Source organism: Pleurodeles waltl, chromosome 2_2 (assembly GCF_031143425.1).
Source record: "Pleurodeles waltl isolate 20211129_DDA chromosome 2_2, aPleWal1.hap1.20221129, whole genome shotgun sequence".
NCBI lineage: Eukaryota > Metazoa > Chordata > Amphibia > Caudata > Salamandridae > Pleurodeles > Pleurodeles waltl.
This window is the reverse complement of record NC_090439.1, coordinates 568,062,981-568,207,159: the sequence shown is the minus strand read 5'-3', so window position 1 is coordinate 568,207,159 and position 144,179 is coordinate 568,062,981. Positions and strand designations below refer to the sequence as shown.

General features: G+C 41.2%; 1 protein-coding gene across 1 annotated transcript; it reads right to left on the bottom strand.

Moving 5' to 3' along the window:
* Positions 1-30,845: 30,845 nt before the first annotated feature.
* Positions 30,846-120,021, bottom strand: DSG4 (desmoglein 4). The gene is made up of 16 exons (XM_069220069.1): positions 119,505-120,021; positions 92,338-92,373; positions 91,450-91,587; positions 87,138-87,473; positions 78,882-79,026; positions 75,278-75,444; positions 71,435-71,569; positions 69,229-69,414; positions 61,428-61,699; positions 58,712-58,854; positions 58,223-58,447; positions 51,597-51,830; positions 50,790-50,914; positions 47,555-47,615; positions 40,932-41,215; positions 30,846-36,741 (listed from the first exon to the last, which is right to left on the bottom strand). The coding sequence occupies exons 1-16, from the start codon at positions 119,550-119,552 to the stop codon at positions 35,599-35,601; spliced, it is 3,678 nt and encodes a 1,225-aa protein (XP_069076170.1). The 5' UTR covers positions 119,553-120,021; the 3' UTR covers positions 30,846-35,598.
* Positions 120,022-144,179: the final 24,158 nt, after the last annotated feature.

The following is a 144,179-nucleotide window of genomic DNA, read 5'->3' as shown; positions in this document are numbered from 1 at the left end:
AAATTAATTTGTTAATTGATATATTTTAAATGTTTCTGTTTTGGACATCATCAAACATAATACATTTGTATTTGAAGATGTTGGATTTATTAGAGGATTGGGTGAATCAATTTTTAATAGTTTTATCTTAATTAATTTTAATTGATTAATCTGTTGAATGTTATCTCTTTTTTTTGCTTAGGTATTTATAAACATTTTTTATTTATGTATTACATTTTAAATTCCACTTTTGGGTTTATTGGGTGGATATTCTATAACTATAATTGCATGTTAATTGATTGATATGATATTTTTTAAAACATGTTTACTTTTTTATTAATTAATTTAAATTGTTTATTAAGCTATGTATTACATTTTAAATTCACAGTGTAAGGTTTATTGTTGAATTGGTTGAGTACATTTTCAGAAGACAAATTGAAAAAGTGAGGGCAATTGATTATCATATCAGGTATGTTGATTTTAAATTGACAATTAATTGTATTTTTAATTAATTATTAAGTTGAAAAATATTCTTTTGTACTTTTTATGTGTTTATGTTGTAAGTTAGTAGAGATTTAAATTGCAATTCTACTTCTCTCCCAGTGCATTTATGTAAGCCTCAATGAAAAATCTATTTTGAGGGATGAAGCGAGATCCACCAATCATGATCTGGTCTCAAAACAAAGAACATTATTGCCTTCCACCCAAAAAATGGTTTATTTTCATGCAGGAGCCAGTCAGTTTAAATTAGAAATACTGGTCATATACTATATTCTTCTAAACATACTTTGAAAGGGCTCTTTGCCACTGCCACCACTTCCACCACCAATCCTGAAAGATCCTTAGAAAATAAAAAAAACAATAAAACCTCATGTTGGAGTTTCATTTCAGCTATTACAGATATGGACACCAAGAAACGCCAAGAAATGAGAGTGTTTCAAGGATTCTAACACCATGACTCTAGTCTTCCCCCAGAACTTTCTCTTGTGGTTTCCTAGGGCAGATATGCTAACCCAGCCTTAAGATGTGTGCATTCATACAGGTTTCTGATACAGATACATTTAAGAGGCCTGCAAGACTCCAGTGCAATTTCACTGGCCATTGATCCCCATGATGTATCTGGACTCTATACTTTGTTAGAAGCAGAAGAAGCAAAATATGGACTTAACACTTACTTTCATTTCATTTCATTTCAGAATATCAGATATATCATAATTCATTGGTGCCCTTGCACATTCTGCTGTTAAAACAAAGTATCCTCATCTGGACGAGCATCCTCTTGAATCCACTTTACCTGCAAAGAATAGAAATGTTAGTGCATAATTTGACCCACCAGACAGAGTTCCCAGTATGTCATCTGCAGAGAACTAAAATCAAAAACTCATAAGACAGAGAGCATTGTTTGCATCTAAGAAGCCATTAGTGATAAAGCTAAAACAAGCAGTCAATGTCAAAGATAAAGAAAAGGTGGACTTAGAACAAAACAAAGCAGACATTAGCATAAACACTTTAAGCAACATCAATTTCATAAGGATGGAAACTACAAAGAAACTGAAAAAAATGAGTGAAATAGAGTATACTAAATACTGTTTAGCACTCAGTGTTCAATGGGAATTTCCTTAAGAGACAAAGATTGCAGATGACCGTTCACCTCTTGAAACTTTGAATCTGAGACATTCTAGACACCAGGGTTCTTACCAAATTATTCCAGTGCATCCTTTCCCCTCTCAAACACAGCACAATCCCTTTGCTAACAGTCTGAAACACAGATGTATTTTTGTGGAAGAGTGTGTCAGTATCACATCTGCAAATCATACAGAGACATTTCTCTGCTGGACACCCTGTAACAAAGGCAACACACCACACCAGTCTTTTTATTCCACCTTCACTCATTACAATCTCACAGTCAAGATGGCGTAGCAGCCAATGTCTTTAAAATTCCCTTATGATTGTACCTTACACACTTTCTAATTCATCTGCAGTGCTCTGACCATCCTACCTTAAAATTATCAGAATAGGTTATGATGTCTGCCTACCTCATGATTATGCCTTTCTCCCTAAATACATCACAGCCAGTGCCCTAGCACATATCAAAGTACACACTTTGTTGTCATACCATTTCCTCAGTGCTGTCAGATCATAGTTTGATGCAGTTGATAAAGTCCTCTTAAATCCATTACCTGCCTTTTTCCCACTTATAATCCTTGGTGAGCTCAACTCAAACCTTAATAGCTATCAGTAGAAAGCCTCTTCAGCAAACCAATCACAGGTCAACAAACTCATTTCCACATTCACTCATATGCTGAGCTTCTGGAACTCATCCTGACTTCTACGTCTTTGACTCATCCTCTCCACCATTGGATCTATCACTTTTCAGTCATTCACTAGTGTATATGACATGAAGTGGTCCAATGCCAAGCACCTCACCAATTACGGTCTTCTGTTTAAATCAATGGCCCACTAAAATTAATATCTGCTTATCGAGATAACTTATGCCGTGATTGGCATCTCTACTTTCTCTACACATTTGTAGGGCTTTATCTTTCAAATTCCTTCAAGGCCTTTGTTTTGCACTATCCCTTCTGTACCCTTGCTCATTTTACCCATTTGTATGAATCACCCACATTGTTCACTGACTTAAGACACACATGAGCATCCCTCCTCAAAGACAGAGGAAATTCTAACTCCTAATCCCTTGAATAACTACTAATAGGCTCTCAGTGTCATTGTGTCTGTTGTTGATGCTGCAGAATCAACTTACTTTAAGGACCTCATTCCTGCTGAACTCAGCACTCAATCTTTGCCTCACACCATCAATTGTCCATTTTCAACCTTGCACTTGTGCCCACTCCTGCCTTTCTCAAATGTCTATGCTTCATATTTTGCCTCCAAAACTACTGACATTAGGAACACATTCACTATTGTTATTGCTCCTCCATAGTCATACACTCATCCCCATTTCTTTGCATTCTGTCCAGCTCACCACCTTTTCCCTACCACCTCTATGGACATAATCTGTATTCTCAGGCTAGCAAACACTTTCTGTTGGCCTCCAGACACTTTGGGGGTCATTCTAACTCTGGCGGGTGGCGGAGGCCGCCCGCCAGAGTTCCCCGACAGAACACCGCTCCGCAGTCTGAAGACCGCCGCGGTGATTCTGTGTTTCCCGCTGGGCTGGCGGGCGACCGCCAGAAGGCCGCCCGCCAGCCCAGCGGGAAACCCGTTCCCACGAGGAAGCCGGCTCCGAATGGAGCCGGCGGAGTGGGAAGGTGCGACGGGTGCAGTTGCACCCGTCGCGAATTTCAGTGTCTGCTAAGCAGACACTGAAATCCTTTGTGGGGCCCTCTTGCGGGGGCCCCTGCAGTGCCCATGCCATTGGCATGGGCACTGCAGGGGCCCCCAGGGGCCCCACGACACCCCATACCGCCATCCTGTTCCTGGCGGGCGAACCGCCAGGAACAGGATGGCGGTATGGGGTGTCGGAATCCCCATGGCGGCGCAGCAAGCTGCGCCGCCATGGAGGATTCCTGAGGGCAGCGGAAAACCGGCGGGAGACCGCCGGTTTTCCCTTTCTGACCGCGGCCAAACCGCCGCGGTCAGAATGCCCTTGAGAGCACCGCCAGCCTGTTGGCGGTGCTCTCGTGGTCGTTGACCCTGGCGGTCAATGACCGCCAGGGTCAGAATGACCCCCTTTAAGTCCTTAGAAAATCAAACTACTGGTCCTCTTACCTACAGTCCTATTGTGCATCACAATTTTTCAGTCACTCTATCTCTGTCATCCAGTACCTGTATTCAGCGGCCACAAACAGCATTCTGTAGTACATTTGATAGTGCTACAATAGTGCTAGCAACACACTGCAAAATGCTATTTATTAACCTATGTGCAGAGGTCTACAACCTCCTCTTCTTTTGTTTGGAGCTCTCCACCCAACTACAAAGATCTCAGAACATATAGGTAAATGTTTTAGTAGTAAATGTGGGAGGGAAATGCCGAGTGGATAGAAAATGGGAAAAATGTATGAAGAAATGGGAGGGGAGTAGGGAGGATTAAATTCAGGTTCAAGGGTGTCAGGGAGAGATTTCAGTAGGAACATTCAGCCACCCACAGACGAGTAAGCCCATTTGTAGGAAGCTGGCTTTTATGTGGTATATGAATACCATGTAAAGGGTCCAGGGGTTCCCCAGTGAGTGGACAGGGCTTGCTGTGCAATCCTGAAGTGCTGTATCTAGGGGTAGTGTGGCCAAGCAGCCTTAGGCTCAACACAGAGGAGTGCAAGACATCTAGAAGAAGGAGATCCACATCAATTTATAAAAATAGCAGGTATATTTATATATGTTTAGGCATCAGAAACAAATCGTTCAGGTAATGTCGCTTTTGAATATAAATTGTTTTTACTATAAAAAGTGGACACAGTACAATTTCTGAGTTCTGCAATGTTATCCCATAGGAGGAAAAATTAGTTCTGCAATCAGGTACTGTTTGACGACTTACGGGCCAATCTCTGAGGCTTAATGTGAGTATTGGGCAGGGGTCAGGACCATACCAACAGGTCTCTCCGTGCGGCACTGGAGTGGCCTGGTGCAGAGGTGTAGTGTGACGTCAGGTGCCCAATGTACTTCAATGGAGATCGGTCTCCGTGGAAAAAAGCTGCAGGCTCTGGCTAGGAAGCCAGTCGAGGTCAACCAACAGGTCGGTTACAAGCGTGATGTGCTCAGGGTTGTAGGTGCACCTTTGGTCCTCTTCTCCACTGGTCAATGGTGATGGATGCAGAGTTGTCCTTTGGTGTTGGGTTTCTGTGTCCAGGAGCACTTGCGGTTGAGTGGTCCTGTGGTCGAAGGCTGCAGTTATCTTCGGGGAGTCCCAGTGGGGTGAAACCACAGTGGACTCAAGTTCAGGCGAGCTGGGGGACTTTGTTGACTCCAAGGGCCCACTTCAACTCAGACTGGAGGCAACCAGTGCAATGGTTGTTTTAGGTGTCAGGTTTCTCTCACTACAGAGACCTCGGGAGAGGGGGCCTGAAGGCTGAGGCTGCAGACGACTTCCAGGAGTCCAGGAGGGGGTGAACCCGTGATTGACTCAGACTATGGGAAGCTGCGGAATCTTGTTGACACCGGTGGTCCACTTCATCTCAGGTCAGAGACGGCAGGTGCCGTGGTGACTTCAGGCGTTGGGTGGTTCCAGAGGCTTCTGAGTCCCTTCTTTGGAGGTTTTGAAGAACAGGTTTCTGGAGTGGCAGCTGCAGGATGAGTTGACTTTAGTGCAGATTTCGACAAGGGATGCAGACAGTCCAGCGGTGTTGGTACCAGGTCAGATGCTTCTTTTCTCCTCTTCTGCTGTCATGGCTTTTCAGTGTTCTTTGTCTTCTTAGGTCATCAGGATCTGCTTCTCTGGTGCCAGAGGCTCCCCTAACTATTGAATTTAGGAGTGTTAGGGGCGTGTGGGGTAATTGCCAATGGGTTACTGACCTCTGGGGTCACTATGCCCTCTATATGACCACTTCCTGCAGGAAGTGGGCATAACCCTGTCCCAAAATTCCTAAGTATGCCATCAACAAGATAGCTACTTTTGAAAAATTGTGTCCACCTTGCAGTAGCCCACCCAAGGGATGGTACTAGCCTGGGGGTGGCACCCCTACTTGATTAGCTAATGTTTCCACCTGTCCAGGTACCAAATAGGCTCTGGGGAGAGGGGAGAGTGGCTTTGTCTCCTGTAAGGGGAGACAGATTTGCATTCCAAAGGCAGTAGCCCTTTGAGGCTTGCTGCTTTAGGAAGGCTAATCTGCAGGTCATCCTGTGAGAGGGGACGTTACACCCTCTTTCCATACAGGCTTTTGTTCTGGACCGCCTGAAAGCAGAGGGCTCTCACCCTAGGGGTCCAGAACAGAGTCTTGGGTGACAGGCTGGCAGCAACTGGTCAGCGAGCACACCAGAGGCTGGTAGGGTTTCAGGGAGTACCACTAAGGTGGCCTCTGAAGCATGTATGGTAAATCCAACACTGTCGATCCAACAATACGAGATGTTTTATACCAAACATTCCTATCTTCAGTGAAGTCATCATGTAGCTGGGGTACGTATGTTGACTAGTGTCCAGCAACTGCTTTTAAAATGTCTTCCCTTGTCACTTACTATGTCTGGGACCTGACAAAGACATAGCTGGGCATATCTGCTCATGCAGACATGCCCTTTCATGTAATATAGTGCACCCTGCCTTAGGGCTGTAAGGCCTGCTAGAGGGGTGACTTACATATATTGTATGCAGTGTTAGGGGACATGGCACACAGTTTATGTGCCATGTTGGGTAGTCACTTTTGTCTGCACTGACATGCAGCCTGCAATGGCAGCATGTAATGTGCTTGGTGAGGGTGGCACAATACATGCTGCAGCCCTTAGGGACTTTCATTAATACCCCAGGCTCTAGGTGCCAGGGGTACCATTTACTAGAGACTTACAGAGAGTGATAAAGTGTTTGCCAATTGGGGAAACAATTGTGCATTTTTGGGAAAGAGATCTGGTACTGGGCACCTAGTTAGCAGAAACTCAGTGCACTTTCAATTTAAATCACATCAGATACCAGTCAAAAACAGGGGGGCGGGGGGCAACCATGTCAAAAAGAGGCACTTCCCTACACCATTGTTATTCACAAGCTGCACTTCTATAGTTATTAAAGCCAAAAAAATATATATATATATTTGTAAGCTCAGCCCCAGACATGGCCAACCACTGGTACTGCAATATACTGCCACATAAATTATTTATTAAAAATGTATTTTAATTTTTCATAAATATAAATACATTTAATTTAATGTTAAAAACTAATATATATGTACATAAAACCTAAAGGTTAGTTTATTAGAATATGTTAACTTTTTAAATGTAAACAGTAATCTAATTGTATTCTTTTAAAACAGTAGCTCAATTATTTTAAGTTAGTTATATGCTTCACTGAGTAATTGGTACTATATATAATAGTAAATATCCATTTTGTACTTTAGATTTTTAGTAAATCATAGAATTTCTTTTTTTATTTATTTAATATATTAAAAGTACTTTTTTATTTAAAATTATGTTAACAATACTGTAGCCTTCTTTATTTTGTTCTATACGTAAAATAAATATTTTAAATTCACTTGCATTAGCACTGAACCATTTGTACAGCTTTACTTTTAAGTTTAATTAGTTTTTAGACTTTTCCTCTATTTTCTCACATGTAGTTGTCCTACCTGGTGGCAGACCTCTGCCTACATGTCAAAAAGGTACAAGTAGTAACTATATACATGTAAAATAGGCTCGACCACATTAATTCAGGGGTGGAGACATGTAAGTCTACATTTTTTAATAACGTCACACTGATAAATAGTAAATAGCCAAAAGTAGTACAGTTACTCAAAAGTGCAAGAGTAAACGTACACATGTAGATTTACTCATGTATAAGTTTACCTTTGTAATTAGAGCCCACAGTATTTCAAATTGGCTGTGATCAAAATATACTTTAGAACAGTGGTTCTCTAACGTTTTAGAACCACAACCCACTTTAAGGGACAGGAGGGAGGGTGATTTCTGAAGGTAACTAAAGCATCACATGGTAGCACATTATCATTTGCAGACAGCACATTTACCATTGAAATGGCCACTAAATTTGCACAGACATACACTGTTACTAATAAAGCTATATATCATAAAAATGATAATGTGTGGATATCAGGTTTCTGTGAATATTTATCATTTGTATATCACCAAATACGTGTCTTGATTATTTCTGATCCCATTAAAATCTCTATTTCCAGCACACTTCACAATTTGTTTAAAAAGTGCTTCAGTTTTGCTCCCCAAACTGCGTGATGCATACAGTTCATTTACAGGTATTTACATTTTATTGTGTATTGCCAAAAACAACACTCTACATTGTCACATTTTTCACTTTAAAAACTATTCTTACTTTGCAGTCTGAGATATTAAAGTAATTACCAATCCCCATGTTGAAAGAATAAAGCAGAAGGACATTTGACCCATATCTTTGAATCACAGGCAAGTGTGACAAGTTAAACACAGCATTTAAAGCCATCTTTATTTAGTGCTATGACTTTTGCGGCCCACCAAAAATCTGCTCGCGACTCACGAGTGGGCCATGAACCACAGATTGGGAAACACTGCGGTAGAAGCCTATAGGTAATCCTTTCACTTTTGCTCCAATCACTGTTTCTCACAACTCCAAATCGTTTTCAATCCCACTTTAATATCTAAGGGCCTAAATCACAAAAAGTATGAAATCTACTTCTGTAGGTTTATAGAAAGGAGCAGTGGGTTAGCGTACTTTGGCTCTCTTGCGCCACAAGTGACTGCTTTTTGCCTGATTACATGTCCACAACATGTGCTTAAAAAGAAGTCCACTTCAGTATAAAGGCTGAAGGGCCAGTACTTTAATTTGCCAATTTTTTTTCTATAATTTGTTTTGTCCGTTGTAAATTTTGTAGTCACCCTTTTGGGTTAAAACTTCATGTTACAGTTGTTCAAAGCCAGTAGAATTTTCAGGAAAAATCATATTTTTCTGTGATTTATATTAAAATCAAATCAGTTACGCTATCCCACAGCGTTTGTATTTTGCTTTGCTTTTGCCGCCCTAAGTGCGCCGGGTATGCCCAGACGTGGGTCCCGGGCTCACTGTGCCACTGGATTCAAGCTAGCCTGGCTGAAGAGGGGTGAAACCCCGAAACCGGTCCCAGGATGCTTGTTTCTGGTCCAGGGAGAACCTGGCCTGGCAGTTCGGGCTGGACTGTTCCCATGTGGAACAGGGTCAAGACTCATTTGCATATGGCTGGGTTCAAACTGGGGTGGCATGGTGAGCAAAATAATGGATGGATTAAACCCAGATCTGTGACTGGGGGTGAATGTTTGATTGGTTCCGCATTCCGTCCATCCAGTTACGCTATCCCACAGCGTTTGTATTTTGCTTTGCTTTTGCCGCCCTAGGTGCGCCGGGTATGCCCAGACGTGGGTCCCGGGCTCACTGTGCCACTGGATTCAAGCTAGCCTGGCTGAAGAGGGGTGAAACCCCGAAACCGGTCCCAGGATGCTTGTTTCCGTTCCAGGGAGAACCTGGCCTGCCAGTTCGGGCTGGACTGTTCCCATGTGGAACAGGGTCAAGACTGATTTGCATATGGCTGGGTTCAAACTGGGGTGGCATGGTGAGCAAAATAATGGATGGATTAAACCCAGATCTGTGACTGGGGGTGAATGTTTGATTGGTTCCGCATTCCGTCCATCCAGTTACGCTATCCCACAGCGTTTGTATTTTGCTTTGCTTTTGCCGCCCTAAGTGCGCCGGGTATGCCCAGACGTGGGTCCCGGGCTCACTGTGCCACTGGATTCAAGCTAGCCTGGCTGAAGAGGGGTGAAACCCCGAAACCGGTCCCAGGATGCTTGTTTCCGGTCCAGGGAGAACCTGGCCTGGCAGTTCGGGCTGGACTGTTCCCATGTGGAACAGGGTCAAGACTGATTTGCATATGGCTGGGTTCAAACTGGGGTGGCATGGTGAGCAAAATAATGGATGGATTAAACCCAGATCTGTGACTGGGGGTGAATGTTTGATTGGTTCTGCATTCCGTCCATCCAGTTACGCTATCCCACAGCGTTTGTATTTTGCTTTGCTTTTGCCGCCCTAAGTGCGCCGGGTATGCCCAGACGTGGGTCCCGGGCTCACTGTGCCACTGGATTCAAGCTAGCCTGGCTGAAGAGGGGTGAAACCCCGAAACTGGTCCCAGGATGCTTGTTTCCGGTCCAGGGAGAACCTGGCCTGGCAGTTCGGGCTGGACTGTTCCCATGTGGAACAGGGTCAAGACTGATTTGCATATGGCTGGGTTCAAACTGGGGTGGCATGGTGAGCAAAATAATGGATGGATTAAACCCAGATCTGTGACTGGGGGTGAATGTTTGATTGGTTCCGCATTCCGTCCATCCAGTTACGCTATCCCACAGCGTTTGTATTTTGCTTTGCTTTTGCCGCCCTAAGTGCGCCGGGTATGCCCAAACGTGGGTCCTGGGCTCACTGTGCCACTGGATTCAAGCTAGCCTGGCTGAAGAGGGGTGAAGCCCCGAAACCGGTCCCAGGATGCTTGTTTCCGGTCCAGGGAGAACCTGGCCTGGCAGTTCGGGCTGGACTGTTCCCATGTGGAACAGGGTCAAGACTGATTTGCATATGGCTGGGTTCAAACTGGGGTGGCATGGTGAGCAAAATAATGGATGGATTAAACCCAGATCTGTGACTGGGGGTGAATGTTTGATTGGTTCCGCATTCCGTCCATCCAGTTACGCTATCCCACAGCGTTTGTATTTTGCTTTCCTCTTCTAAGCATACCTGCTAACTCGGAAGCACTTGTGCTGTTCTAATAAAATTATTTGTGATTGTTACTTTTTCTTTATATTTTATATAGTTTATTGCAAAATTATGAATACCATGATTAGGCTTTAGAGTATTTCCATTTTCCTCTTTTAATTTTAGCGACATATACCAGCAGAAGAAAATCCCTATATTACCATCTTGTCAAACCCAAAACTGTGGGCCTTGACACAGCTTGTGTTTTTTTTTACTTGAACTTGCTACAGTGCTTTCTGCATATATATTTATATACTGTAAATCATTCCAATACCAACTCTCTCTTTAAACAATCCTTCTACTGGAATAAAAAGAATAAAATAACAGTTTCTATCCAAAAGATCTACGTGGTGGTTCCTTGTTAGTTTTAGATATACTGTAAAATGTTACTGATTGTGTGCTGTGGATGCACTTCTTGAACGATTTTCAGTTGGTTTCGTTTTGCTTTGTTTCACATCAGATCGCGGCCACAATGCCTGCTTGCTGGTCTACAACTTTCGACACATTCCTCTTCTCCACTCTAAGCCCCATCTGCCTTTATCTGATATATCACCTTCTTTAGTAAGGAAGAGTCTTAACTGCTAGACCCAGAAAAAGAAGGTTATATCTAAGTTGCATCGTATAGTGGTTGCTTGTATGTAGTGTTTCATACACCTGACAAGGAGCAATGCACACTTTTAGATGTTTAGCACACAACCGCTGGTCTTGATTTGATTTAAGACTGTGGTTTTTTTGGTGATGCCTTAGAGGAAAGTGTTACAATTTTGTGCATGTAACCAGCGTTGTCCTCTTATTGTGTTCGTGTTGTTGACTGACTGACATGTGGTTACATCAATGTAGTGAGAGATGAGATGGATGGAGAGGTGCATGAATAGTGTGGCCTCTATAGGAATTATTTGTGTGTTGCACATGTATAGAGGAGACAGCTCAATGCAAACTGTATCTGAGCTTAAGCTTGGAAAGAAACAAAGGGGAGTAGGGTGTAGCTGTGCATGCAGTGGTTCCTACCTTCCCTCGGGGTGATGTAGTCCAGTTTAGGGTGGGAACAAAACATTTTAAAATTCAGAGTTGGATTGCAGCATTAGAGCACTCACCAGGTTCAGCTCTACCTTAGTGGTGCATTAAGATGCCGGGCGAGCGTGAGGGGGACATGGTGATAAAGATTTGGTTACAGACTTTGGAAAATGAATCATGCAAAGGCCCAAACAGTCATGTCAACTAAAGCACAATCAAAGGCTATTTGATCATTCCACAAGCTGATGAAAACGTGCCTGATATAGGCAAATGCAAAACAGCAGATGATAGACAGAATGCAGAACAAATCAAAAATTCACCCTCAATCACAGATCTGGGTTAAATCCTTCGTTTTTTTTTTTTGCTTGCCATGCCATTCCAGTTTGGACCCAGCCATAGGCAAATCAGTCTTCACCCTGTTCTAAACTGGGGTGGCATGCTGAGCAAAGGAACTGATGGATTAAACCCAGATCTGTGACTGGGGGTGAATGTTTGATTGGTTCTGCATTCCATCCATAATTTGTGTTTGTTTGCTCTTGTTCCCATAAGTGGACCCAGATGTGGTCCGGGCTCACTGTGACACTGGATTCAAGCTAGCCTGGCTGATGAAGGGTGATACCCTGAAACCAGTCCCAGGATGCTTGTTTCCGGTCCAGGGAGGACCTGGCCTGGCAGTTCGGGCTGGATTGTTCCCATGGGGAACAGGGTCAAGACTGATTTGCATATGGCTGGGTCCAAACTGGAGTGGCATGCTGAGCAAAAGAATTGATGGATTAAACCCAAATCTGTGACTGGGGGTACATGTTTGATTGGTTCTGCATTCCGTCCATCATTTGTGTTTGTCTGGATATAGGCAAAGGCAGAGGAGACTATCCATGTGGACAGAAATGTTGCTGTTGGAAAATGGGTTATTGGTAGGGCAGGTAGGTACCTACACCTAGCAACAAGCCACTAACCTCCACATAGGTACAGTTAGGTCTCAGTAAATTAATCCCAGCTCAACCCTTGGTAGCTTGGCAACGAGCGTCAAGGCTTAACTTAGGAGACAAAGTGTAAAGCATTCAAATATCACAAAACAGTAATTAAATAAAACACAGGAAACAGTTTAAAAATCCAAAACCAATTTATAAAAATAGTTTATATTTTTATCTTTAAAATGACACAAAAACGATTAAAATCGGTTCAGGGGAACCGGAGATATGAATTTTTAAAGAATTACTATTTTTCTAGCGCTTAGAAACAAAAAGCGCCAATCGGGTCATCTGGTTGCACCAGGACCGGGGCAAAGTCAAAGTTTCAGGCCGACCGCGATGGGGCCCTGCTCGGCTACAGGTCGCGGGAGGCCTCGGTTAAAAAGTTACCTTCTGACTTAGTCTTTATTTTGAAGTTTTTCTTCACCGGGACGAACCTGCCAGTTGAATCCGACCTCCTGGAGCCCTTGTCCGGATACGCGTTGTGGGTTTCCTCAGTGGAGACTTTTACCTTCGGACTTAGTCGTTTTTTCGAGATGAAAATCCTTCGACCGGGGTAAACCTGGATCTTGATCCGACGTCCATGGAGCCCTTCTCGGATACGATGGCTGGGAGGTCCCGGTCAACTTTTTACGTTCGGACTTAGTCTCTTTTTTGGATGTTTTTCTTTACCGGGACGAACCACGAAGTCAGGCCGGGTCGCGGTTGAGGCAAGCCGGCTAGAATTTCCGCGGCGGGTCGGTCCCAATCTGGAGCTTTTTTCCGAAAATTCTCAAATCTTTTCCAAACTTCTGGGGCTTCACCCAGATGTTCTTTTAAGGTTCTTTTGGGGTCCACAGCTCACCCCAAGGGTCCAGAAGTTCTGTGATGGTCCTTGGGGGGTGCAGACTTCAACTCCCAGAATGCACCTGGCGCAAACTCCTTTTTGGCCACTGGACAATGGTCAGCTGGTCGCTTTCTTCAGGAGTTGGTGCAGGGGACTCTGGTTGGCAATTTTTCACCTGTAGCAAACAGGGAGTCCCTCCTTGAACCAGTTGAAGCCAGGCAAAGTCCTTCTTGTGGTGAAGCCCAAGTGTGCAGCTGGTGCAGTCCTTCTGAGTGCAGGGTCCAGGTGCAGGCCAGGGGTCCAGCAGGGCAGTCCTTCTTCTTCTTTAGTTCCTTCCTTGTTGAATTCTGGAGGGGATCTGAGGTGTGGGTGCAGGTCTGCCAGTTTTATCCTTGCTCCTGGGTGAAAAGCAGGGGGGCCCTGGTTCTCCAATCAGGGACAGGGTCGTCCCCCTGTGATGACCACTTCCTGGGAAGTGTGGCAAAAATCCATCCCAGAAGGCAACAGTCTCTAAAAATCCAACATGGATGAATCTGATTTTTGGAGGTTACATCTGGCTGAGCTCACCCACTGGTGTGGCTAAAAATCATAAACACACCCCTCTCCTGCCCTCTCCTAATCTAATCAAGGGGGCACCTAATTGTCTGGGGTTGCAGGATGTGGGGGTGTTGCTGGGTGCTCCAAATGTCCTTCTCTGCCTTTGAAGACCAGTTTGGCAGCCCTCCCCCTTCCTGCCTCACCATCTGCTGAGGGGAGATTCTCTCCCCCAAGCACATTCCTTTGTGTGAAGCTAGGCCACTTCACACCTCATCAAGGCAGCCTGGCAGAAGCTGCTGCAGGCTGGCCAATCAGAGCACAGCAGCAAAAACAATGCAGAGCTGAAATTGGCAACTTTTTAGGTAAAGTCTAAACTTTTTACCTGGACAAGTTATATTAAATCCAACAACTGGAAGTTGTGGGATTTATTACAACAATCAATTTGATACCAAATTCTTGGTATGTAACATTTAAGGAGACTTTAAAATTTAAAATAAAGTCTGCCCATTCTAGCCTATGAAGGCCATTTACTTCAATGAGGGAAAAACGAATTTGGCTGTTTTTACCTCACCAGGGCTTATAAATCTATTTTTATAAAGTCCCTGCTTATAGTTACATGGCACCCAGCCCTAGGGGCACATAGGGCACACCTTAGGGGTGACTTATATGTAAAAATAAGGTAGTTTAAGACTTTGGAAGTACCTTTAATTCCAAAGTCGAATTTGCATATAACTTTAATTTAAAAGCAGCCAGCAAGGCAGGCTTGCTTTTAAAATGACACTGGGCACCTCAGCAGTGCACCTAGGTGTGCACCACCTATGCTGTGGTCCCTAAACCTACATGCCCTACCATATACTAGGGACTTAAAGGTAGGTTAACTTAGCCAATTATAATTAGCCTAATTTGCATATTGATTTTACACAGAGCACAGGCCCTGGGACTGGTTAGCAGTACCCAGGGCACCATCAAAGTCAGGAAAACACCAGCAAAAAGAGGAAAATGGGGGCAAAAAGTTATGGGGCCTCTGCAATCAGCCCTGTTTTCTCACAGTTGCAATAGAAGATTAATAATGATTTGTTGTGGCTGAAGTAACTGTAGTTACTAAGTTTTTTAATTTGTGCTAAATAGTACTTTTGAAGTCACAAATTACTATTTTCATATAATTTTCTTGTATGCAAAAGATTTCTTTGTTACTGCAATGGGCAAACTATTTAATTTCGAGTTCCATTGAAACTATGGGCCCAATTTAAAGGTTGGTGGATATTACATATATCGCATTCACCTTATTACAAGTGCATTATAGTCAAATGTACTTGCAATAAGGGGACAGGATATCAGTCACATTTGTGATGGAGTGCCTGTCCGCCAAGCTTTAAAGTAGGCACAATGTATTGCATCCCTGACTGGGACTGGCAGGTATTGACCACCTCTTAGGCCTCATTGGAGCTTGAGGCCTGACCTTGAATTTTCATGAGGATTATAGATTAAAGATATAGAGGGATCGATGGTCTTTGTGACAGTTTTGACACTTGAATGGTGATGCTCTATGTTTATTTTGCATGTATTGGTGCTTGGATGAATATAGTTTTGCATGACTGTCCCTGAGTGCTGATCATGGGTGCAACAGAAAGTGTATATTTTCCAGGAGAGGAGAGAGAGAATTGGGGAACGTGCACCATTCATGCAGTACTACATAAGGGAGAGGGCGTTCGATGACTGCTCAAAGTCCGTATGTCAAACCTAGTAAAAGGAAAATAAGGAAAATTTAGGAGACCGAAGGAGACAAAACTCTGCTGCGACTTTGGAAAATCACAGAAGCTTTGACTGGTTCTGAGGACAGATCATACATCAAACTGGGTAAAGAAAGTTAGAAAATAACTAAGATGTGTGAGTGAAGTAAAAAAGCCACATAAGGGAGTGCAGTAGCACAGCAAATTAAGGGACCATGAAAGTCTGAAGGCTGGATAAGCCAATTGGTTTTGGTTGTGCTGGAATGTGATCCTAGGGAGAAAGTAAGGGAAAAAATGTGCCCTGCAAGAGCAGGCTTTGCAGCATTTTGACGAAAGGGCACATTATGCTTTTTCTATGAATATTATTTTCTCCCTACTCCAAGTTCAATATGTTGGTGTGTGAATGGTGTAGCAAGTAGTGACCGTTTGGTAATGGCATCCAGTCCAAATGAGAGTGGTTAGTTCTGGCATGAATTTAACCTTCACTCATTCCTTTAATCTGCCAAACACTTCTATAAGTGGAATGTATTATTTTGAAGTATAATGGAAATGGTCACAGGCTGATTACAATTTTCAGATGTCTGCAGTGATCGCTTACGCAATCCACCCCTTTCCACAACAAATGCTATGCTAAAAGCATCATATTAGGAACTTTGTTAGTCGAAACATGGAGGTGTTTTTTCAGTACATTTTCTAATTTTTAAAGCTTGTTGAGAGGCCAGTGGAATTCCATGTAATATGAGGCCACAAATAGTATACTTTAATTAGCTCTGTTGACCAATAAAGGCACTGAATCAGACTGTTGCTCTAAGCCTTGTTTGAACTCTGTGCAGTGGTGTACTTTCTTGAGTGGTACAAATTTCACAGCAAGTGAGTCGATCATCTTACACCTTCTCTGAAGTACAGGACCAATGTCAATTGGTAGAGGCTTCAGGAGACCTTGCAGCAGAGTTTCTACCTATGGACTCCAAAACGTCTGTATAGGTGGCATTTCCTCTGATTTGGCTAATCCAAGGAGATTAATCCACTCATGTCCAAATAGGTAGCTGGATAAATATCTGGCATGGAAAGCCACCTGGCTGTATTAAGTAGATTCCTAGGTTGGTAGGAGGAGGGCTATTAGCAGTAATTCCACAAAGGAATAGATCCTTATTTCAGTTGCTTCTTCTATTCTTGAAACCAGCATCAATCCCCAGAATTGCAGATTCCTGTGTATGTTTTGCAAATTTGTGAGTAGAAATTGGATCCACTCACTTTCTTCACTACTAGTTTTGGGCATCTCAGCGATCACTATTCTTACTCCAGTGAGGATTTCAATAGTGTAGTTCCTGGTGAGCAACACATGCCTTTATGTTTTGGTTTTGTACACTACACAGAAATCTCAAGTAGCTTTCAATTGCAGGATTTGGGTCTAGAGAAGCTCTATTGATGTCTCTTTCATTTATGGGTAATGTTGGGTGGGCCTTAAAACGTCTGTATCATGCAGAATCACAGCTGGAGCCACAAAGTGACAGAGCACTACTTGTCCTTGTTCCTACAACAGTCACTACAGTCTTGTGGCTCCGCAGAGAAGGACTTTGTCTGCCAGGCTTCTCTCTGTGAATGACAGCTGGTCATGTTTACACCATAAAGCAGTGCCTTGGTGCAATAAGGTGAACTTTGGTGTCCCCAGCACCCGAATGGTTCATCAATGCTAACATGCTGCCCTCAGGAGAGCCCCCTAATGCCCACTTCCCCAAGGCAGAAATTCTTAAACTAATGTATTTCTTGCCACCTTTCCGTCATTTTCATTGAAAGGCAGGAAAATCCTGTATTGTGACTGTGAATACGTACCTCTGTGAGTCATAACGCCTGCAGCAGACGTCTGCATCATCAATGCCCGGGGCATGGTATGAGTGTTTTAAATAGTAGCATTAGTTCAGAATGAATCACAGTCGGAAAGCAGAACTTTTCAGGCATCTTCGTAAAACTGACACAAGGTGTGGTTAATGAAGCGGAGTCTCATTCTTCTAACTCTTAGTAAGTAGACACGTTTAAGGCAATGGTCAGTAACAAACTCACGCCTTCAGAAAGGAAAAACAATACTTCAAATAACGATTATCTCTTCATTTCAGAAAATAATTTATCACGTAGGATAGCATAGTTGAAGGAGAATCATGCCTACTTGTTCCCCTTTTACTCCTATAACATTAAGAGTAACAAAACCACCACATAGTCTCCAGAGCAATATAAATGCAAATACATCAACTACGGTATTTATAACTACATTGGATTTCTATACCCAAGTAGAATAAAATTTGCATTGAAAAAACATTCGTATCTCTTAATAAATAGACTAAAATGTCACATGTTTTAAAACTTATCTTTGGTGCACTTTTCAAATGGAAATCAAGCAGGTCCTTGGATGGAATTCATCCCAGAAGCTCTGGCTCCAATTGTAACATTAATAGCTGTAAAGGTTTTACCCTGGCTCTAAATATAACACAAAAAACTGTAAGGCCTTTTTTTTCCCTTTGAGAATCCCTTCCATATGTAAATCAGATTTAATGATCAGGTGAATACAATTTTATGCTCTCTATTTTTGTGACAACATTCGATTTTATTTGCTGAAATGCCTGCGCGCTGTCCTGACAATTAAAGTCTATGTGCCAAAATACAGGGGGTAATCCTTCCAGACCTCCACAAATTAAAATGGACGGCAAATTGCCATGAAGCTTTGTAAGGGAAGAAACTTAAATTAAATAAAAGGTTCAGCCCCCAGAAACCTAGACGCCTAAATAAATCTACTGGCAAGATGGAAGAAAGGCCTGCTTTTTAATAAGCGAAGTAGATTTTTCTGTCCATTCATTGAGAATAATTATCATTTTTAGAGCATATTTTAGATATGAACACTGTTTTTAGGGCCAACATTCCTAGGTCTGGCGTTAGCTAAGACCTCTTGATTTTATTAACTTTTGATGTATAACATACATGCTTACATGGGCTTTCAGCCAGCCTCTTTCATCCATTGGTCTGTGGTGGTGTCATTCACATTTTCAGTGGCAGTCCGGACCGCCACCAATGCGGTGATCTGACTACCACATTACAACCCTGGCGGTCGAACCGCCAGCTCCGCCAGGATGTTGGATCCCAGCGGTCAGGTGGTGGGGAGATCCTAATCCGCTAGGGCAGCGCTGCAAGCAGTGCTGCTCTGGGGATTACAACCTCGTTCTCTGCCAGCGGTTTCATGGCGGTAGCAGCACCGTGAAAAATCTGGTAGAGAACAGGTGCAGGGGGCTGCAGAGGGGGGGAGGGGGCCTGGAAAGGATCATGAACGCTAGACCGAAGCAGGAGGAGGCCATAGGGAGAAAACTATAGAACACGAGTTTGGGAAACATTGGGCTCATGGTACTACCACAGAGCCTGAACAATCTAAGGAGGAGGGGATGGAAACCTGGGCGGAGCAGTGGTGGAACCTGAAGACAGCATGCCACTGTCCCAGGGAGACTATGGGCCTGATTACAACTTTGGAGGAGGTTTTAATCTGTCCCAAAAGTGACGGTAAAGTGACTGATATACCACCAGCCGTATTACGAGTCCATTATATCCTATGGAACTCGTAATAATGCTTGTGGTATATCCGTCACATTTGGGACGGATTAACACCTCCTCCAAAGTTGTAATCAGGCCCACTGTCCTAGGCAAGTGTGTTACCATAACTGGACGACTATTGTGTGAGCTGAGAGGGAGGTAGCCACCAAGGAAATTTTAAAGTCTGCCACTCCGCTTGAACTACACAAATGTTTGTATTTTGGAGATAAATTATTTAAGACTGAAATAATAACAGAAATAAGAGAAAATTTAAGAAAAGTAAAAATAATTCAAATGCTGTAGTTTTTTTTTCTTCTTGTACCTGGTTATTATTTGAGGCCCTCCTCCTGATGGTGAGACGTGTGAAGAGACGTCTGGACAGCCTTTGGACCTTAGGAGAACAAGAAAACAGAGAGAGGATACTTTGTGGGACATATTTCATTAATTACTTTATGAAAAAACGTTGGCAAAAAAAACAAAACTATTAAGACTATAAGAAAAAATAAGGGATTTCCAAACTTAAAAGGACTGTCCTACTTGCTGTTCTCTTAGATGACACTCACATTAACAGAGGCTTTTTAAGATACCAGGCGATCTGAGGATGTAAAATACTGGCTTTCCCCATCTATAAAATCTCAGTGGCTGATGCCCTTAGAAAACGGTTAGTGGATTGTTGCTCACACAGATTGAGGACAAAGAATGATGGTATAACGGAGGTTTGGATGAAACCTACACAGTTTAAAATACTGCATGAGAGCACTGGACCCCATAAATTGAATACAGTGGGGCTTACAACACATAACTGCTGGCATTGTGGGGAATGTCACCTTGCTTTACCTCCTAGTTCAAAACAATATATAAAATTATGGTACAACAGTGAATTATGAGAATTATTTTCAACAAGAGGTTCTGAGTGTCACTAAACTGACAAAGAGAGCCAGCTTGAGTTGTCTATGATGTCACTTAGAACCCTGAGGTAAAAAAAACCTCTGTACTTCACATTCACTCATCTACATTTTTAAGCTATGTATGCCCCTAAAAATCATCTGCCTCTGCTCTCAGCTGCTATTCAGGGGCAGGTGAGTAATAGCCAGTCATACAATGCGTCCCATCCAGAAAGCATGCGGTCAGAAAGCCCAGCCTGGAATTCCTTCAGGGCATAGCAACTGTGGTTAGCAAGTTCTGTTACCCAGCGTTGCTACTACATAGGAGTGAATTGCTAGATTCAGAATGCAGTCATTCATGCCAGTGGCACTCTACCAGAGCCATACACAACAACTATAAGACTAAAAGGAAATGGAATAGAGAGTAAAGAACAGCGGCAAAGAAAATAACTGGCCCATCCACCCTGAAACTAACATGCATTTCTTTTTTGGCAAATGTGCACATATGATCAGGTGAAATGGCTGAAGTGAGCCCACCTATTGTCCCATGCAGTCTGCAGAGGACGACGGAAGCAAATTGTGAATGAGTCTAGTGGGTGAAGAAAGGTGGGCCCAAGTGTGTGTATATGGATGTATTTGTTTTTACTTTCGAATGTTTATGATAATTTGCATGTCAGCATTGAATGTTTCCAGGGTCTTTCGGAGAAGCAGGAAGGATTGAACCACTGTTTTGAAACTATCCTGAATGCTGAAACATGTAATCCTTTTAAGGATTCTGATCTGATACTGAATTCCTTTGGCTGAATAATTTCATCCACAGCTAACTCCTGTTAATATACTAAATAAATGAGGTGTTGCGAAGTTTCAGGAGTTCATCTAGGGCTCCATTACATGTGAAATAGTAATGCTATTGTAAAACGGAATTACACAGAGTTTTAATGCACAGATGATTACCATCTGCCGTAAATCCTAGGCACAGTTTAACCTGCCAAAGTAATTGCAACTCATTCCCAGTAAATGGCCTGGCAAGGGGGGAAGCATGCGTTGGTATACGCAGTAATATTGTATCCCCATAATCCATTCATTATTTCAGTGTAGCACAAAAGAGGCGTGGGAAACACCACACAGAAATCATGTTTTTTCATATTTGGAGTTACTCCCCTGCTATTAATGTTTCACCTGTAATGTTTTGGTATGCTGATGTTTTATTTTGAATGTATTTTTCACGTTCATAATAACATGTAATGCTTTTAACTTTGCTGTTGTTGTTCTGGCTCCATTTTTGAATTCTTCTGGAGGCACTGGAGTGTTTTAGCGCACTAAGCTTGTTAGTTGTTGGACATTCTTCAGCCTGCCAGACGTGTTCCTGGTCTTGCCTTCATTTTTGGAAGAACATTTCCTCGGATTCAGGCATTTTGTCTTTAGTGTATGAATTCCACGATGGTTTAAAGTAGGAGCTAAGCTTATAGAGTGTGCAGCATAGAAGAAGGCCTTTATGAACCCCAGGGGAAGCGTGGATGGGTGGGAGCGAGCATCGGATTTTTGTTATGGGAACGACTATTGTGGGTAGAGAAACATCTGAAAACTGCCCTGCCCAGTCATAAGTATTCTACCGGGGTTTTATGAGAAACTAATGTGAAATGCGCTGAAAGATGAAGGAGAATTAGAAGACAGGAGTTTCTTTTACATTCGAAGTATTTCAGCCTAGTTCTACACCCTGACTGGACATCATTCAGAACCTCACTTTCAGTACTGAATTATTTTATTTGTGCTGTTTGCCTAGAAACAGAAGGATGGGAATTTGACATATATTTTTAAGACATGTGTATGCCTTTTTAATAGAGGTACATCTCCGCCTATGTATAGGCTGTCCAGGTCTTCCATTAGTATTAAAGAGAAATAAATATGTTTAGCCAAGTGCTTATCAAAGAATCGGCATAATTTTTCACGTTTCAGTCCTGTTGTTAAAAGCAGGTAGACTTGAAAAGTTTGTGTTTTCTTTGACAATTTAAAATATTTTTCTAGGGTAGCTCTTAACTAACTCGATTTCCCTTCTAAAAAATGCTTCTTTGGCCAATTCCGTTTTTTTGCTCTCTACACTAGGTTTAAAAACTTACCTTGGAGAGATCTTGTTTATAATATGCTGAAATACTCTCAATAAACTTTTTTGTACTTTGAGATCTTTAAAAAAAACATGATTTTTTTGTATTTTCGGTTCAAGAGGTACTTGATAGTTCATCGATGACCCCAGACATCACTTTATTGAAGTGGCCCTCTGTTAGAAACTGGGTTTCTGGTCGGCAGAGGTATGCACTCTGTCCAAGCAGGCACCACATTCCTAATCAGGGTAAGTCACCAACAAACCCTATGTTAGCCTGTGCTCACCCTCTTGTAGCTTGGCACAAAGCAGTCAGGTTTACTCTAAAAGGCAATGTGTAAAGTATTTGTGCAACACTTCAAACAGTTAAACAGTAAAAACACCACACATAACTGATCCACACTAGGTTACAAAAATTGAGTCTGATTTACTAAAAAAACAAGACCAAAACAACAAAAGTAGAGCTTGAGTTTTGAATTTAAATTTTTTTAAAGATTAAAATGCAGCATAGTGCTTAAAAGCATAAAGCACCAACTTAGGACATATGGTTGCGCTAGACCAGGTTAAATTCAAAAGTTCAGGATGACTGTGATCGAGGGTGGGTCATATAAAGTACCAGATAAGTTATGCTGAAGTTTTACCTTCGCAAGAATTAGGCCAAGAGTCTTGTTCACAGGTAAGAAGTTTGCCGGGAGCAATGAGAGTGTCACTGGCAATGGTCTGCGGCATAAATAGTCAGCCGGGTGTCACAGACGGGCGAGCTGGAGCCTCATGAGCAGCAGTGCTTGCTGTGCAAAGAGACAAACAAACTTGCTGCTGCTTGTGCTGATTCTTCGGGTGAGCAGTGCTATTCCGGAGTGAACAGGCCTGTTCGTGTTTGTGAAGAACCCAAAAGCCTACTTTCTGGAGCAGAAAAAACACTTACAAGGGGCCACGACCTGAGAGGCACCTCTTGGGGGTCAGGAACTCATTGAAGATGGATCTAGGAGTTGTGGGGAGCCTGTTATGTCCCTGAGGCTCAGATTAGGAGGCCAGAAGACTAGCCCTTGGAGCCACTCTGAGGTCCTGGGTTCAAGATGAAGTGCAGGTCCTGTTCTCCTTCCCCGACAAGAGACCATCAGGTCAGCACAGCAGGTCAGCAGTTCTTTGTAGAGCAGCAGTCTAGCAGAGTAGAATCCTTGTAACAGCACAGAAGTCCTTCTTCCTATCTGAGTATCCACAGGTCCATAAGTGTACTGTGTTGGTGGTGTCAGAGGTCCAGAACATATACCCAGTTGTGCCTTTGAAGAAAGGTGTTTGAAGGGCACAGAGGCCCTCCTGTCCTGTTCTGTCTCCAGACTCACTACAGGGATGTATGCTGCCATATGTGTGGAGACCAGACACTGCCTATTCAGTTGTAAGTGTCAGTACCTCCCTCCCATCCTGCACAGGATAGCCCATCAGTCACACCTAAGCTCCCTTTGTATGTGGCTGTCTAGCAGGAATACACAAGTCCAGCTGTCACCATACCCTAGACTTACCTCTTCCAGATTTGGAATTACACTTATAAAATGTAATACGGCAATCAGATGTTATTCTATGGGAAAGATAGGCCTTGCAGTAGAGAAAAATGAACTTGGGGGGGTTTCACTAGCAGGATATGTAAAACTGAAATGTACATATCCTACTTTATAAATACACTGCACCCTGTCCATTAGCTGTCCAGGGCCTACCTTAGTGGTGACTTATAGGCATTAAAATGAAAAGTTTAGACCTGGCTTAACTTGCAAGGTTGACATGGCAGTTGAACTGCACAAAAAGGCTCTGCAATGGCAGGCTTGAGACATGGTTAAGGGGCTACTTAAGTGGGTGGCACAATCACTGCTACAGGCCTACTAGTACCATATAATTTACTGGCTCTGAGCACATGTAGTACATTTTACCAAGGACTTATAGGTAAATTACATTTCCAATTGGGTATGAGACAATGTTACCATGGTTAGAGGAGAGAACACATCCACTTTAGCACTAGGTAGCTGTGGTAAAAAGTGCTCAGAGTCCTAAAGACAACAAAAGCAGGTCAGAAAAAGAGGAGGAGCTAAGAAAAAGATTTGGGGTGATCCTTGAGAGAGGGCCATTTTCCAACACCCACAGAGCAAACTTTTCTCAAGTTCTACTCAGGTGGTATAGTAATATCATGACAGTCTCGGAGTCATTGTTTGTATCTTTTCTATTGACCACTGGTCATCATTTTGGAAGGAAGAAGGGAGGAATAAATTAGGTGGTAATCCAATCAATCTACTGGAATGGGGGGGTTCCGGTTTTATGATGTTGTTCTTGGTGTTAGCAGTTGTAGGATAAGCTCTGTGACTGTGGTTTGAGCTCACCTATAATATAGGCTTATAGCCTGCCGCCGAGGGCTCTACTGGTTATTAAGGGTCCTAAATCTGAGTTATAGTGCTGAGCCACAGGCGAGGATCTATAACAAGGAAGAGGGCCTTTAACACCTGGTATAGACTGCAGCATTCCTCCTGCCGAGGGTAGGCTGTTCTAAGTTAACAATGGGGAAACAGAAAGACAAACATTGGAATGTTGGAGCAGAAGGCTTATACCAGCCATTATAATCCCAGAGCAACTCCATTGTCTTGAGAGAGTGGAATAGCTACCTACTTTGTTTCATTTTATGACTACAACCAAGCTATAATCTCATTTTAGTGGTAACAGAGACATAGCAACTATTTTCAAGTGCCATAGTGAATATTAAACAACTTCATCTTTGATAAGTGATCATCAATCTAAGCACTGATAGTAGTTTTGCTTCCAGTGGTTAAGGTAGGCATAGTTCATAAAATAACTTTTTAATATTATAATACTTTGGGTCACTCTACAGTATAATGAGGCATTATCCTTTCATGCCATACGGCATCTTCTGCACTGAAAGGAGTATGTTGTCCTTTGAAAATGAAAATTTATTTTTGTAGCCAAAACTTGTTTTAATGGGGAAAAGAGATACACACTTCGAGAAAAGTGAGGTCATTGTTCTCTGAGAATACAGAACATAAAGGATTAAAAATATCAGCATTATTTAAAGAAAGAAACCAGTAAGGATAACCGAAAAAGCCTCATATGAACTCCATTAGCTCCCCAGAAATCACCTTATGTCAAACTTCAATACTCTTCTGCTCCAAATACCTTTCACAAGGTAAATGAAGATTATCATTACTTTGTGGCAGACATAAGAACTCAATTCCATGTAATTTTACCTAATGAAAAGCTTCTACTTTTTAGGTGAAGTCCGTCATTTGATGTTACACGCACTTTGATATTTTTATCTGATTGAATCAATTGTTGAGCTTTATCATTGTTATTTGTTTACTCTATTTATAAATGGTTTCTTGTAAACTGATGTACTTCACTTCTGTTGGGTAACGGTATTTTGAATTTTGATTTAAACGGTGCAATTTTTGACAAATAAAGATTTTAAAAAAGTATATGAATGACTGCATTTTACCTAAATATATTAAACGCTATACTTGTTCTTCATAGTAAACCATTTTTGCAACCATGTTTTCGAAAGTGTCTCGTATCTCTCCATTTTCTCTACAATTCACATTAAGTGAATGTCAGTTTTTTTTAACTGGGCTGACTTTTATGAATATTCCGTTTTTTATTTGCTAGAATATTGAATGATAACACATATTAAAGTTGGTTATACTAAAATCATCAACAAATCAGATCTCAATTACTCCACTCACACACTAGGGAGTGTAATTACATGAAAAGTTTTGCTCTGTGAAAAAAAGGTTTTCCCAAGGGCTCCCTAGTGATTGCTACCCTACCCCTAACCGAGAGGATTTTGCGATATCAAAATTTGCAGTAACACAAGGCTGTATAACTGTCCATTTAAGACAAAATGTGTAGGCATTTGAGTGTTTTATAATTCAACCAGTTATTTTTATTGTTCTTTCGAGGGACTTTTTATGAGAAAAAGAGAGTTTTGAAATATTAATGGGCGTGTAATGTAAGCATGTTCAATGCAAAATAATGAAGCTGTACATGGTTGCAAAAAATAATGATAATAAACACTCAATCTTTTCTTTACCCATTGACAAAGTCCACAGCCTAACTAAATTAAAGGTAATAAAGCTCTATTGAAGGTACTCATCAAAATGTAACAAACAGCGCCATGGCATAAGCTATCAAGCAGTGCTTAATATGAGCCAGTGGTTGCTGGTGTGGGCCACAGACGCACATTTTTGGGTCCGGCACACATTTTTCCAGATCATACATTTCTGGAGAGCAAGAGCGAGAAAAAAAACACAAGGGGAAGAAGGAGGAAGAGAAAGGTGAAAAAAAACCTCAACATGGAGAAAGGAGGAACCTGCAAGAGTGAGATAAAGGGTGTCTGGTTGTGGATTAAAGAGGCCTTTGGTGGACTGAAGACCATACAGCCTTGGCATTCGGTATGCTGGCTCTTAATAGCGCTCGTTGCAGGCTTACAAGCACATCTTTGGGCTACAGCACTCATTTATTTATTTTTCAAATTAAGCATTGGTTACAAGCCTTAGTTGTGATAACAGAATACCATATTTTAATGGTAAACACGCAAGAATAGCAAGCAAGAAAATGTCCAAACGTTTGACCCACAGAAATTCAATAACATACCAGGCCATCCCCTTACAAAATGTGCCCTGTCACTCTCACACACCCAAAGAAATTGTGTGACTATTTGGATATGATTTAACCATAGTCCTTAACACAATCCAAGATAAGAACATTGAAACAACACGAGAATTAGTTAGTTCATTTCCCGTTCATGTAATTACATATTATACAACAAAAAAAAACATTAATTATGTCATTAGTTGTCATTTTGTGTGCCATAAAATGTGAATGTGACTTGCCTGAAGAATGCAAAGTTTTTCAACATGTTCAGTTCCTTTCCTTCTTTCCGCCTTTCTTTTTCTTTAATTCATTTCAGGTTATGTGAAATAGTTTACTGCAGTACTCCAAAGATAAAGAAAATTGAATATTTTTGTGAGAAACTAATATTTTAAGCACATAATGTTATAAGAATGAATATAAGTAATTCGAGGGTGTCAGGCCATTCTTCGCTTCCCATCTCTAAAAAGCACTTGTAATGCACAGAGTTACTTTACTTACCGTGCAACTTTGGACAAGGACATTGAGAGAACATCCAGTGAGATAAAAGTTAAGAATAAACATTATGGAGGTGAGCTTGTGAGAGCATTGCCTTCACATCCCTTTTTGTCCCTTTAGGCTGTTTGTTTTGTCACATCCTGGTCATAGATTTTCTTATCTCTGCACAAAATGAAATGCAGCCAAAGTTCTTTTTAAATTTCGTTCACAGCGCTTACCAAAATGAATCATTGTGAGTCTTTTTCTTTAGTGGAACATGCTGTTGTAAAATTGTCACCCTAATGGTGAAGAAATCATAGGGAGTAAGACTAGAACCAGATGATACTGCTGACAAGGCAGGCAGTGACTTTCCCTGGCGTCTGATTTCATGGCATCCTGCCATCCCTGAAAACGCTCAGTACATTTTTATTCCCCCCACATGCAATAGAGTGGTCCGTTGTTTCTCTGGCTGTCATTAGCACGGATGCTTCACCCTCAAAGTTTAAGCTGCAGAGAGTCAGAGGTATTTGTGGCCCTAGTCATGAAAAAAACGCTAATGAATGTGGTGAGATTTACTTCACCTCTTGAGCAGTTTTTACATGTTTTCCTATTGTCTACCATTCCCATAACTCTGCGTGAAAAGGACGCGCCAGGTACAGGTATCCAGACATACTCTTCTTGTGCAAATAAACAATTTGTCTTTTCCTTCAAAGGCAATCCCTTCTTTTACACCCCACCATACGTGTGTGTGTGAGGTCCTTTTCCGTTCCCATTCTGGAAGGGGGCTTACTCCATCAGTTCTGGAGTAACCTTTAACTATTTACAAGTTTATAAAGGATTGAAGAAGACTTTGAGAATGTTCACAAACGTACATGCTTATGGAAATTACCAAACTTTGATGACTAACCACACTTTGAAATACCCCCTTTCCTCCTCATAAGTAAAAATGATCACTGTGTACTTCTCCACACTTGCGGGGGGGGGGGGGGAGTTGCATAATTGGAGGTATTTTTAGGGCAAGTATACATCTATGGGTGAAAATACCTTTGTGAAAAGGGCACTTTTTCCAGGCTAATTGTGGATGAGTGCTGCAGTGCATGTACATTAAATTCTTAAATGCTTTAATGATAGCCATCACCATCCGGAATCAGGCATGAATGGCCACTTGGAGCAACAAGGAAGACTTGGATTTCCTTATCAGAGATAACATGGGCAACAAGGGAGCCTTGATAGGACAACAAATATCCATATATATGGTTAGTGCTGCATTTCAAGGCTCTCACACCTGCCATGCAAACCATAACTTGCACGCAAATGTAACACTTATGACCCCACAGTATTTACAACCATAAAATACTGTGATAAGACTTAATATCATATCTTCACATTACAGCACATATACAAACACAGACATAACACATAGTTGTGACGCATAATGTTAATGGAAAGGTAATATTTCATGTCACTTGTGAGATCATTTGTGTAATTTAGGTTTTGGTGTGTGGGTGATGGTTTGAATGGCAGGTGTTTCGGGCTGTGGGGAGTTTGATAGGCTTTGCAGTTTTATGCCATAAACATAACTGCACTTTAACTGTGGCGTTGTAAGTGAATTTCACCTTTTTGAAGTATTGTGAACAAAGCTTACTGTATCTTCATATTAACAGTTTTTTTAATGTAAAAGTGAAAATGTTTTAATAGTAGTTGTGTAGATATAAATTCTGGATGTGTAGTGTTGAATGGAGCTTACCCCATTCTGCAAGGCCTTCAGCTGTGTGCAGTGGGTCATAAACCAGGTCCTGTGCAAACACACCTTGCTCCTAACCACTGCTGCATGTAGACTTTGGTCTTGTGCAACAATTGTTTGCTACAGGCAACCAATCTCTCATTCTGCAAATTGTCAGCTTCTTATGCAGGTTGCAATTTAAACCCAATGCTGATATCTGTCTTTTGTGCAAATGTACAAATGGTACCAAAGTTATCATCAAATAGATGTTTTCTTGACCCACTCCTTAACTTTACGCCCCGGGTTGGATGTATGTGAAACATAGCGTTCTTGCACTGGCTTAACTTGACATAACAACAGAATTCTAAACATGTAAAGTCCTCACAATTTGTTTGCAGAATTTTCAAAGCCTGCCAAAGTTATTAGCAAATGAATACTTTTTGCCCTGCCGTAACCATGCCCCTACATGAAACTTAAAAAGTCAAGAGGAAGCTAAACATGACAACTGTCTGCCACATGTCTGCCAAATTAATGGCAAATCGCCCCTACCCCTTTAACTCATGTGTCCCTTTTGGATCTGCGTCAAACCTGAGGTCACTGCACTGGACATAACTTGCTAACAGCTTGACAGAGTTCTTGCCCATTCTTCAAACAGTTCTCACCCTTAACAGCAACTGGACACTTTATTGACCCCCAGACCCTTTTGACTGACACCACCTGATGGATTTACATTAAACTCAAAATGTCAAGAATAGGCTAAACATGTTAGTGTTAGCCAAGTGTTATGCAGATCCGTGATGTTAATACCGAATACACGATATTTAGACCCCGCTGTAACTTTTCCCTTTTGTTGCACTGGGCATAACTTGCTAATAACTTGCCAAATTTAAAGCAAATCCCTTAAAGAGCACCAAAGGTTTTAGCACATGAATTTTTTTTTTGACCTCCTTTTAATTTTGTCTTCGGTGAATAGATCTGAAGTAAACTTTCCATACCTTTAGAACACTAAACATGGTAAGTGGCTTCTTTAATTCACATTTGTCAAATGATGGCACAGTTGTTAGATAGTGAACAATTTCTTGGCCGGCTTCCCTTAACACATTTAAATAAAACAAGAGCTTGATACGCATGCTAAACGTTTGCCAAATTTATTCCAAGTTCATTAAACAGAGCTAAAGTTCTGGGCAAATCAAAAAAGACGTTTTCAACTGCCAAGATCTCCCTATAATTTAAGCCTTCGAAGCACAGCTGGCACTTTATTCAAATTTTAATATCTTAAAAACTCAGTGGTTGTCTGCGAAACTAAGCAAAGGAACACCTCTTAGAAAAAGTTCTAGTTTCTTGCCACAGTGTTGAGCGTACAGGGGTGCCATGATTTACAAAGAAAGGTAGCATCCATTGGGGTGAGTGGGCCCCTCTTCTTTCTCCACAATGGTAATAAATCTGCATGTATGGCTCATGCCATGTATTTTTTTCATGCGAAGTAATTATAAACAAAGGTATATAACAATAGTTTGAGGAGAAGGGTTAAATCTGTGCAGTGACACAGAATTGCAGTCACTAAGACCTGTCTGTAAGCCCCACAGGAAATAGGTCCCTGAAAATTATTTCACAATTTCCTGTGAAATATAAAAAATATGCTTGGGATGGAGAGCTGAAATATGAGATTGAATATTATAATGGCAAGACAACCCCTGACAAATATGTGCAGTTCTGCCTTTGTCTATTGTTAATCAGCATTATCACCAAATGTTGTCCTTATACAAGAGGCAGTGACAGGTACCTGTGATGTAGGATAAATAGAAATATTGCTTTTGTTTGTTCACTCCACACCCCATATATTTCACTGGTTCTCAGTAAAAAAAATTCTACTTAGGAAGCCTCAAATATGCTAAGTCTCATTTTCACTTGCCGCTTACCCATTACTGTCACTCAGGTAAGAATTATATATATCATGTTTGTGGAAAAAAATGAGGGCAATTTTCCGTGAGTTTGGATACGCAAGAAAAAGGAGAAACAAGAAAAATGTTAAAGACATTTTTTATTAGTGGTTTCCGGAATTTACAAAAATAAAACCAAATGGTCAAGGTGAAGTATCAAAACACATTGCTTGAAATTTATGTTTTCAGTACATTTTCAAATATATGACTCCTTTTAAAATACAGCAAATTGAAAATTTAACATAAAAGTGCTGTTACTGGGATTGCTTATTTAGTTCACTGTGCTAGACATTTATCATGCACTTTTGGCCAATTTCTTGCAGTTTCAACAAAGTGCACACTTGGATAATTCCATTTCAACAAGTGCACAGTCATGCATTATGGCTAATTCTTAAATGCATATGTCCCATCTCTTTAGGCCTAGTAAGCCTATCATACACGTTTTGATTTGTGCACTTTAATTCTTTTTGGCTTCCTATGGGGGGGAGTGTTTCCAACTGTGCCTCAGTGCTATAGTCTAAGGATCCAAATGCTGTTTTTGCTACACATCAGTATACCTCCAGCAAAAAGAAAGGCATATTGCATTTTTGGAAGGCCCCACAGCAACTGTATAACCTAACTATGTAGATATTGTCCTCCGATGTCTATGCCAGAGTAAAGCAAAACATTCTATATACAAATATTTTTATAAGTAAGATCTGCTGTCCTTTGATATAATTCACTCCTTGTCAAAGACAAGGAAGCTACATTGCGAATAGGCATTGAATCGCATTAAGTGCTTCGATTGTGAAATTCTGCAATACTACAGTAGCTGGTACATCTTACTATGTATTAGAAATGGGGTTCCTCGTTGGCTAGGGAAGGCACCTATGCCAGGCAGTAATCACCATTTTAGTTTTGCCAAGGGAGCTACACACACAAGACAACCCTTGCTCACCCCCTTGATACCAACCCTGGCTCCAGACATCAGTAGGGGGTAAACAAGCCGTTTGTGTCAGGGCAGGACACAGTCTATACAAATTCAAGTGCTCCCCACCTCCTACTCTCCAGATCCAGGAGGACCACTCACTGTGCAGATGTAATCCTATGACAACTCCACCCTCCCATTGTGAAGGCCGTATGGAAAATAAGCACAAAGCCCAGCTGTCACCATATCCCAGATGTGGATTGGATTCAGGCTGCTAAGCAATAGAGTTATAGGCACAGAGAAATGGCCACTTTCTAAAAGTGGCATTTCTAAAATAGAAAATCCACCTACACTAGGAAGCAGGATTTCTCACTACCATTCCAAACATACTAAACATGCCCACGCTACTACTTATAGATCATAAATTACCATTTAGTCATATATAACTGAATTCCCAATGCAAACCTTTGAGAGGTGCAGCACTCACTGTAGTGAAAAACGAAATAGGCTGTTTGTCACTACTAGGACATATAACGCATAAGGATATAACTCCTACCTTTTACGTACACAGCACCCTGCCTATAAGGCTATCTAGGGCCTGCCTTAAGGGTGACTTAGGTGTAGGAAAAATGGAAGTTCAGGCTTTGGCAAGTATTTTGACCTGTCAAGTCAGGGTGGCAGTAAACTGCATGCAGGCTCTGCAGTGGCAGGCCTGAGACAAGTCTGAAGGACTACTCCTGGTAGTGCAATCTGCACTGTAGGCCCACTAGTAGCATTTAATGTACAGGTACTGGGTATATGGTATATCACTTTAAAACAGACTTACAGGTAAATTAAATAAGCCAAACAGGTGTAAACAAATTATACCAAGAAAGCACATGCAAGTTAGCACTGATTAGTAGTGGTGAAGTGCCCAGAGTCCTAAAGTCAACAAAAAGAGGGTCAGAAAAATAGGAGGAGAAAGGCAAAACTTTTGGTTATAACCCCGCAGAAAGCACCATTTCAAACACTATGGTATTCTTTGTGATTTGCCATAGTCATTGATTTTCATGCTACTTTTTCAAGGCGTCATCCTTCACGTGACCCATCACTTTCAACCATTTGCTGTATTAGCCACAGGAAACACCATATTAAAGTTGCACGCCATGTAGCACAGAAGCAAGAAAGAAAATTCTACAGCATTACATTTAACCCAAAATATTAACTTTTGTCTGACATAAGACATACTGATAAAGAAGTTGAAACAGTTGTGCGAAGCAAGTACAGCCACTATTTGTTTGATCTAAAATGCCTCATTAGTTGTGTTTTGTTCAACAGTTTTCTACCTACAATTTACTTTTCTGTAATGCAATAGAACGAACTTCAGTGCATATACTGTATGTCCCTAACATGAGAATTGTTTCTCCAGTGCTCCAAAAACTTATCATAAGTGCTTTTGGTGCTTAAGTTCCCTTAATCTCATAGACGTATAAAATATGAACATATGATTTAAAATAAGAACATATGAGTATAAACAAAAACCCAGTAAAAAGCTCATGGTGATAGTCCTTGTCCTACCTTACAAGTCATGAACTGACAATAGAGGCAGAAAGTGATATACATTTAGAATCTTAAATGATGCTAAAATCTCCACCTATGTCTATCAGGACCAGTGAGTAAGGAGCACTTAAATATGACATATTGTATATTTGGAAAGAAATATCTGATTTGAATCACTGAATTGGTTAATTGTTGGTGCTTTGTTGAAGAGCCTTAGCATCAGTTGGTTTTCCCATTATTGTAGAAGAGTATAATTGATTAAATGTAAATGTCCAGTTTGCATATATTACAATAGTAGATTGAACATGTCTCAAAGGTCTCCAAACTTTGGGTTATTAGGGAACTGAGGGTTAGAGCGATAAACTCATTTGTTCAAGTTCACACACTTTGGATCACTGAGGAATATACAGTGTCAATATATCATCTCACTTTATAGTCACCAAAGCAGCCATTAAACTCCCTCTCATATGATTATGCATAAACTATCCTCTCGCCTTGAAGAGGTGGGTCACGAGGTGGCAATTGAGGCACATTGCTGGAAAGGTGCTGTATTTGTAACTGCATACTTCATTTATTCTATGTGTGCTCTAAATAACACATTGTATGCACTAAGCATACAAATATAATTAATTGAAATAAATAATTAAAAAAGGGAAAATAATTCTTCTAAAACACTGGTTTGTTTTACTGTGAAATGAAATACATCTTAAAAAGAATTGGGTTTGTCAGCGTATACACATTTTGGTAGATCATTGTGTGGTGACAGAAAGAATGCTTGTAAGGTTGAACACTCTAGAAAGTTTCACCATGCTTAATAAATCCTCTTTTGCATTCTTACCACAGAGACAACAAATTGGGATCCCCCCTACAGTTGAAACATTTGTAGAATGATTGTTGAGCCCGTTTTTTGACTCCCCAAAGCTAACTGTTTGACATGCTAGAGCTAAACCGTGGATTGGCATTGTAGTTAGCAACCTGAAAGGTGCCACACTGCAGAGTGTCATACTACAGAAACATCAGTAAGGTGAGCCCTTTATGTAGCAATGCATTCACTATAGACATACACCTGTTGATACCTTAAACCCAATATCTCTGGAGTCTACAATGGGGAAAGCAAATGCTGCAGTGTGTTTCTATTGAGAAGTTGTAAAATAAACATTGATTGATCACAATGGATTCATTTTATCCAACGTAATACATGTAAAAGTAGGGGAAACCCGCTCATTCAGATAAAAAAAAATGTATAGTTTGTGGCAGACAAAACAGAACAGTAAACCTACAAAATATCATACATTTTGGAACCTGTAAAATATTTGATAACTAAGCTATAGAATGGTGCAAGGATTATTGGTGCTGCGAGGAAAAGAACTTGAAGTTTTGTATGGCACTTTCCTACCAACAAGGGCACTAGTCCTAAGTATGCCTCCACAATCTCATCCACATCCCTGTGCAAAGGAAGCCTGGATGCTACTGGCAAATCGTTAGATAAGTTATGCTCATTCATATTTGGTGCAGGGGTGACGATATGTGCCTTCCCATTTTTCCTAACACAAAGAGTATTTTTTCAATATGAATTATAGTACCAGGCAAGGAAATCCACCTTATTATAATTTAGTTAAAAAATAATTTTCTATGGGTTTTTTTTGTTTTATTTACAGCTCGTTTTTAAAATATACTAAAGTTATGTTACTTTACATACTATACAACATTAAATCACAACAGCTTCAGTGGAGTCAAATATCCAATTGTCTTTTTCCACAAACATCATTCTCAAAATGACCAATTTCTTTAGGCATAATATATAGCTCCATTCCATCTTAGGGATCTAGCACCAATAGCATTTGGCCCAATAGCATTTCATCCCAGCATTTTATTTATGCAAGATTCGCAAAAAGTGCAGCTACACAAAAATAATATGTTGTGGTAAAATATGCCCCAAAATGTTTTGTTTTTTAATGGCCTTCAGTGGGCATGCAGGGGCAGGAGGGGAGTCTCCAATTATTCGGTCGTGGTCAGCTGGGTGCTTCTTTCTAATGTAGGCCAGAACAAGACCTATCTTGGAGCATATCATTTTTCATTGTTAAAAGTTATTTTGTTTTAACTCATTCTGCATGTGATATACATATTATGCTGAGGCATTTACTGAACTAAGTATATTGATTTCCTCCAAAAGGTTGCTGGATAAAATAATCAATATAAGTAAGCTAACCTGACTTTTTTGACGAAGCAATTGACTGTTTCTGGCATGTGAGCAGGGAATATCCGTATAATTTACTCAAATAAAACCTTATGAACATTGGAAATTATTGACTAGTTCCAATTGGCAAGTTTTTCTGAGGGGAATAAAGTATGGATTTAGATTTTTGGTTGCCATAAAGACGTCATCAAATGTTCTACTGATTTGAATACTGGACTTTGCTGTATTTTGTTACCCTTCGTATTGTGTTCGGAGATGGAGAGCCAATCGCTTGATTTAGAATAGCTTCCGGAGTTAGCAATTGGCCTGTAACCCCAGATCCTGTACTCTGCATTGTACTTTGGGAAATGGCTCCAGCAGAAGGACTTAGCCTGTTATCAGGGCTGAACATTTGCCCTGTGTTGCCAGTGACTGTAGTTTTCTCTGTAACATACACGTTCTGTGTATTTGTGAGTTCAGGATAGTTTGCGAAATTGCCCTGAAACCCAGAGGCTGGCTGTATCAGCCTTTCTGTCACCATAACATTTTGAGCATCTCCTATGTCAGGAAAGCTGAAAGTGTTTGAGGGCATTGAAATGTTCGGCCCAATCACTCTTTCCCTCATTACAACATTGGAGCCATCACTCAGATCAGGCACATTATGGAAACCTGAAGCTGGGCGAATCACCCTTTCTGTCACAACAACATTAGAACCTTCTGGAATGTCTAGTATTCCATGTCTGCCAGAGTTTGGACCAACAAGTGTTTCTGTCACAACTACGTTTGGTTGAAGGCGAAGGTTACGATTTAGTGTAGGAGGTTGCACAGAGGCACCAGAGGTTGTATATGTTTCCTCCACCACAACATTTGGTTGATGTCTAGGAGGATTAAGATTTAAAGAGGGAGGTTGTATGCCAGCACCAGATGTTGTGTATGTCTCTGTCACTACAACATTGCCAGGCACTATCGGTTCAGGTATTGGTCTGGGTTGGGGCATCTCAGCCCTAGATGAATATGAGCTTTCAGTGATGATTGTTGAATCGATGACAGGGGGAGGGGCAGGTTCAGCAGCACGAAAAAGAACGCTAGAATCAGACATTGTGAAATTTGTATCTGCAGTTATGTTGGGAGTTATCGTAGTCAGGGTTGGCTCTGGTTCAATTGTTCTCCCAATGCAAATTTCTGCCAGGGTCCTAAACTTGGGCCCTAGACCATCTAAGTAACTGTCATCTAAATCCTCATCAATAAAACTGCAACAGCCGATGGATCCAACTGGGCTTCCAATGCCTTCATTATCGTATATGAGTAGACAGTCATTTGCTGGTCGCCCTTCATCTTCATTTGCATAAAATTCTGATTTCTAGAAAAAGAAAAGAAATATTAATTAATTAGAGCTGATTAGTACTGAATTTCTGTTAATCAGCTAAGAAACTGTGCTTTTGTAAATTGTAAGGGCAGAATATTGAATGCCATACTTCTAAGCCTAATATGCCCCACGTATGCCAAGTAGTTAGCTACACCACCAAAGAACACCACCCATACACATCTCTAGCTACTGAACACTTGGCAAAGCCCTCTGACTTTAAGTGAAAATCATAAGAAGCTACCTTACTGATAAAATGAAGAGAACACCATGCTTGCCTCTGGGTTTATGGACAACCCATAGAAACCTTGATGATGTGTAGGCAGAAGAAATAAAATAGTTCCTTTAGGGCCATTCCTGTACAGCCTTAATTCTTAGGGTATAACTGAATTATTTACCAACAGAGTTTAGCAAATAGCAACCTCTTTCAACTTTAAAGAACTCACAAACAGTGACAGTTTGTACTGCCTTGTGTTCATCTTGTTTTTTTACATGTATCGGCTCCGAAACCAGTGTCGTTCTGTGATTTTTCCTTCATATTCAGATTACCTTCAATCTGAATCTGAATCTAGAATTGCTCCAGAAATTATCCCAGAATTTTTCTGGTTTATCATCAACAAAGCACCTCCAAATTAGAATTGCTCCTGGTATCAACCCAGAATTCATTCTGGTTCACCCCTGATCTGTTTTGTTGAAAAGGTTTTGGCCAGTCTGCATACAATTGCCACAAGGATGCTGCCTTTCATTTGACGTTGTCACGAAGAGGACCCTGTGAACTACCTTTTTTTGTTGTAGAAACCTCATCTAGTAACAGTAGTTTTGAACTATCTGTGGACCACCCATAATGGGAATTCAGTAGGCATTCACTAGATGTGATCCTACTTGCTGAATGTCCATTTTCTGCTCGCTGTTGTGTATTGTTTCTAATGTGATATATTTGATCACCCATTGCACATACACGTCATCAGATCACTGTGCCTTCACTTTATTCACATTTGCAGTACCCTACGGTCCAATTATCCCAGAATTTTTCTGGTTTATCATCAACAAAGCACCTCCAAATTAGAATTGCTCCTGGTATCAACCCAGAATTCATTCTGGTTCACCCCTGATCTGTTTTGTTCAAAAGGTTTTGGCCAGTCTGCATACAATTGCCACAAGGATGCTGCCTTTCATTTGACGTTGTCACGAAGAGGACCCTGTGAACTACCTTTTTTTGTTGTAGAAACCTCATCTAGTAACAGTAGTTTTGAACTATCTGTGGACCACCCATAATGGGAATTCAGTAGGCATTCACTAGATGTGATCCTACTTGCTGAATGTCCATTTTCTGCTCGCTGTTGTGTATTGTTTCTAATGTGATATATTTGATCACCCATTGCACATACACGTCATCAGATCACTGTGCCTTCACTTTATTCACATTTGCAGTACCCTACGGTCCAGTTATTTTTGATTGCCCATTAACACATTTAACTATGAATTAATATACATGATGATGAATTGATTTTGTGCTATCTGTGTGTTCTTTATGGTTAAAAGTGGCTGCTTTTCGGTGGAACCTGGTAATGAATACAGGTCCATTGGGTGTAATACATTAATGCCCTAAAGATTAGGGGCCTGATTTGGAGTTTGGCAGATGAGTTACTCCATCACAAACATTACAGATATACCACCCACTATATTACAATTTATTTAGGATATTATGGAATAGTAATATGGCGGAGGAGATATCCGTCACGTTTGTGATGCAGTAACCTCAACTGCCAAACTCTAAATCAGGCCCTAAGGAAGGTACTGAATGGGCAACACTGTTCCACAGCTTAGAGAGGCACCATTGACTCAGATACTCTTTGACAAATCCAAATTTTGAGCTGAACGGCCTGGTGGTACACGGGGATTTGGAAAAAAAGCTGTTTCCACCCCCAATAACCTGCCTCCTTAGTGCAGGACATAACACACTTCCGGAAGACTGGAAAGACAGGAATGGAATCACCTAGTGCCCTTTAGCCACTTTGGATACTGTCTCTTTATACTGCAACATTTCGCAAAGACAATGGAATAACTACCTGTAACTGACTCCTAACATGGATACCCATGGAATAGACATGCTTCTTGGAGTTGTCATGCATCTCACAAGATTCATACTGGCGCACCATCATTTATCTTGTAGCGGAAGACATTTGGAGTAGGAATTCCCACAACATTCCACTAAGCAAGTAACATACACGTACTAAGATAACATTTTCATCATATGTACTAAAGGAAAAGCGTCTTAAAAATATCAGTATATCACAAATGCATCACTTTGAGCCTGACACACATGTCCCATACACCACAATACGGTGGGAAGAAATTACCACTTAGAAATAGCTTTATTTAGCCCACCCACAGATAGAAACTAATAAGAATAAACTCCTATCCCAGCCACACAACGCAATGTGTGAAATGTAATCAGGTAAACGAGTACCACTGCATATTCACTGACAAAATGATGAGAATCACTTCACTTAAGACGTTTAGCAGAAAGGTCACTCAGCAGAAAAATGAACTAAGGAATTTAGTTACACATCAAGAATACACAGCAAAAACCTGCTTTAATAAAAAGAGGCCATGACTACTAAATGATTACAAATAATGGTTACCTATTCTTTAGAACTTACTGAAAGTAACAACTTTGTTAAGGACCTGAAGCCAATGTTGAGCTAATATGAGAAATTCAAAGGCACTTTCATGTACCCTGCATTAATTGGATGCAAGCAACCCAAAGACCTGCCACACATATGGTGAAACTTCTAAGAAAGAGACACAGAAGTACCAAGCAATGTTAATTTAATGTAAAATTGTGAATTATTCATCAGAAACCATGTTGTGTCAACACTTCCCGAAAAACATGCAAGCAATGTAGGTTTTGTCGTCATTCATGGTACGGAAACACAACTCTAAAACACTTGGGAGCTCAAGGTTTATAAACATCCTGGACTTAAAAAAACAGGTCTTAACAAAGAGGTTGATCTAATGTCTAGGATTGAATTTTGACAGTGTTCATCATGATAATCATTACAACAATGCAATGGTAGAACCAGGATGGGGGACTACACTGCAGATCTTCCAATATCTGTGGGACACCACATTGTGTGAAGTGTAAGAAACACAGTCACAAAGCATCAACAGTACCAAGGCACATCTGTGGAGTGCGGTTGACCTAGTGCCAACTGACCCACACATGTGGACCACTAACACTCAAAACCCACAAGGTGTTTGGATCACAAACTCCCAAATAGGCTAAAGCACATCAAAGAGATATTGGTAATTCACTGTTATTCCCCTAGCAACAACGTTTACCCCTTCTTTCTGGCAATTAGAAGTCATGGTCCAAAAAAAGAGCACATTATCAAATCGACTTGGAAGTTGTATACCTGAATCCTTGGTTGTTGGTGATAAAATGGACATTCGTTAGGGGTAACTACCATTGGTGCAGGAGGTAGAGTGGCACAAGGACACAGAGCCCTGAGGACTCATTAAAACTTGACAATGCTGTATTTTACTATCTCAAAAGCAGCCAAAGGAGTTATTGTCGTTGCATGGAATCCTTGCCATGCTCCTGCACTCCTAAGACTTTCTGTGTGCAAATGAAAGACAATCTTGAGTAATTTTACTCATCAGATAATGTATGGAAAATTCACATTACAGATAGTAAGACTGACCGGACAGTTACACATTTAATTTCCTTATTTATTTTTATCACAGTATAATGAAGGCTCATTGACTTATTTGCTCGACACAAACCTTTATTTTAAAGTTATAGGTAGTTTACATGGAGACAAAAATTTATTTTGCCATTACTTTATGGGTTGCTTTCCAAAACTCCCACAGGAGATATCTGTTGCAATAAATATAGTACCGAGGGTTTAAATTACCTTCTTTTATATAGATTATTTATGTGGTTACAGAGAGTTATACAGTGCTTACAGACCTTCAGTTAGAATATACTGTGATTTTTCAAGTTTTATTCATTACATGGCTTGGACGCTCATCTGGTATAGTGAGGTTATCACAAGTTATGGTAACTGCATTGTTTGGGGACACAACCTAAGTAACGGAGCGGGTAGGATGAACGGTATGTGATTATACATTTGTCATTACTGTGCAGAAATTATCATAGTATAAATTGACAATAATCTTACCTCGGTGAAATAGCTGTCCAGGAATGCTGCGTTTAGTCCCTCTCCGTCTCTATACTCCCTCAGAGTTCCACCCCCCATGGAACCTCCTCTTCCACTTGCTGCTGAAAATCCATTTGCTCTCGTTCCTGTCGACACAAAGCCTCCGCCTTCTCCTGAGGTATGTGCAGTATGTGTCACCGTTCCATAGTGAGTTCCAGATGCTCCGGCTGTTCCTCCTAGAGCATGTCCAGCTAAACCAGCCCCAGTAGCTGCTCCTCCGACTAAGAATGTGTTGGTATAGGTATCTAGAAAAGTACAAATGCTATGTTATCTTTTGTGGTAGTGCAGGAATAATCTTCTTGAACAATTGCCATTTTGCATTAGGGACACTCATCATTAGCCTTTGCTAATTTTCAACAGACTCTAATCTGCACTAATATACAGAAGATCATCCAGCTGAGGGACTTCTTAGCATACTTTATAGACCACAGAACTACATTAATATACATTAGGATATAGTTTGTTGGTTGCCTTTAACTCATTCGAGAGATGGAGAGAAACAGCAGGAGGTAAACTTGGTAGGGGCGTAACGGACACTCCTGCAGCCCCCCATTGTGTGGAGGTCCTACAGTCCTCTATGCAAAAGGTGGCCCCCTCAGCATGTCAGCTAGAGGTAATGGGTATTGTGGGGGCCCCCTCACCATCCCTTTCAGGAAGGAGCGACCCCTAAGGTGTTTTAATGCCACTGAAACTAGGGGATATAGTAGGGCGAATATGGACCCAAGAGTAAGTGACTGATTGAACAGGAGAGGTAAGCTAATGTGCATTTTGGGTGTAGGTCTCCAGTAAATTCAACAAGCACCTGCATCATGCAGACATCAACAAGCATGGCTGTGCTTCTTGAAGAACCTGAAAAACATCCTGCAGTAACTGTTCTCAGCTTTCACCAATGGACATCTTCCATGATGCATCACCATCTGCTATAGGTTTCCCACAAGTCTAAAAGAAATATGAGAGTCACACTCTAATTTATAAGCAGGGAACAAATATTTTTATTTTTCTAGAAACCTATGACACTATGCTAAGTTTAGTAATTATACTTTACACACATAACATGTATCTTCTACATCTGACTAAATCTTTAGGTTTGATGTGCATGTTGCTTGTGCTATTCATTGTGAAAAGCTGGAACAATTAGCTTTTGGCTGTAGACATTGTCAATTAATCTTTGAATCGGCTCACATAAGTATTTTTCTCACTGTTTTTCTATTGGTGGTTTAAAGTGCTTTTTCTGTGCTTTAGTATAACAGGTTTGACATGTGTATTGCGAGCATATGCCTGATCCCCACACCGTACAAATGTTGGGCCTACTGGTTTTGCCAATGCTTGCTGAAACTGCATTCTTCACAGTATGATACAAATGCAAATGTTTTGCTCTCATTAGAATTCTTCATAGGAGACTATTAATTATTTTGCCACCACCTATACTTCCCTTGGCTATGCCATTTCCAGGGAAAATTGGGATACGATAAATAGATTACTGGTATGGCCCATATAATTCAGGAATTGGGCAATAGGGATTGGGTTGCCAGGATTATATTGACACTACCAAACCATGATTTTACTGAAGTGCTTCAGCGTTTTCTGGGCTCAGACTTTGATGTTACCAATCTACTAGGAAGCCAGCAACACGGGCAAAGTCTTGTACTTCTTTCAGAGGTTTCAAGGGAGGGGTCAGTTTGCTGGGAGCCTGTTGATGTTGGCATGGATGCATTTTCTGTGATTTCCTGCCATTCTCTCTTAGCTTTGGTCATTCTCATCCTCTTCCTTTTGCTTCCAGGTGCAAACAAAAGCACGATGCCATGAGAAGATGATCAGGTTCATTTATTTCCGTGACAAGACAGCAGTCCACTAAAGTGCTCCTAGGATTAATGTTGACTGTGCAGGTGCATCGGTCTAAGGCTCTTATAGTATCAACAGAAGCAGACTGCTAGTAGGGCTTCAAAATTTTCTCTGTCAGCGCTCTTCTTTCATTGTAGGGTCAGAATTATTGCACTCATGATGCACTGGATATTCAGCTGCTGCAGGGATGTGTGCTGATCAAACAGGTCCCTTGTGGCTTATTGTGCTATCTTTCCTGGACGTCTGGGGACCCGGGCATTTCATTTAAAGTGAACTGGCGTGCTCTGCTTATATCACCTCTCATATAGTCTGATAACAGTCCTGCAGTGTTATGCAGTTCGAGGTATTAGGAATTAAGGTTCCAGGGAAGGTGTTGGTGAATTAGAGAATTTCGAAGCTAAAGCGACCAGTTAAAAAGATTTAGTAAGCAGTGGGTGGGACACCTTAGGACAGATATTGTTGGTAAAGTAACAAAAAAAGTTATTTGATGCTACAAAGTAAAGCAGTACAAAGATCATCAATGCTGAACAAAGACAATAAGGGATACGGCAGGGACCACTGAGGTATAACAAAGAACAATTAGAGTAGTACAAATAACATGAAAGGAAATTAAAAGCTCATTAGTTTTCAGACCCCATAGGCTCTGCCAGGGGAATATCTGGAACAACGATTCCGGAACAACGACCTACGTTGTTAATGCAAGCGGAACCATGCTTGCGTTAACAACGTCTCCCTTTTTCTCCGCGTTAACAACGCATGTGCTGAACAACGCACATGCGTGGTTAAGGCAGAGAAAAAGAGAGAGTGCATCGGGAAAGGTTGCAGGCAGGTAAGTGGAGCTGGGGCAGGATTGGGGTTAGTTTTTAAGGGCGGGGATGGATTAAGGGCTTGGGGTGGGAGGAGGTCAGGGTAGATTGCTAGTTTTTAGAGGTGGAGAATCAGAGCAGGTCTGTTTTTAGGTGTGGGAGTGGGGGGTTGGGGTATTTTTGTTTTGGGGTGGAGGGATCGGGGTACTTTTGTTTTTTGGGGGTGGGGTATCAGGATAGTTTGTCGGGGAAGGGTTTAGGGCTCAGGGTGAGTGGGAGGTATCCAGGGTAGTTTTGTTTTAGAGGTGTGGAGGTCAGGGTATTTTTAGTATTAGGGGTGTGGTACTTCTGGGCCTTAGGACAGGTGGGGGGTTGCATGCTAGAACCACACATGCCGTTCCCACACATGCCATTACTAGGCATGCTTTTACAATGAAAATTCTTTGTAAAGGCATGCGTGGTAAAGGCATTTGTGGTAACAATGCGGTCATTGTTCCGACAGCACTGTTCAGGCATGCGTGGTTCCACCATTCGATGTTCCATCATACATTTGCTATGCCATAGTCTTATAGTCATGCAGTGTTTAGTGTGATCCATTCCTCCAGCAGGATCCACCATGTGTTTGGATACACCACTTACTTTTTCCATAGGATGCATCAATGCCTGTATATTCCATGCTATACCCCAAATCTCTCACTCTCCAGCTGGGTCCCACGAAGATATCTCTTTGAAAAAGCATTTATCTAGGTAACTAGTTTAGCAGCGTGGTGGGTAGAAGCCTGAGCTTTAAGGAGCTGAGCCTGCGCCAATTCCTGACTTTGAATGGTGTTTGCAATCTGAAGTACATTTTCTGGTGAAACCCGAGTCCAAAGAAATTGGCTCGCCATGCTCACTCTAGCAACTGTTTCTGATTATGGTAAATGACAAGGTTTCACTTCAGCCTTTTTCAGCAAGTAAATGCGATATGCTGAACCTGATGCTGAAATTTCATGTACATTTTACAGAGCACGCGTTTTCCAGAAGCGTTCCAGTGCTCTTTTCAAATATATGCTTTTGAAAATGTTCTGACAATTTCAGACCCGAGTTATTGATCTTAATGTAGAAGTGACAGAAAATGTCTAGCAGAGGTGGGCAACAAACAGAAGTAGTTATTCCAAAATTTGCAAAGGACATACTTTGTATAAAAGGGATATCCCGGTTAGAGGAGTTAGACGGGCTGAAAATGGGCATACTACTGCTAGGAGGGGCAGACAATGCGAAGAAGGGGGAGAGCAATTGTAAGAAGGACCAATCCTGCAAAGGTTCCGAAGTGACGAAAAAATCTGACTAGAAGTGCAACAGGCCCTATATAGAAAAGTCAGAGATCGTCTGCTCAAAGAATATAGGTCAGTGGCACCAAATGCAAGTCATAGTGAGTCAATATTTCTCTAAGAACATTATCATGTAAATATTTTCTTTGTGATAATGTTTCCCGGGCAACTTTGACTCGCTTGCTGTTTCTGTGGCCTTTAGGAGATCAGAATTTTTTTTGCTTAGTGCAAGTATTTGGTTAGTTTAGAATGATTGCCGGATTATTCTCTGCTAAAATCACCACTTTTTTGAGTCATATGACAGCATATATCTACCTAAAGGGGCGTATGCAGGAGACAAGGAAAATTAAGTATCCGTCTCATATTAGTAGATATTTTAATATAATTATGCAACATAAACGTAAGTGCCATAGGTCGGCAAACACGAAACGTTATTTTCATATTGCCCGATTTCAAGATCAGGTGCAAGTTGTTTACCAGGGCTGTTCTCTTAGCAAAATCGTCCACTTGGGAGAGTTGGTGGGGGTGAAAGCCACAGAATGTAGATCAGCACTGTCTGCGAAATTATCTGTTTGCAATTGACTTAGATTTCACAAACATCATTCCTAGTAGATGGGGTGGAAGGATACTAACCCTCTGGTTGAAACTTTTCAAAATTCCATGTTTTGTTAATAACTGTGTCATTGGGATTGACTTATTGATGTCATATCTTATATAATCAGTTATGCCCTAAGTGACATCATATGTAATACCATCAGTTATTTCATAAATGCTTTCATCAGATATGTAATTAGTGATAATATATATAATGAAATTTGAGATGCAATCATTGATGTCATATGAGCAGTCATGAGAAGTGCATGGTGGGAAATGAGTTACAGTATAAACTGTAGTCCATAAATGGGGAATTGCAGTATTTTAGGTTTTAAGTTGCAACCATAATGCCACATTGACTTTCGTAAATAATTTCTGAGGTTTGTATAAACAAGAGTTCATTTGATGTGTGCAAATGTAACCATAACATACCTTTAACAAACTATTTTATTATGTTTTTATTTTTTACTTTATAACATATGTTAACCCTTAAACCATTAAACAACTTGCTGGAGTTGGCAAAGTGCACTCAGTATGCAAGGCCTCTCCTTGGGCTCACTCTGTTCACAGAGCGCACAGCACAAACATTTGGCTGTGTACAGTGGGGCCTGGGTCCTGGATGTAGCCTTTCACCTCACCCAGTGGCTGTCCCAATACCTACTAAACTAGCCCAGCCTGTCCTTTGGTCATGTGCAGCTGGTCTACCTGATCTTGACATTTGCCTGTGCACTGCTGCCACAATGATTTTTGTTCAATAACACACAGCATCTAGAGTTGGCACACATGGTCTTTGCCAAGGGCACAGGGAACTGCAAAAGGTGTGGCCCACCATGCCCCTGAACCCCACAAGCCAAATGTAGTCAGCTGATTTTGGGGAAACTATTATAGGGCTGCTGCACACATCCATCAGCCGTGCAATGCTTCCCCAGTTTTTTCCAAAGAACTCACTGTGGCTTGCCTTTGGCTCTGCACATTTGGGATCACGGGTCTGAGTGAACAACTCCCTGTGCCCAAACCTGTATCTCTCAAACCTGCTGCTCATGTCTATTTGCCTTGAGAAGCTAGCCTGTCGTATAATTTAAGGCAGCTGCCACAATGTTTTTGCAACTAACCACAAAAGCTTCACTGAGGGGCTCACAACCTTTGCCCTCGGGCTGTGCTAGAAGGGACCGGGCACTGAACCAATGAATGTGGTGATTGGCCTTGCACAACCTCCCCTGGATGCTTGGTCCTCTTACTTGCAGAGCCTACATATAGTCTTAGGCTGTGCACCGTAGGGGCTGGGAGCAAGGTGTGGCTCTAAGCTATACCGTGACCCTAGCCCACTGTGCTATCAAATGAGATGCACATGGCTAGAAGTCATGCACAGTTGGTGGTATGGATATGCAGCCGTGCGCCCAAAATCCTTATCATGTCTATCACTTCTATCAGACCCCGACGCACACCTTTCAAAATTGCCCTCTGTTGGTGAATGTACAGAACTAATATGAACGTGCTAATTGTCTTCTAGATTTCGTGCAACTCTGTCAAACCGCATCAAACTTATTTAAGATTCTAAAAATTGTTATGATAAACACAGCCATGGTACAGCCATGTGATTATATTTCTTATTAATGCGACATAAAAGCTTTTACTACCTCACTTATTCATTTGCTCAAAGATCAAGATGTCACAATTAAAAACTTTTTGTTTCTATCTTCAAAATGAAAAACAAGTTTCAGCCAGTATGGTTATATGCTGCCCCAGCACAATAACCAACTACTAAATTGGTCACTAGTATCAGAATTTGAAAAATAGATTTATTTTGGTTCTGCTACTGATGTAATTTAATTTTCTTCTCCATCTTTTCTGACGCTATGAGTTCTCATGTGATTGTGCTTTACTGCAACACAGTAGTTTCAGTGGTCACCACATGAATAAATATAGATATGCAGACTGTACTGGGTAGAAACATCATTGGAGAGATGCAACACTGGTAGTCTTCCTAAAACAATCACTTCAAGATTCGGTTAAATAAATAGTGCTCTCTTACCAGAGGAGTCCATGTAATCATGTCCCTGATGAGCTGATGACCCCACAATGCGAGAAACATCCTAGAAACAGCAGCATTTTGAAAGTTATTAGCATCACATCAGTCACGTAAGAAAAAACAACTTAGAATTCACATGAATTAGCTGAAGAATAGTATGCTTAATAGTTGTAGGTTGTTGCTTGTAGAAATCTTGTAGAAGCATGTAGAGGGCGTGTAGAAAGATGTGTGGAAACATGGCCGGTTTCTAGAACAAATTGCAGGAATGGGCTTGTCAATCCAGTTCTTGTGTGTAATTACCCCAGTGCTTAATTTGAGCCAATGGTTGTGGTGGGGGCACCGGCACTTAATTCTGAGGGCCGACAGTTATTTTTCAGCCTCAGGCAATTACAGTTAGCAAAAGACACATATGGGAAAGACGGAGAAAAGCAAGATGGAAAAATGTCACAAAGAGCTGAAAGCTGCAAGAGTGAGATAAAGGGGCAGGGACTGGCTGTAAATGGATTAAAGAGGCCAGAGATGGCTTCAGTATTATGAGATACAAAACAAAGTGGCTATGCTACCGGTTCACACCTCCTATAAGTAAACATGGTAAATTAGGAGAAAATAATGTCCATCCACCATAGATCGTGCTGCCAGGGGTGTCAAGCTGGTACAGCACCCAACCACTTCAAGAGGAATTGTGTTGATTGAAAGTTCAAACAACACATAGACATTCAATGATTAAATACCAAAGCACACCACCATAGTTCTTATAGTCCATTCCTTAGTACGCTGTGCCAATCAAAGTTCAGAGTACACGTATGTATATGGTGAAAGTTTTATTTATCCAATGCATCATAAATCCAATGAAACAGCAGCCTTTTTTATATGGTGAAAGTTTATTCATCCAATGCATCATGAATCCAATGAAACAACAGCCGACACTTGTTTAGTTTCTCAAGGCTGTAAGTTGAACATACAAAAGGAAAAATGCAATCAAAATTCTGGATGATAAACAGGGAATCTAGTTACAGTGAGGATCCAGCACCAGACCTGTCTACAGATACTCATAGCATAGGACCACAATGTGCCCGTAGAGGAAAAACGGAAAAAGGGTCCAAAGTACCTACAAAACATGTAAGCGAAAAATATCCTATGGGAGTGAACAGAATAAGATATGTCAGGTATAATACCCATGGTGTGTTATAAAAATGTACGCCACTGACCAAGAAGTAGAAAAGGAAATAAATACAGGAACACTAAGTGAAAAATATTCAGAGTGACTGAGCCCCGATACCGTCTCTTACAAGATAACCACCAAAGGGTGTGAAACATGTGGTGGAAAATGCAATATAAATAAACCTGGAGTGAGGCCCTCTTAAAAGAGGCAGATCAAGGTAGAAAGGAATAATAAGTAAGGTGAACGACATACAATAGATATAAATAAAATTTGGAGTTCCTCGTGTTTTAAAAATAATTTTGACATATATAACACCATTGGCTACGCTCCCGCCCCGCACTTAACCTGTCTCCCTTGGTCACAATATATCTCGATATTTTTGTATTATTCACTGTTCGGACATACAATAATTCCGTCTTTATAATATTCCTCCACTATATAAAGTATTATGTACATAGTTTACTAGCTTCATACAGATACAGGTCTGTACCATGGGTGACCATGTTCTGCACCCATATTGCAGTCTTTCAAATGTCTACGTTTCTACGTTCACTAATTACTATTGGGTGCCCTGGTCTTTGGCACCATGATTGATTCTGGATTTTTATACTGCACTATACTCACATCATATGCAGTTTATCACATCATGTTTGTCGGTTTGCACGAAAATGCAGCACTATGATGGTACTACACCCATACATGAATACTTCAGTTCCTTTGTGATGGTGGTTACTTTTTTCCATCAAGACTTATCATGGCCATGTCCTCCAGCTGCCTTACATGATATTTTCAGGTTGTGGCAACCTCATATCGATTCTTATAGCTCTTGCTTGATGCTGGGAACCTCACAGCATTTCTGGAACTCCAAATTTTACTTATGTCTATGATATGTCGTTCACCTTACTTATTATTCCTTTCTACATTGATCTTCCTCTCTTAAGAGGGCCTTACTCCAAGTTTATTTATATTGCATTTTCCACCACATGTTTCACACCTTTTGGTGGTTATCTAGTAAGAGACGGTTTCAGTGCTCAGTCACTCTGAATATTTTTCACTTAGTGTTCTTGTATTTATTTCCTTTTCTACTTCTTGGTCAGTGGCGTACATTTTTATAACACACCATGGGTAATATACCTGACGTATCTTTCTTCTGTTCACTCCCATAGGATATTTTTCACTTGCATGTTTTGTAGGTACTTTGGAACCTTTTTTCAGTTTTTCCTCTACGGTCACATTGTGGTCCTATACTATGAGTATCCGTATACAGGTTTGGTGCTGGATCCTCACTGTAACTAGATTCCCTGCTTATCATCCAAAATTGTGACTGCATTTTCCCTTTTGTATGTTCAACTTACAGCCTTGAGAAAGTCTTGTTGACGAAACATGAGTTGGCTGTTGTTTCACTGGATTCATGATGCATTGGATGAATAAGACTTTCACCATATAAAATACGGCTGTAGTTTCATTGGATTCATGATGCACTGGATGAATAAAACTTTCACCATTTACATACGTGTACTCTGAACTTTGATTGGCACAGAATACTAAGGAATGGACTATAAGAACTATGGTGGTGTGCCTTGGTATTTAATCATTGAATGGCTGTAGTATTACGCTGCCTCTGTATTCTGTATTCACACTTTTAAATGCTGCAGCCTCATGATCCAGAGGAGAGTTTTGAGCACTGGCATGTTTTTATTTACAAATTAACAACTGAATTTCCCATTCCAGCAAGTAAACTGATAATAGGATGGTGCAGGGGAGAAATCAAAGGCTGGAATCAGTGATTCTGACCGTCGAAATTCTATTGCTTCTACACCTTGCTACTTGTAATTGAGCCACTCAAGGAAACTGATGCATCTGTGGAATCCATAAAATGTATAGGTGGATAAAGGGTTGATCACATCTTGCATGCAATGCAAACACGGTCAAGCAAATAAAGAATATATATATCAAAAGTATAAATGACAATATGGCGATCATCAATGAAAACCAGAACAAATGAAAAATAGAAAAGGAAGAAGGCAGAAGCTCAGGGGACTACACAAATACATTGATTGGCTGATAGGAACTGACCCTGTCTTCTGGCTGTGCTCCTTCAATTGTCCATGGATGCAACTCGCCTTCAGATACATTTGAAACAGGTACAAATCCTCCTCCTCCAGCTCCACAACTACAAAGAAGCAACAAAAGTGGCACCACTGCCCAGAGAGAGAATTATTGATTTCATGCTTCTAATGTTAAAAACCACACAATTCTATAATGTAGGAAATGCACAGGAAAAATCAAATCTCATTAACAAGCTAAATTTACGGACAGGTATCTATCTATCTATCTATCTATCTATCTATCTATCTATCTATCTATCTATCTATCTATCTATCTATCTATCTATCTGTCTTTCCGTCCTTACTTACTGTTTTTCACCTGATCTATCTATGCTTGCCAAACAAGTACAGTGTGGCAGAATCATTAAACGCGCACTTCTCTAAAAGGCGTAGTGGCAAGGGTCACATCGCTTGGCTCAGGAGAGGCATCCAAGAGGGCCATCAATGGCTTCATTTTCTTCAAAATAGTAGTTTAAAAGGACGGTAAAGATGCATTGATCACATAAGGTTACTCAGGCGTTAGCTGTACGGTGGTGGAGCTATATGTATGAGGGACCCTAAATGCTAAGTAAGGGATCACTGTAGAAGAAATCAGCTTCAAATAAGGTATACAGATTGAGGATTCCTCTAAGTCTATAGATTGAGGCCCCTGAAGTTTTCTTATGTAGTTGTGGTTTGACAAAGTAAATGAACGTGTGAGTGAGGGAATGCGCTCCTGTCATACCTTTTCTCAGTAAACCTAATTCGTTGGTGCTAGTGAGCCACAAATACTTACACAAAAGTAATAAAAAGCCCAGAATCATCAGACCAATGGCAGATGGTCCAACCCCAACGTCCCTGCCCGTGATTCTCGAAGCATCACAAACTCCTGATTCGGTGCACTGGCAGAGCTGCACAGGGAAGGTGAACGGGGTGCTGCAGCTGTAATTGTGATTGTCTTTCACTTGGACGGTCACTTGGGTTTCAGCGAGATTTCGGTCATTCATAGCTTCTAGTCTGGCAGATGTTGCTTTTTGATAAAAAAGAAAAGACAAGTGAACTGTTAAGAACGGTTGAATAAAATATGTGTTTGTGTCGCCAGTGTCCTTGCCATGCAGTTTTAGGAATAATTATCAAACGTCCCATAAGTAGCTGTTATCCACAGTGGCCTATCATCGGCCCCCCGAGCTCCAGGGGGTCCCCTCAGCACAGTACCCTGGAATGAGAGCTCCTGACTGAGTCCAGAGGGGGCCCCTAAGTACCTTGCAGGGGAGCCCCCTCAAGTTTCGTTATGCCACTGATTCTCCATGACATATTCTGCCAACCCTTTTTACCACATGCATCATGGTGTTTTCAATAGCTAGTTTCCAAAACAGTAGCCTTGGGGTGGGTATGAAATAGGGAAACAGTGACCGTGTTTTGTGGGGATGGACTTCCAATATCATGATGCGATAGGTACAGTATTTTCATATAAGAAGGGGACCACAAATAAGTATTAGTTTTCAGTTTCGGTGTGATAAATCTAGGTATAGCAAAGAAAAATACTGGCCACATAATGACTGTATACTCTCTACAGTAGATCTTGGCTACTAAGGTGCTTTTTTATGTTCAGCTTTTTAACTCACATTCTTTTGTTCACCATGAGTGCATAGTCTTTATTAGTTACCACTGTGGTTTTCTGCCACCCCTTACCATTTGAGTAAAAAATAAAAAATAAAACCGACACAGTAAAGGGTTACTGAGACAGTGTGTCTTGTTTCTGACAGGCTAATCCCTGGAAAGGCATCATAGCCATCCAGAGTGCCAGATTGCCTGATGACCAGCAATTGTGACCCCATTCGACAGAGGATAGCAGGAGCAAATCGGGCTTGTCAGAGCAAAAATCGTTCAACTCATCTTAATTTTGTGCCATTATGGCGGCACTGACACTGCAACACTTCAGGCAGTGAATGGCGCTTTCTATAAAATGTATCATAATTGTACTGATGACCTAGGCTTTCAGTATGTAACAGCCATGAGTAATCTGATTGGACACAATGCCCTTAGAACATCTTTTGCACACCTGCAATGATGGAGGATAAGGTGCTGGGAGAGCTCTTCTCTTTTAGGTAATTTCCTTACTGTGCCTTGCCTATTTGTGATCCTCATGGACTCACTACTCTTCCCATCGTATTTAAAGAACACTTGGGAACATGGCTTAAAGATTTAGCACTGTCACCTATAAGGATTTGGAAATCACTCTGATATTCAACTTGAAATTCTGACTCTATGAAATCTGAGAAATTATGTGTTATTTCTATTTTTTGTTTACAAACCTGTCATGATGCACTGTCCTGGAAATCTGGATCCAGCAGCAACGAGGATATTTTCTGCACTTCAACAGACCCACAGCCAATTGTAAAAGACTATTGTGGAGTTGTACACTAGGATTTTGCAAAGCAGTATGGGGCTAACGAAAAGAACAGAGACATTGGATATCTTCTCATGTTTTGTCACGCAGCTGGGCTCGCATGTCTTCTTTCCTCCTACACTACAAAAACATGGTCTCAGCACAACCAAACAATTGGTATGTTGGTATGTGCAGTAGGCACAATGATAGCACATGGAAGGAGTGCCAAAGACAAGCCCACCTGTTCCCCATCCAACACGACCAGGGGCCAGGAATGGTAGGCAGCACTTTATACCTCCCAGGTCATCAATGATATTCTTAAAACCTACTCCTCCCTTAATTATCTTTCCTCAGTTTAAGCCCTCCCTGTGAATGTGACTGCTAAAATCTCCGATAATGAATCAATAAGTGAAACCTATTGACGTCCATTCCTGTGTAAAACTCCTGTCGAAATCAATGACTAAGGGCGATGACGGATATCCCGTCCACCAAAATTTAAATCCCATTATTTCAGATGGGATTTATATTTAGGCGGAAGGGATATCCGTCTTCGTGGTGATGTAGTAACCCGTCCGCCAGATTCTAAATCAGGCCATTAATCCTTTTACATAAGATCGATATTTTAGCCATCAGGAAATCTTGATCTATAGAGAATGGCCTTGAGTTCAATAACAATGATTTAACTTCCCATGGCCTCCTACGTTTGAGGCCCCTCGTCAGATCCTGCTAATCTTCAAGGAAAGCAGAACGTAATTTGCATCGTGATTGTTCTCTCAACCGCAAAACTAGCTGTTAGTTTATAAAAAAAATCCTTCATCTCATCAATCTTATTACTTCAATGGACTCACGAATGCAACAAATGAACAGAAGGAGACTTTTGCAGTTTTTAATAACATTTTTAAAGATGCCTCATCTATTTGTATTTTTATTGTGCTTGTATTATGTTTATTTACAAGGTGCACATAGGCAACACGCTTCATGTCGACAAAAGCCAGACGAAAGTGAAAGGGGTTAAAACAACCACTCATGTACATTCCTTTCGCCCTGCCCTGTCAAGCATTCTGCGATAAATGATCCTCTTTTTTGTAAACAAAATCTATAAGATTCCCAGCAGTATTCAATGCAACTCCCCTTCAATGGTTTCTGGGAATTCCGCAGCTTCCTTCAGCACCACATCAAACTTGCGTACCACTGGTGACTTGGCCTCCTTTAATGCCACAGGAATCTTAAAGAACTTTGACTTACACTCAGTTTAATAAGTGGTAGATTTACTCAGAAATGCAAACCCAGTTCCCCTTTTAGCACCATCTCCATTAAAAATTACAGAATTATGTCTTGGATCTTCATTTAGCCTTTTATCAAATTATCACCTCATCTCTTAAATCAGAAATTGTTCCTTTGGATCTCAAAATAGGGATTATGAAACCATTCCTGAAGTATACAACTGTGATCCTTATGATGTACCTAATTTTCGCCGCATTTTTGCCCTGCCTGCTTTTATTCTAACATTTTGGAATGCATTGTAGCTCATCACCTTCACGCATTTATTAAAGACGAAGGTTTTTTGCATGACACTCAGGTAGGCTTAAGACTTAACAGAAGCAACTCATCTCCCCTACTTGCAGTAACAGGTAACTTGATAATGTCTCACGATAACAACATGGCTAGGCTCTTAATTTTGCTAGATTTGTCCACCACGTTTAGCATCGTAGAGCATGACAACTTGATCACTGGACTTCAGCAATCTGACATCATAGATAAATCTCTCAAATGCTTTACCTCCTATTTAGGTGAAAGAACACAAAAGGTAATTGTCAAAAACCTCACTTCCTCATCAGTTGTTAATAATGGAGTTCCATAGTGCTCCATTCTTTCTCCGATTTTATTTAACATTTATGTCCAATTTTTGGCTACAACTAATCAGGAAGTATCAATGTGCTTTGTATACTTACATGGAGGACACTCAGCTTATTTTCTTACTAAAAGAGGCTGATCCTAATCATGAGGCGTTAATCAGCTGACTGTGTGACATCAGAAACTGGATAAACTAGAGCTGGCTAAAGATGAATCTGGACAAAACGGAGGTTTTGGTGGTCGAAACTGTCCTTCTGTTTGGTCCACCTCTAGTTGTCTTATTACTCTACATCCTGTCCTGCTCCTAAACCAGTAGTTAAATCGTATTGTCAAACTGGTTCTGAAACTCTTACGTATCTGCAGCAGTATCACTTATCACCTTGCATCTCTGTAGAAAGGAGACCTCCTTACTGCAGAGGGCAAACTAGCTGTTATATCAGCTCTTACAGGATCTTGCCTTGACAACTGCAAATCTTTTTTATTGTGGAATATTCAAACACCTTATTTATAGGCTGCAAATCTTCTAAAACCAAGCAGCCAGAGCTGTGCCCCCTGCTTCTTGCTTTTTCTTCCACTCAGCCATTTCTCAAAAAACTTCATTAGCTACCCATGAACAAAATAATACATTTTAGATGGTAGGTATTATGTATTGTCTTTAAATTATTGAAGGGGATTGCACCTCTTTTCTTAGTTATTTTTTGTCCTGATAGCATCTTCCACAAATCATCCATTCTTCTAATACCTTGCTTTTGGATGCTCCCTGTTTCAACAAGACATTATTGTAAGAAAATATCTGTTGTCATCTTGATGAAAACGTCCGGAACAACGACTTTGGAACAACGATTACGTTGTTAATGCAAGCAGAACCACACTTGCGTTAACAACGACTCCCTTTTTCTCTGTCTTAACCGCTCATGTGCTGAACAACGCACATGCTTAGTTAAGGCAGAGAAAAAGGGAGAGTGCATTGGGAAAGGATGTGGTCAGGTAAGTGTGGTTGGGGTAGGGTTTGGGGTAGTTTTTAGGGGTGGGGTGGATTAAGGGCTTGGGTTGGGGGTGGGGGTGGGGTAATTTGGTGTTTTAGGGGCGTGGTGGGGGATCAGGGTAGTTCTTGTTTTTAGGGGCTGGGGGATCGGGGCAGTTCTGTTTTCAGGGGCGGGGTGGGGGATTGGGGTAGTTTTGTTTTGGGGTGCAGGGTCGGGGTACTTTTGTTTTTGGGAGTGGGGTAGTTTGGTTTTGGGGGGTGGGAAGATTGGGGTAGTTTTGTATTTGTGGGTGGGAGAGGCGGGGTAGTTAGGTTTCTAGGGGCAGGGTGCGGGGTTTGGGGTAGTTTGGTTTGGGGGGTTGGGGTCGTTTGGTTTTTGGGGGTGGGGGATTGGGGTAGTTAGGATTTTGGGAGCAGAGTGGGGGGATCAGAGTACTTTTGTTTTTAGGGGCAAGGGTGGAGGGATCGGGGTACTTTTGTTTTTAGGGGCGGGGGTGAGGGGATTGGGGTAGTTTGGTTTTTGAGGGTGGGGGGATTGAGGTATTTTTGTTTTTAGGGGCAGGGTGGGGGGTCAGTTGTTTTTAGGGCAGGTGGGTGAGGTCAGGGAAAGGTTTAGGGATCAGGGTGGGTAGGAGGTATCCAGGGCAGTTTTGTTTTACGGGTGTGGGGTCGGGTAGTTTTAGTATTAGATGTGGGGTACCTTTGGGCCTCAGGGCAGGTGGGGGGGGGTCCCATGCATACCGTTTCCACACATGCCTTTACTAGGCAGGCTTTTACAAACAAAAACGTTGTAAAGGCATGCGTGGTAAAGGCATTCGTGGTAACAACTTGGTCGTTGTTCCAATGACATTATTCAGAAATGCGTGGTTCCAGCATTCCTTGTTCCATCATACATTCCATCTTGGCTGCCATATGTTGGAACAGCCTTCCCCTCCATATCAATAATTCTCCATCCTACTTGTATTTCAAGACAAATTTGAAATAATTTCTTTATATTCAGTATCCTGGGTCTCTAACTGCTCCTACTGCGCATCCTTAATAGTACCAAGAGAGCTGGTGTTAAATGTGTTTTCCCAATTCTCCTTAACATAAAATTAGTAAAAAAAGGGAAAACTGTTGCACTTACACAAATGTTAGGATTCTTTCTCAAATCAAAACCTGCCAAATGTATGCATAGCAGAGCCAATATGATACAAAACTTGTACTTGGAGGTCAAGGAGATCAATCCTAAATTTGTAAAAGAAAATAATCCTTCAAGATAGAAAACATTGTGAAAGCTATTAAGGCTATTTAAAGTAACACATTTTACAAAGACCTCGTCCAAAAGCGAATTTTAGTTTGGAATAATACTTTTGTAGAGTGTGTTTGGTTAGTACACTGAGCAGTATGAAGTAAGGGATGAGTATCTAACATCTGAAAAGGTCCCAGGCAACCTCAAAAATTTAAAGACACTCCATCAAAATTCCTATTGGAACAAGCTGTATGGCTACTGACAAAGTTGAAAAAGTATATCAATTTTATTGTCAATTCATGTTCATTATAGAAAATATTCATATAATCTATCCATTCTATATAGAGATATTATATACAAACCTATCTTGGTTAAAGTTCCATCCACAGCAACCCATCTACTCACCACATTCATACACACAGCATTCTCTCCGTTACAGCCTCACTTCTTGAAAACAATATACATACAACTGCATCACTTTCATTTTTGAAAACCTTAACTTAAAAATCAAATTGAAATAAAGTGTAGAACATCAATGTTGCATTCTGTATACTAGTCGATACTAGGTGCTTTCAATACTTATGTTCATACATAATTTCTTTATGACTGATAGCTTAATTCCTTTTTGAACAGAAATTCTCTCCAAGTTCACTGTGGCTTTATTCTTCACATTGTACTTTACACTATTTTTCCCCACACACAATTTCCCTCTATTTATTGACTATATTGTTCTTAAATTGAAAAGTTGCCAAGATTTCACTGTGGCTTTATTCTTCACTGGGGGTCACGTAACTAGTTAGCATGGAGGAGTCTCGTTTGTTATCGGAATTAACCAGACAAATCACTCCACCAACTAACAATGGCCATGCACCACCACCTACAGGGATGAGTATCACCACTTTTGTTTTCTGAACTATACTCCCACTTAACTGACCCTGCAACAATTTATGTTTCCTTTCTTACCATTAAGTTGTTGGAGGGTGAAGGGACTTGTTCCAGTAGCTGGAGAGATAATGCTGAATGTAAAAGGAGCACCGTAGGGGTCTGGGTCCTTGTCATAGGCAGTGATATCAATATATGGACGTGTGGTACAGGTAACACGCTTTTCACTGCTGATGGTAGGGCAGTTCTGATTAGAATCTGGAACAGTGATGCCAATGGTACCAGTGGATGTCCGTGATGGAACATCTGTAACAGAAATGGCACAAGTCAACCTGCGACAAAAGCATGTGGGTAGTTTTGTTTAACAAAAACAGACAGACAAAGAATTTAATTCTTTGGACCAGGATATATGTGATGTGGAACCAGGAAAGTGTGAACCACGCCAGATATTCTGAATATCTACTTGTACATAAGATGCATGAAAATGAAAATCAATTACATAGTCATGGTTATCCAGAAAATTTGACAACGCTGGACAGCCTTTCTCTACAACAATGATTTTATTCTTACCGTCACTGATGGACAAAATCTCTGCATAGTAAGTTCCATTGATAACATTGCTTGAGTCTCGACCCAGTTCTTTGACAACTCGGATTTCTCCAGTTTTGGAATCCACAATTAACCAGTTCTCCACATCCTTTCCTTTTACGTACCTAAGTCAGTGTTAGAAAATAGTGTTAGGAAAGAAGATAAAAGTTATAAATAGAATTACATGAAACCATACAGACAAACAAAGAACTGTGCCAATTCCCGCACAAACATAAGAAAGTTGAAGGGAGTGCATTTGGCTGCATTCTGGAGAATATAGCACCCTATTAACTAGTATTTGCTTTTGGATGTTGATCCTATCATTGTTTGCTTAGGGGATCAACCATTTAAAAGTATTCTGCTGCTTAGAAGTTAAAATGGTGTGAGGAAGAATGAAGCTGCTCACCCACAGCGATTGCCCTTTTGTGGATAAAAAGGACACCTCATCACCATTCCTTTCATCACTTTCGATCTTCTACAAAATATACCTTGTAATAAGCTAAAAAAAATAGTAGATTCCGGTACACAATGTGCCCACCCTGTGGTCTGACAGAACAAAGAGTCATCTATGATCTTGCCAGAAGTAGTATCTAAAGGCGAATCCTTTCTCTTTCCATCTTATCTTTTCTCCCAATCCTTTAAATTAGTAGAACCTTCTTTAGCCTTCCTCAGTGCTCTTCCTGCCATTCCTGTGACTAATCATACGTCTCTTAGCAGGATACTTGGAAAGAGAGGCACAGGCAATCACCCAGTCAAATTTCTTAAAACATTCTTCAGTCTGAAACAGCTCACAACAAGGCCTATGAGGTTTAAACAGCAGCTGCCTTAGTGTCTCCACACACATTGTCCCTTTTATGATGTGTTTACTTTAGTCTGATGATGAGGTACCTTTGTGGGCTGTCTCTAACCTACAATTAATGATTTTGCTTAAATATTTCCCAAGGCTCTATGCTTTTATATGCATAGTCTTTGAATATTTTTATTTTCCATAGTCATCTCTCTGCCTGCATCTTACTACATCATTAATTGCAATAGAAATGTTTACATACATCAGTGGTATGATAATTCTGGGTTTGCCTCCCACTTCACATGCTTCAAGGATGTTTGAAGAATGGGAATGAGGATCAGACGGATAGAAATCCATTTACCACGTTGCTTATCAACTGTACAAGGAACACTAGCAGTTTAGTAATCAGGGAAAGTGGGAAAGGCGTGAACAAACTTTGTTTGTAACACAAGGGAGACTTTGTAAAATGTAAGGATAATAGTCAACTACTGCCAGCACCAAGATGACCGATAATCCTGGTTTATCCTGTATAAAATCCTGCATATGGACAGGGCTGCTTTGTTTTCCAAGAGGACTGATCTGTGATTTCAACAGAGGTTTATAATAATATGACCTAAGGAGATGGTGGACACTGAACCTCTTTTCCTGTGCTGGCTGGAGTTCCTCCCACAACAATTATGTGCTTCTGCAGCCATAGCATTTCCACATAATTATGGATTTACCATATTCGCCACATAATCCATCATCTGCTTCATAAACTGCAGATTAGCTCAAACCGATCAAAAGTTACTAAAAACACAGTGACACATATTGCCACGAAGCAGAAGGCCCTTTGTAAAGGTTGGTTAGTTACCTTTCTGTTACTTGTTCTGTATTTGGGTACTAAACTGGTACTAAAGAGTTGAAACCTTTGCCCAGACAGCTTTAACATATGTAAAGATGATAAAACCATGAAATAATATTATCACAAAAAGTGCTGCATTATGCCAAAAATGTTACCAATTGTTTCCGTGTAACAGAGTCAACACTGACAGGTAATATGGTCATAATTCCAGGGGTCCTGGTTATTACTGCAAAGTAAATTGTCGGCCGTACTTTCTGGCAACAGCCATTAAAGTTATTTCATCAGAATGCTAGCAGAAACTAATCACAAACCTTTTAATATCTAATGATATTACATTGCTTATCCCTTGTCCCACACATAGCCTTCTACAAGCTGTCCTAGTCTGCTGACTGGCAATGGGAAAAGACAATGAGTTGAAAGTAGTGAGAGTAAACGTGGCTCTTAGAGCTCCCTTTACTTTATGTTCCTGTCGGTACATTCATGATTCCTGAGGCTGGGGGTAGCAAGGGTAGTGCCAGGTTTATCCCTAATGTGGTGCGCAGTTTGTAAATAAAAACGTGCCGGTGCCCGATGCTCTCCTCTTAAACATACGACTGCTGCAATTAAATGTGCGAACACGGAATACTGAGGCAGCGTAATCTTGAATCAATCTCGGGCCTCTTTAATCAGTTTAAAGCCACTCCCTGCCCCTTCAGCTCACTCTTGCAGCTTTCTGCTTTCTCCCACTGTAACGCTTTTTTGTTTTTCTCTTTGTCCGTCTTTCCCATGTGTCTTTTGCTTGCAGTAAATGCTTGAAGCAGAAAAGTAAGTCCTGATCCTCAAAAATAAGTGCTGGTGCACCCACCGGAAAAAAAACCCCACAAATTAAACACTGCCCTAATGAGATCCATAATATCAGCGTTTTCATTTCTGTTACAGTAAGCCTAAAAGCCACTTTCTGTTGTCTTCTCATCTGATAGATGACAGGCGACATGCATGAAGTGTACAGAAAAAAAAAGAACTGTACTTAAAATAATCACAAAATCATGACAAATGTGACAATAAAAGTTCCTGAACAGTAATCTTACATGACGTTTGTTGCAGCTTTTCCAGTGTCCAAATCCATGACCTGCATTTTTCCAAGCACATATTGATATAAAGCTTGCCCAGTTAGCCCAGCGGGAATGGTGAAGAACTGTGTGGCTGGCTGAAACTGAAATCCCTCTTTCACATTGTTGACGGTTACAGTTATGGGGGTCACCATCGCCTGGTATTGAGATATAACGGAACTGTGGAATGCTGCTTCGTTAACAAGAACAAATCCGAGATTGACATTTTGCATCATTTCGTAGTCAAGTGGCTAAAGTGAAAAACAAAAAATAGTAAACACATTAGTGATTCAGCTGCCAGCAAAGCGTGGAAGAATGAAAAGAAATAACACATAACTCATTTTGCAGCTTCCTCCCCTGTCAATTCTGTTTCCAATGCAGGGATGGATGTTGAGCACAAAAAGGGGGTGGCATTCCAGATTTGCAATAAGTAAAGTGTCTCTGTTGAAGGGACCATTCGCTGAACACCAGGAGTAAAACTGCAAGGCTCTGTTATTTTTCCCTCAACTCTTTATTTTCACAGTACACAGGTTTGCAAAATTATTTGAAGATTGTTACATATTTACTTACATTTTTTTCTAATAAATAGTAGTGTGCGGGAATCTCAGTTAGATATCAAATGTCGAGTTTGTTGAATGCTCGTGAAATAAATTATACTCTTGATGAAGCCAGAGCCAACATGCACCCAAGATGAACCCTCCCTTTTAGTGCTGTGTGGGTGAGTATCTTCCTTGGATAGTTTCTACTTAAAGGACAACATCTGCACCCCTGCACTCCTTGGTGAAGCAGCTGGACTAACATACTGACCACAGAGAACTGCAGACACTTTCCCTTCTGTTCAAAGGAACCAAGAGTATTACTTTAAAGCTTCTGCACAGCCTCTGCTAGACCTTGAGAGGGGGCCCAGCCCCAGCCGTTGGACTACTATGCTTTTCACCCCACTGTGGCAACTGACTGGCCAGACCCAACTGCAGATGCATGATCGTTGTGGATCCCCATCGCTTGGATCTCTCTGTACCACTTACATACATCACTCGATTTATTTCCTCTAGGGATTACACCATGGTCACAGGGGCAGCCCTTTTGCTATAGCGGAGGAGTGTCACCCTGCTGAAAGTAGAAAATTAAACTGACCGTCTGAAGCCTCCACCCGGCTGTTGCACAGCCAGGTGGAGACCAAGCACAGTCTCTCACTCCCTCCCTGAGCGGCATTCAGCCCATTCAGGCCAATCCCTGTGCTTCTCTCATGCTGGGAAACTGAGGCGGGGAGTGGTGGAACACTGAGGTGGCAGGTACATTTTTTTTATCATTGATTCCCCCCAACTCTGCACGGTTCCCCTTGCTGGCAGCAACCGCTACTGCGTGGTCAGCGGACCCCGGAATCCTTGATCTTCTTGCCCAGAGTGCCAGATGTAGTACTCAGTGGGTAAAATGTTGCAAAAGCAAAGCACCACAGAAATGCCAACACAAAACTGAACTGCATCATGGTAGAGCTCTCTGCATGAACACAATGATTTCCTAACTTAAACTCTATTATTGGATGCCAGTAAAGAAATTACATCACTGTGCACAGAGGTCACATCCTTCCATGCTCACCTGAACATGATCAAAAAATTGTTTGAGAGGAGACAAGAAAGATCTCTGACTAAGCCAATGACCTATAGTTCCCCCAACAGAAGGAAACAGTCCGAGAAGATGGTTCAAGGCAGAAATATGTACACATTTATGGGGTCCATGAGAAAGCTGAAAAAGATAACATAGTGGCTTTTCTCATAGAATATCTCCCTTGCTTACTTGATCTACAAATTAAGGAACCATTAGAACTTCAACCAGCACACAGGGTATGAAAGCGAGTTCCAATAATAGAGACAAGATTCAGCCAATATTTAATTGTTTCTTCAGCCACCAACAGATCAGGGCTGTCCTTTCAACAATGAGGCTGAAAGGTGTACAATTCATGTTTCAAAACCAAGCATTCTCCATGTCAGTGGAGTGCTCGTTAGAGAGAAATATGAAAGGAAAAGGTTCTTTGCTTTACTGTTGGAACCACAACTTTAAGTATACCCTTGTAGACTCATCGACCATGACTGCCATAGTGGATGGGAAGAAACCAGAATAAACACAGCCAGATATACTGGAAGACTGTATACACTCCCAAGATGATGCATCCATGGAGACCCCAGAATCCACAACCAGATTGTCTCATCTCCTGCTTGTGTTGATGGCCATACTAACTGGTGAATATGATGCTACCTGGTCTCTAAGCCTGCAATGGCCGGCCCATGGAGCACAACAGGGCTTGGACCCTGTGGAGGATCTCCACTGGACCTTCTGAGACTACCATTCCCTGGGCAAGTCCATTCCGTTCCCAGCTATCATCTCCTCTCCCCTATTATGCATACATTGTAGGCCCCACCTCTCCGGAGCTATTATTTGGCACCTTCCCATAGTGACACGTGTTGCAGCCCAGGGAGATTCTGGCTGGCATTGCAGAAATTAGGTTTCCAACCACTAGATCACACTCCTTGGGCATCTTACCCGCCTCTGGGGTACTCACCTGCTGGTGTTTCACCCTGGCCCCATTCTTCCTTCCAGGACCAGACACCAGGTTACCCCAGGACAAATGAAATCTTAGGTCCCATTTTTGGCTGTATGTCCATGACTATAAATGCTCAGTCTTTGTGGCACAGACCTCATGGGCAGCAGGGAAAGCTACATACTGGAGAGGACTATCCAAGGCCCAAATTAAATATACTGCACCTACCCCTCACTTGCATTAAAGAAGGAGCTTATGTTCACTAAAAATGTTGTGACATTTTTCATCCCAAGGACTACAAAAAAAGCCACGGTGAAATTAAAGCAGAGGCACTTTGAACAGGGCAAAAAATCTTGAAGGCTGTTGGCAGCCCGGCTTCATCAGAGAGAATCACTTTTGGCGATTACTTCAAGACAACACAAGGAGTGCCACCTTTTCCTTAATCCACTCAAAAGTATTGAGACTTCTGCCTCTTACTATGACGGGCTCTACTGCTCACAATGTAACAACACCTAGGCCAATGAGACTATGTTTATGGACACACTCAGGTTTCCCTTTTTTGTCTCTTGATGGGAGAACCCTGCTTGAAGGGGAGCTAACAGGAGATATAGTGGAAGCTCTATCTGGTGTACCCACATGAAAGAGAATGATTTCCCTAGTGAATTTTATAAACAGGGTAAAACACTCTTTCTTCTCCTGCTATGTGCCACCTTCAATTAGGCAGAAGCAAGCTGTTCACTGGGTTTTCTATCTAAAATGGCGGGCTCCTATAATCCCTAAGTGAGCAAAAGATCCATTGGACTCTGCTAGTTATAGGCCCACCTCTCTGATTAACATCAACATTAAAATCCTTGTGAAAATACTGGTGACTAGGCTACATATGTTCATACCATCACCAATTCATAAACTGCAAGTGGGGTTTGTACCCGAACAGTCGTCATTCAGGAATCTCCATTGGATACTTTCCCAACTTCTATTGAGGACCAAAGATGATCTAGCAGAGGCCCTGGCCATCTTGTTTGAGGCTAAAAAGGCTTTCAACATGGTGGAGTGAGTCAACCCTTTCTGGATCATGGAGAGGCTTTAACTTAAAACAGATTTACTGGCAGTATCTGCTTGCAGTATGACTCTCCCGTTGCTACAGTGAACTGCAGAAGCTTTGTGCCCAGACGCAAACAATACATGGTGGAACAAGACAAGTTTGCCCCTGACATCTCTGCTGTTTTTATTACTACTGGAGTTGTTATTGGCAGCAATCTGCCAATCAGACTAAGTGCATGGAATATATTGACTCTCCGGGGCAGATCAACGCAATTCTGTACACTAATGACATTTTGATGTCTCTCTCCAAGCCCGAAATCTGGGTCCCTGCAGTACTGTCTTTGGTTACTTCATTTTTCTGAGTTTTAGGGAACAGAATCAAGGGGTAAGTGTGACCACTATACCAGCTATATCCAGCACCACCGCCAGAGGCAGCCTCCATAGCTTTAATATGAAATGGATCCATAAGAACCCCAAGTTTCCTACTGCTGGTCAACACTGACTTCCAGAAGTGAACCTGCCTGTTTCTGTTACTATTAGGGATGGTGCAGATGATCACGGTGATGGTAGCTTCTGGGTTTAATAACATTTTTGATATTCTGCCAATATTAATTCAGACGAATTGGCTACCTCATGTGGAGTGGGAGAAAACATAGGATCTCTAAGTTGTGAATGCACAGTGCTTCCGGTTGACAATGATAGCCCCAGATGGACTCTTTAGTTTACCTTTTACTACAACAAAGGGATGTCCCAATATGGATAAGTATTAAACAAGCTATGCTCCACTGCATGATGACAATGTTACCGGTATATAGCCGCAAAACCATCCCTCCATTTCCAGACATGTTTATTGTCTTTGCAATGCTCCTTGACTGGAGGACAGTGCATAGACAACTTGAAATACACCAGCTGTTATCCACTATTGCATGGATGAACTGCTGTGTGACACAATGCAGGTCTACTGATTGTCGGTTCCCCAATATATAGGCAGGAATGGTCTAACAAAGACGTATTCGCCCTCAATCAGCTATTCTTTGATGGGATACCCATATCCTTTGCAGCCTTGAATTTGGACTATGGTCTAAATGACTCCAACAGAGAGTTGACACACACTGCCAAGGCCACATTGGCCTGCAACTAGATGTTCTAGTAGACTTGCTCTCTAGGAAGTACCTTAAATTCTGTGGCTTCTCCTATGGTGTGTTGTCTGTATTGCATGAAGTGATTATTGCTGAACTATTTTCAAAATACTGTCAGTTCATATCCATGTTTCCTTGGCAGTCTGTGATGAGGAAGAAACACTGGTACGGCTTGCTCTGAAATCATGACAGACTTTTCAAGGAGTCCAGGCTTAAGCTCTTATATTTAAGGATTCTGAATGATTAGGACTGGACACTGCAGTGACTGCATCGAGAACCTGTTGGAGTACTCTGATTGCTAGAGGTGCAGTAAGGGAGACTGTAATTTACTCAATATATTGTGGGCCTCTCCCACACAGAGAAGTGTTTGAGGTGTGGTCTGAGTAAAAAAACAGAATGTCAACAATGTGTCCATCCTCCCATTGACCACTCTGCAATCCCACATGAGAAGGTAGATATCCCAGGCTTAAATAACCACTAAACATAATCACATATGAGTAATTACACCCTTTGCTGTCACCAAAAACAGGATTGTGTGCCCCTAATGATACAGCATGGCTAAGTGTCTTCTTCTGTGTCTGTGGCCCTTTCCTCAGACATCAGGGGGTTGCTGAAGATAAGGATACTGTCTCCCCCTTTCCCCAGCAGCAGTACTAGAGATGATGGTAGTTATTAGCAAACGCCGGTGGTGGTGAAGCCCACCCACAGGCACCCTCTAGGTGTGTTTCATGCCCTTATCACTTTTGGAATGAAAACCATCCTTGGTTGTCTGATTGCTTCTGCCGGGCAGCCCTGGCACACTCTCCATGACCCCTTTAACAGTTACAGAAACACAATTTGATTTGGACTCTGCACCCCTTCGTCCATATAATGCAGCAGAGAGAAACTACCCCCTTGAATGTTCCCCTACACTAGATGTTGCTCCTTGAGGTGTAATCTTGAGGATGCAGTGCGACTTTATGGATTTTGGGAGAATGTGGCACACCCCAGTGAGTGAGTCTTTGTCTTTGTGGCAGGCTTTCTCTACTCATTAAGCCTGTCTCATGCTATGTTCCCGTCCAGCCTCACTGCTCCTCTTAATGACTTCCTTAACTTCTGACTGACAACTTATACATGTTTTGTCAGTGGGCCATCTGGGGCCTGTCTTGCATTCCCTCCGCTTCCTTTCTAATCTACGCCTGTGATGACATCCTGGTCTCTTTTTGGTCCCATATACTGAGTTAATTTTGATTATCAGGTACAGGCTGTTTCCCTATAATTACTGAGGGAATTGGCTATACTGGCTATGGGCATTATAGAAAATGTATTGCTGCATGGTGTATTTTCTCTTAGTAAGTGCTTAATTCTTCCAATTTGAACTGTGGGTGTTCATTGCCCCTTTTTAAGTATTGTCCTGTTGTTGCACTATATTGAAGAAAGTTTTTTGTTAGTTCTATGGTACATAATGTATTAAAACTGACTTCTCTCTTTGGTACGACCTGTATGTTTCTGGTCTTGACAAATAAAATAAAGAAATACTGTCAAAAACATCTGGTCTTGACTTTTGAGACCTGTTTCCTGTTACCTTTCCTGTTCCCAGCCTGTGGGTGTTTGTTCCAGAAAGCCAAGGCCTAAAACTGCTTCACTATCAAAAAAGGTTAATCAAGTAATTTTAGCCTCGAGGGTCAAGAACTATTTTAGTTAGGATAAGGTTAAAAAAAAAAGTGCAAATGGCGTGGGTTAGAGGTAGGCTAAGGGCAAGGGCTTGGAAAAGGCGTACGTTTAAAGTTTGTGTGAGGGTAAGAGATAGCTTTATAGTTACGGTGAGGTTTCCATTTAAGGTAAATTATTACACTGATGGTTGTTATTTTTAGGGGTAGATGTAGGGTTAGGTTGAGAGCTAGGGAACGGGTTAAAGTATGCTTATTGTCTATGAAAGAATTATAAGTAAGATGGTTTTATAATTAGAGTGATTTTCAGTGAGAGGGAGTAAAACATATTGAAATTCACTGTGATAACTTTGCGTAGTAGCAGACTACGGAATATTTGTAAGAAATGTGTTGGATGGTGTTCTATCTGGGGGATTCTATAAAAGACTCTCATCTGTAAATGTCTTCTAAGTATTAGTAGAGATCCACACTATACAGCTGTGCTCATCCGGTTTTTAGCAGGACTGATGATGTATAGATGGACGGCCCCTTATTCGTTTCCTGCATATTCCTGGCATTTCCAATGTTTAATATCTCTTCTCCTGGCCTGGAACCTATTTCTCTCAAATAGAGCAATTTTGTACTGTTTTCCCACTGCCTCCCATTTCTTTACTGTTACTTCCTCGTTCATGCCTTTAGTTCAGGCGCCTATCATGCAACACTCAGGGTTCAAGCAATGTTAGCAGTGCCAAAAAGCTTCCCCATAGAACACCGATTTGGCGCTCAATAATGTTCTTTGTGTGACCATCTAGCTGAGGTGCACAAATAACTATCTCGTAGGTAAGCAGAGAAAGACATTCAAACTACACGTTGTCTGCTTTTGTTCATGACTGTTTACTTAGGGGATAGCTCATCAGCTAATTGGGTAGGCACATAGGCACGAGTAGCAAACTGGTTTAGATAACCAGGCATAACCATGCTACGGGAAAATGGCCATAAGACTAGCAGAAAAGACCATGTTGTTATGGGGGACCAGATAGCTAGGAGGAAAGCGTCCCCTCAGTTCACTAAGATGGCCATGTATCATGATTATTTTTTTCACCTAAAGATGTGAGTTGAACTCTTGAGACAGATGAAGGTAAAGAGCGACGTATGCCAACCCATCGTATTTATCATAGCTTACAACAGCATTTGACATGTTGATGTAGTCTTGTGAATTCGCTGTTTTTGTTTCACAGCTGTGTATCAAATTTACACACACCCATCTTTAGTTGAAATTTCAAGAATCTTAGACAAATTTTATCGATGTACAGCACGACTTGTGACTCATTTTAAAGGACCTTTTGGGATTCGCAGTTGGTAGTCGTGTTTATCATGCATTTAATTGAGTTCACTATTCTGCGGCAGTTACCATGAACATTTTTAACATACTGTACCTTTACAACCTTCAGGACTCCCACGTTGCTTGAGCGATCAGTATCTATAACAAACCATCCTCCTTCGTTGCCAGAAACAATCTCGAATTTTCCCCACCAGTTTGCGGTCTGTTCTTGATCAGCATCAATCACTTGCATCCAGAGCAATCCATCACTCATTGTATTTTCTGAAATACTAACAGAATACTGGAAAAAAGTGGTAGCGTCAAGTTATTTGTGTTCCTGTTCCGTGACTCCAAACAGCACTACAACGTGAAACATAAACTTTAAAACAAAATTATATACACATTGGTCAAGTAAGAAGTTGGGACAAAAACGATGGTCTGACTTGTGAGTTTTTCCCACTCGTCACTCAGCTTACAACTTGGAGTTCCGAAAAACTCTGTGAAGCAGAGTTTTTTCCTCATTTGCGCTCTCAACGTTAAGTTGGCAAGCGTGAGCAAGGAAAATCACCACCTCCCAGTGAGATTTCTTAATGCGGGCAGTCGCCGATGGTTGCTACTGCCCGTGTTGAGAAATCTTCCATTCGCACTGAGGAAGTTGCCACTTGAGTAGAAAATCTACTTGAGCGTCAGAAAAGAAGCAGCGTCCTCTTTCACTGTGCGTGGTGCCATTCTGGCTGATTTTTCAGCGTGGGTCAAACACCCGGCACTAAAAATCTGCGTGGATGGCGTGACCTAGCGTACTCCGCTGCTTGTGGAACTCCATGTGGCAGGTTTTTGGTCACTTAGCGGAGTTCCTCATAGCGAAACTCCGTGACCTCCACCCAGGCCTAGTTTTGACTTACAAGCTAGGCTAGTGGCTTTACCCATGCTTATTATTAGTGGACCAGTGACAGGACAAGAAGGAGCCACTGAAATTGCCAAAAAGCAGTGATGGTTCCTTTTTGTCATGGTGCCGCGCTCACTGAAAGCAGTTACATAGTGCTTTCTAACCCTGATAAAGCATTAACGCACTGTGTGGCATCCTCTTTGTAGTTAAAATTACTGCACAGTACCTTCCTGAGACAGGGGAATTGCTGTGATTACAGCACCTGAAGCTGGCATTAACTGTTCTGATTTTTTAACAGTCAGAACACCGTTACTCTCATGTTATTAACCCTGAAATGACAAATGGCTGAGCTGGCTCTCCTGAAGTGCAGTTTCTCTATATATCGGCACCACAAGTACTAGAGCCTGTCCCCTGTCATGCTGTCTGGGATAAATTGTGCATCATTCATCTGTGAGGAGGGCTGCTTTATGAATATTTTCTCAGAATAACATTGATGGGAAAGGGCAGGATGAACTGGGAGAAGGGACAGGAAAACCTGAGAACATCATGCACTAGAATCTTCCAACTCTCTGCTGCGGGACCACTATCCAATTGTCCTGCATCTTCTAGGAAATTAAAACCATGCACAGATGGCACAGAGATGCCTGTGAGTGAGGCGGGGCTTGTCTGTGGTGGAAGCAACATCTGTGCCATGCTTTCATGTGCAAAGCATTGGGGGAGGGAGAGAGATCCTTGGTCTGAGAGCCAGAGCTTGAGCAACATAGGAACACATGAAAAAGAGGATACAGAGTTCAACACAAGTGTAACCTGAGAGTCGCTTCTTCCTTCTCCCCTAAGCTAAGGCAGAGCTTCAGTCAGATGAGTTTGTCATCCTTGTGTCATTATAATCTTGCTTTTGTGCCAATTTTACTCGCATGCACAGCTGCCATGTTTATATCAGCGGTAATGATAAGGTACAGATTTTTTTTATATAGCCCCTACTGCATTACATGTACACAATTAAAAAAATATATATATAAAATCAGCACTAATTCAAACAACATCACTCCTAATGTGTTGCAGGCCAGTTTGTAGTACCTGGCCGGTGCTCTCATGGAGCACTAAAAACCGGAAGAAGCATGACCTATGCAAAACCTTGTCAACTGGGAAGAACAAAATATGGAGTGACGATGGTGCCAGCAAATCGGAAACCTATGGGCAGGCTGTAAGCCCACAAAGTAAATACAGCATGGCTCGGTTCGAGGCAGCGCATGCACGCCGTCTAGAGCAGAGACAGAAAAAGGGCATGTACAAGCATCTAGAGGATTTGTGAGACTTATTCTGGGATGTATCTCTGCACCAGCAAAGAGGAATAGTTTAGTGAATATGTTAGTTATAAGACAGAGTATCATTGCATTTTGCTTTGATAATTTGTAAATCATGTAATCATGCTTACTGATGACTGAGCAAGTGTTGGGAAATTGTCATTGACATCAAGGATAGAGATTTCTGCTGAGCACTGGCTGGACTGTCCATCTGCTGCGCCATTCCGGTCAGATCCTCCCACCTCAAGACTGTAGCTGCTGTATTGCTACATTTAAAAAAAAAATAAAGAATGGAACTTGTTATGCTTTTTAATTCTATTTTCCCTCAAATGCAGATATAAAAATCTGTTAGTCTTGTGAATCATTGCTGTATTCTTATTTGTGCTATTTGTTATTGCTACGGCTTAACAATTTGGTACCAGATTGACACTTTGATCCATAATCCAGTGCAATATACAGCAGTATCCTAGGTTGATGCAGAAATAACACTGATGTGAAAGGCAGAATAAGTCACACATTAAACCATAGAATAAAAGCACTTGGATCTATGCAAATCATGCTACTAAGATTTTTGTTACTTTGTTTAGGAACAACAAATAAAGATGCTTTGCCACCTTCTGAAGATCTGCACAATTCAATTGGTGCCAGTGAAACAAGTACTCAATTTTCTACCCATTCAACATCACCCCTCGTTTTCCCTCCTCAATAATACCACCAGTTGTTATTTGCACATATAGATACTGATCGGCCAAACATGTTTTCCATGTTGAACTTTTTAATACACAGCCCCTGATCCAAATGCTGTACCTAGGGGCTCTAGCACTACTTGCTGTCTGTAATAGTTGCCCCCATCATAAAGAATAACACAAAGGGCCAGCCCTAGGCAGCCCTTGTTAAAAAATCTGAAAGCACAACCTGTTAAATAACTGCAGGTGGATCAGGGCACTTTGAGCCCCCACCCCTCTGGCTGCACCATTGATGCAGTAACCAAATTTGAGTGTCATAATTGACAGAGAAGGGGAAGTCCATATTGCCAGTGACAGAAGTAAGTGTCTGGTTGAAGGGTCCCTGTTGCATGCTAACCACTAAAGTCACTGTTTAATTTGAGCTGGTGGTTGCTGATGGGGTCCACTAGCACTCGTTTTTGGAGACCAGGACTTGTTTTTCCTCTTCAGACATTGAGCCCACGGAAGTGAGGGGAAAATGCACAAAGGGGAAAGAAGGAGGATGAGAAAGATGGAAACAAAAAACGCTGCAAAGGGAGATAACAGGAACTTGTATGAGTGAGATAAAGGAGCAGGGAGGGACTGATAGTGGATGGGGAAGCCATGAGTTTGAATCAAGACCACGCAGCCTTGGTATTTGATGCGCTGGCATTTAATACACCAACTGTGGGCTTCTGAGCATAGCTTTTGGCATTCTGAGTCATTCTATTACAAATTAAGCAGGAGGAGGTGCAGAGTACCTTCCGAAGTACCTCGTGGAAAGAGGTTGAACCCCTTTGTGGCTGATATCTACCTACATTTGATAAAATCCCTACAAAATAGCTGAGAGACCTGTTCTCTCCTTAGTGGAAGACCTTAGCGCTTAATTTGTAATAATAATAATAATAATAATAATAATAATAATAATAATAATAATAATAATAATAGCCACATAAATATATGCATACATAAATATAAAAATATATAAAGGCCAAGGCCCAAACTGGTGCCACCAAATATCAGTGTGGACTCATCCCACTGTGTTCAGTGTTAGCATCAGCCACACATGAAAATGTATGGGGAGAGCACAAACTGGTGTATTTGCTGAGGTCCTTTATAGTTTAATTTTTAGTATAGAAACTGACTTCTGGGGCACAGTCACCATGTCTTCCTCTCATATGACCATGGCACAGCTTCTGGTATAGCAGTCACCTGTGAGGAAATGCTGGATTCAAACTAAAGAACAGTATCTACTTTGAATTGGATACTTTCTGTCCATGCTATAGTGTGATATTCAGCTCTGTCACTCTGGCTGTCACTGCTAGCTCCTGTAATCCCTCTCCTGCAGCGTAGATTTAAATAGAGGCACATATTCTATGCTGTTGCTCCACCATCCTAGGGAGACTCTGGTCTTTCAATAAGGATGACACTGCAAGGGCAGCTGCTGACATGATTTTGCTTGACACTTTCCTGTTCCCTTGTGGAAATAGCTGGTTAGAAGGCAGAGAATCTTATTCAATTGCCTTCTATGAGCCCACTTCAGGAAGATATCAATAAAAACAGTAATTTGCACATTGAGTAAAGTTATGCTCATGTATTTATGTAATCCGCAACATATTGACAATTCACTAACATTTCATTTGGTTCCTGATTCATGCCTCATGAATGCACACATTGCACATATGCCTGGAGGTGACTTTGTTATTCACATAGAAATGTGACCTCTGTCTATTTCAGTGCTCTATGAATGTGCATTTATTATGTAGACTATGCCTGAATACAATACTGAAACAAAATACTGTTACAGGCCCCTTTAAAACTTAAGCAAATGGTACAATAGTCAACTACATTTTGGATGCGCACAACATTTGTATGTTTGAGTATTCCTCGCACACTAAGATCCTCGCACACTAAGCTTTTTCATGGTCACATCCTTCCTGGAACCTTAGTCTTACTTAGAGCCTTCAGATGCCCCACCATGAAAAGGCTGGCAGAAACTGGACTTGTGATCAGCGTTGCGGTGGCCATGGCTGACCTCAAATCCGACCGCCGTCAGCCCAACAGGAACCATCTTCCTGCCTGGGAGGGTGGTCTTTAGGCGGTCCCCCTTACCTGGGTGGTAATGTGGTGGTCAGACTTCCTGGAGTGAGGTGGTCCTACTGTCACTGCAAGGTTGGCCGTCTCATGAACACCAGCCTCGTAATCAGGCCCTTAGAGTCTCAGTTAATAGACTTTCAGTCCTCGAACCATTCATGCATAGGAATAGGAACCCCTTGCACCCTTCCATTCGCCCTCAAGAAAACCTGAATTAATCAGAGTTAATACTATTTGGTCTCTCTTGAGTCAAGCCAAAGGATTTTGCCCCTGATAGATTTCCATTGTTCAGTCTACCCCTATGAATAACCTGTGGGTCTGCAAAATAAGGAGACTTTTAAGAAGTGGAAACAGATATAATGTTAATATTTAGTGCATTGACAGAGGCAATTGTTAGCAAACTGAATGCAAAGACCTTATCTATCATTTTATGAAAGTGCTAACAGAATTCTGTATTTTGCTTGCTGATTTGTAGAAATATATCCAAATCCCTGCATAATGTGCCTCTGACAGACTGGGATGAACACAGCATTTGCATTGTGAGGTGTCCACGTTCCTGAGCATCTCACATGGGTGTCCTCCACAATGCTTTTTGTCATCGAATAGTCCTCCTTAGCTTTAACATTGGGGTTTTATACAGTTCAAAGTCCATAAGCTATACTTCGAATGAGAATCTCACAACATTATGGCTATACTTTCCATAAAGAAGTGGATTTGAGTATCGTTAGTGTGCAATTGGAGGTTCATGTGGTACTGAAGAAGAAGCTGTGCATAGGGTTGTAAACAGATGCTGAAAAGAAGACACAAGAGGGCAGACCCTCAACGAGCACCACAAGATACAGGAAGTGTGGATGATTTAAAAGATATGATCTTCACTTTTGGTTAAGGAAGGTGAAGAATGCTCTGACCCATTGTTGGGCAGTCCGGTATTCAGGACTAGCTTTCTGCTCCTAATGGCTGAATGCTAACTCCTTTCATTGAACCACTTTGTGCACATTCCATTTGTTTACTCTTCTGAATCGTTGCCTCCTTACCATGCGCAGATCTCAGCAGTTTTTTCAGTCCTTCCAAACCTTGGTTTGAATGTTAAAACAATCATTGGAAGTTTACAATTATTTACTCTGCCAACAGCATAAAAATGAGTTCTTCTGTAGCTAAATAAAGAGCATATTTTACCTCTCTGTCAAGACTGCCCAAAATTGTAAAGACTTCTCCGGTGTACTGGTTCATTATAAACATTGCTGGATTATCAGGTGACTGGGACATAATTCTGTAGGCAATTTGGGAATTCAAGTTGTTAGGTTCATCTGCATCCGTTGCAATAATCGTCATCACCAGTGTATCTGCAAAGAAGAACAATAGATAAGTGTTTCTTTTAACAGTGCAACTGTAGAATCAATATGCACCTATGCACCTGGCCATCACTAATGAAATGTAAGCTTATTTTTCAGATTTTATACAGTAGGTGAATCAACAAATACATAAACACATCTTCTGCAGTGCTGCACATCTAATCTTTTTTGCTCTGCTTCTCTTTCTCTCGACTGGGACTGTTCATTGTGTCTCAAGTGAACAGTTTTCTGACATGTTTCTCCACACTAATACTCCTTCTTACACTTGTTCCATGATTCATTTAATTTTTTTGCATTTTATTGTAGATGTTGTCTGCTGACAGCATTTCCAGTTGTGGAATTTTGAGACCAGACTTCTTGTCTCGATTTTCCCAGGTGGGAAACATCATCTGATCCTGGCCAGATCTTGTTATCTTCCTGTGCCAATAATCTCTTGTCCTCAAAAATTCGGGGCACATGGCCACAGGCAAACCTTATTATAAAGCAACATAGAAACAAACACACAGTAACGTTTTCCCTTAGTCTACCTTGATCAGAAATATGTTTCTACCTTTCCAATGGTCAATTGAAATTTCCCCCCTCATTCAATAGATGAATTCTGATATACCTCTCTGTTTAAGAGTGCATAAATATCTTATTCAGTGATCTCTTTTAGGCTCATTATTTGAGTCTCATATCTATTTTTGTATCAGTGCTGTGGCTTTAGAATAGGGATTCCAAACTTTTTAGGTTCTCTTGTATTTTAGTTGCTCATTATCTTTTGAAAATAGCAAAAACACACATGAATATAAGAGACTGATCTTCTTTTCTGTATTTGAACAATTTACCTCATGCGGAATTTTTCTAAATTATGATGGCAAATAAGTTCTGTAAATCATGGAACTGACTGTGCCTACCCTTTCTTCTATCTATATAGATATATTTTGACTACTTTTAACTAATTTCTTCCACATACTTAATTTCTTCCAAATTCAACAGTTAAAGCTCCAAACCCTCCTTAAAATTACTTTATTGATTTTTCGCCTTGCTTATCATATTATTTTTTAATTTTCAACCACATTAGTCATAATTACTGTTACGACTAGCTATATTTCCACCAGGATCCTAGCTCCTTGGTATTCTCTTTTTAGATTTTCTTATTTTAGTATTCCTCTTTCTCTTTTCATTTTGCAGCATCTAATGCATTTTTATTATAGTTCTGATTATGTATAAACTTAAAAGTATGTACAGTTGAGGATGTTTGTCTGGTGTTAGTGAAAGTTATCTATCATTCATTTGAAGAAAGTGAAGAAAACCTTACTTAAGCTTTATTTACAGGCTTTTAAGAACATATTATTTCACATCTTCCGGTGTGTCCTAAATGGGGCTTTGAAACAAAGATGCACACATTTTTGTTCCAACAGTATAATATCTGTTCTCTCACCACCTGTAACTTTCATTAAAGAAAGGCAGCCTGTTGGTCTCTGTTTAATGTCACACAGTGTAGTCGGAATTTCCCCTTTTAAGCTCATCCCTCATGCAAGGACCCCAAGAGAGCTAATACTTTGTCAAAAACAAATACAAGCAAATGCACAATCCAATACTTGAAGGCATTTGAGGAAAAAGTGAGGTAACTGCTAAGTGGCCCTAAAAAGAATCATTAAACAAACGGCATTGAAACCAAAGAAAACAAACTAGTGGGTTGTGGTTAAAACTGCAAAAGAAGAGGAAAATGTAAATGGAACCGAAAAGGAAGGGAGGTGATGTATGGCCTTCCATGCACACTAAAGGGACACAAAGCCAGCATCATTAAGATGTTCCCGTGATCAGTAGCAATCCACTGATAAGAAGAAATGTCAATCAGACATTCAATCAAATGGGGAATGATAGCAAAACCCTGACAAAGGATTGTGGTTTGTGGCACAAATAAGGAGTACAAGCTGTACTATAAAGAACACTATTAGAAAATTGCATACATGGCTACTTGCAAACTACTGAACTACTTTACAATCTCCACTCCTAGTCTGTCTAACACAAAGCACAGAGATCTGAAATAGGGCGAGATGAGCTATCATGCCACCTTACTGGCTCTGAAGACAGTGCTCAGAAGGACACAGTAAGAACAATGGAGTCCTGCTAATTCTGAGACAGCGTGTGCAGACAGGTTTAGTCTCCCATCCTACAGACTTAGGCCCACATACCTTCAAATGAAACATCACATAAATTGAACAATGGGTAGTACTCAAGTATTTGAACACCATAGAAGTTTGTACAGATGTAAAGTGACCCATAGATATTGGTATTTGGAGGACTAATTGATGGTGGACAATTCTAGAACGGGGTGCATAACTGGTTCAGCTGCTAATGTCAAAAGAGATCAACTCATTCACTGAAAAAGATCTATTTGTACAATTTGGGTATTTGAAGAAGAAAAGAGATCTGATGATATTCCACTGGTGGAATTTGTGAAAGGCATTTCTGGTGTAGGTGAGAAGGCTACTACAGAATGTTTGCACCAAATCTAGCACTTGAAAAGAAAATATTAATTTTCAAAGCTCAATCGCATTGCTACTTGAAGAGTCTGAGAGACCTTGAAAATCAGTCTCGTCAAGAGTGAGGGCATACCTGGACTTTTGCAATATGATTTAAAATATCTTCTCCCCAAAAACGTATTAACAGCCTACCAAGACTGTTACCTCATTTTAACTAGCCACAACCATTTTTATCATATTGTAACTCAATCTCCCATGACTCTCAAGTGGCTGGATGGCAACACACAACACTATACAAAATATCCAAACAAACAAGTAAAATACATACATTCTTTTAGGTTAATGCCATAGCATGGATCTATGGAGCTGGAGAACAGAATTCACTATGATCTCCCTTGTTCATTGCCCCTTACTGATTCATTTATGTCCTATACTTTATACTCTGGAATCAAAGCTTGAAAAATGTCTACAGTACTGAATTTTTTAATTGTGTTTATAAGTTGGGTTAGAGTGATGGTGTGTGGTAGAGTTATAGCTATAAAACAATGGTATGCTGTTGGTACTGTGGCAGGGCAATAGTGAGCATCAGTTAGGGAAAGTAGTACAACTTTTGTTTAATCATCAAATAATTTAGCAGGACACATACTGACTTCACAGATGTTGGTGTCAAAATATTTGTAAAACCTTTTTGCTTCTTTTTTGTCTGAAGATGCTGTAATTGACTTTTTAAATTCCTTATGTAGTATTGCTTTCTAGCCCAGGCATATAAACACCTCCAGTACCCAAATAAATATCGCCAAATGTCATCCTGCTTGATTGGTGTGAATTTTAGGAGGACTGTAAATCAAGGTATGAAAACCACATTTTTCAAAAAATATATTGCCCAGCTTTTTAGCCTATATAAATCATGTGATATGTCATGGCATCCAGTTGCACTTGAAAGAGTACATGTCTTACTTGCTGGGCTTCTCTCTTCAATAGATGCTTGAAAGACGCTCTGCTGAAAGATTGGGTAGTTGTCATTGATATCCATGATTTTGATGCGAAGCTCCAATGGATTTTCTATATCCTGTCCTTGGCTATTCAGAGCTCGTGCCGTCAGCTGAAAATAGATGTACAGTGATGTATATAACCATGAATATTTTGAGGTTAACCAAAAGCACTTCTCTATTAATTGCAAAATATTGCATGATAATATACAGGAAGGGACTCGGAGTATGGTTTAGTATGTGGAATTGCTGTCTCTGAGATTGGTGAAGTGAGAGAGAAATGCACATATCGGGCCTCAGGAATCCAGATTCTTGGAATCTATTTTAATATCAGGTTTTTCATCAATGGCTGTCTGGTTCTGGTAGAAACAAAAACCATTGATTTACTTTCCAGTGCAAGTCAGGATTTGCATTGGAACATTAAGAGAAAGCAACTTATTTTACCCATGCGGGAACGATTTGCACAAGCTCTGTGCAGCCCCTCAAAGTGAAAGGAGCCAATGGGAGAAGTGGACTGACCCATTCCTTGATACTGTATGCCGTGGTGGGTTGAAGCAAAATCTGAATGACAATTAAACAAACCAATAAATGAAGCCTGCTGGCCAACTACTGACTACTAGATAGACATACATTTGTCTGAAGAGACAGGAAAAGCTGTCTTAAAGGACAGACCTAAAAAAACCACAAGCAAATGCTAACAGTCGAGCACAGTAAAAGAAATCAGTTTACGGCCCTATTCACAAAAAAGATTTAGTCCATGGATCTTTTAGTGCTACATTTGATGGGGGTGTAGGTGAAAGGTTTTCTCCACAAGGAAAATATTTTCCCTCTGTAGAAAAAAATATGACTTTGCTGAGGGGACCTGCTTCCTCTCTACAGTGTTCTCTGCTATGGAGAACTCCTGCATTGGGAATAGGAGCCGATTGTAAAGGTCACCTTCGCCTGGGGCAGCTTTTCAGATGTAGTCATGGGAATGTTTGTGAACAAAGGGCACCATGGTGGTGCATCAACTGTGAGCTACCTTGTGGGTTATGCACAGTTACCACATTCCTTCATGACCCTTTTGGCCAGGAGCTGGCACTTCCTGCAAATGAAAAAACACCACACATTGTGAGGGATCTTACTACGGCTCAGCATAACTGATATTGTAGAAGGAATCTCACAAATACTTGCAGTGACATGTAATACTAAAGTGCATCAGCATCAGCAGTGTAAAAGATGGGTGCAAATTCGTACTGCGCGCCATGGAAATTTCTTTAATTGAGCCTCAGGATGCAAAATCACTTACTGTGTTTTAGAATATAAGCTGGACATTGTTGCCAGGTTGATTAAGTATATTTTGTTGGGTCAAAAGAAGAATTCTGTCATAGTGTCTTATTTAATTGACTAAGAACTATCATTGAACTCTACAACTGAACAAGAACGGATTGTTTCTGGCATGTCATAGAGTTTCCAGTTGAAGTGGTAAAAAATAAGCAAGGGTGTGTAGCAAGAGAGTATAGCGAGGAGAATGGCAGTGGTCAAGTTTCATACGATCTTTCTATTAGAACGTGCAAAGTGACAAAATGGAAGATAGTGGGGGGCTGCATACAGGAAGAGCAATGCATGAAAAACACACAGCTAGCAAATAAAAGGGGGGCACATGCAACACCCCAAATAGAAAACAAAGCAGTAGAAAATATCAGTAAAATCTCTACATTGAACTTTAACACAAAGCACAGAATTCAGTACCAAAATCTCTGAATTCTATAATTAATGCAATTATTGTAATGCTTGGAATGCTTGTGGTCTACTGTTTCAAGTGCTGCTGACATGTAGCCAGTGATGCTGTCTATTGGTGACTCGTATGACATTATCAGCATAAAGGAGCTTTCGGGTTTGCCTTTAGGATAGAACCTTTTTTTAAAAAGTAGAGTATATATGGGTCTATGTGTGTTTAATGTTTTAGTGTAGTGTATCTTCTTGACTTTTTTTGCCAAGGAAGTGTTGGTGTTTTTTGAGGCAGTAGCTGGGAAGTTCATTTATATTCAACTACTTTTAGTAGATGGTGGATTTTTCATATGTCAGTTTTGAAGGCAATGTTTGCAGTGAGAAAGAGCCATGGAAAATGACTAGTATGTGGATAAGTGTTTCCACATGTAAATACCTAATGGTCAAGGATTGAAGGATATTGTTCATGTAAGTCTATGCCATCTAGGGAGGCTCTTATAACCCCACTGTATATGGGCCATATAAGCATGCACCAAGTGCAACTATACAGAAGGGACAAATATACACATATTCTTTTATTTCTCAGGGAAATTATCAATTTGTCACTGGAATTTCTCATTTACTTATTATCCTTCTTTTTATTTTTGTTTGTCTCTCTTTCACGCTCTTGATTTATGACATAAAACATAAAAACACATATCTTATTTGCAGACAATAAATACAAACATCTATACATAGAACTATACACATTTCTGTCCACCATACATATGCCACTTGGCGTTTACAGTTCTGAAAAGTCTTTTGCAATGACACTTGCCAATCAATAGTTCTTAAAAGTATCCGCTGCTAAACCTTTTCCAGGTGCGCAGTCTTTTTAAATGAGGTAGTACTATTTAGTACTGTCTTTTTTTAGGATACTAATTCCTGTTGGTGATGTGCGGTACTATCCTGTTTTCTTCTTCTCCTTTATTCCACAATTAACACAATACTCCTCTGATAGATAGTCAACACGTTTCGGCCTTTCAACTTCTGGCATTCTCAGGACGTCGGAAACAGTGCCTATATGTACAATATTACAACGTATTACTGCCTAATTCTAAATGCCTGAGAGCCATGACCGACATTACCACCAGGGTCCTTACAAACCCTGTTCACCATTGTCTCATAAGCACCTTTAATCACCTAAAACCATTTTCATCCTTGCACCAGGGGCTCTCTGCCATGTGCAATTCATTATCTGTGTACTTATAGGTAATTTGTTATGGTAGCACTCTTTTTATGAACTATAGTACCCACCCAGTGGATGGATGTATTACACTCCAGTGTCTCGTATTTCACCTCTTTTCGTGTACCTTCTGTTCTTTTTACACCCATTATTTTGTTTAATTTAATCATGCACATGCTTCTTGCCTGACCTTATACTTCTATCCAAATGGTCGTTATTTCTTTCACGAGATTTCAAACAACTTGAGTGCCATTGTTTGATTGGCCCATTGCTCACACTATTATCATCAGGTAACCAAAAAATGTCAACGTCATCATTTCATATTCTCTATCTCATCACATGATTATACATAAAACCAGTAACATTTTTTAACTTACATTTTTCGTTTAGTATAAACAACCATGAGTAGTATTGTTCAAAACCTCTCGTCTTGCTAGATGGCCTCTCACTTCTACCGTCAGCGTGTGTTCTATATTTCGGTGGCCATTCAAATTGTCCGCTTCTGTCGAGTTCAAGGGAATCTCCCTAGACAGCCTCTCACTTCTACCATCAGAGTGTGTTCTATATTTCAGCGTCCATTCAAATGGACCGCTTCTATTGAGTTCAAAGGGAAGGCTCCTCTCTTCCTATATGACTTGATACACTATTTCGGTGGTGGCCATCTTTAAATGCCTAACGATCCACTTATGAAGCCCTCATATCAGGCCTCATTCTTTTCTTATATTTTATAACATGTGCATAATCCTCACTACTTCAAACAATAGGGCTAAATGTTGTAAATGCATGCATCCGGTCTAATCTTTTTATCACGTATTCTCAATTATCTGAAATCTCTAACTAGCTTCCATTAAACTTACAGGACCTCACGCACTTAGGAAATGCATCTATTCTCTGCTAGTGCGTCTGCTCGTCATTCACTGCGAGCTGATATGTGGAAGGGCTATTACCTTTATATGTTACTTCATTAACTGTTTTTTGGCGGCCATCTTACCATATCTCTCTATAATTTAGTGACAGATTGGAATCATTGTATCAAGCCACTTTTGTTCTTTCTATACTCTATATAGCTATACCAGACCTCACATTATTATTAGATCTTACCGACACATGTCGGCTCATAAATAAGAAGTTCTTTTATTAGCATCAAAAAAATGCTTATTATTACCCAATCAAAGCCTACATTTCATTGAGGTCATTTAAACCTCGTTTTGCTGTACCATATTTTTCAATAAGCGTCGCCTCCATTCTATCTAGCATGGACGTACACTTATTTGATGTTTGTGTTGCTTCTGCTACATACAAAATAGACCACCATATGTCTTCATCTTTATGACCTTTTTCTATATAATGTTCTACCATAGGTGCACCACGTACTTGAATCCTTGCTTTTACTGGTTGCACTGTCTGTCCTATATATATCAATGTACAAGGGCATTTAATACAGTAAATCACGTTTCTTGTGTTGCATTTTGAAAAACGAAGTTGTTGATGTGTTTTTCCATTCACTTCTATGTTCTTAGTATTCTCTGTGTATTTACATGCCATGCAATTATTACATTTACAATGGCCAATCAACGAAGGAAGAACTAAGATTTCTCCAAGATCATTTTTATGCGTTCTGACATCAGGAAAAGAGGCTTGTACCAAGGCATCCCGTATATTATGTCCTCCTTTAAACAAAAACAAAGGTTTCTGTATCACTAGTGGATGTAGTATTTTCCAATTCTTTTCTATAATGGACTTAATCCTGTTGGCTTTAGGGTGATACATCAAAACACAAGTCAGACAAATGTCCTTTTTCTTTTCTCTTGGGGTAAGTAAACATTCTCTCGGAGTGTACCATCCCCTCTTGCATGCTCCTTTCACACTTTTTCTAGGGTATCCTCTCTATAACAATCTAGTAACCAAATTCTCTGCATTGTTAAAGTAGCCTTCCTTATTAGTACAGTTTCTGCGAATCCTCAGAAACTGTCCATAGGCTAAATTTTCTTTTAGGTTCCGTGGATGGTAGCTAGAAAAATGTAATAAAGCGTTTCTATCTGTGAGTTTCTTATATAGATTAACCTCAATTCAGCTCTCTTTTGACTCAATCCATAAATCTAAAAAATTTATTCATCTTAGATCTGATGCAATCCTAAATTTCAAATCTGGAGTACAATGATTAATCCATTCATGGAAGGTTGACAGTGACTCCATGTCACCTTCCCACATCATAAAGATATCATCAATATATCTTAGCCATCGGTTTAGCCATTGGTTTATTTGTTTTTGAAAGGGGTTATTTCTATCATACACCCACTTTTTTCGAAGCTATCCATCATCTAGGTTTGTAATTTCTGGGGCAAAGCTACAACCCAGGGCTACACTTTTAATTTGTGGATACATATCTCTCCCAAATGTAAAAAAATTATTCTTAAGACATAGTCTGGCCAAGGTCAAGATAAATGCCATTGGAACTTTATATGGTAAATCTATATTTTTCAGGCATATCCTCATTACTTCCAATGCTTCATCTTGTGGGATATTGGTACAAACGGCCTCAATATCTAGTGTAACAAGCATCTGTGTTTGTTCATCAAATGCACCACCCTCTAGTGTGTTTATCATGTGCATTGAATCTTGTACATATGCTTGTGTCACCCACACCATAGGTTTTCAGAAAGGTATCAACACATTGTTTTTCATTTAAAAGAGGACGTAAAATACTGGATGCCTTTGTTCACGCCTCTTTTTCTGATATCAGAAAGCATAAAAATGATCTTAGAGAAATGTTAGATCTTCCTCCATTGATTGGCCATTTTAAATGTAATAATTGCATGGCATGTAAGTATACAGATAATACCAAGAACATAGAAGTGAATGGAAAAACACATCAACAACTTCGTTTTTCAAATTTGCAACACAAGAAACGTGATTTACTGTATTAAATGCCCTTGTACATTGATATATATAGGACAGACAGTGCAATCAGTAAAATCAAGGATTCTGTAACATATGTCAAGGATTAGATGTAAAGTACGTGGTGCACCTATGGTAGAACATTGTATAGAAAAAGGTCATAAAAATGAAGACATATGGTGGTCTATTTTGTATGTAGCAGAAGCAACACAAACATCAAATCAGTGAACGTCCATGCTAGATAGAATGGAGGCGAGGCTTATTGAAAAATATGGAAGAGCAAAACGTGGTTTGAATGACCTCAATGAAATGCAGGCTTTGATTGGGTAATAATAAGCATTTTTTTTATGCTGATAAAAGAACTTGTGTCAGTAAGATCTAATGATAATGTGAGATCTAGTATATCTATATAGTGTATAGAGAGAATAAAAGTGGCTTGATACAATGATTCCAATCTGTCACTACATTATAGAGAGATATGGTAAGATGGCCGCCAAAAAACAGTTAATGAAGTGACATATAAAGGTAATAGCCCTTCCACATGTCAGCTCGCAGTGAATGACGAGCAGACGCACTAGCAGAGAATAGATGCATTTGCTAAGTGCGCGAGGTCCTGTAAGTTTAATGGAAGCTAGTTAGAGATTTCAGATAATTGAGAATACATGATAAAATGATTAGACTGGATGAATGCATTTACAACATTTAGCCCTATTGTTTGAAGTAGCGAGGATTATGCACGTTATAAAATATAAGAAAAGAATGAGGCCTGATATGAGGGCTTCATTAGTGGATCGTTAGGCATTTAAAGATGGCCGCCACCAAAATAGTGTATTGAGTCGTATAGGAAGAGAGGAGCCTTCCCTTTGAACTCAATAGAAGCGGTCCATTTGAATGGATGCTGAAATATAGAACACACGCTGACGGTAGAAGTGAGAGGCTGTCTAGCGAGATTCCCTTGAACTCGACAGAAGCAGACCACTTGAATGGATGCCGAAATATAGGACACATGCTGACGGTAGAAGTGAGAGGCCTTCTAGCAAGATGAGAGGGTTTGAACAATACTACTCATGTTTGTTCATACTAAACAAAAAATGTAAGTTAAAAAATGTTACTGGATTTATGTAAAATCATATGATGAGATAGAGAATATGAAATGATGACTTTGACATTTTTTGGTTACCTGATGATAATAGTGTGTGCAATGGGCCGATCGAACAATAGCACTCTAGTTGTTTGAAATCCCGTGAAAGAAATAACAACCATTTGGATAGAAGTATAAGGTCAGGCAAGAAGCATCTGCATCATTAAATTAAACAAAATAATGGGTGTAAAAAGAACAGAAGGTACACGAAAAGAGGTGAAATATGAGAAACTGGAGTGAAATGCATCCATCCACTTGGTGGGTAGTGTAGTTCATAAAAAGAGTGCTACCACAGCAAAGTACCTATAAGTACACAGATAATGAATTGCACATGGCAGAGAGCCCCTGTGGCGAGGATGAAAAAGGTTTTTGGTGATTAAAGGTGCTTATGAGACAATGGTGAAAAGGGTTTGTAAGGACCCTGGTGGTAATGTTGGTTATGGCTCTGAGGCATTTAGAATTAGGGAGTAATATGTTGTAATATTGTACATATAGGCACTGTTTCTGATGTCCTGAGGAGGCCAGAAGTTGAAAGGATGAAACGCGTCGACTATCTATCAGAGGAGTATTGCGTTAATTGTGGAATAAAGGAGAAGAAGAAAACAGGATAGCACTGCGCATCACCACCAGGAATTAATATCCTAAAAAAGGCTGTACTAAATAGTACTACCTCATTTAAAAAGACTACACACCTGGAAAGGGTTTAGCTTTGGATACTTTTAAGAACTATTGATTGGAAAGTGTAATTGCAAAAGACTTTTCAGAACTGTAAATGCCATGTGGCATATGTATGGTGGACAGAAGTTTGTATAGTTATATGTATAGAGGTTTGTATTTACTGTTTGCAGATAAGATATGTGTTTTTATGTTTTATGTCATAAATCAAGAGTGTGAGAGAAAGAGAGACAAACAAAAATAAAAAGAAGGAAAAGAAGTAAATAACTGTTTCCAGTGACTAATTGATCATTTCACTGATGAAAAAAAGAATATATATATATTTGTCCCTTCTGTATAGTTTCATTTAGTGTATTGTTCATGTAAGTGTCAGCTTCATATAAACTGACTGAGGTACATGTATTGGTTAAAGAGAGCCAGAAGGAAACGTCATGCAAGGACTATTGTTGTGTTATAGCAGTTGTTGGAAAGGATCACGTTATGTCTTTTGTGCAGATTTTGCTCGCACAATTATCTTTGAATGAGAGCATCCTGAGTAATCTATCTTTACTTAAACACTTGACTTAAATACTTACAATAAATAATGGAGTTTCTTCCCTGTCAACGATTGTTGTGATATTCATGAATCCAGTGACAGGGTCCATGACAAATATTCCAAAGGGGAATTGATCGACACCGGGCCCAGAGATAGTGTACCTAATGTCCTTCACGTGCTGTGATACTTTAATGACTCCACCTCCGAATCCACCTCCGAATCCACCTCCGAATCCACCTCCGCCACCACCGCCACCACCGCCACCACCGCCACCACCGCCACCACCGCCTCCATGTTTGGTGCCATCGCCTCCATGTTTGGTGCCATCTTTAATTACACCCGTTACTAATCTTGGTATATCTTTGTCCGAATGAACCTAAACAAAATAAACAGGAGCATAAAAAAATGTGTCCTTCACAATGGAATTATGAAACTCAGACAGTTAAGTATAGGCCCTGTGTAACAATGCCTACATTTTATGTAACAAACAACAAAGTGATGGACGAAATGTTTGAATTAATCTCAGCCACTGGTGATCACTAGGGCTGCATCATTTTTTGCTCACTACGCCGTGTGACACAGAGATCTACCATAAACAAATTTGGTCCCGTTTTGCTCAAACATAAACAGTTCAACCTGAACTGCCAGGCCAGGTCCTCTGCAGATTAAAACACAAGCAGCCCCATACCGGTTTCGGTCTATTTAGACCTTGTCTTTGAGCCATAGCTTGTATCCTGCCGTGGGTCTCATGCTGACTGTGCCACAGGCCTCAGGCTATATCTCACTGACACAGCCAAGACATGTTTGGGCTGCTTGTGTCTCCATGCAAAGGGAACCGAGCCTGGCAGTTTGGGCTGGACTGTTTCTATTAGAGGAGGACCAAGACCGATTTGCATATGGCTGGTTCCTGTCTTAGAAGGTGTAGGGGGCAAAAAAACACAATGGACAGGGATGTGTCCTGGGTAATTACTAGCAGCTTACATTAATTGAAGCATTCAAGACATCTCTTTTTATGATTTCTTCATATACAAATTCAGCATTGGAGAAATATTAAATATATATCAGGCCAAGGTAAATTTGAAACAGATCAACAAATTGTACTTCATTAAAATGTATACAAGCAAATGCTACGGCTCTATAGTTATAAATAACTAACACGGTACTTTTTCAGCAGATCGAGAGACATAGTTGAGATGCGACATATGATGATATATTTGTCTAATAGTGGTTGAGTTTCACAACCAATTGAGTGGAATGAAAACACTTTTAATTATGAAGAACAATCTTTGTCAGTCTAGAAAATATGTTATCGAACATATTATCCCTCAAATGCATGTATTTCGGAGATCAGCAATCCAAAATGTACTTTTGAGTTACTATTATAATGGCTTAAAAAACACTAGATATTTTAGCAACAGCAGACAAATCAAGTTTCAATTCGTTTGATGAATCAACTTGTGATCTCGTAATAATAAAATGAGAAAGAACAGTAAATTACAGGAAGTGGCAGAAGACCAGGTAGACATCTGAACAGATACAGATACACTCTCTAAGGTTTATGAAAGGGTAATGCGAGCCCAGAGGAAGCTTGCGGTTGAAAAATAAAAATAAAGTATTACATGCTGATTTTATCAATAGTTGGAGTTGGAATCAGATAGGACAACATAGTGAGCAAATCAATCGGTGTCTAGTCAGCACATTAAATCAGTCGACTAAAAAGTGGCTTCCTTTATTCTTTTAGGACTGGTTTATGCGATGCTTGTTTTCCTGTTTTCTTTCTTTATGGATGAGCTGATTTCCATGGCAACTATAGCCGATGAATATGCCATTTTAAGTCCTTACTATCAGAGGTTAAATACGAAATAAATGGTGATCAGCACATAGAACGGGTCTTCTTAGAAGTTGGTGACGTTATATTTTAAAGTCACTGTTCTACAAATTAGTGTAAGAATGTGGTGATTATTGGGTATAATAAATTAGTTAATAGAAACTCTCATAAACCCTTAACTTGTAAATGTGATAATTCCAGCATATTATTCGAATTTCTTCGATTGTAGGATCCTGTGCGAACATAAATTCCCATCAGTTATGAAACCGCAAATAAGCAATGAGAATTTACATTTGGAAAGCTTTTCCATGCTTATAATCAGACTTGGCAGCAGTTTAAGCATGGGCACAGATGAGCTATACCAGGTGTATAATTGCATTTGAGAGCATTTGGATTTGGCTCCAATATTTTGTCTCCATGAAGATGGAATGAATGAATGAATACATTAATTAACTCATTAATTCAAACGTGAATGGCATCACCCTGCAGACTGAATACGCTTTATGTATTTTTCTAGCACAAAGAACGTGGTGGCGCAGAGCAAACCTAGTGTAGTAAGAGATCATTAGGATGTGGCTCCACAGTTCAATCTCTATGGGTGGAGACTGTGTGAAGGAATAAATGAATGAATGACTATGCTTAGATATGAACACTTAAGCTTTGCTTTCTCACACAAGGGTTTATTTGCCCAAGGCTCCACTGGGAACACCCTCAGTGCTCTTTGTAGATTATCTTCAAGGCATGAGTGGCCTCAATACCTCAATATATCAAAAGTTGCATGATGGGTAATGGTCCTCAGAATAAAAGTCAGGCGTGAGTGAGAGAGAGAGTAATTTGAGCTGCAACATTACTGGATGGGAATCACACAGAGAGAAGAATGTCATCCCATGATATGAACCCCAAGAAGATTGTGTTCAAAGATAGAGTCAGTCCCCTAATGACTCACCCAGAGTCACACAAATAAATTCCCACTTGGCGGACTCCATGTGACTCTCCTTCATTAGTATAACAACCTAGTCAAGCACAGGTTATACATTAATCAGTGACAATCTGAGTCAAATTAACCCCCAGAGTCTAGTGTTTCACAGAAGAGACTTTGCTTTAATTCTCTAACAAAAAACAGCTTACCCTTAAACTAAAATTCCTCTGTATCTAACTCTTACAAGTAAAAGACTCTTTGTCCTCACCATACTGAAAACATCGAATCACTTATTCACCAATACTCCTTCTAATACTCTTGCAATAACTAAAATACACACCCCAGATGAACATCTCAGATGTTAATAAAGTTAGTGGAAGAACCGATCCTCTGATACTCTGCCCAAAAACGCCATACAATGTATAACACCGCCTTTTCAACAAATTCCCTGAAACCTCACTTTCACCTTGATGAAACGCCTCATTGCTAAGAAATTAATGCAGGTGATGCCTTGATATTTTTTAGGTTGGCTGCGTGCTTTGTCCATGTGTAATGATATGGAAGAGCGTTGGCACATTCCTGACAATAACCAGTCATCTGGGTAGAATTTCTGTATTATATGCCACAATGCATGGAATGCCACTAGTTCAAAAAATGAAATTTGATTCTGTGGGCATGTTAGTTTAAATTGGGTTGATAAGGTCTGCGAAGGTGTAATACCCATAGGTGTGTGCCACTTGTCTAGACAAGGGCAAGCCATGTAGATGTTTTGGATGACTCTCTGTGTGGGATTGTATTGCATGATGCAATTGCATGATTTTATGGTTATTTATTAAGATTTATAAACAACTCTATATCTTTTCAAATTGTTGCTTTTGAAGTATATGTGTCTTGACTTTGTCTAGAATAGGATTATACCAAAGCAACTTGCCTAATTCACAAAACATTTCCTGTGATTATTCGCATGTAGATGAACTAGCATCACACTTGAGTGATGGGTGACGGTATTTGAAAGGATGTTGACTGTAAATGAGTTGTGAGTAAGTGAACTATTTTCTAAATTAGAGTGATTAACAACCTGCTACCTGAAATGGTGTCTGAAGCTTGGATTGGTGATTGACAGTGTGCTCCATTGGGACAGGGATTTGCACTGGGTTTCCATAAAGGATGCTTTTCAGTGCACTGCAGATAACGGCAGCTGGCACTGCAGTCGAAGAGAAAATAGTTTCTAGTATGTTGCAGGAAAAAGTTAAGGGCTACTGTTACAGAGGCTTCAATACGCGTGGCAGGTGATCAGCCGGGGGCTCTCGAGGCCAACATAATCTACTCTGTAGTGGTGCAATCTACTTCACACAGTATATCCATGTGTATCAAAACCTGACGAGGTGGGTACAAAGGGTACGTGAGGGGGTTTTGGTAAGGAAAGAGAAAGTGGAAGATACCGCATCAGAACCCTCACTTTCCTAGCACCAATGGGCCCGTTCACTTCTCCTTACCCTAGGAGAGGTGAGACTGGACATGATATTTAAATTCTGCACAAAATAACACTTTTGAGCACACTTTCAGGTACCATAGTCATGTTCCTCTCAGTTGGCGGGTACATACCTTACAAATTGGATTTCTCCCGGAATAGTCTTGTCCTTCTCTCACCATTACTGCTGGGACGACCCATTCACGTTTCTGTCTCTTCAAACTAGGTGAATTTAGTGGGCTTCCTTCATATCGGTAGGTCTGTTTGTTCACCTTAAAGAGAATACGGTGTGTTCAGCCATCACATTATAAGTAATACAATTATCCGTTTGCTTGCTAGCAGGCCACCCATTCCTTCGTATGCACCAAATATGCTGTTTCTAGATATTGAACATTATTGAACTCCAAACGAGTAAATCACTAAAAGCACACCATTCTTTTCAAAATGGTTATGTCTTTGAAGTTACATACCCTGAGCTAGCCAGACCCAGTAGAGAGCTTATGTGGCAGCGCAATGTTGAATCCTGTTGACTGCGCAAGCGCACCCACTGGGGTCGGACTGGCCTTTTATTCCATCAGGCATTTTCCCTGGATGGTCGGAGCCATTGGAGGCCGATTTTTAAAGATCTAGGGATACTCTAGTATCTATGTCAATTTCTCCAGCTCTCTCAGGATACAGCAGACACTAAGGTGGGATCAGAAGAACATTAGAAAGAGATAGAGTCCAGAGAGTGAGATGTGAGATGTGAGATGTGAGAGAAAGGTGGAGAGAAACAGAGAATGGATAGATGCAAGAGAGATAGGGATTGAAAGAGGAGAGAAAAGGAGCGGGGCTGGTTTCAGCATTTTTGCCAGGGATGGTTTTGGTAACCCAATCCGGCTCTGGCACCCACCTCCCTGTGGATAACTTTGCCATGTGCTACCCCATGCATACATGCAGACACCCCACTGACAAGATCAGTTTAATTAAACTGCACAGAAAGGAAATTTCCACCCTGTACATACGTTTTTAAAACACATTACCTCTACGCGCCACCCGCAAACAGATTCCAATGACACCTGCCAATCAAGAGAAATAAAACAATTATCATATTGTATTTATATTTTTAGTGCTTAATGCAATTTTTTGTGATGGTTTACATGATTTCTTTAGAGATGCTCAATGATTTAATAATTTTACGAAATACATCAACATTCTCTGTTATTCATTGATAAATGCATTACCTGCCCTCTACAAAAATATGTGAATTTAGCCCATGTTCCTCACAGCAACAAGTATTGCTTAAAAAAACCCTTTATGGAAAACCATGGGTGGAACCAGGTAATGATCTTTAGAAAAGTATTGGAAATGCATTTTCTTCATCTCTTTTTTACGCAAACACAGCACACATAGCGTCAAACCAGTTTGCTCAATGTTGAACTCTGGTGCAAACTTTTGCCTATAGTGCATACTATACTATTATAATATGCCCCAACTAACCAGGACAAATTTGCCATTTTTCACTGTTTGATCATTTTCTATGGCATTGTGCACTCTCCATTGAGTTCAAATGTCATTACAAAATTGCCTAGTCTTCAGTGAAATACAGCATGCAATAAAGGCCTTGGTTAAACTATGTGCACGACTTTGGGAATATGCGCTATACTGCCTTATACATATAGCCTTCAAATACTGTATTATTGTGATGGTAAAAACTCCTAAATCTCGCACTTGGTGTCTGGTGGAAGCAGGTAATCAGTACCTGGCATCTGACAAGAAGTGTCTTAATTCTGTATTATGTGGTAGCATTTCGATTATTTTGTAATAGAGCAATTTCTGTTACTACCCGATGAGCACAAAAAAGTCTCCCCATGAAACTCAGCTCATTAAGTAGATATCTCAAATCACTAGTGCACGAACGTTTTGGTGGATCAGTGGTACACAGACATATGATAAACTTTCATGAGTTTTTGAAAAATAACTTTGGACGCTGTTGAATCTACTCTATGCTTTGTCAGTATAAGGACTGTTAAACAACAACAGCATGTAAAAAAACTCAGAGATTCTGAATAGAAATGGCTGAATGAGGCCTGTTCTTTGGTATGGGAGAGCTGGGCCCGTGCCCAGGGCGCCAATATTTAGAGGGGCACAACTGAGCTGTCTGAGTTACAATCATGCAGCAACCTACCTCTGACTATGGTCCAGCCGATACAGCTTAAATTGCTTGTACTAATTTTTTTATTTCGATGTGTAACAACACATCGAGCCCTTTCCTTTGCCACCCGATCTCCCTCTTACCCCTGGCCCCAAGGAGCTATCTGTGGGTGACTCAAGTAATTTTGGGGAGGAGCAGGGATGTTTGTGCTCAGGGGTCAGTTACTACTCTTTTCACTCGGTTGTGGACTGACTTGTGAACACAAAAGGGTTCCTCTGTTGCCTCATTTCACTCCGCGAAAGCTAAGGCATAATCAAATTTGGTTCCACCCAAGGCACTCTCTCAATAAAGGACAACCGTGGGCTGAATTTAAATTTTTCACTCCTAAATGGCTTCCACACTTAAGCCCTATTTTATATTCCGTTTTTTGTGTAATGATTGTGGGTCTGGAATCTCCAATTGTTCATCAGTGTCACGATCTGAGAATTTCAATAGCACTTAGTTACTGTCGGTCAAAATAGAATTTTTGAAGAAGCAAGTTATGGAAATGAAACATCTCTTTCTGTAGACGGGGGCCAGAGAGAAGAAGATGTATACAAACATAGGTTTGAAAGGAGCCATCACAGAAAGCGCAAAACTGAAGAAAAAAATCACAATGGGGCGGATTGACAAAGCCGTTTATGAGCATGTGACTACTTCTAAAGGAGAGCACCTTTGTGTACTCTTTCATTCCTTTGTGCATCAGCACCTAAAGGACTCTCTCCCTGCTAGTAAAAGTGCAAAGAGGCCATAATTGTTTCTGTTTTTAATAATTGTAAGAATTGTCCCTGAATTCTTTTACTATTCCCACTGTAGATGCTTTTGGGACAATTCACAATGGCATGTAAGAGAACCTAAAAGAGTTCAGCAGGAGTGCTACTTTCCTTACGAAAAGCCCCAGTAAACGTGTGTTCAGTGATATTCCTCAATAAATCCTTCTAGGTACGGATAGAAGAAAATGCTGTTATTTTGTCATTCAAACCTTTATACTTTTAAGACCCTTGTGCTACAATTCTGCATGTAAGGTTTGATGTGCTTTTGGTTGTTTTCTAGGTTTTCTGCAGCTACTGGTGTTATTTACAATTTCTCTATTCACAGGCACCACCGTTAGTGTTTGGAGACAGGTCCTTTAATTGTGATTTTCCAGTCTCGTGGATCAATCGGAAATCCACAGAAGTAGCCAGTCTTCTTTGTAAAGCCAAACATCTCACATTTGGAGTCTGTGAATTGCTCCAGAGTAATCGTGACTCCAAACAAGCCTGGCTGTTGAGCACTTTGCTACAATGACGGCTAATGTTTTTGCCTCATTACCCCGTGCTTTCAACTGCGGCAAGATGAAATGGTGATGGTGCATGAAACAATGTTCATGAGTGTGGGATGGCAATAATGTCAGGCGGTGCTAGGAAGGGAATGTTAGAAAGCAGACAGCAAAGGGAGCAGTAGCAGTTGGCTCTGAGCTAACAGAGGTGAAAGGCACCAGGGGCAGAACTGAGGCGAGGTATGAGTCACCTGCCAGCTCACCTCGTGTGTCCCTTCAGTTCAGGGTGTGGATTAATTTATCACTGGGCATTTTATCTTCATGCACTGTGTCATGAACTAGTTTCTGTGTGATGTATCGAGTGCAGATCTTTACATAAGTGCTTTGTAGAATATCTTTGCTGCTCCTCTTTAAGAACCGCCATATTGGCTTCATGGTGATCCATCAACAACATGCCTTGGCCACTGTTGTTACCTTAAATCTAGAACCACATTTTTGCTCCCTTCCTTAGTTGCAGCAACAGCTTTGGATTCAATTTTATTAATATGAGCCTCTGCTGTTACATCTTACCAGGATACCCATCTTTTGGTGTACCCATTGTTCCTTTGGGCTATAGGTATAGGAAGTGGAGTTAATTCCACTGGTGTATTCTCTCAATTTTCAAACTATTATTCATTTTGAGTCTTCTTCTCTTTTCTTCTTACATTACACCGAGGGCACTGGAATTATGCAACAGAGAAGGGTTAATTTATATATCAAGTTTGGTTAAGTTATGTGGCATTAAAATGCAAACTCTGTGGAGTAATGCCATACATTTTGAGATAGCATTACTTAACTATTTAGACATGTTTACCCATGGTAACATTCTCTGGGAAAATATTTCACCTTATTAGTACCAGTTTAACACCCAAATGCAGAAACAAGCAACTGATAGTTGCCTTTGCAGAGGACCTGTCAGTGCACAGAAGCACATGTTGCCATGTTTTTTGTAACGTTTGAGCAAAAGACAAAATGTTTTTTCTTAAAACCTGCAGATTAAGAAGCAGAAGAGGGGCAGAGGGGCATGTGCACCAAATCCTTACTTATGCAAAAAATGCTATGGCCACAGAATCACACAATTCCAGTGGCCCTGGTTATGTCTCTTTACTTAACTTGACGTGAACATTAAATTTATATATATATCGACTATACTGTTGACAGTGTTAATGTCACACTGTCTGAGGGCTGTCCTGCTGCTCAGACCATGCTACCAAAAGTGAGCTAAGGCTTCTCTTACCAAAACCCGTTTGCCTATTACTTTCTGTTTTTGTGGAATGAGAGCTTGTTTACGGCTGGAATCAAGAGTGTGAATTAAGGGTCAGATTACAAAATATTTTTGCAAGACGGATTACAAAATATTTTTGCAATTTTCTGACCTTCCTGCTGTGTTTTTTTGTTGCTTGTGCTGCTGTGTTTGTGTGTACCTTGAGTTGCATTCTGATTTGACATTTTTGTTGTGCCCTGTTATGTTTTAATTGTGTTGTTGTCTTACTTTGTGTAAACTATTGTTCTATGGTCTGTTGTTCACTTTGGATATGTCAACAAATGCCACCACATTTCCAGCTAAAAGCATTACCCACCTTTACATTTCCTGTGAGAAACAGCTATTTACCACCACATGATAAAGTAGTGCGCTTTCAGCTCTTCAGCTATTTAAGAGACAAATAAACCCCAAAGTGTTCAAGCAATCTGCACAATTTACATCACTCAAAACACTGGACATCAAATTCCACAGCAATCAACATGCCAATCTAATGAAGCCATGGCAAATAAATATACCATCGTGCTCCCTCTCATTAACATCAACGTGTATGTCCTGCCAGGTGCCCCAGAGAAACACAGCTCCCTTTCTAGCATCCATATTATAGAGCAGTGCAAAGCACCAAGTCATTGCTTAAAAAGTGCATCAGAAAAGGCAAATAGATAGGAGGCACAAATTATCCAGCAGTCTTCATATGTATTCTGAATATGAAGAGACACAAGGTAATTTTGGTAAAGTGGGCTCATATGTAACGGTCTTTCAGAATTTGATCACAGCATAAATGTGTACAATTTTTACATAAGTTACAGAGAGGTCGAGGTAAGTGGGAACTACCGGAATAAGCGATCCACAGTCATTTCTTCAATGCAAATTCATCCCCATAATTTGTGGAAAAGAAAAAGTATCCCCGAATGGCAGCCGGCAGTTTGAGCTCATAAATTCCTTGCAAAACCTAGCTGATGGTAAACAAGGAAAATGTACGCCACCACAAGTTTGTTCATTTAGATACGTTCTCTTTATGCTGCTGACAATATTGAAGGATGGAGATGCCTTCTTCCACTGCTCTGCACCAACTTCGATTTCCTCCAAGAATGTGATATCTCCGTTTTGAAAATATAGTGTTGATTTACATTTCAAAACAACGTAAGCCACAGAAGGCCAGTGCCACTTTAATCCAGGTCTGATTTTGTTTTGCTAACGGCGTGAATTCGATGCCTTTTAGTTACTGTATTTTATGTTGCAGCTTTCTGTTGGTGAATGCTTAGTCAGGCTCACTGCTTTTCTAGCCACGGTGCACACGGTGAGCGTGTCCATCTTGTCATCACAATCCCGGCCCCACGGCTTTGCATCCTACCTCACAGTGCCCACGGTTTTTTTCACTTGCACTATTGGCTGCAGATAAGTGAACTGCCACTCTTGTGACAATGCACCACAAACGGAACGTGATGCACAACTGACATGTAAAGACAGTGAAAGCTCTACCAAGCAGCGCCCTGCACACACAATTCAAGAAATAGAACGATATAATCCCAAAGAGGCAAGTAATATAGTGAAGCCTTGGACACAATCAAATTATTAAGCATGCAGCACAACCAAGGTACACCCAGCACTCCTTCTGCACCACACCTCACCGCCCAGCGCTACACGCAAGTAAGCACACGCCCAGAGTGAGTAAGCACACACCCTGAGTGACAAACAGAGAATCGAGAATATATGTCATCGTTGATCAGATCATAACCTTCAGCTCTGCACAATCAACAGAAGCCTCAAAAATTATAGTCGGCGTATATCATGCACATACTGAGCTAATGAGGTATCATTAAAGCAAGGCAGAGCACAGTAAATCCAAATAAAATCCCAGTGACAGACAATGCAAATTCAGATAATAATCACCTCTGCTACTGAGATGAGGCAACAAAACAAAAGGGCTGCTCCAACAATGTCAATACCAACGTGCACCTTGTCCACCCATCGCATACCGCACTACGAGTATCATGTTATCAAGTCATAATACTGACAGGGACCCTAATCTAGGAAATTTCAGGAAACATAGAGCATGAAGTATTATAAACTACTAAAACCATAAACTCGCAAAATTAATATGTTCTGTAATGCACACCAAAGTGAAGGTTATCGTTCCACAGCACCTCGATCTTAAAAGGTAGAATGGGTCACCTTGATTTAGGAAATAGAACATGATCTTTTGCAACTTCATCCATGATGCTAAAACCCTACTAGCCATGACCTTTGAGATGTCTATGGGACGGCGAGTAAACAGTCTAAACCTGAGGCATTATTGTATTAAATACCTGCAAATATTGAACTTTGAAAAAGAATCCAGAAAAATCTAGAATTGTAAAAATTATTTGGCGATTGTGTATCAGTGCCTGAATTTCCACAAATGGATACCTAAAATAACGAGGAATTCCTGTGGGTAGGGATGCAGGGTGGTATTTCACCCACCAAGTACAACAACTACTACACCAAGCAACACAGACTCCCTTAAATGTAAAAGGGCTCAGATAAGAGAAAAGGAACCATGAAGTAATGTCCTGGTCCTTTTTTATGGTCGAGCCTGCGTTGCATGCGCTCGTGCATGCGTTTCGCAGCAAGACTCTTTAGTATTTAGAAAAGGGCTCAGAGCCCTGTCAACTTCATGTCAGTGTTTTTTATTGGTTGGTGGGCTTCCCTAATAAAATCTGCTTGCTTTCATTAGTCGAAGGCACGCATATGGCATGCCTTTTCCGGTGGCTAGCCCTCCTCCAGCGCAGCAACCAAGTACAGAAAACATGCGAGGCCCGCTGTTTTCCATCGGCTCGTGGACTTTTTTTTCTCTAATTTACGAGCCCGATCTCGCTTGGCAGAAGTCGAGCGCTTTACATACTTGATTTCACTTTTTCGGGTTATGTACATAAATGCACTTTTACCCGATAGGTGAAAAGTCGGGTTAGGAGTTTACATCGCGATCAGCTCTAACATGAGCAAACGCGAGACCCGATGCATTGTAAATGCTTGTCTCTTATCTGAGTCCTTTTACATTTAGGGGAGTCTCCATTGCTTGGATATAAATCTTTACCTCAAGTCTATTGGAATGTTGGTTTCTGATCAGAGACAGATTATTGTGAAATACGTATCTGTCTGTAGTGAGGTAACTATGTTTCCCTTTTTAGTTGAGGAGTGAGGCTTTCATTCATTGCATCTTGGAATGACATGGGTTGTTCTTAGCACCTGAGGCCTTGCTATTGCTGAAATTCCTCCTCCGGGTGCAGAGTCTTGATGAGTCTCATGGTTGTATTTCTCATTGCTCCTCAAACAGTGGTACTTGTTGTAATTCAGGATCTTTACAGCATTCATTCTTGCAGAGTTCTCGCAACGTTCTTTCTTGCAGATGGTGGATGTATCTGTGATGACTGTGCTCCCAAGACTGTGTTCATATGTTGATTGGGGCTAGGGATTCATCTCAAATCAGTGAAACAGAAATGAGGGCTGTGTGGGGACATGCCTATCACCAGATACTGGGGCGAGGAGTGCAGCCACCACGCCTGACGTGGACCCTATGATGCACATATTAAATGAGACTCAACTCAATAAGCTGCCTTGTGGCCTGTTAAAGGAACACGTGTTAGGAAGCTTCTTCTACTGCTCAGTAACTCAGGAGTGGTCATCTATGGATTGGTAGAGGGAGCTTCGAACTTAGCACTGTCAATTTCACAATGGGAAGCTGGCTGCATAAATGATCCAATCACCAGCTTCACCTATTCAGGATTAAGGCTGAAGCAGGAAGCAACTGAACCCGCAAGCAGTGTGTTGTGTACCCCTCACTCCCTTTTATTTACAGGGATTCACAAATTTGCATCCCATAATGTATTTGGATTATTTGTTTTCATGGGATGCCTAGTTGCTTCGCCAACCACTCAGGGGATCACACTTCATCAAGACATCAATAATCCCAGATTTAACACAACAAATGCTCTTGTCACCGAGCACCCTCCAAAACCAAATTCAATCCTGGCTACTGTGCATCAATCTTGCAGGATTGGTGCAGGTTTGGCTACCTGCCATTCAAGTCGTAAGTGACCAAGAAGGCACAAAAGCATGGAGTAAGCTGTCTCCTGAGAAATTAATACTGTCCACATCTGATTTCACAATACTGTGTAAGCTCTTTGCTTTCCCAGGTTGAAAGCAGCAAGGGTCTTGTGAGTCATTAACGCCCCTTGCAAAGTATATGGAAGGGACCCCCGCCCGCACCCAGCCGGACTGTTAGGTTGCAGAAACAGGCAGTTGAAGGGCCCCTCTAGGACCATACCTTAAGGGGCCCCTGCAGTGCCCGAGGTATAGGGGCTAATAGTACGCCCCTGTACAGTAGGAACGCCTTCTTGAATCATGTACTGGATTTTATGTTCGCCTCTTCCGAAGGCTGCCCCTCCAAGCTACTACCGAGCCACAGAACATTTCTGTACTTATCTGCAGGTTCCATCTTCAGCCAAGGGCTCCCGTCATACCCATTCCTTTGTGACTTATAACCTGCTCAGACCATCAGGTGAGCAGATTTCACAGAATAACTGAAATGTAAATCCGCTAGCTATGGTAAGATTATATAATCCACTTGACCCTTTAGAAACATACTATGTCAAATATGTTTAAACAAATTGTATTGATTTAAAATTGTCCCTATAACAAAACAATAATATAATTGAAACACAACACGCAGAACTGAATGTTTAGCCGATAATAAAAATTGCAGTTAGAATATTCAGGGTAAGAACTGTCTACTGGTTATTAAAAACTCTTTAAGGGATTCAAAATCTCCACCTCCTAGCCTTTTTCCAGTACCAACCTGTCAAACTTCTTCACTATGCTGAAAAAGTGGAATGCAATAATATAGCCTTAGAACCCGCCGTAGCGGGCTCTACTGGCTATTAAAGGCCCGCTCCCCGCATTAAATGCCCGAGCCGATGACGAGGGCATTTAACAAGGGAGAGGGACTTTAATAGCCGGTAGAGCCTGCTACGGCGGGTTCTAAGGCTATTAGAACATTCTGCCACTCAGGGCAGAATGTTCGTTTAAAAAAAAAAAATTAACGGAGACCGAGGGGATTAAAATCTCCTCGGGCTCCGTGAGGCTTTGTTCACAGCTGTTGCTGTGAACAAAGCGAACATTGGAATGTTGGCGCTGCGGGCTTTTACCGGCCAGTAAAAGCCCGCAGCACTCCATTGTTTTCAATGGAGTCCCCAGCATTCCAATGTTCTAATAACGATTGAATATTAATGAGATGTTTGAAAACGTGTGTATGTTGACCGTGCTTATTCCAGTCCTGAAGTCCCTCGACTGGTGCTTGCTTCAGCACATTTAGGAGTCTGGAGTGAACATTACTTGTGGGTGTCTAATGTTGGGGATCCAGTCCCTCGGATAATGGTACACCACAGCCCTGAAGAGTTGCAGTGCCACCATCTTAGCATGGTGGCAGGTCTTGTGCTTAAGGGCTGGTGTGTAGAATTTGGTTGGGCTGCTTTGTCTGGGTCATTGGTCAGCAGCTGGTCACTCTACCAGACTTTACAAGTACCTTGCCTGCAAGATGCAGGAGAGTGATACCTTCACTCTGAGGGAGGTTCTGAGAACTTTTTGGAAGGCTGGAGGTGCTCTGGGGTTTTGTAGAGTCCTTCAGTTTTCCAGGTGACACCTCAGTGGCGAGGGTCGATTCCTTAGAGCAGCAGGCAGGGTTTGGTGCATTTTTCTTTGTACAGCAGGACTTCAGTTCTCGTGTCTTGGGTCTTCTTTTGTCCTGGTTCTCTTGTGTCCATTGAATCTGAGGTCATGGTCTAGGGTTGCCCTCTAAATACTGCATTTAGGGGTGTTCGGGGGAGTACCCGGTAGTGGCTAATGGCCCACCTACCTTAAAGTGGGATTAGGAGACAGAATGTGGAATGTGGTGGAGAAACAGGCATGAGGTGGAATCAAGTCTAAGAGACCCCTTCCCCTTTGTAAATACATGGGAAAACATTTTTAAGGGCAGGCAGTGGTCCTTTGGACCACTGCCTGCTCTTAAAAAATGAAAAGAAAACTTTTCATTTTTCTTTTTTATATGCATCCCGTTTTCCTTTAAGGAAAACAGGCTGCATTAAAAAAAAAAAATGCTTTATTTAAAAGCAATCACAGACATAGTGGTCTGCTGAACCTAGCAGGCCACCATTCCTGTGATTTTCGCGTTTCCTAATGGGTCGCAAATTGCGACCTACCTCATGAATATTAATGAGGGAGGTCGATTTGAGAGCCATTGGGAATCATTAAATGAAACTTATACATTAAAATATCGATTACCTAATTGCAATTCGCAGATAATTGTAATAAGGTAATCACTATTCAGATAAATGATACATCTTGCCCAATGTATAAATTGAGTATGCAATGGCACACAGCTCAACCCATATTATTGTCAAGCGTCAACAGACTGAAAGTGCAAGTCATGGAACATTTTCAGCACAGCAACTCTGATGCACATCGGATGTGAATTAATGAAGCCAGAGTTGGGTGCCTATCTTCTCTGGTCTTCTATCTTCTCCAGACCCACATTTACCAAACCTAAAGCAGGCATGTGCAGTATATTGTGCTGGACAACATGTGTCTACTATTCTAAAAATAGCAGGTCATGATGTCATGGTAACTGAATCCAAAAATCTAATGCCTCAGACAAATGTTTTTGTATGAATAAGAATCACTTCAAATGTTTAGATTACAAAAATAAACATAATTTCACTGTGTGCTAAATATTTCCAAAGATAACAATAAATACAGGAAAATTAGCAGAAAAGCTACCCAAAGTGTCAAGAGATTCATTATGTGGAGTGCCCTGTCTATGATATCACGCACTCGCTTGCTCAACACAATCTTCTTTCCAGCATCTTGGAGCATTTGTATAGTTAAGAGTGTTTCTAAAGCATGAGCCAACTCAATTAATAGGGTAAGGCGATGAAATTAAGGGTACCAATTGATCCTGCCTGGTGCCTTTCTTGATATGATTTGGAGTGTGAAGAAATACCCGGCCAAAGATGTGTCTTGAATTTGGTTTCCAAGATATCCCTTTCTATAGGCTGCCAGGGACACTCAAGCTTTTACTCCTGTATGAACGTCAGGAAGTCACTTTTTAATCTATAACGGAGGAAGAGCTGATTCCACTGAAAAAAATGTGTGGTGTGATAATTGATAGCTCAGTATTGAATTGTCCTACAAATAAACAGTAGTTTACCCCAATTCGAGAAGTGGAACCTGAAGCTGGGAACGCCCATCATACTAAAGGGGGTAGGAGGACCATGTTTAAAGGGCAATGGTACAGTCAGAATTGTGGACAGTGAAAAAAGAGTTTCTCTTTGCTAAGATTTATCATATATTTATACCACACATGGTTTGCTAGATCTCCTACCACAGGAGGGCAGACCATGTGAATTCCATAACATATTGTGTATGGCTCCATGCCACATTTAATCTGTCATACACATATGTAGAAGGTATTTCTAATGTAACAGGGCCATTCAGCCAGTCATAAAATTGCTATAAAAGAGCTCTATCCTTATTTTTCACCAAACCTAATAAATTGAGATTATGATAATTTATTCTCTCTATGCATTTATTCTGTGCTGCTTGCAAGATCCTTTCTGCAACTGCAGCAGAACAGCTAAACACACCTGAGTTTCTGCTCTCAATATGTGGTGATATTTAACAGTAGTGTTGGGTGGTAAACTCTGCTCCACTGGTGGAGTTCGCAGACTATTGCCTAATCTGCAGTCAACTTGCAGCACGGAGTTCAGCAAAAACTCAGTCGACCGCTATGTGGCAGGGCTTACTGCCCACTACACTCTGTCAGGATTGTTATCTGTCTACTCCCTTAGGCTGAAAACGAATCAATCGGTTAATGATGGAGCCTGAGAGTGAGACCTAACGTTCGGCAAAGTTTGTCCTCTGCCTGTTCAGCTTGCTGCATTCAGAAAGAGGTGCAGTAGCCACACTTGCACTAAGCCGGTGGTAGTGGAGCAGGTTTGTAGCCATGGAAGCCAAGTGACGGAAGGTAATGAACAGCTCATCGCTGTAAAGCTTTACCTCAGGGATGATGAGACAGACAGGTTTACCTCTGGTCAGTGGCCTAGAAATGCCAAGAAGGCTGGGTGGCGAAGGTGGAGGAAATTGCATGAGGGGTGGCGGCACTTGTCATTTCTGCATGCAATTAAATTAATTATCCCCAACCTTAAACATTACCCTTAACCTTAATTTAGCCAATCACTGTCAGTGTTCCACACAGTTCAGGATTTGCCACTTCTCTTGCTTGACTGGTAGCGGCCACAATCAGGAACATTTAACCAGGTAACATGAAGTACTTGTTCTGGGTCTAAGAGTATGTGCTTAACTAAAAAATAAGCAACAGAACTGCTATTTTTCCTGTTGCTAGATATTTCTCCCTAACATACACTGGTCAAATAGCTCAAAACTGTTGACAAGTTCATAATCTGGTGGACCAGACTCATCGTTTTATCCTAATAAGACTGACAAAATTCACACCTTTGATTTGAACAATGGAAATGTATGTTATTTACAGCTATTTATGGGACTACGTTGTATCTGCAAACTGTGAATAAAAGCAAGACATTATTTAAGATCATAGACCTGGGTGTCTGTCCCACCAAAAATCAAAGAACTCAAAGGATGGTCCTTAGTTTTTAGACTAATTTAACTGTGGGGACAAGACACCAACACAGATTTCTTCCACTTTAGTGATTACAATTTTTAAACACAGCTCGGGTAAATTTTGAAAAAATATATAATTTTTCATTGATGGAGTTTAGTTAGGTATCCCTGCATCTGTCATCATTCTTTATTATCAATAAACTACAATTGAATATCCAGACACCCTGGATGCTGATTTAGACTGTGATCTGCAGACCACTGACTGCCAACATCTTGATTCGTACCACATTATTTGCTCTACAATAACCTTCACCATGACTCATGCAAGGAGTTGGTGCACAGCAGTACCTGAACATAGCAATTATTGTGACACCAGGTGAATAATTGTTCTACGCCCCACCCATCTCTCCCTCCTTCCACTTCCTACTTCAAGGATCAGGTTTCCTCTGTTGAGCAATTGAGTGTGCTTCTAGGTCAGCAATAGGAACGTTTGTTGGATGGCTACTTATATGCCCAGTGAGGCGCTATCATTCTTTAGGCAAAGCACCGTCTGCTATGAACAGTACTTACTAAATCCCAATTATGAAAGTTAGAAGAAAGATGGCAAACAATTCAGTGCCACAAGGCATGTTCAGGTCCATCGTAAAACATTAAGTTTGACGAACGTGCCTGACATTTAGTAACATTATATCCCTCGCCTAAGCAGATCTGGTTCTGTAGTGGGTTCCATACTTGGAAGGGATTCCCCAAATTCAGGAGCGGTGGTTCTTGTTTTGATGCACAGTGCTCTTATGAGTTGCTCCACAGCTCTCAATTGCTATGTAGCAAGGACTGTGCTCCATAAGACTTGTTACAGAAATACATACCGACTTATGCATACATGTTGATGCAGGTCCCAATGTTGGATTGGGAATATCAACCAACTAGGGACGTAGTGAAGGAACAAGATTATTTTGCCTTGGGCAGTTGCGGCAAATTGGTGAGTCAATGAGTGGTTCTTGACCTCTCACTTAAAGGATGTGATGTCACACAATCACTTCTACTGATGGTGATTGAAGTGCTAGTGACAAAATTAAGACCTCAGTATTATATACTCTTGTATTGGTAAGGGTAATATTTCTGAACTGCTCTGCTGTATCTTGGTCTTATACCACACTTGGAAAGTGTGTTTTGTGTATGTTCAAGTCTTAGTATACAATATCCTAATACTGAGTGCTTGTTTAAGGTATTTTAGTTTCATACCTCTGTTTGCTGTAGACATAGAGGAGGGTCTTCTGTCAGACTTGCCCTTCCGATCCGTCATCATCCACATACTAAGGCCCATCAGGCTCCTTCTGCATAACGCCCTCAGCCTTCTAAACTTTGAGCACTGTGGACAGCTCAGCCTCCCTTACAGTCTCTCCACCAGCATGTCTTTAATCAGCAGTACCCTCTCACTGTAAACCGCAGATGAGACCATTACTTTTCCTGAAAACAATATCTTGGGTCTCGGTCAGCGTGATGTCAGGTAAATGCCCAGTTAGAATAATCACACAACAAGGCATATAAGGTCCACAAATGTAGGATTTCCCTGTGTATCTTACACTCAGGTGTGACAAATCCTGCCCCTGTAGGCTGTCTGATGTGGTTTGAGCATCATGTGTAAACACATTTGTTTATCACCTGCCTGTCTCTCTCAAATACTCTTGCCTCTAACCCTATGGACAGAGCATCAGTTATGTTTTTGAGAACGAAAGTAAAAGAAGTAAACAACTTCCATGATCAAAAACCCTAAGTCAGTAGTTAGTTGAGGTGTCATTTGTAATTCTCTTGCCTTATTTTTTGCAATTCTGAGAGCAAACCAGACGGCAGAGCAGCCACTGGGACTTAAAGGAGTCCCAGTTTTAGTTGAGGGAATAGATGAAGGAAATCATGGATGTGACAAACAAGAAATAAAAAGTGATGGCAACCAGTTGAAAGCTCCAACAGTTTCTGTGTCAAGATCTGCTTTCAATGGACCCGTTATAGTACCAGACTTTCCTGTCTGTTCACTGCTGCTCCTGGTATGTTGCATATTGAAGTACCTCAAGATATTCCCTCCTTTCCCAGTTCCTATTTCCTTCAACATCCACTAATAAGCACATTTTCACTTAGAACAGGTATTTTACATCTAAAGGCTCTAAGAAAGCAAATTACGGTGCTGCTTTTGATTATGGATATATTTTGATGTTCTGCTTAGATGCACAGAAACAACTCAATACCCCTGCGTGTACCTTGGTTCAGAAATAGGGATCCTTGAATAAGTGTTCCCATGGTCCATGGAGTTTAGATGATTATTGGGAACATTCATTCAGAATTTTGCCTGAAAATACACGTACATTTTGTCATCTCCTATTCATAACCATAGAGTCTGGATAACTTGGATTAGGTGATAAGGAGATTCTGTGACAGATACTTCAGTTGTTTGGATCACAGTTATAATCTATCCCTCTAGTTTGCTTAATCACTTATGATTCAGTTTGTAAAATCCCAAAGTCGATACCATCTTCATATTGCTTGGTGTCGCCATTCATACGTCTTTGCAGACTTGGCCACATGGCAATTTACTATTGCCCTAAATCCTAGATTCAAATATGTGCTGCTTCACACCTGTTAGCCACCTCAGCAATACAAAGGAGAGCAGCCATGGACATTGCCACTGTTGGTGCAGGACCTCACTGATTTGTGAGCATGAGGAATTCACTATCCAAGTATGTCAAGTCAGCAGATTTAATCAATATTAAAAGACACATACATTTGAAAAGATCAAGTAATTCATTTTTGAGAAGCAAGTCCGAATGAACAATATTGTCGATACTGTCAGAACACGTGCATTTAGGGCGTGGTTCAAGCCCTGAGGAAGGCTTGTGCACCCGCTCTGACAAGGCTCTCCGTCAGACGACGGAAACAGCTAGGTGGTGTTACAAGGTGTAATTTCAAAGACAACTCCCTAGATGACCCACTTTTAACAACACTCGCGTACATCTTTGCTGGATTGTTGAAACCCTTACAGGGATCTCTAAAACAGGCATTAAATGATCCATCTACAGGCATTCGAATAGACTTTGGCTGATGGGCGATGGACTTCAAGCACACAAGCCAAGTCACCCCTGCTCTCTAGATGTTCTTCTAGCTTTATGAATGTCTCTAGATCATACTGACTTCCTGTTATATAGTGGTGTTTTGTGGCAGAGAAGGGGTGGTTGGCCTTCTGAGTAGGTCTTTATACTGCATGTTTGAAAACGACATACTATTTGGTTTGGAACCCTTCCTTATACATCGCGGTTCTGGAACTCGCGTAAACTGCATATCATTTTCATGACTTTTGATCGAGGCTGATATTAGAATGGTGTGACGAGTGGCAACTTTAAAGATGACAGTTTTTGTTGTGTGGGAGCAGAGGGTTACTCTCTGTCACAACCTGCCCATATTGCAATATTTGTGGTGGTGGGATAGACAGGATTTATTTTTCAATGTGTTAGGGGCTGAGCCTCAAAAACATTTGTTAGTCATTATGGCATGCAGTATATAAGTCCAGCAAGAGCAATAGTCGTGTGGGTCAAGATGTAAAGAAGATATTGTCAATTAATTTAATTAATAAATAATTATTAATTTTGAGTAGATAAATTGAAGCGTTATTCCATTATTTTTGTACGAATTGGCCAAGAGAAGAGATGTAAATAATAAATGGGGGTAAACATATTAAATGTAAAGTGTTGGCTGCTCAAGATGATTTGTGAATTTTAAATTATGTTTTGTTCCATAGATCAATAGACTAGCATACATTCAAATCTATCTACCAAGCCAACTCTGTCTTGGACTTGGCTCTTTCAGAATTATAACTTAACACCTTATAAAGTAAAGAGAAGCTTCAATTGGAGTACAAACGTTGGAGTAACCTTTTATTCTCTTTAAGGGAGTTAACAGTTCGGTTTACTTGTAAAAATGAGTTAAAGAGAGCATTACACAATAGAATATATTTTTTCTCAAATGATTTTGGTACAGAAAATCTGTTTTGGCATTCTCTACAGGATAAAACATTATTAGTATTTAATAGTTGCTATACCCATGCAATTCCTTAATCTTTCCAGGACTTCCAATACACCGGCCAATTGTTAATTTGAATAAGGTTGTTGTACCAAATAGAACGTTGGTAGGTTCATTGCATTATCACCCTTCCTTGGTGTCCTCAGTTTTATGGAAGGTGATTGTTACCATCGGTTGCAGAACCCCACCCTGGACTTATCACAAGGAATAGCACTTGGCTTAAATGCCTTTGAAGGGATAGAAGAAGAAGACATGGTGACGATGGTCAGGATACACAAGGATGGCTGGGAAGTATTCCAGACCCCTCCGATCCTCACAGATGTGTGCAGATGTTGCAGGTCGGTCTCTATCATTAACACTGCTGTTCAAGTGGAGGGCTTTAGTGCAGTAGGGATTAGGGAATCAGATGGCCCTTGCACAGGGAGTTTATTCAGACTGAAGAACTTTAGCCTGACATTCTGCTCAGTGCATTCATGCTATAATGGCACCACTTCTATCCCGTAAACCAATGAAAGTACTAGTGTACATCTGCACTGTCGTAATCTGCACTGTCCTAAAATAATGCAACATATCCTAAGGGTGTACAAAAGTGTGTTTTTGTTTCTTGAAATTTTGTGAAATGTCTTGGACATTTCTCAAAATTAAGTGAAATGCCATATATTGCATGCCTTTTTTTTACGTGAGGGAATATTTTATGTCAAAATGTCAAATAAAGTTTTCCTTTTAAAAGAAGTGAGCAGGTCTGTTTCTGGCCATTGGTATTAGGATACTGGTGACATCAACTTCGGTGGCATTTACATTATCTGACCCAGGAGGTGAGATAATTCACCAATAAAGAACTAAAACAACTTGAGCACCTTAGGGATAGTTTAAATATTAAAAGGAAAGTCTCTCTTGTTTGTAAAATCCTGCCTTGCCCAGGCCAGGCCCCAGACACTCACCAGGGGGTCGGAGACTGCATTGTGTGAGGACAGCCCTTTCAGGTGTAAGTGACCACCCCGCCCCTCCCTCCTAGCACAGATGGCTCATCAGGAAATGCAGACTACACCCCAGCTCCCTTTGTGTCACTGTCTAGTGAGAGGTGCAACCAGCATAACTGTGAAACTGACCTAGACAGGGAATCCACAAACAGGCAGAGTCACAGAAATGGTTTAAGCAAGAAAATGCTCACTTTTTAAAAGTGGCATTTTCAAACACACAATCTCAAAATCGTCTTCACTAAATGATGTATTTTTCAATTGTGAGCTCAGAGACCCCAAAACTCCACGTCTATCCACTCCCAAAAGGAATCTACACTTTAATCATATTTAAAGGTAGCCCCCATGTTAACCTATGAGAGAGACAGGCCTTGCAACAGTGAAAAATGAATTTAGCAGTATTTCACTGTCAGGACATATAAAACATATTACTATATGTCCTACCTTAACCATACACCGCACCCTGCCCTTGGAGCTACCCAGGGCCTACCTTAGGGGTGTCTTACATGTAAGAAAAGGGAAGGTTTAGGCCTGGCAAGTGGGTACACTTGCCAAGTCGAATTTACAGTTTAAAACCGAACACACAGACACTGCAATGGCAGGTCTGAGACATGATTACAGAGCTACTTAGGTGGGTGGCACAACCAGTGCTGCAGGCCCACTAGTAGCATTTGATTTACAGGCCCTGGGCACCTCTAGTGATAAACCAATTACATACACATTTTGTATAGGAGCACTTGCACTTTTGCACTGGTTAGCAGTAGTAAAGTGCCCAGAGTTACAAAAACAGCAAAAACAGAGTTCAGCACACATCAACAACCTGGGAAACAGAGGCAAAACGTCAAGGGAGACCACGCCAAGGATGAGAAGTCTAACAATCCTGTTTCGAGGAGGCAGTGTAACACTTTCTTAGGCAAGGCAGAGTGCCAAAAAGGGGACATTGCTTGGCAGTAGTTCCCAACAGTGCTTTAAATGGGCCGGTACTGTCCGATATGGAGTACCGTCACTTTTTTATTTTGAGAGGGAGAGTACCTGCACTTCTCAAGAAAAATGTAATACTTTTAATTAGGAGAGTACCGGCACTTCTCAGAAATAAGCAGGTACTCTGGTGCAGAGTACCCTCACTTCTATTTTTCCATTTTAGCACTGGTTCCCAAGTGAAAGACTCCACAAGGAGATGGGCACTGAGAAGATGATGTGGTACTGTAAGCTGGGAGGTTATGGATAAAAGCAGCTATGTGCTAACTTCCTCAGGTACCAGAGTCAGGTATTGTGGGACCTTTTTGATGCTGGGGTCACGGAGATCGTTTAGTCTTCCCTTCCAGTTCCAATGCAATTATTAGTAGTGCCTACACCTTTTTCTCTGCCAAATATCTCCTTTACTTGAATAGTACATCTTATTTGCTAACTCCAAACTGAGTCATCAGAATGCCTGCTACACACTGAACCCAACCAAAGACTAGTCAGGGGGTTATTTCCCTACCAGTATCTTTAATGCATTCAATCAGTAATTATATTGATTTTTAGAGGCTACTGAATCTGCCTGGACCCTTCTGCACCATGTCTGTAGACTGAACCAGCCTTAGGAGGGTCCAGAAACACTGCCAGAAGGCTCATTGTATTACAATGAGCAGGATGTGTGAGACGCACAGAATGTCCAGAGCGCACTATCATGGTTTGTGCCACTGTACACCTTTAAGCAGGTGCCCCAGGCACAAACAGGGATAGTGCACGCTATTTCAATGAAAGTGCTGCCGCAAGGGCTGCTGCAATCTCATGATGCCCTTGGGGCAGAGCATTCAGTGAAATACAGAGCTCTTGCTCTAAAGCCACTCTGTGTTTCACAGTGCAGGTGGCAACCCGACTGCACTTTAAAGGGCTTAGAGATCTCCCCTGCTTGCGGGTGCCGTGAGTGACTGTGGATCCATGGGAACTCCTTTTCCTCTTCCAGAGGGCTGCTCTCAACACGCGCAGTCACAGTGCTCCACCATTTTGTGGCACACTGTCAGTGGGCCTTCTAAGGGCATCTTTGCATTTGCGCCACCATCTGTAATATGGCATGGGTGAAGAGTCAAAGTGATCCCTCATTTTCATGGAGCAACCTCCCCATGTAAATGAATCAACACCATTTCAGAGTAGCACTGGTGCTTCATGCGCTCCAGTGCTATCGGTATTACAGCAGGAGCCGCACAAGTGTCTGCGGCCCCTGGTGTATTACCACAGTCACCTGGGACCACAAAAAGCGGGAGCACATGCCCATTTTGCCCATGGGGTCCTTTGTATAATGCCTATTGAGGTCACTTAAATGCCAAATATATATAATGTTTTAAAGGCTTAGGCCACTATTTCTACAAGGTAATATCCAGCCTCATTGTTTCTTGACACTTAAAATGAGGTTAATTGCGGCTCAACACATTGGCCCTCAAGGGAATGGGACTGTATTTGAGCCCTGCAGAGAGTCACAGTTATCTCCTCCATGTTACATGCATGAGTTGTGAGTAGCATCTATCAACTGAGCTATTTTACCAGGATGGGAATTTATGTTATTCCACTGTGTTATCTTGCCAGCTGATACACCAGGCCTGCAGGTGCATCAGGTAAGGTAGCTCAGACGTTTAATGCTACTCCTGCAGACATATGTAGTCCGCTTAAAAGTCATAGTATCACCTTTTGCTATGGTCATTTTATTGTCTTATCCTTAGGAACTACTTTAGCCATTCTCTCTTGATTAGTAAATTATAGTTAATGAGGCATTTTTAAAACATGGAAATGTAACATTCATCTTTAGGTCTGAAAAAAATATTCATCCTCTGCCACAATGACTCCCTTCCTCTGCAGATCCTCCACACAGCAGTGCCCTGCTTCCCTTTGACCTGTGATGCTGTTTCCTTATTATTTTTTATACTACCACTGTTAGCACTCCTTCATGCTAACTAAGCAATGTTAAATGAAAGGTTGTAGTTTACATATGTGGCCTACTTCTTCTGGTTTCCAACCCTAGTAAAATGTAATAAACAAGGAGCCTATTCGGCCTTATTTCATCTCACATCCAGGGATGGTAAGCTATATTTCACAGTCCTTTGCTAATTAATATTTATTCATGCATCATGTCCATGACCATTCAGCCCCACATTAGCAGACCGATGTATTGAATGCAGGAGTTAGGGCCTGTTTCCCTTGTTGCTTGCATCACACTCCCCCTGGCTGGTACCTAAGGTTATGACCTGGGTCTGCTCAAGAGACCTGCTTGTGTACATTCACCATGCATAATTAAATTACTCAGTATTATTACGTTTGAGACTTAAGCATATAAAACATCATATACACACAATATCCACATAAGTGTCTATCGTGTTTATAAAAATATTTGTGCTCCACTAAGTATTTGTCTAAACATATTGTGTAAATTTGGACCTAATGAAATGCTCTAAATGTATAATATTGGCAAATGAAGGCAAACTTAGTAATGTCAGTAATGTCAGTTTCCTCATATTGACCAGCAGCGGACATCGGTGCTGCCTATATTTGTGGCCGCTTTGACACAGGCGCATCTGGGGTTGTTACACTTCTAAATAGTTCAATAACTCAGATTATTCTCTGCTCTCTGGTACTTGTAGCCCTCCTTCGTCTATAAATCGAATAAAGTGACTGGAGGAACGGATCGGGTAGGGCTTTGAATAATTATAAAGCCTGCTTAGCATTGTGAACCAGCTTTAAACTGTTCTCGAACCACATGATCTATGCTTCTGATGTGAGGTACACACATATAGAAAGTATATCACCCATGCACTAGCTGCACCGCACGAGACAGCGTTGCCTCATCCAAATCACTAATGTGTGTAGTTTTGGGCGGAGCTGCTGCTAATCACTCAGAGCCCATCCAAAACGGGTGGGTAATGTGTTACCTCAGCGCACCTTTATATCCTTTTGCAACAAACATTAGTTTGAATGAAGGCAGGGCTGTGAATGCACTGACCAGGTTCCGCCCAGTCCCATTTTCGAAATGCATGCCCATGGTATGACCTTAAGCTATTTCCAGCAAAGTAATTGTGAGTCAATTTTTACTATCTTTCAGACAGCTATTGAACCTTGTTTTCTTGCTTTTATTCTTTTGATAGTCTTTTCCATCACAAACAAGTTACATCAAAGATCACTTACAAATTCTGAAGCAACCGAGTGCTTGGTTTTTCTCAAGAAGAGCCCACAAAGAGCGGAAAGCACTAATTACCACTCACTACTAGTAGATTGAAAACATAACACTCATCATCATGCAGAAAGACACACACACACACACACACACACCTGAAGCAAATCACAAAAAGGATAGTCGGCACAACCACTTGCACAGCTATCTGTGACCCACCCTCCTTACATCTACTCCACACATAATCACAATAACAATGACACATTTACAGTGACACTAAGGCCCTCATAACGAGTCTGGCGGGCCTAGGACCGCCAGTCTCGTGGTGGCGATCGGACCACGGTGGTCCGGCCTCCACATTATGACCGTGGCGAACGCATCATGGTCGGACCACTGGCACCACCACTTTTTTGCCGGCCGACGGTCTGGCGGTGCCGGCAGACCCAATCTGCCAGCACAGCGCTGTAAGCAATGCTTCCCTGGGGATTACGAGTCCCCTCTCTGCCCGCTTTTGCATGAAGTTGCACTGCCATGTAAAAGCTGGCAGAGACGTGGTTCCAGAGGCCCTATGGGGCCCCTGCACTGCCCATGCACTTGGCATGGCATGGCAGTGCAGGGGCCCCTTAGGACAGCCCTGTCACCCTTTTCACTGTCTTCTAAGCAGACAGTGAAAAGTGCAACGGGTGCTGTTTCACCCGATGCACCGCAACATTGCCGCCGGCTCGATTATGAGTCTGCATCAATGTTGTGGGCTGTTTCTCGATGGCCGAACAGGAAACTCATAATAGGGGCTGCAGGAGGGCTACCGGATAGGCGGTAACCTGACCGCAGGAGCTTGGTCGGCGGGCTTTTCTACCTGCCAAACTCACAATGAGGGCCTAAGTGAGCAGTCACAAACACAAAACATCAAAACAATTCCCGTAGAGACCACGCTACATTTGCTCCGTTCCTCTTCATCGGTATACAGACTTCTATAAGTCTAGATGTCCTGTCACTTACTCCATATCCTTTACCATCTGCAAGGTGCAGTGACACAAACAAGATCAGAATGCAACCCAGGTTGTTAAGCACGGCAGTGAAATACCTCTGACATAGCCCACATGACAGCCAGTCTCACTGACAGAATATCAGAAACACAAATATTGTGTGGATAGAATATCACTTCAAAAAAATTGAGGACCAAAATATCAAGAAGAAAAGTGCTAATAGATAAGCATGCAATGAGGAATCACAGTGATCTCAAAGAATGCCATGTTACTGGAAGGTGGTTCTTTCATTTGTTTTGTTTTTTGCATTCTTCTAAGTGTAGTTTTACTTTGTACTTATTGTGTGAGTGCATGCACAATGAAGCTGAGAAATTGAAAAGAAAAACACCGCCCATTGGGCAAATTGAGAGGAACACAGAGAAAATGGCACATTTTGTTATGATCCTTTTCTAACTGTAATGGAAAATATTTTTTTTCCTTGAAGCAAAGAAAGGTGTAGTCTACTGTAAATATATATATTTCTTTCCTCAATGTAGTCCAGCATCCCTGTGGCTATTTCAATAAAGCATGCAGAAGTCATATGTTGAATTGGTCATAGACGGGTATGGGACGCGCATTATATTCTAGTGCAGCCATTCAAATAAAAAATAAAGGACTGTGTATCGAAATATTCAGTGTTCTCAAATTCCTAATTACAGGGATTTCAGTACTGCATCACAGTCCAACGTTGGATTGGCACGTAGTCTGTGACAAAAAAGTTGAGTTGTGTTCATATGTTGCACGCTGTACAAACAAGTCCCTTTAATTAAAAGTAGTTCTGCAACAATGCCTTTATGTTGAGCAGTCTGCCAGGCACAGTGATAGACTTGTTAACAATAGACACATTCATGGAGAGATTTGGCGTCTTCCATAGTACGGGAAAGTATTTTAATTTGTTAAACAGGTGACGTGATCTAAATTACAAAAGCGCTGATACAAAAGGCTGATCATGGCCTTAACTTCCGCAATTGGCAATATTTGCCCTGCTACACACATGATAGACATTTCACAATAGAATTTTCAGTCAATTTCTACACAGATTGGATCTGAAGTAGTTGACTGCATGTGACGGATGAGCGGGAGGACATCAAAGCAGATAGGTCATGTCAGTTCTTTGCTCCGGTACTAGGGACAGTCCTTCAGGGAATTAGTAAACAAGGGCGTAGTCATAAGTAGGTCAACACAAAGAGGTGCCTCACTGATTGCAACACACATAATTTTATACTTGAAAGATGATTTCATGCACCAAACATGCCAGAACCAATCTGAATCAGCCCATCACTAGTTTCTGCAGTCTTGAATGTATTAATTGTTTGCAAAATATTTGCCTTAGTTTTACTCAGGTAAATACAAAACAGAGAACTGTTTTTCAGTTCACCTGCTGCCAAAGTAAATGGATTTTAAGACTGCACTCAGTTAACATTGAGTAAAACATGAGGTACTGCTTTATCTCATCAGCCACATTGGATCTGTGTGGGCACAGGTAGCATTTTAAACGCGCATTCCAACAGTAACTGCGCAAAGCCAAAACCAACACTACGCGCCCCTCAATGAAAACAGGTATCTTGCTTGTCCATGTGCTGGGGAGTTTCATCTCGTGAAGCAGGACACAGTGTGGGTGAGGATGTTCCGGATGTCTTTGTGCACCTAGTGCTCGCCTGGGGACAAACAAGGTTGAAGAGCTTCCCTTTGTCACAAGGCACCTTAAAGCCAGATACTAATGGCTATAACAAGTCCACGTTTTGAACTAGTTTTTCTATTTTGGTTGATCTCTATTTTGAAATAGATCAGTTGATTATGCCGTCATGACTTTTAATTAAAACTGTGTTGATTCCACGGCTTTGCTGAAATAAATCGAAGCACCTTAGAACAAAAAGCTGCTTCACTGAAACCACATGATGACAATACTTATCCATGCTTTTTCTGTAACCCCGTGGATCAGTATTTGAGCGGCATGTCTATACAACTATGATTTCCAGATAACACCACGCATACCTCTCAACTTTTTATAACAGCTTGGTGGGTGAGCCTTTCACTTTCGGTGGGAGATTACCAATAATGTGTACCTCAGTATGACATTACTTTAACTTTCAGCCTGCATTTACATCACTAGATATATATTGATTTAATTGAGAGAGCGAGTGAGAACTAATGAATTGCAACCTGCACCCAGACTCGGGTCTTGGCCCTGGGAGAGTGTGGTGGACTGAAAAACAAAGTCATTTTTGCAATACATTGGCTCAGTTGTGTTATGCTCATTGCCCGGCTGTGTTACTATATAGCAACATGTGGGAAGAACTGCTCAATTAATTGAATGCTCATATGCAGCAAATCCCACTCCCACCTCAGCCATCTGTCCTCCCAAAGGTCGGTAAATTGAGTAATGCAATATTTTTTATTTATTAACATGTTATCATTGAATGTAGACAGTGGGCATGTGTTACCTGCCAACGGCAGGTGAGTTGAGAGGCATGTCCATGCCAATTTCATTTTTCAAGCGAGGATGTACCTTTCAGAAAACATGGTAGTGTTACTAATGTGTTACAGTTGATTCATCCATATGAGTGTAGGCGACTCTCTTCAGAAGGCCTTAAAATATTAAAATGAAGGTTAGAATTTGAAGCTCCACTATGGGGTTGCAGGTAGTTAAACTCTCCTATGTGATTCAGATGACCTCTTCTTTTGACAATGAGTGGTGTGAATCACAGATTCTAAGTTGTAATAGGTTTGCATGTCAAAATACCCAGCACAAAAAATGTGATACTAAAATGAAAGAGGCAGAATATCGACTACTAAAGTATCATGAGCATAAGTCTATGCAACGAATTATAAATTTACTGTTCTTAAATCCACATCTTCATATATATATGGGCAACGCACATCAATGTGGAGTTAAGTGTAGCAAACATATACTTACCTTCACAATATTTTAGCACACTATATAAAACTCGATATTGTGGTAGTATATAGGGAAGGGACAGTCAAATACAAACTATTATTCCACAAGAATATGTGTATATCATAAAGATTCGAACATGGCTCAACCAAATCAAATCTCACATAACCACAACAACTATTAGATTTCGAAACAGACCACAATATGCAGTGAGAGCTTTTGTATTGTATGTTTGCTAGCGATTGTCACATATGTGACATATATTGCTGTCCAAATGATATATTATAGGTTATTGATGTATAGTATTAGTTTCCATTTATGAAGCAAACACGATAAACGGAATTGGCATCTAATGTTTTAATATTAAACTTTAATATTTCTGAACTCAGTTATGTTTATTTTATTGCTCTGGAATGAGTGGAAAACGGGTTAAGCATTTCACTATAGAAAGCTATAATTTGCAGGAAACACACAAATCTCTGCAGGGGTTGGTTAACCCACTGAGGTACCTTTCTGCATAATGTCGTAAGAAATAATCATTTCTTGCTCTCGACAACTGAGACAATCAATGTGCAGCATGCTGACATTGCTCCTACACATCTGCATTCATGGAAAGTAGGATACAGACGAGTTTCACAAAACAAAACGATTTGAATAAAAAGTGTATTGATGGATAGCAACGTTGTAACTGAAAGAGAAATGTAACTCTTTTTGCAGTTTCTTTCCAAACTCTCTTTTTAAACCAATAGGTCGTGGCTCGTTACTGGGGTAACTTAAAAAAACAAAACAAAAACAAGTGTCTCTTTAGTCCAAAGGGCAAGCTAGCAGTTTATTGATCGCCCTGCAGATGCTGCAACCTGAAAGAAATAAAGCAATAAAATCTATTTACAGCCACCACCCAATCCAGACAGTTTTACAGTTCCTTGGGTGTCGCAGTTATGCTCTTCCCTGTTCCCGACCAAAGGGCACCAAAATCCAATCTGGCCTTTAGTGACCTCTAGCCACAACTTTCTAGTCCTACTGGTTGAACATTAATAACTCTTCCAAGCACTTCTTGGAGTCAAACTTTCAAAATATGATTTGTAACACCTGAGAGTAAATTTTGTAATAGTGCTGGCTGTCCAAAAACGATATCATATCAATATTCTGGCCTGTCTCCTGGGAGGGCAGGAACACTAATTTTCTATTAACAAGTGCGTTAGTTAAGGCAAAGACTTTGAATTTAAACACACAAATATAACTTTGCAATCAGTCAATGATCGACCAGCGTGAGGGCTACAGCCCTTGTGGCATCGTTCAATACGCTCTCAAGTCACACCTGATTGTAAGTAAACGCCCTCATGAACTTCCATGTTCCACCATCCGCTCCCTCCCTTGCACCCTGGCCCCTTCTTCCCCGCTACCCTCTGTTCCCTTGAGACAACCGTTTTGGGCCATTTATTTGTGCAACTTATCCTCTCACGCACTACACACATCATGTCACTCGCCTATCTGCCCGTAACCTCGTAAATATCTTCGTTATTGCTATGTTCCCTGTGATACTAAGCGAAGCATTTCTCTTAAGAAGTCTGCTCTGTTAAATAAACTTCAAACTACAAACGTTTCAGTGCGAAGAAGAACACGAGATGGACGCATTAGCTAAGCACTACAAACAGAAAGATGCATCAATTTTACTTACCGACACGATTAACCAAGCTGCAGCTATCCTGAAAGGCACCAAGTCCATGGTCTCTGCCGTCTGTAGGCGCAGTTGCTTGTCTGTGGTGTTTGGCGGCACCTCTTGTTCCCTTGGCCCTCAGCTTTGCGTCTGAGGTGAAAAACGCGAGGCGCAGTGGGCGCTCTGACACCTGGGTTTCACAGGCGTTGCCCGAAGCCTAGAGTGATGCATCAGTGAAGATGCTGCACGGAGGACTCAGCGACCCCACCCAGGCCTCTTGGGCTGGTCTCACACGAAACGCCTGGCACCATCATCACTGCTCCGAGCTAGAGCTTCGGGACACGCCTTGAAACTGTTGTCTCCAGACGCCGTGCATGCTGGTGGCAAGCCTATTTGGGATGGTACCAAGGACAATTAAGAGTTGCTCATTCATGGGAATTCGTTTTAATGCTGGCACCTAGGTGCCCTGAAGTGAACTACATTCCTCTTGCATATCGTCTGTTTACCTGAAGAGGGGAAACGTGCCGAAGAAGACCACGAAGCAGGAGATGGTGAACGGAATTGTACGTCCACCTTAACGCAGGACTGTCGACGGGAGGCTGGGGAGGAGCAACAGTACAGATTAATGAGTGGAAGGGAAGTGGCTGGCAACCAATTTACGAAAGAAGTGCCCTTCTCGAGCTAGCACACCGTGATAAATCCAAGGCCATTCGGTCAGGTGCAGAGGCCAAAGTGGGCAGAGGAGCCACTCGCCCAAGCTTGATCGAAACAGTTCCCATACTTTTTATTTAAATAGCTGAATCATTCCTGAATGTTTGAGTTACTACGGGTTGAAAGGGAAGAAGAGAGGTCTCCTGTATTGTGAAGTGGTAGAAAGCAGAGGCAGCTAAAGAATGTACAAGCATTCTCTCTAGGGGGGCTGCTATGTGAAAAACTATAAATGTGTGCAATTGGTTAATTAGCCAAAAAAGTTTGCACCAGCTGCAATCAGCACATTTTCCCAGTGCACCAAACTAGATTCAAATCAGTGACCATCCAGGTACACCCACAGATAGCTGAAGTGATCTCATAAATCAACCGATCTGTCCTACCAAAAAAATGCATTTCCCACGTATGAATTTAAGTTGCATTTATTTTTCATTTGAGGTGTGCACATTATATATGGTCTTACGGTAGTAAAAGTCTAACAAGTATTTACAGGATATTTAGTTCTTTTCACCAGGTCTCTGATCTCGCCCCTGCACTTACTGGCCACGCCCTCATTGTACTCAGGATCACAGTTTCCATATTTTTTTTTTCTGCACTATGACCACTGGAGGTGATGTTTGTTTCTTTATTTATTGAGAGCTTTTTATACAGAGCATGGGTACTCGCAAACATTTTCCCAAGGGCCACAAGGCCACAAAGTATGGTCTGTGGTGTGAAAGGGGCCACATGAATGCCAAGACGGTGGGAGTGGGGCGTTGTAGGGGAAAGGGGTTTACGTGGTCATAGCGGAAGTGAACCTTTGTATGGTCAGGGAGTCATGGTGTTATTTTGACTGTTGCATTCCATACGGTCCTCTAAATGAAGCCCCTAATAGGCCATAGATTTGTCAATACTGTGTTATACTGTCTTTGAAGCGCTGTGCCTCTACCACACTTTGGGGTAAGCCTTCTGTGCTTGCTATCATTACCTTGAGAGAGCCAAGTGTTATGGTATAGAAACTAAATAGAATTGCACAATGTGAAACCAGAAAAACTAGTATCAATCCCAGCTTCCCCACATGAATAAACTATGTGATCCATGAAATATATGAGTTCAGGATATACACTGTACAAAATCTTCACTTCTGATTGATTTAATAAACTATAATGTTATCCATGTGTAATAACAACCCTGGCTACCCAGAGGGTTCCATGTGGCAAATGACCTGCCTCCTAGTTCACCACTCACAATGTTGCAGAATGTTTCTGCATTCATTTTTGTAAACTATCAGTTTTAAAAAATACTTCAGAATGCACTGATATCATCTGATGTACTAATGTGAAACCAAATCTGCATGTTCATGAATAATTTTTTTGAATTCAGAAGAAACTGAATCATATTCTTACACTTTTGTTTTAAGATTTCTCAAAGAATGAATATGGTCATAAAGTTAAATGGTGAAGGGCACTTTATTTGCTTCTTCTCTTTTACTTTGTTTAACATGTAAATACACCCTTGCCCCTTTTATTGTTTTCTGAATGTTAATGCTGTCTCAAGTACACAGCAGTCGTTCAGCTGGGGGCCACATGTGAAGGTCCAGAGGGCCGCATGCGGCCTCCGGGCCGTACTTTGAGTATCACTGACATAGAGCATGCAGTGGAAAAGAGCATCAGAGGGCTTTTCAGAGATCACTGGATTCACACAGAGCAACAGGAGCAGCCAGGGCTTTACAAAGGTTGCTAATAAAGGAGAACAGATCATAACCATACAAAGAACTCCCTATGAACGAGATAAGATAAGACAGCATATCACATGAGAGTAATCAGTGAGACAGCCAAGAAATGAATATTGATGCACTTAACCGAATTGATAATAAGTCCCAAGACACAGTAAACAAGGGCAAGTCAGTGACTTTGCAGACTATTCCAATGGAAGAAACAAAATACATAGATAGCTTCAGCATTCAGCAAAGCATCATAGTTCAGCCCAGTACAATCGGTTTAATCTATACAACTTCTCTATACAATTCTAACTCTCTATATATTGGCTATATAGCCCTATCTCAGAAAAACATGAGAACCAGTGTAGATAGTTGTTAATAACGTCATGGCACTGGCAATAAGCTGAATGTGTTTTGTTAGGTACAGTTTTTTGTCCCTAGTTGATGATAAGAAACCACATCATTATGAACACTCAGGGTCTTTTAGAAAGTGAATCCAAATAGTTCAGGTTTCAGGAGTTTCCTGAAAGGCATATGATTGGGCTCTGTGTTTACGGATTGTCTGAGGACATTACATAGTCTTGGGCCTTTTACTCTCAGAGCCTGATTCGCAAATGTAAACTTAGACCTGAAGTTTAAGTTTAGACCTGAGAGTCTAACTTTAGACCTGAAGTCTAAGCTAGGCCTGAAGTCCAAATTTAGATCTGAACTCTAACTTAGACCTGAAGTCTAACTTTGGATCTGAAGTCTAACTTAGACCTGAAGTTTAACTTTAGTCCTGAAGCGTCATTTAGACCTGAAGTCTAAGTTTACACATGAAATTTGAACTTCGAGTTCAAGTCTAAAGTTAAACTTCAGGTCTAACTTAGACTTCAGGTCTAAAATTAGACTTCTAGTCTAAAGTTAGACTTCAGGTATAACTTAGATTTCAGGTCTGAAGTTAGACTTTAGGTTTAAGTCTGTCTTTGTAAATTGTACCCTCAGGATAATGCCATTCTCCAAGCCTGCCCAGCAATACTCTGTGGTCAAAAGTACTTCAGTCCTTTAAAGCTTTAAAGGCCAAACTGACATAGAACACTTGGATAGAAAAGGCTCTTAAGTGCATATTGCACAGTGATATTGAAAAGCCCAGATCACCTTGGAGTAGTCAGAGATAGCAAGGATCAACATCTGTGTCCCCAGAAAGAGGTAAACTGGAGGGAGAAGGTAATTAGTGACCTCCACATACTCACAATTTATTACGTTTAAATACCTAAATAGAATTTACTTCCCTTTTAAAAAGTTGCCAATGGGGAGGAGACTGCCATTGCACTGTCTGAGATGTCATGACATGAGGCAACTGGATCCTTCAACCTGATCTTTCCTACATGTAATATGGGCCTGCCCTTTGACAAAGGTATATTGGTAACACATGCACTGCACCCACACAGCTGTCCTGGGGTGGCCCTTATATCTTAAGGTGAAACAGGCATTTTGAGACTGTTGGAGAAAATAAGGTGGACAGAGGGTGCTCATTTTCTGGTTAGGACCAGCTTACTTTAGTCTAGAAGGGCTATCACACATCATTGGAGGACTGCAGGTACCCCACACCCGTAAATGAATGGATTAGTCATATAGATTACTACTCAAACATTGAAAAGGGGATGTGCAGAGCCAGGTGTTGTTCTGGGAATCATACAGAAAGCTGGGGTCCATGGCAGGTTGACTTTCAGAGACATGACTCTTGATGGAGTTCGACTTCCAATAATCTGACTCATGGGTGCATGTGTAAAATGTCTCAATACTTTTATCACATTCCATATATGCTCAACTCAATGTTAGTTAATAGATTGTCTGGAAATTGAGTGTGGTCGGAGGCTGTTAGATCAAGAAGCACAACTGCAGTTTTCTTGTTTTCGTTCGCTGAGAGGAGGAGAGCCTGCCTAACATTGGCTAAGGTGGTTTTGGTGCTTCTTGGAAGCCTAATTCCAGACTGATGTTTATTAAGGAGGTGGTTTATCCTAATGTACTGCGGAGCTGTGTCATCAGGATCCAGGATCCCATTAAAGAATGAAAGGATGAAAATGAGTCTATGGTTAGGCAGGATTTTAAGATCTGCATTTTTTGTTTCTGGAGTGAAGTGATGATAACATGGTTTAGTTGTTCAGGCATGATTTCGAATTGCAGGGAGATGTTTATCAGGGGTGTATTGTCAAGTGAAAGAGGAGAAGGAAGTTATTTAATGCATGTGGATGAGCATTGGTTCATTGGTGAACTGGACACTTTTATTTTGCCAGCCACAGTTGGTATCACATTGGTCAATAAAGGTTTGAAGGAGGTAAAGTGTGTTTAAGTCAAAGCAGTGAGATAGCGTGGTAGGAAGATGGCACTGGTATTTGGGAGATAGAGAACTGGATGTTGGGGATTTGTGATTTGAAGAACTCAAAAATTTGTTCACAGTATTATTGAGATTCACATGGGTTCAATTTAAGAGTATTTGGTTAGCCAACCCATGGAAGATGATCACCTTAGATTTGTAGGGTGCCTTGTTAAGACTCTATTTTGTAGCATATTTTGGCTTCTTTAGTGTTTGACTTGCACCATTGCATTCTAGATTGTAGTTGACAAGTATAGTTTCAACCAAATTGTTATTAAACCACTTTGTTTAGGTTTTATTTTAACAGGATCAAGGATAGGTGATTAGATATGTTACAGTAGAGGTTGTTTAGAAAGAATATACGGTTAGTTGAGCCAATTTACAGAGTTTTATCTTTGCTGTACATTGACTGAAAGGCTTTGGTATGGATTTTTTTAAATTGGCTGCAATGAGTGCAAATGCCAAGCTATGTACATTGGGTCTCTAGCAATCTGTTGGTTCTTTAAGAGCTTATAGTTTGCCATTGATTTCTGTAGCAGTTTTGATATCAAGCATATTTACTCATACATAATGACACTCATGAACACAATTTTACTGTCCTTGGTTTGAATCAAGTCAAGGTGAAAACTCCCATTTTGCAAGGGTAGGAAGAGTGGAGCAGTGAAGTACTATTGTATTGCTGGAGCAGGTGGTATTAATGAAAGGTGAGGTGCTGTGTATTTGAGTAACTGTAAGAGGCATAGGCTAAGGATTTTCCTTTATCCCCTTGCTATAGGAGGATTTTGTGCCCCAGGAGTGGGGGGAGGAGTTTGTCCAGGATGGTCTCACAAGTGTCATCTGACCAAGTCTCTATGGCATCAACTCTAAAAAGGGAGTATAAATTTGAGTATAGGCTCCATGGAGAGTAGCTTACAAAACAGAATTGTATTTTGTAAGTTTGTGCCGCTGTTGTGCAAATGCGGCTCTAAAAAAGTATAAATATGGGCCAAAGATTTTTATTTGTAAAAAGTGTTTGCAAATTTCACACCTAATTATAGCAAAATGAATCTATTTTGTGAACTGACCTGTTTGGTAATACACTGGTTCTCAAAATGTGGAAGTGCAGAGGATCACAGTATGACCTGCTTTATTAATATTCACTAGGGAGGTTGCAAATTCCAAGAAATGTCATTGACTTCATAGACAGGGATTGTTGGCATGCAAAGAGAAGCAAACCATCATACCTGTCTTTGCAGCCCGTGTTCCCTAAATGAACTGGTGCTGCTTTAAAGAAAAGTTTTCAGTTTTGGAACCTTTAGGGGGAGCAGGCCGTGGTCCCATCAGACGGCTGCCTGCAGCCTCCTAGGCTGTCTCCCTGATTCCGAAGGGTAAAGGGTTCCGAAGGGCACCTATTCCCCTTTTTAAATCTGTTACTGTTCTAACTTTGGGGTGGTAATTGATTCATGGTTTGTTACCAGAAATGCAGGCTCATTCCATGGATACATTCCATACTGATTGACAATTGAAAAGAATTCCCCTTTCACACTCATTTTAAAGTGTCAATGTTATGGGTCACTTATTCCATTTTGCAGTTCGAAAAGGCATTATCGAATCACAAAATGGGGTTGATACATACGAAATATGGATTTTGTGGTCTCAAACACCGTGATTTTGTGACCCACAGAGTTTACTACAGCAAAATGCTTGCAAACATATAACCGGGCCATATTTATATTTTTTTTGCGCCGCATTTGCGTCATTATTTGACGCAAAAGCGGCTCAAACTTGCAAAAATACATTTGTATTTTGTAAGCTTGCGCCACTTTTGCGTCAAACAAATTACGCAAATGCGGCGCAAAAAAAGTATAAATATGGGCCCTGGTTCCTTATTAGGTAAAATACAATTTCATGGGGAAAACCTGAGCTAATCCTGCATAGCAATGGCACAAAGCAGTCAGCTTTTCCTCTGAGACATGTGCTTTTAGTAAATGAGCAGAGGCAAACAAACATGAAAATTGAAGAAACCGGTCAATAAAATTCTCAAATTAAATACATAAACATAAGAACAGTGTAATGATCTCAAAAGAAATATTAAAAGTAATGCCACTTTAATGACATTTGCTTTGAAAAACAGTCACCAAAAGCTACTTTTGCACAAAAACAGCGGCTCTGCTTCACAAAGCGCTAGATCAGTTACCTTCCTAACTGGTGTGCTTAGTGGCTCCCACCCATCTCGGTTTGCTTCTTATTAATGTCCTGGTCATTACTGAAGTTTTCAAACTACAAGAGATAGTTTCCCAAATACGAGGTCATAAATAGCAGTGGAATGGAAGCTCACTAGTCTCTTAAGCACAGGTCCCAGTTCTCACAGTATGTGAGAACTTTATTTTTCTTGCCCTTTGTGTTCCATGAATCAGAGGAGGCCATTTGTTCTGACCCTTGAGAGAATCGCCTAGTTCTTAGTTGCAAGAAGTAAGCAGCCCAGGCCTCATTTCTTTCCCTCAGGCAAATGCAGACAGTAGGTTCACCATCGTCTGATTTTCTCCAAATCCACTTAAGTTCTGAGGTGCTGTTGGTAATCCTTTAATTTTGTGGTTCCAAGCTAGTGATTAGTGAGAGGTTGTCATTCGATTTCTAAAGGTTTCTACACACTGCCCCTTTTGCACCACTTCTACCAGTTTATGGCAAATCTGTACCAGATATCTCTCCAAATTGAGATAATGTGTATGCCTCTCTTGTAATATCTGTCATTGTGAGAAAAGGTGAGCACTCCCACTCTTTTGGTGAAAAAACAATCCTGCTGGTTTGGACCCAGGCCTCCTCCTAGGGTGATTGGAGAGAACTTTGCTATGTAAAGGGTAGATCCAGAGGCAAACTTGAAACCAGATTACTCTGGAGGGATCTTGCCACTACCTTGTAGTGTCCATCTGCTTTCCCTAGTCACTCCCCTTATCTTGCAAACCAAGAGAACGCTCGAATACTTAACCCCACCTGCCTTCTAGCCTTCTTGCCTCAGATCAGCTGGCCAGTTAAGAGCATTTGTTCTTCTAGAATAGTTGTTCTTCTAGAAAAGCAATTTCACACCTACTCAAAACATCTTCTAAGTTAGGTACTGTCTCTAAAAAAGGGAGAGCTTGATAGAACTGGTTTAATCATTCTCCAGGGTTCAGGGCAGGAATGGACATCCTTTTATGGCTTCATACTCTTAATATATAAACCAAAATCCATATTCACCACAGAATTAAAATTTTAATAAATAAACCAGCAGTGCATGGATGGTAGCTTCACCATAAGCTAATCTAGGGAAGAGGCAGCTTTAATTCGGGGTAACTTTTTACATTAGGGAAACTACCACAGCAAGTATGGTGAAAAATAATTTTAAACTATTTCACTGCAGGAACAGGCCGATCATATCACTGAGCCTGTCCCGCTTTCAACCATTATGCACCCCAACCTTGTGTGCGCCCGGTGTTGTTTATTTAAGGGTGTCCTCACTAGAGTTGAAGTAATCCTTTCCAATCGTCAAAAAGATTTACCTTTGACATATGCTGTTTCTGGCTCCAGCCCTTTAGAGATGCAATGGCGGACCTGAAGTCAGGCTATTTAAGTGACTCGTGGGATCATGTAAATATATCCTGCAAACATGTGACATATGACATCTATGCCACGGCTCTATTTTCTGCACAATGTTGAGGTACATTCATTAAAACCTCAGTTATGTTCGTTGTTAAAATTAACCATTGTTACCATATTTAAGGAATGAGAGACTATGCACAAAGGCTGCTTAGCAGTCTCCCTTTGTTCCGGCTCAAAAAGCATCAGCAAATGCAGTAAAAAAAATAGGGACTTGTGAAATAAAATAGCAGATTCTTACAGTAAATATGTTGTATTTGGAGACGGGTAAAATAGTGTTAGTGTCTAAAATGTGTTTCAAGGCTGAGAAGGTATTATAAGATTGGGGTTTATAAACAGGCTGGGAGATATTGATCACACCAGACTCAGCTGCAGTGAATTTAGGGTGATTCAGTATTGTTCGCATGGTGAGAAGTATCGGAGTTAGTTATGGATTGGGAAGGAGCTTAACGAAAGTGACCTTTTTGGGTCAATATTAAATGGGTGTCAGACCACTGTACGGAGCTGTGCATAGTTCAGCAGGCATTGGGATTTTATTTGCGTAGATTTAGTCTACTTGAGATGGTAGAAAAAGTCCTTGAAGGCTAAGGGTTTCCACTCATTTGCTAGACCTTTTTTGTATATGTTGATTCTAGTTATAGAGAGTTTTCTGGCAATGTTTAAAAGATGGTAGCATTTAAGCTGCTTCCTATTTGAATGAGTAAGGTCTCTCGCACTGGTAAACTTATCAGGAGTAATTAATGGCCATGCTGAACAGTTTTGTGAGAAAAGGCAGAGTTCTATTCTAGTGTTTGGGCTAGTGTAAACATCCAAAAACAGACTTTCTGCACATGTAATGGCATATTTTATTCTCTTTTTTGCATTTCTGACATTTACATTTTTGGGTTGAGGATGAGGAATCTATCAGGACCAGCATGCGGAAGCTTTGGGTTTGTGCATCTGATGCTTCTAGTGAGACCACTCAGTGAATGCACTAGATATGGGACAAAGCAGCCCCTACCTCACTTTATACAAATATTGCAAGACACCGAAGAGTTCCATGGCCATATAGAGGAACAAGGCCAAATGCCAAGTTCCTTTAAAAGATTATAGAACTCTTAGGTGACATGCAATATCCTTATCATGTACGGCAATGGGCACTTTGGGCCATATGTACGAACACATTTTCCCATAGACACAGAATGGGCAAAACCCTTTGATACATCTGGCCCTTTATTCCTGATAATACATGGTGACACCATCATCTTTCCCACAAACCACTTAAATCCTTGGTGGCTAGCTCTTTCATATGAACAGAGACCATGCTTGCAAACATGAGGAATAAAAATAGAAACACTAGTGCAAAATTAAAAAAAGTTGTTGAAACAGTTTTTAAAAGCAAATGAATAGAAGTCAGCTTTTTTGCAGGTGCAGTAGAAACATGTGGAAAATTTACTTTCTTGTAATTTCCAAAGGAGTACAAAAATAATATGCTGCAATAAATATTAATTACTTTCTGCTTTGCACTATAGAGTTAAAAATAAACAAGCAGAAGAAAGAAAAGCAACATTTTCTTCTGTGCTTAAAACAGCTGCCTTAATTGTACTCCATGACCAAACCTGCCTTTCCCCTTAGCTGCTGCCTCTAGCAGCAGGTATTATAACATCAGAACTTAAATGTAATAAGCTATCACAGCTGAGTTACGATGTAATTTCTTTATAATCAGTGACTGTGTGCATCAAAAGCCACAAATTATAGATAAATTAGAGACACATTCTTACACAGGGAAATTAGAATCCCCCGTAATATATACAGAATAAGATCCTCGATGTATGGCAGACCAAGCTCCTCATGACAAAAAATTGGAAGTATTAGGAGGCAAACTCAAAAACATGTGGCAGAAACAATTCTCGTCTTGTAATTTGACACTGCAGAAGTAACCCCATATAGAGGCACCACATCACAAAATAGGTAAACATTTCATTTAGTTAATCATTAATATCTGATCAAGAAGTTTCCATCCCAGTTTAAAGGCAGAAATAAAAACATCCCCTGATGACTGAACACATTTCATACATCAAAGGTTAACGAAAGGCGACCAGATACTGTTGCAATTAAACTTAACTCTCAAATAAGCAAAGTGCTAAACTCTCTCAATTATTTTGTTTTGAACACACATTGTCCTTGTCTTAGTTGCTTTTGTCCCATAATCACATGGGTTTAGAAAGATTAGTATCCAAATGTAGGTTATCATAATGCTTGGCAAAGAAGCCTACAGATTTTTTCAAGCCACTAGAAGGGTGAAAAAGTAAAACAGCCTCATCTGCATAAATAAACAACAGGATAGCCTTTTAATCGTTAAAGATTAGATAAGGATTAAGATTATTGATGTACAAAAATAATATTATTGTGGTTTAAACACAACCCTGCTGATCATCCTATTTAATCTAAGAGACTCAGAGCAGTCGGCATGATCTCCAAGTCTACCAGTAGCATTTACCTTAGTGTGTGCGTGGGGAGAAAGTTAATAAGAGATACATCAAGACCCATAGAGAATAAGATCTCCACAAGCTTGTTTTATTAACATGATGAATGTACTGATCAAATCCGTAAGGCTAAATGAATGGAAGCCAGTTTAAACAGGGTATCCTTACTGACAATTAAATTCAGTTTGAGGCTCTTCTCCGTGGATCCCAGGTGCTCAAGAAAGTCATACTGGACATCAGAATATTTTTAGCAGAGCAACAAGCTAAATTTGTTTTCAAGATTACCCTTTTAGCTACTTTAACAACAGAATCAATTAATGAGAAGTCCCAGGAGCATTACCAGATGGGCTTTCTGAAATGATAACTATCACATCTTCACCTTCATAATAAAAGCTAAAACAAGAGCCATTGTTTAAGGTCAAACAAGAAAATGGGGAACTGGAGCAGCCATCTTACCATAAATATGCATTAAGTGAGAAACCAACTGTTCAGCTAGGATGTGGAAAGCTAGGAATATTCCATAGCTCTTGCCAAAAAAAGGAAGAATTAACCAATTTCCAAAAAATTAAATGTCTTTGAATCTGCTAGCTTGTTCCAGCTGCATCCAATCATCTGACCCGATAATACACTTTCCCTATTAGGGCCAATTTATAAGCTGTTTTGTGGAGAAAAAAAAACTAAAAATCTAAATTCTACATCTAGATAGAGCAGCCTGAAGACACTGATTTGCCAAAGATCAATCAGAATCAAACCGTTTTCAGGTGGGCTACTGAGTAAACCTAACAGATCGTTAGCAACTTTGAAATAACAGCACATGGGGACGTAAAATAACTTAAAATAGAATCATGATGAGATGAAAGACAAACATCAAAATGATCAAAAGTAGAACCCCAAAAAATTATTAAAAATCTAATTGGACTGACAAGATGCCAGTTAATTGACAGCCCCCATCCTTAACAGATTCACTAAAAATCTCAGCGGTGGGATAACAAACGTGGTGGAAACACACTAACATGGGGCTGGCTTCTATTGCACTTCTGACACTTCCTAGTCTTTGCTATATACTGAGTACCTCCAAGAAGATATCTCCCTTTTATGGTTGGAAAGTCTTCATCCATTTGGTCGTGGCATATTTCATGATAGGCCAGTCCATCCCACTTGGTCATGGTATGCTTCATCATAGGCCAGTCCAGCCCACAGGGTTAAGATAGTACTAACCCCTGTGGTCTCAACTGTAGTCCCAAAGGAGAACTAGTTCCTGTAGGAAAGTACCATCTTGCCTGGCATGTTACCCCCATTTTTCACTGTATATATGTTGTTTTAGTTGTATGTGTCACTGGGACCCTGTCATCCAGGGCCCCAGTGCTCATAAGTGTGCCTGAACGTGTTACCTGTGTAGTGACTAACTGTCTCACTGAGGCTCTGCTAATCAGAACCTCAGTGGTTATGCTCTCTCATTTCTTTCCAAATTGTCACTAACAGGCTAGTGACCAATTTTACCAATTTACATTGGCTTACTGGAACACCCTTATAATTCCCTAGTATATGGTACTGAGGTACCCAGGGTATTGGGGTTCCAGGAGATCCCTATGGGCTGCAGCATTTCTTTTGCCACCCATAAGGAGCTCTGACAATTCTTACACAGGCCTGCCACTGCAGCCTGAGTGAAATAACGTCCACGTTATTTCATAGCCATTTTACACTGCACTTAAGTAACTTATAAGTCACCTATATGTCTAACCTTTACCTGGTAAAGGTTAGGTGCAAAGTTACTTAGTGTGAGGGCACCCTGGCACTAGCCAAGGTGCCCCCACATTGTTCAGGGCCAATTCCCCGGACTTTGTGAGTGCGGGGACACCATTACACGCGTGCACTACATATAGGTCACTACCTATATGTAGCTTCACAATGGTAACTCCGAATATGGCCATGTAACATGTCTATGATCATGGAATTGCCCCCTCTATACCATCCTGGCATAGTTGGCACAATCCCATGATCCCAGTGGTCTGTAGCACAGACCCTGGTACTGCCAAACTGCCTTTCCTGGGGTTTCACTGCAGCTGCTGCTGCTGCCAACCCCTGAGACAGGCATCTGCCCTCCTGGGGTCCAGCCAGGCCTGGCCCAGGATGGCAGAACAAAGAACTTCCTCTGAGAGAGGGTGTTACACCCTCTCCCTTTGGAAAATGGTGTGAAGGCAGGGGAGGAGTAGCCTCCCCCAGCCTCTGGAAATGCTTTCTTGGGCACAGATGTGCCCAATTCTGCATAAGCCAGTCTACACCGGTTCAGGGGACCCCTTAGCCCTGCTCTGGCGCGAAACTGGACAAAGGAAAGGGGAGTGACCACTCCCCTGACCTGCACCTCCCCTGGGAGGTGTCCAGAGCTCCTCCAGTGTGCTCCAGACCTCTGCCATCTTGGAAACAGAGGTGCTGCTGGCACACTGGACTGCTCTGAGTGGCCAGTGCCACCAGGTGACGTCAGAGACTCCTTCTGATAGGCTCCTACAGGTGTTGCTAGCCTATCCTCTCTCCTAGGTAGCCAAACCCTCTTTTCTGGCTATTTAGGGTCTCTGTCTCTGGGGAAACTTTAGATAACGAATGCAAGAGCTCATCCGAGTTCCTCTGCATCTCTCTCTTCACCTTCTGCCAAGGAATCGACTGCTGACCGCGCTGGAAGCCTGCAAACCTGCAACATAGTAGCAAAGACGACTACCGCAACTCTGTAACGCTGATCCTGCCGCCTTCTCGACTGTTTTCCTGGTGGTGCATGCTGTGGGGGTAGTCTGCCTCCTCTCTGCACTAGAAGCTCCGAAGAAATCTCCCGTGGGTCGACGGAATCTTCCCCCTGCAACCGCAGGCACCAAAAAGCTGCATTACCGGTCCCTTGGGTCTCCTCTCAGCACGACGAGCGAGGTCCCTCGAATCCAGCAACTCTGTCCAAGTGACTCCCACAGTCCAGTGACTCTTCAGTCCAAGTTTGGTGGAGGTAAGTCCTTGCCTCACCTCGCTAGACTGCATTGCTGGGAACCGCGACTTTTGCAGCTACTCCGGCTCCTGTGCACTTCCGGCGGAAATCCTTTGTGCACAGCCAAGCCTGGGTCCACGGCACTCTAACCTGCATTGCACAACTTTCTAAGTTGGTCTCCGGCGACGTGGGACTCCTTTGTGTAACTTCGGGTGAGCACCATTTCACGCATCCTTGTAGTGCCTGTTTCTGGCACTTCTCCGGGTGCTACCTGCTGCTAAGAGGGCTCCTTGTCTTGCTCGACGTCCCCTCTACCTCCTGCCGCTATTTGCGACATTCTGGTCCTTCCTGGGCCACAGCAGCGTCCAAAAACGCTAACCGCACGATTTGCAGCTAGCAAGGCTTGTTGGCATTCTTTCGGCGGGAAAACACTTCTGCACAACTCTCCACGGCGAGAGGGATCCGTCCACCAAAGGGGAAGTCTCTAGCCCTTTTTGTTCCTGCAGAAACCTCAGCTTCTTCTGTCCAGTAGAAGCTTCTTTGCACCCACAGCTGGCATTTCCTGGGCATATTCCCATCTCCGACTTGCCTGTGACTTTTGGACTTGGTCCCCTTGTTCCACAGGTACCCTAGATTGGAAATCCATCGTTGTTGCATTGTTGGTTTGTGTCTTTCCTGCATTATTCCTCTAACACGACTTCTTTGTCCTTAGGGGAACTTTAGTGCACTTTGCACTCACTTTTCAGGGTCTTGGGGAGGGTTATTTTTCTAACTCTCACTATTTTCTAATAGTCCCAGCGACCCTCTACAAGGTCACATAGGTTTGGGGTCCATTCGTGGTTCGCATTCCACTTTTGGAGTATATGGTTTGTGTTGCCCCTATCCCTATGTGTCCCCATTGCATCCTATTGTAACTATACATTGTTTGCACTGTTTTCTAAGACTATACTGCATATTTCTGGTATTGTGTATATATATCTTGTGTATATTTCCTATCCTCTCACTGAGGGTACACTCTGAGATACTTTGGCATATTGTCATAAAAATAAAGTACCTTTATTTTTAGTATAACTGTGTATTGTGTTTTCTTATGATATTGTGCATATGACACTAAGGGGGTCATTCTGACCCTGGCGGTAATTACCGCCATGGCGGAGGTCGGCGGTAGCACCGCCAACAGGCTGGCGGTGCACCGCTGGGCATTCTGACCGCGGCGGTTCAGCCGCGGCCAGAAACGGAAAGTCGGCGGTGTCCCGCCGACTTTCCGCTGCCCTTGAGAATCCTCCATGGCGGCGGAGCGCGCTCCGCCGCCATGGGGATTCTGACACCCCCTACCGCCATCCAGTTCCTGGCGGTTCTCCCGCCGGGAACAGGATGGCGGTAGGGGGTGCCCCGGGGCCCCTGGGGGCCCCTGCAGTGCCCATGCCAATGGCATGGGCACTGCAGGGGCCCCCGTAAGAGGGCCCCAAAAAGAATTTCAGTGTCTGCCTAGCAGACACTGAAATTCGCGACGGGTGCAACTGCACCCGTCGCACCTTCCCACACCGCCGGCTCAATTCTGAGCCGGCGTCCTCGTGGGAAGGGTGTTTCCCGCTGGGCTGGCAGGCGGACTTTCGGCGGTCGCCCGCAAGCCCAGTGGGAAAGCCAGAATGACCGCCGCGGTCTTTTGACCGCGGAGCGGTCTTTCGGCGGGAACCGCGTGGCGGGCGGGGACCGCCGTCCGCCGCGGTCAGAATCACCCCCCAAGTGGTTCTGTAGGAGCTTCACTCGTCTCCTAGTTCAGCCTAAGCTGCTCTGCTAAGCTACCATTATCTATCAGCCTAAGCTGCTAGACACCCTATACACTAATAAGGGATAACTGGGCCTGGTGCAAGGTGCAAGTACCCCTTGGTACTCACTACAAGCCAGTCCAGCCTCCTACAGTTCCTTTTTGGGACAGGTAGATCAGAATAAAGTATCTTCTGGTCAGTAGGGCACCAGTGTAAAAAAATAGCTAAAACTGCCTCCGCATCCATCCACAGGCACTGCTTTATTCAGGATGATGCGGGGTTACGTTCAAACAATTCTTCTGCTAGTCCCTACTGTGATCCTGGTGGACTAACAACTGGTGTGCTCAGGATCTATGATGGATCACCACACCTTCTCAGATGCCTGCCAACATGTTTCAGCATTCTGAGGCACCTGTCTAGATTGTTTTATCCTCAGGCCTACCTCCTCCGGCTGTCTTCAGGGCAGAAAAGATGTCCAAAGTCCCTACTGTTAATCACAAGTCTAGATATAATACATGCAACAAGGTAAGACTATTTCTTATCTGGTCCTCAATGCATCTCTTAAACATGGAACACACAAGATAATCAATATATTGGTTCGGTATATTTCGAACCTAAACAGCATTATGTGGTGTGTGGGATGGTCACCCAATGTAATTCACTCACAAGTGTATAACAACTCAGTACTGCACACAGTGTACAAAACAGTGAACTCTTTGTTCCTCAAGACCTAGTACTAAGTGTAGGATTTTCTTTGCATTCATCTAAAATCATACACTCACCCTGCAACTACCAGGGAAAAACCTCATCAGTCACTAGGAGGGGGAGTCTCCCTTATTGTGTTTATATTGGGTTAGTACTATCTTAACCCTGAGTGCTCGCCTGGCCTATGATGAAGTATGCCAAAACCAAGTGTGTAAGGCCTTTCCATCCATAAAAGGGAGATATCTTCCTGGAGGTACTCAGTGTATAGCAAAGACTGAGAATTGTTGGAAGTGTAATAGAATCCCACCCCAAGTTGGTGTGTTTGTGTTATGGATTGGGAGTGAGTGGGGGTCTCAAAGGATGTTCTCCTACCTCTCTGAAAGTTATAGATAACAAACCTTGTGACCAGGCAAACAAATAGAAATAATGAGGGGAATATAGTCACACGCAGCTCATTCTACAGTATAATCAGCAACAAAATTAGTCAACCTCTTGATACAATAATGTTGTTTATAGAAGAGGAACCTGTTAAGGTCTGAATACTTACATGATCAGAATTAAACAATTCTTATACAATAACAAGACCACATTAAATTATAAGGCCATACAATAACTCCCCACATGAATTATCAAGTAAGGAAAAAGAATCCTTAATATTAACCAGAGAAGAGGAATTAGGAAAAGTTGAATTCAAGACATTATTGGCATTTAAGTCATCGCCCAAAATCACAAACGTTGCTGGTTCGGCGCAGACATTAAAAGACATAGCAAGCTGTCCTCCATATTAAAAACATGTAAAACTTATTAAAATCCCATGATGAAAAACAATCATTATAAACATTAAGCAAAAACAACTGTAAACAATCTTCCAAAGAAATAAGAAGTTTCTGAATGGCTGAGTGGCAGATGCTAACAACACTGACTGAACTTCTAAGTGATACTTGAACCATGTTGAGGGTCCACCTTTAGCATACCAAAAATCTGTAGGAAAAGCAGGCAAGATGAAATGCAACATCCGAAATGGCCTTACCCTGCAATGTCAAAGTCTAACAGAAAAAAACAACTGTCCAAACTCAGCTTAGAGACTAATCAAGGCTATGTTTTAACTAGCAAGATGTACCATTCTAACAAGGACAAGGGAGGATACCATGTGGGAGGGCATATAGGATTTCTGACTGGAAGATGAACAGATGTTCATACATATACTATAAAGTCAATGATTCTAACCTAGGCAATTAAGGACCAGAAAGGGGCTGTGTGTAGACAAAGTGGGAAATAATTACAATGTGATTGATTGAAAAACACTGTTACGTATAGTCCAAGAGTTGGAAACAGAAGATGCATAGGAGGGTTTGTAGACAAACCCGGTAGAAAATCTTTACCTGAGTCGTCGTTGTATCACAAAAATGAAATTTTAGAAGAATATCTTTTGTGTCAGTAAGATGCTTTAATTTAACACCCACACAATATCTTTTCAGAACATGAGCTGACTCAGGGAATACCACTCACTAGCAAAGTTGTATTATAGACAGACAACAACGTTTTAATTGATTTTAGTGGACCATCAATGCATCATGTTATATGTAAATTGAAGAGTTGTCTAAATAGTATTAGAGGCGAAACAGGAATGCTTGTCAGAATGATAACATAACAGCTAGCATCAGGAGAGAGATGCAGACTCGAAGGTGGCGAAATAAATATTTTAACTGGACCTGCAAAGCCACAAGTGGAAGTAATAAAGTTGAAAGTGGTCCGTTGGCTGCCAGGCATGGAAGATTTGACTGTGTATCAAGGGAGGTTGAACAATTGCTAGTAACAGGTGCAGAAGCACAGGCCAAGGAAGCACCATTGTTAGGTAGATGAGAGCCTAGTGAAGCGCCATTGGTGTAAGAGGAATTTGGTGTGACAACATCAGTAGACTCTGGTTGAGAAACTAAGGTAGGGGTAAGATGGATAACCAATGTGTCCAAGACTCATTCAGTAGGAAACAGCGTGTCTTCAACTGTCCTACACTGTGAATCAATCATAGAAGTAATTTTCCTCTCCATGCTGTCTAAAAGACCTTTGACAACAGGAGCTGTCAGTAACTCATGTGAATTATTACGACACACAGGCCCTTTGGAACATGAGTTAGATGATTTTATCTTGAGTTTGGCAGCAGGGCTGGCTAAATGGGAAGCATTTACCATTTTGCATTCAGAAGATGCCACTGAATCAGAGGTCGTGCCAGAATAGAAAATGCTTGAATAAAATAGAAGGCCCTGAAGTTGTGAGTGCTGTAATTGAGGCTGTAGAGGGACAGAGTGAAAAATTTGGGAGGCACTTCACCAACAGATGCCTCTATGCCAATTCATTTTCTTTGGAAATTACTCCATAGAACGCTCAAGAAAACAATCAATGGTAGAGTGAGAGGAGCCATTATATACTGACCGAGAGTTTCCTTGAGATTTATGCTTCCCCATTGAACAAGAGAGTGCAAAGTGAGACATGGAAGTCAAAAGGGGGTGGAGCAGCACAGCCAATTATCAGGCAGTGATAGGCACAAAAGGGCACAAAGAAGCCCACAGCTGGCCTGGCTTGCCCAAGCCTTGGTCTGGGCACAGTCTGGACTTGGCTGCTTTGGCTGGTAAGCAGAGCGCACTATGTAGGGACTAGCTCCACCTTCTTCCCACTTTCAGTGCCTGCAGCAGCACTGCAACCTGTGAGCTGTAGTTCTTGGTTCCCTCCTAGGCAAATGTTCGGAAAATACAAAAAGTGTCTAGCACTATAGGAGAGCAGAGCACACTATGTAGTGTATAGCACTTCCTCCTTCATCTCTGCACTTTCAGAGTCCACAGCAGCAGGGCATCCTAGGTGGTGTTTTTCTTCACTCCCTCCTGGGAAAAAAGTCCAGGAAGCAGGAAAAGTGTTCCATGTTCCAAGAGAGTATTGCACATTGTGTAGTACCTAGCTACCCCTCCTCCTCACTTTAACAGTCCATGGCAGCAGGACAGCCTGGGAGGTGTAGTTTTTTGCTCCCACCTGAGAAAAAGTCCAGCAAATACCAAAAGCGTCCTATGCTGCAGGAGAGCAGATCACACTATGTAGTTCCTAGGTACTCCTTTTCCTTCCCACCTTCTGGGTCCATAGCAGCAGGGTATGCTGGGAGGTGTAATACTTTGCTAACTCCCTGGCAAAAGTCCAGCAAATACCAATAGTGTTTGACAAATACTCACACAAACATGCAGACACACTGATCATGTGTGCTCACATGCACACATACACACACCCACACCATTCAACCCATCTTAGTATGCAGCACGCAAGAACTAGCACTTTAAGAAGTGATTTAACAGGATGTGATATTGACTGTCAGAAAATATTTTAATAGTGCCCCAGTCCTCAATAATAGAGCCTCAAACCATGTATTAAAACTGGCGTGAGCATACATGTTTTGTGACCTTCACACAACTCCATTCAGGAATGGTGTGTTTTGGTTTTGAACAATCAATGATTAAAGAGAAAAGGGAGTAATGAACAGTTAAAATGCTTTATTTGCAGAAGTCTCTACACATATTGATGATAGTATGGAAAAAGAATTGAATGACACACAGTTACACATAAAATTCAGCTCCAGAAGCTATCATTTAAAGAAACATCAGACAATCAGCCTTGTTGATGTTTTACATAGATCTCTGTTTGCCGTAAGTTGAAATGTTAACACAATTTCATAGGTGAGTGAAGCCAGACCTGGATGTTCAATTTCACCCAGGACTATTGCTGTTATTGGCATCCTATACCCCAGAGCACATTTCATTTGGGGAGTGGAGAACTATGACTAGACTATAAAAAATGTAGATATGGTAAAAAAAAAAAAAAGTCTTGAAATAACCTGGTCACATGAACAACACAATGCATATTAGATGAGTAAACTTCACCCAAACCGTTATTGCATGCTTCATCATAAATGACCTTCATAAGATGGTACTATCACAGTGGACTCAAACTCATAATGAGGAAGCTCTTAAAAATACTTACTAGATAATCTATAGGTCAAGATGTTTGACACAAATATTCCAGGGTAAACCTAAAGGATATTCCTTTATTGGTGGGTACCAAGTGTAAGATTAAATATAAAAAAAGACTGATGAGTAATGAGTACTGTGACACAATCATCCTGTATAGTGCTTATATGGTTTAGCCCACTCTGCGCTCAGTAAGGTCAATGGCTTTCATCAGGTCAAAGAGGATACCTAATATTAAATCTATATGCACAATCATACACAGATAAGATAAAATCCTACCTTGGGAATGGAGATGTAAGACCCTAACTGGGGTATAGTGGTCAGTCTATGCTGGCTGGCTGACGGAAGTATATATAGGTAATCCTGCAGGACACAAACTCTTAATGAATGTGTGACTACAGTGGTTGTACCTTCAACCAAGTCCAGACTGACCACTGTACTCCAGTTATGGTCTTACATCTTCATTCCCAATGTACTGTTATGTATATGGAGCATATGCGATGTGTGTGAACCTTTAACTCTTTGTATGGTAACTGAACAGACATGACCACTTCATGGCCATGCAGAGAGAACGCCACTGGCTCCCCTTGCCAGTTGGCAGCATCTCCAAAGCTAGCTCCGTCATTTACAAAGTCATAATGACCAGCAACCCTGAATACCTGGATTTACAACATTAAAGTTACCATCTCCCAAATGGTCAATTCTTAATAATTGAATGCAACTACAAACAGAAGGAGTACTTCTTTAACAAGGCAGATATCATTTCCAAGCAACTGGAAATGGATTGGCATGAGGGCACCCATGTAAGCTCACAAGATATGCCATGAAATGGGCAAAGCATTCTAATGATGCCTAAAACTAAAACTCCCACAAATGAAAGACTGATATGTGTTACTACCTTAGGCAGGTCCAGTAAGCAATTCACTAAAGTGTTCAAGAAACCTTGGCATGTGCTCACATACCAGCCTTCCATGTTCTCTTATAAATGAGAGCACAGTACGAGAGATAATTCTGTTTGGGGACAAAGAAACTTAAAATACACCCCCCAACATCGTCTCCCAACAGGGTCTGTCGCCTAAAAATGGTTACTATGAATGTAGAAACTGTAGTGTGCATTCTTATACTTTCAAATTGTTCACAGGAGTAAAAATATTTACCCTAAATGTTGTAATTTCTGTAATGTCATCTACGGTTTTGGTACCATGTGGGGCATGTTGACTAGTGTACATCAGCCAAACAGCCCAAAAGATCAAGATGCAAATCTCACAACTCCAAGGCAAAATCTTTGCAAACTGTAATGCGGCCATTGATGCATAATTTTGTAGCAGCTAACTGTGACATAAATTAGCTAGAATGGCAGATAAGCAATAAGATCTGTACTCCAACAAGTGATGGCAACCTTACTGTGTAGAAAAGATTGCATTTGAGTTGGCAAATTGGACTCACTGGTTCAGACCTTACCAGCATGGAGGAACTGGGCAGTTTACTTTCCTTGGTATTGTTGTACTAACTTCTAATTATGTATATACTTTTTGCATCACTTATTCACGTATGTGCTGGCCATTTTAATTGGTTTTATGAGATCATTATATGCAGTTCCTGTCTGCAGTTTTAACATTTTCTCAGTAGGAATTATTCTTGATCAATGGATGTTGATTTTTTATACATGAATGTTTCTTTGATGTGCATTTGAAAACAGAGTCCAAGATATCTATTTTTTATCTTTATTTTTTAAATCTATTTCTATTTTCTCAAATTTCCTTCTCCAAATACATTTTGGTGGTTTGTCACACATTTTGTACTTTAATAGACTGCTGTAAACGCATGGCCCTTCTACTGAATTCTCTCTGCGGCGACCATTTTTAAAGACATCCTCATGTATAGCTTTAATAGCGAAGTATAATGCAGCCTCTGACTGTCAGCATATTTTGCTTCACCCGACATTCCTGCATATTTGGTATATAATACTTTGCCCTCTTTCCTAGATTGTGATAGTGTTAATATCTGGCCTCTTCTTGATCATCTCTGTTGGAAATTGGGGTCCTGGTTGACTGGGATGTGAGCCCTAGTCAAGCAGCAACCGCAATCCCTGTCAGGGTGAGGCACAAGCCAACCATAAATTAGCCTGTGCTCAACCCTCTGGCAGGGCGGCACAGAGCAGTCAGGCCTAACTTAGAGGCAAAGTATACATTTTTGTACAACACTTCAAGCATTCATAAACTGAAACACCACACAAAAAGGATACCACAAGAGGTAAAAAAATAGAGCTTTGTTTAATAAATAAAAGAAGACCAAAACAGCAAAGATTTAATTGTTAGAACCAGAGATATTCAAACATAAAGATTTGAATGAAAATAGCACCAAAAAGCAGAAAATGCCAGCTGTGGATATCTGATTGTGCCGAACCAGGACAAAGTCACAATTTAGGCCATCCACAATGGAATGGAAGTGGCTACAGGGCCCCAGTTAGGCCCGCTGAGCACAGTACCTTAAATCCTGGTTGCAGAGCATTTTGAGAATCCACGTCAAAGATGCATCACACAGCTGAAGTAATGCATCATTTTTGAGATTCGGTGAGGCTGCGATGCGAGGGTCTGTGTTGTCATTGAGGATCCTGTCAAAAGGGCTGGCGATGTGAAGTCCAACAGCGAAGATGCGACGCACAGTTGGGGCGATGCGTCAGTTCTGAAGAGCTGCAAGATTACAATATGGATTCCTTTGTCATCGTCGAGGCTGCTGTCGATGATGGATGTGAGGGCCTGTACGGCAGATGCATCACATAGTCAGGGTGATGCATTAGCTTTGAAGAGCTGTGATGCTATGCAGGTCTTTGCACTGTGTTCAATCCATGAAGCAGTGGCGATGGACCAGTTGAGCTCGGGTTTGCTCTGTGCAGCAGAGGAGATGCTTTGGTTCTGCTGGATCCACAGAGGATGGCAGAGCACCCTAAGCCCACTTCCAAGGGTCCAGGAGTGGGTTGGCAACATTTGGCAGGGTCGACTCACAGATGGCAAAATCCAGGTGCTGATGCAAGGTTGTTGGAAGCCTTCAGATCAGGAGGCCAGCCAACTAGCCCTTGGAATCACTCTGGGTGGTGGGTTCTAGAGATATAAATCCAGTCCATCTCATCCAGCAAAAGGGTAGGAGGTAACAGGTCCACACAGCAGGGCATCAGTCCTTCAGAACAACAGACCAGCAGAGTGGCAGTCCTTGTAAAAGCATAGCAGTCCTTCTAACTGGCAGAGTATCCATAGGTTCAGAAGTGTACTCAAGAGTTGGTGTTTGAAGTCCAGTAAGTATACCCTGCTATGCAATTGAAGTGGAGAATCTTCAGAAGACAAGCCTTTGATATGTACAGGTGCCTTGCCTTCCTGGCTGTTGCTTCAGACTAACTGCAGGGTGGAGACAGGACACAGCCTGTTCAAGTATAAGTATGGTTGGGCCAAGCTCCTCCCTCCCATCCGGTCAGTGATGGCCTAACCAGTTGCAGCTAAGCTCCCCATTGTGTGTGGATGTCTACAAGGAATACACAAACCCCAACAGTCACCCACACCCAGTCATTTGACCCAGAGACAGGCTGCAGGCACCAAATGGCAACTTTCTAAAAGTGTCATGTTTGGAATTGCAGCTTAAACTCCGATTTTGCCACAAATCATGATTTTAAGTTATGATTCTAGAGACACCAAATGTGAACTGGGTATCTAATCACATTTGGAAATTACACTTATAACATGTAATAACGTAACTCCAATGTTATTCTATGTGAGAGGTAGGCCTTGTAGTACTGAAAATTAGAAAATGTAAAACTTAAAATTACATGTCCACATTTTTAAATACAATGCACCCTATCCTCTGGGCTGTCCAGGCCCTACCCTAGTGTTGACAAACACATTTTCAAAAGGAAGGTGTGGGCATGGCAAGAGTTTTACGTTGCCATCTCAACAAGCAGTTTAAAACTGCACACATAGGCTGCAATGGCAGGCCTGAGCAGGTTTACAGTGCTAAGTAAGTGGGTGGCACTATCAGTGCTGCAGGCCCACTGGTAGCATTTAACTTACAGGACTGGTATGATCAGTTCCAGAATGCTGTTCCACCATAAAGTGGCACTCTTGAGCATGGGTGCTGTGCTCATGGCCTCCTTCAGGGTGTCAACAGTGTTCTGGCATGCCTTTGTCCAGACCCCCCTTACTTGGCAGCTTCTTACCAGTCAACTCTGTCAAGGCTGCAACAATGGTGCAACACCCCTTGATAAATCTGTAATAACCAGTGAGGCCTAAGAAGGCTCTTTCTTCTCGCTGTTTTTTTTTTGGGGGGGGAGAGGGTTCCCAATGCAGAATGATGTCAATTTTGGCCCAAAGGGGCTGCACCTTGTTTCCTCCCACCAGGTGTCCCAAGTACACCACAGACTCCTGC

What these genes read in the sequence shown, in the direction of transcription:
- DSG4 (XM_069220069.1), bottom strand. Translation starts at nt 119,552, where the DNA reads ATGGACTTGGTGCCTTTCAGGATAGCTGCAGCTTGGTTAATCGTGTCG. An exon ending in CACCCTCCAACAACTTAATG is followed by an intron (nt 51,831 to 58,222) that starts GTAAGAAAGGAA and finishes TTTATCAAAAAG; the next exon opens with CAACATCTGCCAGACTAGAA. An exon ending in GGGCTTTTTATTACTTTTGT is followed by an intron (nt 50,915 to 51,596) that starts GTAAGTATTTGT and finishes CTCTCTGGGCAG; the next exon opens with TGGTGCCACTTTTGTTGCTT.